Below are 120,725 nucleotides of genomic sequence, written 5' to 3' on the forward strand. Positions count from 1 at the left end.
TTTCGAGGGGGACGCTCCACGACGGACTAAATGTTCACCTTGCGACAAATCCTCGAAAAATTTCGAGAATTCAACTTGCAGACGCACCATCTGTTCATAGACTTCAGGGCAGCGTATGATTCAGTTAAGAGAAATGAGTTATGGCAGATTATGCTCGAAAATGGCTTTCCAACTAAGCTGATTAGGCTGATACGTGCCACCCTAGAAGGTTCTACATCAAGCGTCAGGATAGCCGGTGGGATATCGGACTCGTTCGTGACGTTAGATGGTTTGAAGCAGGGTGACGGGCTGTCGAACTTATTGTTCAACATCGCATTGGAAGGTGCTATACGGAGGGCTGGTGTGCAGAGAAGCGGCACCATCATTACGAAGTCGCACATGCTTCTCGGTTTTGCGGACGATATCGACATCATTGGTATCAACCGTAGAGCTGTGGAAGAGGCCTTCGGACCTCTCAGGAGGGAAGCTGCGAGATTAGGGCTTGTCCTAAACTCTGCCAAAACGAAATACATGGTGGCTGGCAGAGTGCGTGGTAGTCCGTCGGAGATTGGTGCTGCGGTGGTGCTAGATGGGGAAACATTTGAATTTATTTACCTGGGAACATTAGTGACATGTGACAACGAGGTTAGCCGTGAGCTAAAGAGGCGGATAGCAGCCGCAAACAGGGCCTTTCACGGATTACGTACCCAGCTAAGGTCCTGCAGTCTGCAAATCCGTACTAAACTTGCACTCTATAAAACACTGATTCTTCCGGTGGCTCTCTACGGCCATGAATCATGGACGCTGAAAGAGACTGATCGGCGAGCTCTTGGTGTTTTTGAGCGTAGGATTTTGCGTTCAATCCTTGGCGGCAAACTAGAAAATGGTGTTTGGCGTGTACCAGGCATACAAATTGACGGATATAGTCAAGCGGATAAAACACGGCAGGCTTCAGTGGGCTGGGCATGTAGCGAGAATGCCGGATGAGCGTCAAGCGAAGGCTATATTCAGCAGGAATCCCGATAGAGGTCGTCGATTTCGGGGTAGACCCCGCACTCGTTGGATGTGTGCTGTCGACGAGGATGCACGCGAAATAGGTGTTAGGGGCGATTGGAGGATAGCAGCCCAAGACCGAGGGACATGGCAACGTATTCTGGATTCGGCACTGGATCGATAATCGGTCTGTCGCCTTTAAAGTAAAGTAAAGTAAAGTAAAGCAATCCGCAGGTTCCAGGTTAGCTGGTAGGGAAACCAAATCAGATTGCCATTCTCAATCGGTGGGCGTACTAATAAACAGTAAAGCGCCTTTAGGTAGTGTGGATCTTCGAAATCACGGACGACTTTAGAAATGAAACTGAGGTGGTGTGTAACTTTTGGAACCATGATGCATGATGCAGGTGGAATGTAAGTCTAGTATCAAGTAGAACACAAGGTCCTTTAAAGGATGGATCCTCTTCAGTTCCATACCATCGATGCGATAGTAATAACTTCGAATTTAGAATTACTAACCACGTGCCAGTTCTATCGACACCAGTTGGCATGGCAAACACATTCAAAAATTCTTGTAGACAACGTCTTTGATAGTCTGAACTTCCGGAAATAACTTCAAACAATGTCCCGTCATTGAAAAACAGTGCAAATACCAAGGGCTCAATAATGCTTCCCTAAGGAACTTGATAGCACAAAGCCAGAACCAAGTTTATTTTGTTTTATTCGGGGCCCCAAACAATTCTAAATTTATCGGAAGTCGAGGCGATTAGTTTTGTCTCCGCTTGGCGCATTGCATTTCAAATTTGTATAAAGATTGGTATGCGAAAACCTACTTTTTTGCATTTTCCATTTTAAAAAGCTCTAAATTGATTTACCATACTTTTTATAACTTTATATTAAATGGAAGGCGGCGATTTATTTAATTTGGATTTTTCGTCATGTAGAAAAAAATTTGAAATATGATACAGCGATTTGAATTCATAAAAAAGCATAAAAACAATGATAAAAACTGATCAGATTTCGGAAACAAATTGGTACAATACTTTCAATGTGCTCAAAGGTTTCGTCTTCTCGAAAAAGTTTTCATGCAAAATTTGGAAAATATGCGTAGGTAGTTGTTCATGATATTTTAGAAATCCATGAAATCTATTTTTTATATGTCTAGTGTCTTAGTAATGCATGGACCGTTAAAATCTAGTGTTAATTCGAACATTTTTTTTTTTTTGAAAAAATAGCTGGCAGTTTTTTTTTTCGAAGGAATACCAGATCTTGACGTTCCATATATTTCTAAGATATTTGCCATCAAAAAGCAAGGTTTCGATTTCAACAATTCAACAACTATTTTCTGTGTATTTTTTATCGGTCAAAAACGTGAAACCGCTTTGAGACTCCACCTTTCGAAATCCGATAGAGTGAAAGGTAAAAATGATGCCATATATTCCATTAGCACTCTAAGGAGCATATCCATTAGGGTGGGGCAAAGTGATCGATTTTCCAGAACTATGTTTTTTTTGGTTCCATTTGGGACACTACACAATCCTATACTTACCGGAAGTCGATTGATTTTGTCTCCGCTTGGCGCATTGAATTTCAAATTTTCATGAAAAGTTGTATGGGAAATCCTACTTTTTTGCATTTCCCTCTCTAGAGAGCTCAGTAATGCTTGAATAATGCAATACATTGCGTTAAAGTATTGTAATTTATATGCTTAACAACTTCGCCGAAGACACTGGAGAGCTAGGATGTCCATAAAAAAAATATGACTGTACAAAGATGAGTATGTCGAATTGAATGCAGAAAATCATTTTTTCTACCAACACTACCAGTATACCTGCGTCAGTAGGATTGCCATCAGAAGTTTCATGTCGTATCGAGTCTGGAGCAAGCAAACAAATGTAGGGCAATATTCTAGGCGCAGATAGAATCTACACCATGTTGCAGAGGTACTTTCTGATGAAAATCTGACTGACACCGATACACCGAACTCAACTTTGAACAGTTATAACATTTTTCAGGGACAATCTAGCTTTATAGTGTCTTCGGTAAAGTTGTTAAGCATCAAAAAACCTACCTTCTAAAGTCATAACACTTATGGTTTAAGCCATTCTCAGGTCTCTAGAAAGGAAAATGCAAAAAAGCAGGTTTCCCCATACGAATTTTCTATTATAATATAAGAAACATTCCCTAAATTTATGAAGAAAAGATTGTCTGACTAAAAGCAGTTTGATTTTCAGCTGAATGTTTTTTTAGGAGTGTGATCTTACTCCCCACCTTCAAAATTACTTAATCAATCCAATCAAGTTTCTCAGCAACTCTTGATCAAAATTATTTGAATATCTGGGAATCAATCGGAGATACAGGAAATTTAATAGTTTAAAAAAGTTATTTTATTAACTCTATGTTTAATACCCGAAATTCAGCTTATGGTTTACTACGATGTAGCACACGGGATACGAAAAACTGTATTCAGCGGCCATACTTTGGATTGATACAATAATTGGAACCCAAAATGAAAAAAAAAACGAATAGCAAGTATGTGGCTATTATGTATTTAGTATTCAACGCCGTTTTATCATGTCGTATTTCAGTTTTAAACCATTTCAGGGTTGATTTAACACCACTTAGACCACTGGTCAACGGTAATAACAGTTCTAGTTGGTTTTCTAGCTTGGTTCAAAACTTTCGAAAAATACTCATTGACAAATTCTCTGAACGAATCACTATAAAACTGTGATGCTCGAACAGTAAAATAAACTTGATTAGACGTAGGTACACTTATCACTAGTGAGCATTGTCGATATTTCTACTGTACGAAAAATACTAGCTAATCACACAAATAATAAATCGTTACACAAGTTCGTAAAAAAAGCAGGAACCAAAAGTGCAATCACATCTAAAATCTGAAACGTTGCCTGGTCATTGGACCAAGCTGATTCATCGATGGCTAGAAATCTGTTATGTACTCTTCTTCTTCGTGTCGCCGAATGGGGTCTCCTTTCAGTAGTGCGATGATCATACTAAAACAGAAAAAAAAATTTTAATTCCGAAACTACTGTGCTCATAAACCCAACAATTTCATACCAGTATAAATACACGAAAAATATAATCATATAAAACCCTAGCCCGATCATTGTGTCTCTGAGATGCTTTTTCACCATACCGCGGTTGTGAATCTCCGCGGGATCGTAAATGCCCAAATTACCAGCGGGCACTTTGTACAGATCGTAGAACAGCCAACCAATCATTGGAAGATTCGCGATGAACAGTATCCAACTACCGTTGAGTAGAACGATAAACGAGACGAAACAGTGGGCCGCTACTTTCGGTACCACCCAACAGTTTAGCTTCGAACAGCATTGCTGGGCATTCAGATGGTCACACTCCAGGTCGGATAAAATGATCACCTAGATGAGTTAGTAATCGGTTTGGCTAAGGAAAACTACAGTTCATTATTTGGATAAAAAATTATCACTTTGCTTGAATTTTGATAAAGGATACGAAGTAAATCAGCAGGAACAGAATGAGTCCGGTTATTAGTAGTGCAATACCAAAGACTAGCGTTTCAGGGAGCATTTTATCTTAACTTTTGCGTATTTTGCAGCACTTTTTAAACTATCAGATCAATCAAAGCACAAATTTTACCAATCTTTCATCCAGGTAGAAGTTGACTGCGGCACGAAATAGAAATAGACTGTCTTCATCTGAAACCGGCCGAATGACAGCACCCCACATAAACAACAAAGCGAACGAGAAGAGCATAAAGCATAGAAAGAGAAAATTCCAGGTCGGTTTTTACTTGTATGACAGTTTTTCTCTCTCTCTATGCTTTATTCCTTTTTTATGCTGTCCAATCATGAATTTGAAATGGCTGTTGAGTTTAGCTGTTAGAAATTTGAGGCCGTGTTTTACCTTTTATTTTTAATATATCTAACAAGATTCGAATAAAAACTTTTGATTGTTGTACCTATACTAACTAAAAGGTATATTATAGACTTATTACAGTAATGAATTAGATCTTATTACCTTATGTGTTTTGTGGAAATTACGCGTAGTACCGTTTAGGAGAATGTCTGAAAATATAAAATAAAATTCTACATATTCCTTCAATTTTTATAACCGTTGTCTACAAAATGAGCCAAATAAAAATGTGTATGTAACTCGTCAGAACAAACCAATTTTTTCAAAAATTCTTCACTTTTTTTGTCAATCACTTACAAACAAAATAGTTTCGAATGAAAGATCGATTTATTTTCCAGCCATTCAAAAAAATTGAATCTTTCTTGCCATAAAATGGTTTCGAAGTTGAGCTATCCAGCAATGCTGAATCGTAAGCAAAGCAAAGCCATGGTGCTACATTACGATTCGGAACTCGACCTTCTGTTTATTATACACAGACTTCGCAGCCAACTGTTAAGTGTACAGGACAATAACGATCTTACAGACACTAACAGTCTCTCCCGAACCGGGACTCGAACCTACGGCGATTGGCGTGTATCGCACGCTGCTTCAAAGTTTCACCAGCAGTTTAGAATACGTGAAGCTGAAGTTTGGAAGCCAAATGTTCGATGATTATGCTCTCTAATTATTTTTGGATTTTAAAATAATAAAAAAGAACGAACTGAGAGCTTGTTAACATGTAACACAATTTGGTTCAAAAAAATCGACTAACTATAACATTTTCGATTTACTAAATGCAGTAATCAATAATTCTTGAATTCCGGCTTAAGTACTGTTTAAGCCTTGAGCTAGCTCGCTTTATAATCTTACTAATGTTGGACATATTTCCTTACTCGCTGGTTTTAGAAAAAGGGGGTTTTTCTAAATTTGTCTTGAAGGGAAGAAAGCATAGAAAGAAATACCTTTTTGCATCCAATCAAAAAGTAAGTTTGAACATGATAAAAATAAATTTTCGATAAAAAAAATTATAGATTTTTTTGTTTTTACCTTTGAATAAATGTGAATGATTATTTCTCTATGTCCCCCCTCGAAAAAATATTAATAATAAAAACCACCTTTTTAAGTAGATTGATCAGGAGACTGTTAATGAAATGAAAACCAAAAGAAATTCCAAAAAAGTCGCTTCTTACCACCACCAGTAACACAGTCAAGAGTAAAGCATTCCAAGCACCACGAATAAGGCAAAGAAAGGAAGTTCGGATAAACAAGACTCCACAGGACGCACAGAACGGAACAAATACTTTAATGGACATTCAACCCGAAGCAAGTAAAAATTTGGTAACTGTTCGCCAAACATAACATAAGTCGATTTAAAACTTCATAGAGACGAGATGAGTGAGAGACAATCACACACACTGAGACAGACAAATATGTGCGCTTTTCAAGCTAATGTGAAAATCTACGGCGGTTTCCTTGGACGATATTTCCAACACTCCTTTGGAATGCGATCTAACTGCTGTAGAAAGAACCCGGACGATACTTACAGATCCAACAGTACTGGCTTCGTATCTTTGGCACACTTAAGAATCGAATGCATCAGCTTGACAAAACCGGTATCTTTTGGCTTTTCTAGGCCACGAAGCAGTCGGTTTTTCATTACCGCCACAAACTCACGGTTGCTTAGCTGGCCGTCCACTATTGAAGAATTTTCAGAACGTTGGTGAACTCAAATTACATGTAAAAATAACATTCGAAGGAAATTCTACTTACTGTTTTCGTCGAATATCGTGAAGACAACGTCAATGACGTGATCGGTCAACTCTACCAGTGCTACCGTTTTCGCCACATGTTTCAGTGTGGCCTGATCAATGGACGCACCGGCAATGTGGTAGAAAGTTAGAGCAGTATCGACGTCGTTGATGTTATTTAGGAAGTGAAAGAAGTTGAGGTAGTCTTCCTTCGAAACACCGGCGCCATGATCGCGGAACCTACCAGACCACGCGGTAGTTGATTTGAAAGAACACAGAACAGGTAACACAGAAACAGAATATAACGTCCAAGTAACGCAACGAAATTGGAGCATGCCACTCACCTTTTCTTTACGCGCTTGATCTTCTTGACCTTCTTTTTCTGCGGGTAACCAGCGTACGCTAGCAAAAGTTCGGCAAAATCTGACTCACTGATGTTACCGTTTTCATCGGGGTTTTTACGTAAGAATTCTAAGGTTAGAATTTCCCGTTGAAGCTGCTGCTGAAAGTCTAAAAACTTTTCGATTGTTAGCTTCTCGTCGTTTTTAGGTCCGAAAAAGTATGTAGTTAGCGCGGAATTCACTCCCTGAAAAAGAAAAAAAAACAACTGTAAAACATATTTTGGAAACCACACTACTATCAGTAAAAGTTTAACCTTAAACGTGTTGCCAGTATTGGCATGATCTCTGTGCCGGTTGCCGATGCTGGTCTGCTGTCGGATCAAATTTGCTACCTTCTCGAACTCCTCACTGTCCACATCTCCATCTCCGTTGAGGTCAAACATGCGAAAAGCAATTTCAAAGTGGCGCCGGGATGCTATTGTAAAAGAAAGAAAACAGTTAGTAATCATGAAGCGGATGGACAAGCAAAAATTTGATTGAACGCGCACCCAATGCATACTAATGTTTAACATAGTATCAATATGAAACATGAAATGTGAAAAATCCAGTAAAACGTGTGTCCCTACTTATACTTATAAAATTATCCATGCCCTCCTACTTTTTCCTACGCCACTGTGATAGAACTAATTCAGTAGTACAGAAGCACGTATCGTCACGACTCGAATTCAGTAGTACAGAAGCACGTATCGTCACGACTCATTTTCAGCTTCCCGGCCAAAAACTCTATAAAGCCACTGATCGAGGTTATGTCCCTAGCCAGTTCCAATGCGTTTATGTGACGTCACACCCCGCGCAGAAATACCTTATGTTCCGTCACGTAGGATTTTGTCATACGGTACAGTTTTAGCTTAGTCCGAAAGAAAGTAAGCCTTCTGTTGAATGAAATGAAAACAGGTAGAGTCTAAACCAGGACACGGTCTTCTGCCGTTGTCCACCAATAACAAGACCATTTGTAAAGAAAACAGGAAAAATCTTAAAGAAAGCCGCGAACGGTTCTGCTATGCAAACGTTGGCGAAAACACCTTCCGCGATGAATAGTCACTAAAGCCACCGAGGCATTGAATAAACAAAAAAGAACTCGACAAAAGGGTAGCGTCGCTTAGCGTCATCCATGCTCACGCGCGGGTTCTTAGCGCTCACGGTAGCGCACGTGTTTTGGAGCACATGTTATAGCGCTCTCAAGTAGTTAATTATATGTACTAAAAGTTAAGCACAAGAAAGAGACAGGCCAAGAAATGCCATAGGCCAGTATAAAACAGCTAGGTATGTGGTGACCGGATCAAGAGAAAAGCCTTTCGCTCTGAGTTACTTGCAGGGTATATTTAAGCAGTGATGTACAAAATAAAAGTTAATTATCATCAGCCCAAATCTGGTGTTATAATTCCGCGCCAATTGCGCGTACAGGGATACCTAGAAGAGGAAGTCCCTGGTAGGGTATACTCTACATCTATACCGATAAATTCTCAAAAAAGTTTATTATCTGGCAACATATTTGCAGCTGGGGATAAAAAAACTTCACATCTATTGTACATCGGATATTTCTGGAATTTAATCTGGGCTTCAGCAGTGAACCAATAAGTAGTCTGTGTACAATGATTTGATATATCACATACGTTCCTACAGTGAGTGCCCAGGACACGACACCAAGATCGCTTCTTTCTGGGGAAAGCAAAATACGAAGTACCCTGCCAGTCGTTGTCATCCAGGGTGCAATAGGTTTCATCACCATCACCATTCGCCGGGCGAATCGACTTGACCATATAATTCAGGCGCTATCGCTGCGTCATTGCCTGCAGCCTTGAGACTAGTGGACGGGAATGCTGCTTTCTGACATGTATTTCCATGTTCGCCAGGTACTTTTTCACTGTTAGGCCGGTTGCACCGACCTTCCGGCCAAGCACACTTTTCCCTCGGTCTTCCCCTTCAGCATCCTTAGGAGCTTCTTTTTACTCAGGGTCGTCGGCCGTCCGGAATCTGGCTTTCTTTTAATGCTCTGATTGTTGTCCAATAGTGCTAGGATGTTGTAGATGCCGGAAGGGGCGTAAACGGTGTTCAAAAACTGCCGCACAATGTCCATTTTCGATACGACACGGTACCGTTCTTTGAACGCGCACACTTCTGAACGTAGCTTCACTGTTTTCGCCATCACGGTTAGAGTTCGACTGATAGAGCAGTCAATTTTTTTTGTTGACTTATGGGTCAATATGATTGACGCTGCATGCATCGTTTTGCACTATCGCATCGAAGGCACTATGTGGAAATCTGGCGTGCAAGGAAGTGGCATCCTCATTTCGAAGTCTTACATGCTTTTTGGTTTTGCAGACGATGTCGACATCATTTACACTACCCGTCATAAGTTTGGAATTGCTTTACTGTGTATTGCAACACCCAGTTTGAATATTGCAACACTCCGAAAAGTTTAGCATCCCTTGATATGGGCAGATCAATGTAACTCTATCTCTTGATTCTGAAAACCTAGAGAGTTGTGTCCTTCAGCAAAATTGCTCAGGAGGTCAAGGGCTTGTGATTAGAGGAGAGTTTAGTTCGGAATTCAGCCACAACGCAGCGCTAGTGTGCATGAAGTTTTGTGTGTTTTGAACGTTATGTAGCTCAATAATCCCACCATTTAGAGAGTTACTCGAGAAGTCAAGGGCTTGTAATTGGCGGACAGTATAGTGCGGAATTCAGCCGCAACGCAGCGCTAGTGTGCATAGCGTTTCGAACTCAGTTTAACTCAAAAATCACATTATTTACACTGATTGTTTACACATGACGAAGTGAAACCAATTTGAATGTTGACAATTTGATCACCACACACAATATATACGTAAGCATGTGTGTGTTTATTCTAGAGAAGAGCTTTCATTTGAGGAGGTTATAACATATAGCATGCGACAGTTTGCAACATACACAACCCGTTTTACTATGGGGAAAATTGACGATATCGCGACTGAATTGATTCCCTCGGCTGCAAAGAGTTGCAATAGACTTGCCTCTAATTCGATATTGAAGAATTTGACTGCCACAGGGGGCATTTCGTATTACCTTTCGCTGCAAGCTGGAGACCGAACACGCAACGCCGTCGGCCTACATGCAAGCCGAGTGGTTCTGACTTCAGTGCATGGTGCATTCGAGAAAGCGCGTGTAAGCCCCATCTAACGAGCAGACACCCGAAACGTATACACGAAGTCAAAAACACTCAGTACTAAATTGTCTACCATGCCTTTAGCATCCTGAACAAGTTTGCTGAACACCGTAATTTTCTAGCAGGTCGGAATCGTGAGATTAATTAAGTACAAAATACGACAAATTGTGTGCTCACTAGCGCCACATAGCGGTAAAATTTCACACCGGATTGGCCACCATACAGTAGCCCTTAACCTTCTGAACAAGGTTGCTGAAAACCGCAACTTTCTAGGTTGTCAAAAACACGAGATATCCGCATATTCCAGGTGGTGTCGGGAGGTGTTGCAATATTCAAACAAGGCGTTGCAATACTCAGTAAAGCGATTCCAAACTTATGACGGGTAGTGTATATTAAAAGTAGAGCCGTGGAAGAGGCATTTAAACCTCTCAAGAGAGAAGCTGCAAGAAAACAGCTTGTTGCTTGGGTACACTAATGACAAGCGACAATGAGGTTGATCGTAAGATAAAAAGGCGGTGAGCAGCCGAAAACAGGATCTTCCACGGATTGCGTAACCCTCTGAGGTCCCGCAGCCTGCAAACTCGCACAAAATATGCACTCTATAAAACACTGATGGTTCTGCATGATCATGGAATATATACACTGAAAATGACTGATCGGCGAATTCCTAATGTTTTTGAACGTAAAATCTTGCGTTTAATCCTTGGCGGCAAACTGGAAGATGGTATAAGGCGCAAACACATAAATCATGAAATGTACCAGGCATACAAAACGGCAGGTATAATCAAGCAGATAAAACACAGCAGTCTGCAGTGAGCTGGGCATGAGGCTAGAATGCCGGAGGAGCACCTAGCAAAGGCTATATTAAGCAAGAATTCCAATAGAGATCGTCGACTTCTGGGTAGACTCCGCACTCGCTGGAGGTGTGCAGTCGACGAGAATGCCGGCGTAATAGGGTGTTAGAAGCAATTGGAAGATAGCAGTTCTAGAGTAACATGGTGACGTATTCCGAATTCGGCATTAGGTGATTAAATTTGAAGCTCTAACTTCATAACTTTGTGGTAGCTCATATCATTTTCAGTAATTTCTATCATAATTTTGTTGAGCGTTTTACCGTATTCCGCACTTCTTTCGTGTTTGCGGTGTCATTTGTTGTGAAGTAACCTACTACATTTTAGTGCTTGTGGGTTTTTCTAGGTTTTCGCCATCCTGTTAAATGAAACTACTAAAGTCAATCATGAGAAATTTAGGAACCTGGGAATCAATATTTCTGTCCCCGGGTATGGTAATCCTGGAAAAATGTATTTCCGGGAAATCATTGCCGAGATTGCAAACCGTAAGTCACTGGTCAAGGAAATTATCGCAGGTTCAGACAAGATTTCTCAGTCTGGAGATAAGTCTAGTTTGAGAAGTTTAAAATTAAACTCATGCTTCAATCTTTTGCCATCAAATGGCCTGATTCTTCCAATCGTCAAAACAAACTCTATAACCTTGCAGCTACAAATTTCCCATTTTCCCATTCGTCATAAATAAGCCATTGATAAAAAATAACAGTTACAGTTTTTTGCAATCGGTTCCCATTTTTCAAACAGTTCAAAATATCGGGAATACAAATTCTTCGATACAAGTCAATCACTAATACTTATCTTACAAATTTGACGCACGTGGGTTGTATATACTGCAAATAAATTAAGAATCAATACCATTATACCGCATGGAAAACAAAATTTCAATGATAATGCAACGTTGATCCACGTTGGTCCTGAGAGAACCAAAGCGATACTTCAATAATTACAAAAGGCATGAGATAAAATTGTGAACATTTTGTATTGCATAGGATATGGAAAAAAATAGTAAAAAAGGATCGTTGTTTACCGTTGATGTATTGGATTAGCGGGGTAAAAAATATTTTCCTAAGTCTAAGATAATTCTAGCTCATCCGGAGAACCAAACTACCCGCTAAGACCGAGGCTTGGAGAAGCGGCCCCAAATATATACAGAAGATACTCGATGTTTCGCATAAAAACGTTGTACGGATACGCAGAGCTAAATAATATTTATAGTCGCACATAATAAGATACAATTTCTGCTCTGAAAAACTACACGTAAATAAAATTCACCCCCTTTGGGTGGCCTTTGCGAAAGCCTCCTTTCACCAAGAAGAAATGGCAGAAAAGCTACTCCTACCATACCACATTCTCATTATCATCATCGCTATTCAAACATGGTATCTTCATGGTGGCGTCGTAATGAATAAGACGCGGTGTGCAAAATGCTACAGTAACTGAATCCGTCTTTCGGTAGTGCCAGGAAGAACTACGCTGCTGTATCCGTTGCTATTTTTAGACTTCCCGCCGTGTTCCATTTCAATGTTTGTAAAATAATGTACCTGACATTCACCTGCTACCAACTTAACACATGGTACACATATTCTGCAAACAAGTATGACAGCACAACGAGGAAATGCTTTCATCACACGCATTGGCAAATATTGTAGACAGAGCGGAAGCCTCTGGGAGTAAAGGGTCAAAATCACGCTCCTCGAGAAGGACAACCATTAGATTTTTGCTAGTTTTTAGACTTCCAGTGGAAAATGTACAAAAGCATTAACAACACTTGGAAATGTCATAAACATCCGTTCAAACCGAAGGGTAATCAAACCAACAAGCCTGTGCCTCAGACTAAAATAGACTACAGACTAAACAGACAGAACTAAAAAACAAAACTGGTGAATGCCATCCGAGCAAAAAAAAACAGCAGTACCTACTGTGCATACACGTGGATGACAGCTGCTCTGTTGAATACTGTCAATATTTGGGCATGGTTTGCAATCCAAGAACATGGACCTGTTGCTGTTGCGCTGGTTGGGAAAATGGTTTGATTGCAATACGTAGAATGACTTTTGCTTTTCTCACCCCAATTAAGGGCAGTAAGCTCGTTTCGATAATGAGCTTTTAATGTTGCAATTTGGAGCTTTGTCTCAAATTTGTTGCTAAAAAGGACTTCATGAGAAAACCCTGCAACACCCGCTCATTGGATTACTATTTATTATCAAAAAAGACTGTAGACGCTCGGCAAACTGCCAAATATTAGCTTCTGCAAGAGTGGTTATTTAGTGCGATTGTTCATCAGGTATAGGTGACAACTTCAATCAGAAACCTCCGAGCTATGTTAGCCATGATTCTGTAATGAGCGTGCCAGAGCAATTAACATATTAAAGTGATGAAGAGATGAACTTTGGTTTCGTTTATTTGAAAACTTTGAATTGATGAAACCACAATGGTTTGCATCTTTCAACGCGAAGTGAGAGAAGAAATTATCTGTGAAAACTTATTTATTAACCAAAATATACCCACTCTAGGAAAGTGCCAGTGTTTTTTGTCACTAAATATATGGGGGTTATTATACGAACTGTGCATACAATTTGAACGGAACTTTACAAATGCAACCAATTACAAATTAAAAATTGATAATTTTTTTGTATTTCTCAAAAAATTTTACGCTAGAAACACCTTTCACTCTGATGTAGTATGAGTAAATCTCAAGACTTAACATTTCTACGAAAACAGTTTAAAATTTCTCAATTTTCATCAAGCGGTCATTATTCAGGGTGTCTTTTGCTCGACGAAAACTACATGACAATTTCAGGTTTTTCCATGCGCTGCACAGCCAGTTATTTAAAAACGTCTTCTAATATTCTAACCCAAAGAAGACCCCAAGAAATAATTTTAGGGTTTTTCTGGTTATTAAGGAAACCAATTTGTTTCCCGTCCATTCCAGCATTGGATCTTTTAAGCAATGATTTGTTAGCTTAACGAAAATATTAAAAACGTATTTTTTGCATTAGCGGTTCTAAGGATTCTGTCTTTATGAGAACGACTTCTAGTTCAACAATATGCTCCATGTTCAACCTAATATTATCACGCAAAACTTAATTGTGAAAGTGTTAGAAAAATGCTGTTTCGTATGTTGTTTTTTTTTTATTCTTTTCTTTATTAGTTAGGGTATCGAACGTCTTCGTCAGTGGTTTTCTTCGGCAGCTTTTCTGCAGCAGTCTTATGCAAAAACCTTCCGAAGAAAACCACTAACGAAGACGTTCGATACCCTATTACATTATTACAAAAAAAATATTTTTTTAAATTACTGTAGAATATAACAATATAAAATAAATTGGCGGTTATGGTGGAATAACAGAAATGAAGTGATAAAAGCCCATAACATTCCATTTGAAAAAAATTGAAATTATTTAGAAGAATAAAAAATCTGACAACACTGCTGTAGAAAACGAGAGATATTATTGGGTTTTCAATAACAATTTTTTTCGAGAAACACGATGAAACTATGAAATCTTGTATAAAATTTACTGCATTTGCCTAAAAATGCAAATTTAGTTTCAATATGCAAAAATTATCTATTTGGCAACACTATTATTTTGATTCAAATCTGAAATGATCGATTTAATTTTGTGCTTAGGGGCCATCCACATACCACGTGGACAGCTTTGGGGGGGGGGGGGTCTGTGTAATGTACTCGATCCATAAAAAATTTTTAGAATTTATATGAGCAGTTGTCCAGCGGGGGGGGGGGGGTCGTTTAAATTCGTTAAAAAACTGTCCACGTGGAATATGGATGGCCCCTTAGTTCCTGGTTATTTGGCGTGACTTTACTCCCTTGGACCATATTTTGGCTAAGGGACAGAGAAACTAATTTTATGCTTTAGATTCCTACAACTACGTGAAACGCAATTATAATATACTAGCTGAGCTCTTTATTATTATAATTTTGAATATTTTTAATTGATTCCAAATACATCCAAAGAATAACCTTGCGATTTGCTCATAGTCTGTAAATGCATGACGAATCGGATATTGGATATGTTCAAACTCAAAAGACAATTGGTTTAAATTGATTGGCTTTATCGAAATGAAAACTTACTGGCCTTTTGGCTTCTGTACTCCTCTTGGTTCTGGAAATACCCGTATTGGGTGGTCTCGGCCATTTTTTATTGTTTCCAGAAACCGAAAGTAGGATTCAAAATGGTGTCTACTTATAATTCTGGTTCCGAATATACTAAAATTAGGTGGGAATCGATAATTTTGGTTTTTTTTTACCGAAAGTCGCCATCTTATAATTCAAACTGATATATGAATCGATTTTTGGCTTCCGCGCATCATTACTATTTCGTAAATACCCATATTGTGTGGTATTTGGACGCTTTCGGCTGTTTTCCAGAAACCGGAAGTCGCCATCTTGGACTGTGGAAAAATGACATGTGGAGTCTATTTTTGGCATCTGAGCATTATTCTGGTTCCAGAAATACCGATAACGGGTGGGATTCGGCCATTTTCGATAGTTTTTCAAAAACCAGAAATTTCCATTTGGATTCAAGAAGGTCGTCTGTAGTCGATATTTGGCTGCTGTGCTTCACCCCGATCATTTAAGACTATTTTCCGGAAAAAATGGTTGAAATATCTCCCCCCCCCTTTTCCCTTACACACTATGGAGGGGTGTCAAACCATCATAGAAACATTTCATGCTCTCGAAAACTTTCGCATGTCAAATTTGGTTCCATTTGTTTGATTAGCTCTTGAAATTTGTATTTCATTTGGATTAGAGCTTTCCCTTCCAGAGGAAGGAAGGGCGTCAAACTACCACAGAGATGATTCTTGTTTTTAAAAACACGTCAAATTTTGTTTCACTTGCTTGAATAGTTCTTGACTTATACAGAAATTTGTGTATCGTTTGTATAGAAGCCCTCCATTCTAGAGGAGGGAGGGATTCCAAACTACCATGGACATAATTTTGGCTCCCGAGAACCTCTTCATGCCAAATTTGGTTCCATTTGTCCGATTAGTTCTTGAGTTATGCAGAAATTTGTGTTTCATTTGTATGGAACCTCTCTCTTCCAAAAAAGGGAGGGTCTCAAATCATCATAAGAACCTTTCCCGGCCCCAAAAACTCCTACATACAATCTTCAACGTCAATCGGTTCAGTTGTTTTCGAGTCTTTATGGACAGACAGACAAATAGGACTGCATTTTTATATGTTTAGATTCTTGTAACTTCTGCAATTTCAATCCAATTTCGATAGTTTTAGCACCAAAAGATTCAGCATCTCATCTGCTTTCGATTCAGCATAAGCGGTGTTCTGACTTTTTTTCTCGTACTGGAAAATCTAGTTTTCCGTCCGGGACATGTTTCGAAACATATGAATTTGATATATACAGTGGTCCCATTTTTCTATGTTGCTCCAAATTAAAACACATACAAATTCCCCCTAGGCCTGGGCCAGACATTACAGATGGGAAGACAGACCTTTTTTTGTTCGTCGCCTTCCAAGTTTTCTCACCTGTTGGGAACAAATTCAACAATATTGCTAAATATGAGGAGTCAAATTCAAGCAAGCTTGATTTCCAGGGTTAAGGCTGGAAGGGGATTCAAATTGACGTTCGTTCGCATGGACTGCCGTAGCCAAGATTCCTCAGAGGATTTCGATGGGGTTACAATCAGGACTGCAAACTGGCCAATTCAATAACGGAATATTTTTCTCAGCAAACCAAACTTTCGATTGCTCGGAGAAGTAAATTGATGTATTATCCTGATGAAAAATAACATCCAAATTCGCGTTGTTTTCAAAATGACTGATCAAAACATCATCCAGAAGCTCCAGATACACCTCACAAAAACGGAGAAGATTTTGTTAATTTGTAATAAAGGGTTGTTGCTCTAAAGAACAACCCTTTATTATCACATATTCAGAATCTCAACCGTCAACCTCAAATGTCTAATTAGAAACACCACTGTTCCTTTCTCCAGTGGAGTTACTTGGAAGGGAAATTTGTAATACCATGTGATCAGAGTTGCCGGAGTTGCGAATGTTGTTCTAGACGGGCACGAGTTTTGTATCTTCGCACACCGGATGAATTGGCGATAGAAGAAAATAGTAACATGTGCAACATATGCGACGGTGTGTGAATTTACTTGACTGGAGATGGAAATTTTCTTTGTCGAAAAATGCTCACTTTTCGACAAAGAAAATTTTGCATGTGGTTGAAACGACCATTATTAGATAGTCATATTCCCGTAAAACGTGCAAAATATATGATAGTATGTGTTGTTACGTGACTGGGGAAAAACTTGATTGCTCTTTAAGTAACAGATTTGTTACCTCAATGGAAATTTTGCGCTATTGCTTTTAAAATAATAAGGAAAAGTTTTGCGTGTATGTTTCGGAATTCATCACAACACTGGTTTGATCCAAGTCATGCCAATAACAAGCTGGTTTATCTTTAAGTTCCTTACATTTTATATTCGGTGATTCATTCAAAATTCAGGCAATTTATCTGGGGGTCACAGGAACGTCCGGTTTCTGGCGTAGAGTACGTCTTACGGCAACATATACAGGGCTTAAATTTCAATACAGGGATCTAATTTCAAAAACCGAAAACAGAGCGTCACGAAAATTTTCCACTTTCAAACGTTTTAAACTCAGTCAGTTTCCAACCAATTTCCGTCATTTTTGCAGCAATCGATGCAAATGCAGATAGTTGTATAAACGCCAATCGAGTGTATTCCAAAACCTATTGCATGAAACCATTGACTTAGGACAGGCTGTAGTATTCTACATTAAATCTGCGGTCGTGTCTTCTAAACGACCTCTTCAACTATTTTATTTGGTAGTAGGATAGTCGGTTCCGTGTAGCTTTATGTCTTATTTGACCTTCACCCTCAATGAAACTTTGGTGTGTGCCTTAATTCCAGCCTTTTTTGAGGATATTTCGTAGTGCTTTTTCTGATCGACCAGTTTTCCGTGCAATTGCAACATTAGAGTAGTGAGGGGCAAAAGTACGCACTTAATTGTTTTTGCAACAGAACTATTGCAAACAATTATCATAAAATTCGGTTTTATTTCCAAGCGGTACATGAACCTTTCGCCTTCAATATGTATTACCAAAGTTTTTCGAATTTTGTTTGTAGCATGAGAATTTCACATTTTGGAAAAATTACTCAGATGTGAACTTTTACCCAGCATGCGGGGCAAAAGTACGCAGTTTACGGGGCAAAAGTTCGCACTGTATGAACAGTGTATTTATTTCACTATACTTAAAAAAGTTTGTTGTTTTTCGCTGGTTTTGCACTGATTCTTTTTAGCTGCGTTAGAGCGGTGCCCCGAAATAATTTTCTTACTTCCGGAAATTAGGTTTTCTGGGGATATGTTTGGGTGTTTTGGTGATATATCCCAAAAATGGACCTTCCAGAAGAGATTCCACTGGGGCTTCTAGAGGTCATAGAAACAAATTAATAAAATTTAATTTCGGAACCGGAGTGATACACAGAGACCCGAAAACGATTCCAGATGCCAGATTAGAACCCAAAAAAGCGACTTCCGGTTTCCGAAGAACAACCAAAAATGGTTGAATACCACCCAATACTAGTATTTTCGGGATCGAATTGATGCTCTGAGTCAAAAATCAACTTCAGACGTTATTTTTGAATTAAAGATGATGACTTCCGGTTTGCGATAAACAGTAAAAATTGACCAAATACCACCCCATATAAGTTATTTCGGAATCGAAATGCCAAGAGACCTGAAAACGATCCCAGATGCCATCTTGAATTCCATGATTGTGACTTAAAATGGCCGAATATCAAAATGAGTGTTTTAGGAATCGGGATGATGCGCAGACACCAGAAATAAACTCCAAACGCGATTTTTGAATTCAAGATGGTGACTTCCGGTTTCTGGAAAACATTCAAAATTGACCAAATACCATCGAATATGAGTATGATGCCAAGAGACCTGAATACGACACCAGACGAACCAGGAGTCACCATCTAGAATTCTAAAATGGCGTCGGATGTCGATTTCCAGTCAAAGGGTGTCATTTGATTTTAAGATATACACATATTGGAGGGTACTCGACCATTCTGGGTTGTTTCCTAGAAACCGGGAGTCGACATCTTGGGATCCAAAATGGCGTCTGGGGTCATTTAAAGGTTTCAGAGCATCATCCCGATTCCGAAAAGACTCATATTATCTAGTATTTGATCACATTTTGTTGTTTTCCAGAAACCGGAAGTCGCCTTTTGGAATCAAAAATGGTGTCTGGGGTCGTTATCCAGTCTCTGGACATCATCTCTATTACGGCAATACACATATTGGAGGGCATTCGACCATCTTAGGTTGCTTTCTAGAAACCGGAAGTCGCCATCTTGAAACTCAAAATGGCGTCTGAGCCATTTTCCGATCTGTGGACATCATCCCAGTTGCGAAAATAAATATTGTATGGTATTTGGTCTTGTATTTTTCAATGTTTCTTTGGCTTCTAGAAGCCCCTATCTATTCCGGAAGGACCATTTTGAAAGCATATCCACAAAACTATTAAACTGGTTGTAAGATTCCATTTAAAAAATCATGAAACCATAATATTCCTCAGTTTTGGAGCACATCTGCATATCACTAGTTATTTTTGAGTAATTTATGTACAAAAACATCGTTATTAAACACATTTTTTCATTACGGTTAATGGCACTTAGTGCGTTCTTTTGCGCTGCGGTTGTTGCGTACTTTTGCCCCACAATGAGTTTTCCAACTGGTTTGAATTTTATGACAAACATCAAAATATTTCCGGCAAAACAAATTCACCCTACAAACCACAATTATACAAGAGTTTTTTGGGCTCTATTGTTTTCGAGTTTCTGTTGTTTCTGAATAGGTTAATCATAGTTCCCAAAACTAAGAAAATAAGATCAAAACAGCTCAAAACACAGCTTTCCTCATAGCTTCGCCCCATTTAAACGGAATCTTATGTGTTTACATGTGTGATTAACTGACGTTATAATACTGCAAATTCATACAATGTAGCCAGTTTATTGTGCTCGTATGCTTCGAAAAGACCAATGCGTACTTTTACCCCGTGCGTACTTTTGCCCCTCACTACTCTATAGTGACCGTACCCGCGGAGAAAAATCAGGTTTTACCTCAAAAAAACGACCGGTTATTGTTGAATCAAAAATCAACGTTTAAACGTCAGGTGATGCCATATGGTATCACCCGCGGAGAATGGATCAATATCATTATAATATGCTGTTCCTTCCCCTGTCAACCAATGACCTTTCGCCATTACTGATATTTCAACGTTTATCATCAATAAACCAAAATAAAACTTTGAGTTTTTAGTCACCTAGCAGATTGAACGTTGCTTAGTCAAAATGTACTGTAAATCACTTGAAGGCTGCGATAGCTGTAAAAAAGTCAATATGTCACGTGCCTCAGCTAAGCGAATGTCCAGGACTAAAACACTGGTGCTTATTACGGGAGTCACTTCACGGTGAAATATATTTCACTTTCACGCTCACTTCACTTTTTGAGACCTATTCAAGTGAGGCGACAAAAATCACCTCAGTGGAGTGAGGTTGGCAGTGAAGTGAAAAGTCCCGGAAAGTCGATTGAGCTGAAATTTTGTAAGAGGACATTTTTCGACAAGAGGAAACTTTTGAGCCCTATCGCTAAACGAAATTCGAAGGTCAATTTTTCCCTTACGTTCCATTGGCCGCAGCTCAAAAATTTGTTAGTCCCAGAGAGCCGATTTTTTTCAAGAAAAAGAAAAAGATTCGCCTTGTTACTGGGAAATAAATCCCATACATATTACCGCTAGATAACAAATCAATCGATTTTTAAACTTCCCTATATTCGTAAAATCATTTCACTGTTCAAAATGGTCGTGAAATAATTCCACGCGAAACGTCGTTTTTTCCGGTTTCACTTCACTCATATGACGCTTAGAATAACCCACATTCCACGGCAGATGTCACTTTGCGACATTTTTCTCACATACGTGAGTCCCGTAATAGGACTTCATTCACTTCACTCTGATTTCACCGTCACGTGACTCCCGTAATAAGCACCACTGTTTGAAGCTTTATACACCGCAACGCATTCAGTGTGTCATACTCAAGTATACTACCACTACGACTGAAAGCACATCCAATAAAAATGACATCTATCACTGTATTTGAACAAATTTCACAATTATTGGTTTAAAGTTCATACAATTATTTCCATAGGCCATTTTCATAGTATGTATTATATTTTGGTGATATGCCCCATAAATCGTTCTTCTGAAATAGATTCTACCGGAGCTTCAGCAATACAAAAAACCCTTAAAAATTGTGGTGTGCATGAAAAGATTAAAAATGGGGTTGATTTACGGCCTCTGAATACCATTCTGATTTCGGAAACACTTATCTTAGGTGGTATTCGACCATTTGGCCGTTTTCAGAAATCGGAAACTGCCACCTTGGATTTCAAAATGGCGTCTGGGATCGATTTTCATGCTCTGAGCATTATCCCGATACCGAAAGTACTCATATTAGACGGTATTTGGCCAATTTTGGTTGTTTTCCGACAACCGGAAGAAGTCCCAGCGGGATCTGGGGGCATATCACCAAAACACCCAAAACCATATGAATAGTCTGTGAGAGTATGAACTTTTGAACTAATAATTGTGTGATTCTATTCATAAAATTCCCCAGTTTCGAAACATATCCCCGGAAAACCGTATTTCCGAGGATGAGAAACATCTTTTAGGGTACCGCTAGCACTGATTTCATATAGAAGATAGGTTGCTGAATCTTTTGGTACTTGAATTATCGGAATCGGATAAAAATTAGAAGTTACAAAATTTCCAATTTGTTGGTACTCCATCGAGCACGTAAGGGGGAAACAGGGACAAAAATATCAATTTTCATAACCAAAGGGCGAATTCTCAAGTTTATGTTTTGGAGTAGTATTTCCAAGCCACGGTTTCACAATAAACTACTCTAGCGAGGGAGCTAAAGCTCCACAGCTTTTATATGAGTTCACAGAAGAAGCTTTTAAAGCAAACACGACCCACCCGGGCGAATGTCTTAGTGTCATGTTGTCCTCTGGTCGAAAGATCCTCTCGCCCTGGTAAGCTTTGGATTTATGCTCAGAGAAAGAGCAAAACGTTCCGCTATATTCGCAACATATCAGCACACTCCCGCACAACTCCGGGTAAACCTGATACGACGATGCACAGTCAATTTTCAACCGCACACCAGTGAGAGTGTTTTTCCCCCCGGATCGTACATATACCAAACCAGAAAAAGGACGAAAAAAGGGAGAACTTTTCATTCTATTTTTCAGACTGCATTCAACAAGGTGTACACCCCATCGTCGTTCGTTCGTTCGAACCGATGTTTTTCCTGGCGATTTAGTTTATCCTCCGTTCAGCAAAGGACAAGTGCTGTGAACTATCGGCGGCGAAAGTGCCCTTCCTCGGATTCCCTGCTCGTTATTGTTATTATTATGGTTATCATCATCCTTGTGTGAGCTATTTTTAAACCATTGGACTTTTTTGCCAACATCACTCTACGACCGTACGCCAATCACCGTCCTCCATTTCAGCATAGAGTGTAATGAACGACTGTAGAATATCGGTGACTTTTCAGTTTCCGCAAATAGTTTAATCAGAATTGAAATCACGGGCCAGTGAGGCTAAACTCGATTAGGGCAGAAGACGACGAAGCCCAGTGATATGAGGCAGTGCATTCGAGAAATATAAGTTCAAATGCCAAAGTAGCTTCGGTCGTACTGTGCTGAAAAACTTCGTTAGTAGTTGTATGCGGAAAACAAAGAAACATGCACCTCTTGGCTTTTCGAGCGACTTGGAGAGGTTGTGATACCAGTGATAACTAATGTTTGGCATCGAAATTGCGTTGAATGTGAAGCGAATTTTTTTGTGGAAATGAGCCACTAAAACGGGAACGGAACTGTTCGGAGAGTGTGTAAGCGTTGAAAGTTTTTCGGTAAAAAGCATCTGTGTGATTTTAATAGGGTTAAAATAAACGATAATCGATATTTTTAATGAATCATACACTGATCCTGATTCGCTACAGTGGGGTGATAATTACTCGTAGAGCAGTATTGCCTCGTTGAGTAAGACTGGGAAGCAGATCTAGAGAAAAACATTCAGCAAAACCGCATTCGTTTCCATTTTCAAGACCACAGTCACCCCTGCTAGGGCGCAGTGGGGTGACTAGACCATTCGAAAAATATAAAATGCGCGTAAAATCGAACGGGAATATTGTCTCGTTTTGCAATTCCAAGAGAAATTGTTCGATTGCATCAAGCGAACGCAAGGTCTCGATTCGACATGACCAAAATAGAGGCGATGGAGAAAGGACCATTGCATCCTGCCAGCGACTGCCATGACCCGCATCAGTCCCAGCATCAGCGGTACCTTCAGTATCTTCCGCACAAGCGGCGTAAGATGAGTTTTAAGTTACCAATCAAATGGAACCGGAGACGGTTCTATCTCTGCCTGAAGGTGATATTACTGTTTGTGGTGTTCGGTCTTTATTTTGTGCTACTGCTGCGGGAATCGATGACGGCGCTGTCCACCAATAGGAACAAAGTCAGCGGAAAGAATGAAGCTGTAAGTATTACAAAGGGAATGGTACACGATTTTGTCAGGGCAAAAATCATGAAAATCCGCTTGATTTTAACACAATTTTCGAAGTCCAAACCCTTAAAAAGAATTGTTCGTTAGCATCTCGAAATTGTTGTGCTAATTTATCAAACTTAGGGAAAAACGGTTTATATGGGGCCACAAATAGACTTGATTGGAGAATAAGAATGAAGTCAAAATTTTCAATGTATTCAAATTTCGATGAAGTAGCTGTTTTGCCCACACCAACAGCTAAACTAATCCCTCCTTAATTCCTCCAACCAACAGCACAAAGCCTCCGTAAACGGCAGATCATTTCGATCCAACAAGAAAGGCACCCCAAAGCACCAGGGAAATCAACAGCACCCGCCCTCGACAGATGTGCATAAATCTTCCAGAGGACGATCGGGAGCAACCAGCAACCACTCGACCCTGAACCCCGTCTACGAATACTCGGAGGAAATGAACGCCGCTGCCGAGGCCGACTTCAACGATCGCCGGACGGTGTTATGGAATGTTTGCGCGGAACATCGAATCATCGACAAATACTCACCGAACGCCTGGGAGTTCTTCATTTCGCCTGGACATGGATTGGCGTGGTGCAGCATTTTCAAGGCCGGCAGCAGTGCGTGGATGTTCTATTTCAATCTTTTAGGTACGTTCTGGAGATAACAGTGCTTAGGTTCCTACATTCAAGGCTTGTGACTTTTTCCAGGGGGATACGATCACCGATTTCTCCAGCGAACACGAGCCTCTCCGATCGATCTTGCCCGAAGGCGCTTTCCACGGCCACGTAATTCCGAACTGAACGATAATCTAGCCAACACAATATCGTTTCTTATCGTGCGTGAACCCTTTGAACGGCTAGTTTCCGCCTATCGAGACAAACTAGAAGGATCTCGCAATACGTACTACCGACTACTTGGGCAACAGATTGTAGCGAAGTTTCGCAAAAAAGATGACAAGTTTGCGCTGGTAAATTTACTGTTCATTGTTCCGAAGAACAATTACCATTTTTCTTTTCCACAGAAACAACCTAAAGGACCAACGTTTCGAGAATTTCTAGAGTTTCTTGTCAGCCACTACAAAAGTGGCGGTCGATTTGACGAACACTGGAGTCCGATTTATTTGTTCTGCACTCCTTGCAGCATCAATTTCACTTTGATTGCCAAGGTTGAGACTTTGCAGCGGGATAGCGAATACATCATACGGCAAGCTGGGCTGGAAACGTTACTGCTGAACAAACTTCCCCACGAAAAAGCGCGCGCCATCGAAAATCGATCGGCCACCAAAACCAGGAATGTTGTTTCCAGGTTTGTAGTAGCAGTCTCCCAAATTGCTATAATTATTTAATCTCAAACATTGCAGATATTTTTCCCAAATTGACGAGCGACTTCTGACGGAGGTACTCGAAATCTACCAGCTTGATTTCGAGCTGTTCGGTTACAACAGCACCAAATACTACAGCTATGTACAGGAATCGTTTGGGGAAGCACAACAGTGATAAGAGCGTTACCATGAAAAAGAAACCACCTCCACGATACATACAAACAAGACTAATCGCTAGAATCGTAAGACGGACAAAGAATAGGCAGCAAACATGGTGTCCGTTCTGTTAAAAATAACCATATACACTTACAACACGACTGTATATTTTTGTGGAGCGGAAAACAAACACAATTGAAAAAGTTAACGATTATTTTCGTAGGTTAGGTTCACAACGTATGTTTATGAAATGTAGAGGAAGAGTGAATAGGCGTCCAGGGAAATGTAATAAAAAAGGACAGTTCTGCGATTCCGAGCGAAAGGACAAAAACCCACCTCGTTTCGACGTCCGTAAACGCTGTGCAGGGCAACAGTCCGTTGCCAATCAACCAAATTTTATGTTACCAACATGTTATATGCATAAATGTAATTTGCAAACCAAATAATTGTTCCGCCCAAAATTAAAACGCAAACTATGCTTAGTTCTCTAGGCGGTGATTTCACACACGCTAAAATGGCATGTCATGCAGATTATGACGTGTATCAAATTCATAGCAATGTTTGTACATTTAATTCGCATTCTCTCAATTGTCTGAACACGAAAAGATCACAGTTATCATTTATCTCCCAAGAGAAACCGATTGATATAGAAGTATTGAAAGACTCATTTCAAACCCCGGAGTGCACCAAGTGGATGAAAGTGCCAAATTTATCGCGAAAAAGTGATCGTCTTCGCCGGTCGTTCTATTAAGCCTTCCGGAAAGGTGCTATACACATATTTTTCGATGGAACCGAACAGATCAACACTGACACGAACACATACACATAACCATTTGGAAAACCCAAACATACACACACAGACACTCGCAAACAAAACTGAGAACTGTAAAAACTTATAATTAACTACCCTAGATGTTGTATCACCAATGATATATTCACAAACCCCAGCACCAAGCAAGTCATAGCTACGAAATTGTTTTAAGGAAACCGATAAACACACAAAACAACTTAAAAAACGAACGAACTGCTCGAACTAGTTATACACGAACGTTAGTGTCACCATACTATATGTGGATGTTTAGACCGAAAGAACTGTTTCAAAAAAGATTTATTTTGATAGTAATATTTGACATACCTTCAAAATCTAGAATGTTAAAATCGATTCTAAATATTTGACTTAAATCACAGATTTACGTTGATGAAAAAAAAAATCATTAAAAACTATTTAAGTTTCCATTCGCACACTATTCGAAATGGCTTATACTAAGTGAAGAAAAACCAATTGTACTAATAAGTGTCGTTGTCAACTGTGTACCTTGTATTTACAACCATAGAAGAAAATAAAGAATAAACACAACACTGAGTTTTACTGAAACAAAGTTACAACATCATAAATGTTCACAGTATTTTCTTTCTCACTGTGACTGTTTTTTCATTGAACCGACAGAAATTAAAAATGCCTGGTTGATGGGACATTTGGCTGGTAGCCCGATCAGAAAGACAAACCAAAAATTATAACAAAAATGATTATACTAGTATCAAACCCATATCAAACATTATTACCAACTAATCAGCTTTCTAACAAAATATGATAGCATATAGAACAGTATAATATCAACTGTTGATAGACACAGCAAGTTTTGATAGAGACGAAAATTTCGTTAGACTTGTTCTAGAACAACTTCATTCTACGATTTGTTATTATAACTCAATCAGATTCTATTTAGTTATCAGAAGCATACGGGAAAATACAAAATCGTATCAAATTATATTATTTGTACCTCCTGTTGATAGAATTTTGTAATTTTTCAGTTATGCTCTTCTGATCGGGAAATTACTAGGCAGTGCGTTTCATCAGTGTTTCGTATACTTGCAGGCATAAAATAGACTCAATTGTGGTCCATGTCATCCTGCCCAGCAACTGCTATCCCTACCGTCCCTGTAGTACTAACTACAAGCGACCAAGTGGAGGGAGAAAGGCCCAGTCTTTCTGAGCATCTGTTCCTCAGGCTAGGGGTGGCTCACGACGACGTGTGACCCGGAGCGGGCAACTCAATTAAGCGTTATATATTCGGCAGGGTACCCGGGAACATTTTCAGATTTTATTGCTTAACCCTCTAGTGCCCAAGTTAGTTTCTAGAGGGGCTGCGGTAAAATCACAATGAACCATTATAAACACTTTTCAAGTATTTATTGAAGCTTTTTAGAGGTTTAACTGAAGCCCGACAAAAGGCGGCATTGGGCACTAGAGGGTTAACAAAGAAGATTAACTTCAACTCAACCAGCTAAAACTCATAAAATGCCTTATACAAGGCGGACTCAATTATATATAGTCTCCGATATTTTTTCACTATATACAATCGAATTTTATATATAATCGAATCGAAGAAAATTTTTATTTATTTTTATTTATTTTATATAAATGTTTTGTTGTTTTAGAATAAATAAGAAGAATTTTGTTTTTGACTCATCCCCCTAAATTTCTCGCAAAAAATATATATATATTCTTTAGTAATTCCTGATGTAATTGCAAGCAGTGTTCATTGATTTACCTTTACGTTTGTTTTAAATTTCTCAAATTTTAAAAACATTTAAACTTTTTTTTTAATTTTGTTTTGTTTTTTCTTATTTTTTCTTATTTTTTCCTATTCTTGAAATCATTTTTATTTGGGTATTATAATTTTTTTTCATTTTCGAATCTTTCAAAAAAATTCGAAATTTCCAATTTTTTTTTAATTTATTTTTTATTTTTTGCTCCTTTGGTTCAAAGTTCATAAAATATTTCCACAGGCCATTTTTATGGCATTGGGTGTTATGGTGATATACCCTTAAATGGTCCTTCTGGAGTTCCAATGCAGCTTCTAGTGGCCATAGGAAAAAATTAAATAAATCAATGTCAAATACTATAAATTTCCGTTTTCGGCAAAACAATTTAAAATTTCACCTGTTATATACGGACCATATATACGACAGTGCGCTGCTCAAAGTTAAAGTCAAGTACGCGTTAAATTTAAATCACCCATTAGTGACAGAACTTTCACCCATTTTTGAAAAAGTGGCACAACTTTTGATTGAGTGAATTTTTCACCAGCAATCAATTAGTCTCTTGATAAATTTTTAATTAATTCTCAAAAATTTTGCGTTTTGTGAGATATAGTTCTAGGGAAACTGCATTTAATCACGCATGCTTCATTTGAAAAAAATTACAGTCGCTTTTTACGCGGGGGATACGAACCGCATTAAAAACGCGTAAATTCCGGAATCCGCGTAAAAACGCGTTAATTCCGGAATCCGAGTAAAGAAATCCCGGAATCAGCGTAAGAAAAAAATACCGCGTGAATTCCGGTATTAGCGTAAAAAAACCGCGTAAATTCCGGAATCCGCGTAAAAATAGCCGCTTAAAAAAACACATATAAAGCGACTTTTATGTACACGGAAAACAGATACCTTATTGCATCAAATTTCAAACACTTAAGCTATGATGTAACTTCGAAAGATGAATTTTCTCGTCGATCTTAAAGGTTGAACATGTTGGTTATGTTATTGCTGTTGCAATTAAGTGCTATTTATATAAATACAAACAACTTTTGTTTATGAAATTACCGAGAACTTAAAACTCGGCTTTGATTCAAATTCCATTCTAATTCAAATTCAATATAACCACTAAGGGATAGATAGGCAAACCGTCTCAACACTGACTGTCACTTTTTTCAACGCCTGCTGGTTCTCTGGAAGTGGACATTCCAAGGAACGAAATGGTATATGGCAATCATATTTTTGATTACTCTAGCTATAATAATGTGATTTTCATACTAAAGTGTTCGAAGTTTGAGTTTGTCACTTTTTTCAACGCCTGCTGGTTCTCTGGAAGTGAACATTCCAAGGAACGAAATGGTATATGGCAATCATATTTTTGATTACTCTAGCTATAACAATGTGATTTTCATACTAAAGTGTTCGAAGTTTGAATCAAAACGGTACTTTGCGTGTAAACAAACAGAAAAAAAAGACAAGAAAACCTCGCGGAGGAATTCCATCGTCACAAAATCATTGAGTGTGCCAAAAACGGAACATGCCAAAAACGAAACATGTCAAAACATACTGTATCATCCAACATGGGTCGAATACCATCCAATCCGCGGTCCGGGATAGCTCTGGAGAAACAGCCAAAATTGACCAGCTACTACCTCATATGAGTACTTTCGGAATCGGGATAATGCCCAGAGACCTCTAAACGAGGTTGAAGTTGATTTTGGTCTCTGAGCTTCATCGTAATTCCGGAAATACTCATATTGGGTGGTATTCGGCCATTTCTGCATTCTTTTTTTAAGACCGGAGTCACTATTTCAAAATGACCGCTACGAGTTTCCAGATTTTTGGATATCATTCTGTTTCCGATAGTACACATATGAGATTGTATTTGGTCATATTTGGCTGTTTTCCGAAAGTCGGGAGTATTCTTAAATTTCAAAATGGCGTTTGGAGTTGACTGCTGTGTGATATTTCGCCAACCTTGGTTCTCTTCGAGACACCGGAAGCCGCCATTTTGGAATCTAAAAAAAATGGTCGGAGTTGAATTACACCGGACCAAGTTACATTTTGATCATTCCGATAAAAACGTTGCTGCTCTGAGAATTTCAATATTTTTGCGCAATTTTGATATTATAACTTAATGTTACTCTTTAACTACTGTGACGTAACAGTTCAAAAAAAGAATTGTTATGAGTTTAATAAACAAAGGTTTGTAATTGATTAAACTAGTACACTCTGATTGAACCAAAGAAGAATCACTAATGATTTCGTCCATTATCACTGAACAATTGAAAAAATAATTGAAGTCAATTGCTGTTCGAACAGTCACAAAGTTTTAAATCTTCATTATTAGCTTATGCGACAACAAAAGCATTGAAAATAATTTGAATAAACTGTCCGAGTAGAAATCATTTGAAAAACATTGGCCGGGTTCAAGATGATATCTGTCGCTTTTGTAATATGAAAAGCGAAACATCGGAACATATGCTGTGCAGTTGTAGCGCATTATTTAAACGCAGATCAAGGTTTCTTGGCAGTGGCTGTTTACAGCCCAAAGAGATTTGGTCTTTTAATCCTGGGAAGGTGATTGGCTTACATATATATTACTCATCTGCCACTTCGATTTTATCGCCGACCATGCTTATATGAACTGTAATCCCGACATTTCCGAATGATTTGCGGAAGAGTGAAGATTTGATCCATAGTAGCGCGTGCTTGAATAAAACCCGCTTGATACTGCCCTGCGAAGCCTTCCATCCATTTCTCCAGTAAACTCTTTCTCTCAAATCTTGTAGATTGATCAGCGAAGTGCCGTTGCTAGTGTTTTTTTATCATGTTCAGAGTTCTGTCAGCGGTGTGACCTTTCTTGCTGTTTTTTAAAAACCCAATTTTTCGTTTGATCTTTAGGGTAACGGGAACTGAGACACTGCTATCATCTTTAAACTCTCCAAGTTCTTCGAGATCTCTGTCTTCGTGCTGGTACGTCTTTTCCACAGAGTCGTAAGGGGCCATCCACATACCACGTGGACAGATTTTTAAAGATTTTGACCCCCCCCCCCTTCCCCCTCCGTGGACAACTGCCCATATAATTTCTAAAAAAAATTGTATGGACCGTGGACATTAGCCAACGGCACCAATTATATCTGATGACTTAAAAACTAAAAAGCTTTTCATCCTCGCTGCCGACTACGAGCTGAAATTAAGTCTAACTTAAAACTAACATGGATTGAAAAATCAGTGTTTTGTTGTTAAATTGGCGTCTGATGATCTTCGAATGACCATGAATATACAGTATGTATGGTATGTTCTGCTGAGCCACGATGTCATGAGCTGGGACAGGGGCTTGTAATCTTCAGGTCCTGGAGGTATTGTGCGGAGTCTAGTTGCTGGTTATGGTTCGTTGTTGTTGTTCGCTAGCGTGCGATATTGTTTAAAACTAAAATGGAGGTATTGTGCGGAGTCTAATTGCTGGTTCTGTGCTTGAGGTTAAAACGTAATCTTGTCGTTTTGTTGGGTGTAGGCGGAGGGGAACGGGCCTAGATTGGAGCATGAGTGGATTTTAGGAAAAGAAACATGTCGGGTAGGTCACAGCTCGCCAAGACATCATGAAGAGGAACAGCTGGTTACCCTCGGCTTGAAGGGAATCTATTAATTTAGATCTGGCGTCACGGTGTACAAGACATGACCAAACAACATGCTCTATGTCATGATAACATTCACCACAGGCACAGATACCACTTTCCCCGAGACCAACATGACGGAGATGCGCGTCAAATCTGTAGTGATTGGACATAAGCCAAGACATCACGCAAATGAAATCTCGACCTACATCCAACCTCTTGAACCAGGGGTTCGTCGATACCTTGGGTGTAATGGAATGTAATCATTTTCCCAGTTCCCCTCTGGTCCAAGAATTTCGCCAACTGATAATCGTATTCTGACGTACAAGTGCAAAAAAATCATTAAAGGCAATTGGTCTTTCATAAAGATCGCCGTTTATTGCATCCACCATATACGAGATACGGTGAACATGGTAGCTTGTGTACCACTAGTGTCTAATTCAAAAAGCTTTTTTTTGTGTGAAATAAAGTGCTATAGGTGATCTAGTGCTAGTGATCCGACGGCCAAATTGGATATCTTAACGGATAAGTAGAAGTGTCTTTGCATGCTTTTGATTTATTCTGTTTTTTATTGATTTAATTTGTGCCAGCGCCGACCACCGCGTCTATATCACATAGACGCTACGGCTGCTGATTGAAATTTCATTGTTGTTTTTTTCATTGTTCGCTGCCATTAGCCTCTGCCGTTGCTGCTGGACGATACCAGCGTATTTGTCTGCAGCGGCGTCTGCTTGTTTGTATCGGAATAATGGATTGTGCGAAATGTGGCAATACCATTCGCATTAGCGATGATCCTGTTATTTGCGTTGGTAAATGCAAGTCTCGATTCCATAGAGTTTGCACACCACTGACAAAAATAGCAGCGAAAGTCGTAAATGATAATGATAATATTGTGTTTAAATGTGTATCATGTCTATCAGCCCAAGATGACGGCGGAAACATTGATGCTTTGAGTGGTGAGCTGACCAAGATTATGGGTGTATTGTCATCTATGTCTCAGTCGCTTACCGATAACCAAAGCAAAATTGAATCAAAGATAAACACGGCAATTTCAAGTGGTATCGAGATGATTTTGAAATCGGTCAGTGACTCTCTGCGTGAGAGTATGGTATGCATTGAAACCAGTGTTGCCAGTAAGCTGAATGATTTCAATAAATATCTTGAAATTAAAGATCGGGAAAATAATGCAGCCTCAATGAACAGAAAGAGAGCACGTAATGAGAGAACGGTTCACTCTGAATCGGACTCAAATCCCAGTAAGAAAATGTTTTTAGCACGCGATGAACTGATTGTGGACGATTCGAGACGCGATGACGAGGTTTTTTGTTGCAACAAACAAACCTACGCGAACGTTTTAGCGGGGTCAACTGGGGCCGTTTTTAAAAAAATTCAAAGAAAAGAGAACCATAAGGCTCGGCCGGTCATTGTGATCAAACCAGTCGAGTCTTCTCAATCTAGTGAAAACACTAGATTATTTTTGAAAGAAAAATTGGATCCAAAAATACACAAAATTAGTAATTTTAGGAACGGAAAGAATGGCTCGATTATTGCTGAGTGTGCAACAGGGGATAGTGTTGAGGTTGTGAAAAAAGATATAGAGAGCAATCTAGGTGAAAGTATAGTGCTGTTATTCCCACAATTCCGAAACCAAAGTTGAAAATTGTGGGAATGAGTGATCGGTATTCCTCTGAAGACTTCATTGACCTGTTGAAAAGTCAAAATGACATCAACGTCAATGAAGTAAAAGTTATTGCGGAGTACGAAAATACTCGCTTCAAATATAATAAATATAATGTGGGTATTCATGTCGAGCTCGTAAACAAATACCCAGCCGTAAAAATACTCTCCTCCATTGATGAGTAATGGAAGATACACAGTTTACGGCTGGGTATTCGTATACGAGCTCGATGTGAAGACCCCTAATGTAATTGTTAAAGTTGACAAGGATACTTATAACGCCTTGATGAGTGCTGGAAAAGTAAGCAATGGGTGGGATAAGTGTCCTGTACAAGAGGCCATTAATGTTTTGCGTTGTTTCAAATGTGGAGAATTTGGCCATAAAAGCACGGAGTGTGTTTATCCCGAAACATGTTCCAAATGTAGCGGGCAACACAAGACATCTGATTGCTCTTCAACTGAATTTAACTGCGTGAATTGTTTAAAGTTAAATAAAGAATTGAAAATGAATTTGGACGTTAAACATCCAGCTTCTAGTTCACAGTGTCCGGTTTATCGGAGACTGTTCGAAAAAAGAAAAAGCAACATGTTTTTTAGTAAATAGCAGCTAAAAGAATCGCAATGTGAGAGGAAGTTAGAAATATTATATCTGAATATTGCTGGTTTATCTACAAATTATGTTGCTTTGCGGCATCTTGTAAAAACAAAACGTCCAATGTTAGTATTTAGAACCGAAACTCATATAGTAGATGCTGATGCATTTGATCAGTATAGTTTTCCGGGATACAAAGTTGTTTTTGCCTTTCGCATTCCAGACATACTGGTGGGGTTGCTATTTACGCCAAGGAATCAGTAACATTCAACATTCTATCAAACGAATCTGTTGAAAACAATTGGTTCCTTGGAATTTCAGTTGAATGAGGCATGACGATTGGAAACTTCGGACTTTTATATCACTCCCCTAGTTCAAGTAACCAGCGTTTTTTAGAAATATTAGATAACTGGTGGGATAACTTCGTTGATTTAAACAAATTAAATGTCATTGCTGGTGATTTCAATATTGATTGGTTAAATGACCCAAATTCGAATCAATTGAAGCAGTTAGCTAACTTTTACAATTTAACACAAACGGTTTCAGAATTTACGAGAATTTCCAGACATTCGCGTACATTAATTGATCACGTGTTTGCCAATTTTGACAACGTTCATTCTGTTACAGAGGCCGATTGTAAAATTTCAGACCATGAGACAATTTGTATTTTGATAAAGAATGATCGAAACCGTGATGAAAAGGTAAAAATTAAGTGCTGGAATAGATATTCAAAGCAGGCATTGTCTCAGTTTGTTTTGAGAAGCTTGGATTTTCTCCCAATAACTGGTGATTTGAATAATAAAGCAGCTGTTCTCACCAATACGCTGAAAGAGTGTACCAGTAGTCTAGTTTTTGAAAAATACATTGAATCGGATGTTTCGAACAGCTGGTACTCTTTGGATCTTTTACGTTTAAAATGTAAAAGAGATAAAAAGTACAAACAATTTTGCCGAAGTAACGATAACAATGATTGGAATAGGTACACTGTCGCGCGTAATTTATATTCACGCGCCTTGAAAAAGGCCCGTCGTGAATATATACAGAGGAAGATCGATCAACATCAAAATAACAGCAAAGAGTTATGGAAAATATTAAAAACATTAATGAAAAATAAAGATCGTTTTCCGCAATCCATAACATTTGACGGTTTGAGAGAACAATCAGCGCGAGTAATAGCAGAGAAATTCAACAATTATTTCGTTGATAGTGTTCAATCGATCAATCAAAGCATTGGTTTGGTCAATGAACCGGACGAGATAATACAGCCGATCAATAATAACTGTAGCTTTGATGGTTTTCATCCTATTACTTTTGCAGAGTTGAAAGATATTTGTTTTTCTTTGGAAAGATCGGCTGTTTTCGACAATGTCAACGCAAAAGTAATACAAGATTGCTTTTATGTTATTGGACACGACCTGCTGGACCTTGTTAATGAATCATTACAAACGGGGCACGTGCCTGAGGTTTGGGAGGAATCTCTTGTGGTTCCTATCCCCAAGATTACTGGGACGAATAAAGCCGAAGAGTTCCGTCCCATTAACATGTTGCACACATTATAGAAAATATTAGAACTTGTTGTAAAAGGCCAGCTGATGAATTATTTATATAGTAATAACTTGCTAATCCCAGAGCAATCAGGTTATCGAGAGGGTCACTCTTGTGAGTCTGCTTTGAATCTGGTGTTAGCAAAATGGAAAGAAAAAATCGAGGCTAAAGAAACTATTTTGCGGTGTTTTTGGATCTAAAACGCGCTTTTGAAACAATTTCTAGGTCCTTATTGTTACAAACATTGGAGCGCTTTGGTATCGTAGGGACAGCATACAAATGGTTTGAAAGCTATTTGTGTGCTAGAACTCAGAAGACTCGTTTTAACGATTTTGATTCGGATTCCATTGCTAATACACTTGGTGTACCGCAAGGAAGTGTTCTAGGGCCCATTTTATTCATTATTTACATTAATGACATGAAGCGAGTTTTACGGTTCTGTGATATTAATTTATTCGCTGATGACACTGTTCTGTTCATTGCAGCGAAGCATCCGCTTGATGTTGTAGCACTTCTAAACCAAGATTTACATTATCTAGCGAATTGGTTAAAATTTAAGCAACTAAAGGTCAACATTAGTAAGATAAAGTACTTGATAATTTCTTCAGCCAACTCCAGACTAGACGTAAATATTGAAATTGATGGTGCGACGATTAATCGCGTAAATGAAATAAAGTATCTTGGAGTAATTATTGATGACAGATTAACTTTTAAGTCTCACATTGATAATTTCATCAAAAAAATGGCCAGAAAATACGGTGTCTTGTGCCGGTTAAAGGATGAATTGACTATTAGAAGTAAAATTCAGTTGTACAAGTCAATTATTTCACCACATATAGATTTCTGCTCATCCATTTTATTCCTGGCAAACAATACGCAAATATTGAGATTGCAACGTTTACAAAATAGAATTATGCGATTAATATGAAAATGTAATAGATACACTTCCTCGAGTTTTATGCTGGACGCATTGCGATGGCTTTCTGTGAAGCAAAGAGTATATTTTTTGACAATGGTGTTTCTATATAACATTTTTAATAATATGTTGCCTCGATATTTGTGTGACCGGATTGATAGAGGAAGAGATTTGCACAGGTACAACACTAGAAACGCGGAAGATGCCAGAACACCAAATTTTCTTTTTGGAAGATCACAGAACTCTCTGTTGTACAAAGGAATAAACTTTTTCAATTCGATGCCCAGGCAAGTAAAACGTGCAGCAACAATGGCAGAGTTTAAACGGCTTTGTATTTCGCACATAAATTCTGTTTTGTAGACAGCATAGATTTTTTGTAAATTTATAAAGAAGATTGTAAAATTGAAATTATTTTTTTTTTTTTAATTTATTTGGTACATTAAGTTATTATGTTCATTGATGATGATGGATTTTTTGTTTGAATATAGTTATATAATATTAAATAGTAGAGTAAAAAAAAGAGTCGGCTACACATGTTAGAGTCACGCGCGCGGAGACTGACATAGACAATCTTGATATGAGTACATCAGGTTTAAACCCCTGAAATGGAAACAAAAAGCATATCGGGTTGACAAATTGCTTTTTGGCTTGTAATATTTTCTAAATTATTTTACTTTCTTTTTAACAATTCATCTGTTTTCACAATTTAAAATAGGGTTTGGAGCGAAAGCTGAAAAGGCTTGAGTTTGCCTGTGATCTGTAGAGCTCGTTATCGAGAACTATAGTATCATTGGATCTCTCTCGTAGTTTTAGATCGTTATCTAGAACCAATTCTGATTAGTGCACGCTCTTAAACATTAGGTTCAATTCCTAATCAAGTCCAGATAATTTTCGAGTTGGAAACGTTCTGGATGAGCCTTGGATTGGAAATCCGTCAAACTTTTTTTTTTTAATTATTGGTATTCATTTGAAGGGTTACTATGTCTGAAATTAATAACCAGTCCGTTATTTGTTTGCCAACTGGTTACATTGCATGTTTTCAAAAATATCTCATATAGATAAATCGTCCAGCTGAAACCGATGTAGGGGTATGAGGTGGGACCATCACCTTAGGCAAAGAGTCCGCTTTCTCATTGTCCGATATCGAGCAGTGAGAAGGGACCCACACTAAGGTAATCTGAGTAGATTTTTCGGATAAAGAACTCAAGTGTTCCCGTATTTCCCCCAGGACATACGGAGAGTGCTTAACATCTTTCATCGACCGGAGAGCCTCAATAGAACTGACTGTCCGTAAAGATGAAATAATGGTCCGTGCGCATTTTTTCGATAATCCCTAGGGTGTACTAAAAATCCATTGGAACATAGTTGTCTATTTTGTAAACTAGTGATAGAACAATTTCAACGACCTACGTTCTTTGTTTTGAGAAAACTGTGACTGCATTGACTCTGTTAATATTAGTTCTGCACTACTAGCTCGCTTGTCAATAAAACTTTAAGATTGCGAGATCGCGGTTATTGTATCGTTACTAAGTCTGTTCCAAAGTTTAGTCTAATCTTTTCTAGCAATTTGGAAAATCTGTACTTGTCTGTACTTTTCACAGGGGATACTAGGTACTCCGATTCGTAATTTGACAAAATGTTTATTAGATTTACAATTACGGGACTAGTGCTACGATCCTACTATAGCTCAAAGTTTCAAAACTTACATCGACTGACTTGTTGGGTCAGTATCGAACCTCGAGCCCTAAAGGCAGGCGCCTCGGGGCAGGACACTCACGGTTCAAATTATTTAATAGGAGAGGGGAGTTGCTGTGACGTGACGTACTTCTCCAGGGAGGGAGTTCGTCAATGTGTGACAAAAGACAAGGGGGGAGGGGGAGTAAAATTTAGTCAAAATTTGCGTGACGTATTTTATGGATGTCGCCTTCTGTTGGTTCTCGGTTACCTCACCTTGTGCAGCGGTTGCGGCCTAACCGATGGTCTAGGCATCACTACTCTATCGACCTGGATGTTCGTATACCCGATGATGATCTTGATGCAGAGAGCAGCAGTCGTATGTTGCCTCAAACTGTTCATAGAACGATTTCTGCTCATAGATCGATTCCATTATACAAAAATTCGATACCAGCTCGTTGGTTGCTCCACCACTCTGGTAAAACTGAGCCCTTGCCATAGACTTCCCAACGTCTTGTGTAGCCGAATTTGCGGCCTTCAGGTTGATCGAGCGGCATCTTGGTTCCGGCTCAAATTTAGCGATATGTTTTTTGCTGCCTGTCAAATGTTGGGAGTAATATAGCATGTCAAATGTTCGAAGGTATATTTTCTTGATTGTTCGTAGTGAAATTGTGAAGGTAACACGTTTTAACAACAAACAACACGTTCATCAACCGCCGGAGATAACTCATCAGATGGACTCAAAATGAATGAAAATCAACTCCCGGAGTGATTTCATGAAGATTGTTCGGTTATATTGATTTTTGTGCTAATTTGCTTCATCATCAGAACAGGATTTCGAAGATCCGGATTTACCAGGCACCCTGCCGAGCAATAAAAAAAAATTCAAAGCCTTTCTTTGTTCCATCTACTTTAAACAGTCTGATGATGGAAATTGGTTTAGTCCCACTATTTAGGAGCATTCTATGTATATTTTAAGTAGTAGTATTAAATGGAAACACAACCTATTCTCAATACAGGTCGGACTCGATTATATAGAGACTCGATTATATATTGACTCGATTATATATAATTCGATTATATATAATTTTAGACTCGATTATATATAGCAGCAAAAATTTTTTGTTTAAATTCCAAATTTGACTTATCTAGAGCTAATATGTCGTATGGTGTTTTAGCCGATTAAACTACTGGGAAGGTATAACTTCCCCTAAGACCAATGTCAAATCACCCTCTACTAGAACGTGTGACTTTAGACTTAGAAAAAAAAACTAAAACACCTTGCCGGAGACAACGAAGATTGCGGGTTCGTGTACCGTCTGGAAAAGGGAAATTTTCTCTAAGTCTAAAGTCACACCTTTTATCCTCGTTCATTTTCACATCCTCGCGAACTACATACATTGCCCGCTTTACTAAACTTAAAGCAAATTGTTTTGGGAAGCGAATCATTTTTACCATTTCACCAGATTGAGAAAAAAAAATGTAGAATGATTCACCAACCGTACACTATTTTTTGCGTATTTCAGGAACTGACAAGGTCATGTTCCTAGATGGCCCTTCACAGGCAAGTATAATTAAATACGATGTCCGTTTCGCAAAATTAAACCGAAGCTTATGCTTCAGTTCCGATTCCAATTGAAATACAACACTAGCAATTATAAAATGCACCCAATTTTATAATTGCTAGTGTTGTATACAACACTAGCAATTATAAAATGCACCCAATTTTATAATTGCTAGTGTTGTATTTCAATTGGAATCGGAACTGAAGCAGAAGCTTCGGTTTAATTTTGCGAAACGGACATCGTATTTAATTATACTTGCCTGTGAAGGGCCATCTAGGAACATGACCTTGTCAGTTCCTGAAATACGCAAAAAATAGTGTACGGTTGGTGAATCATTCTACATTTTTTTTTTTTTTTTCTCAATCAATATATAAATATATAAAATGCACCCAAGCAGTGCGTCTTGAACTGTCCTACAGATCAGACGTTTTTTCGGTTGCTTGTGGACTGGTCTTTGACTGCCTATAGCTTCAAAGTTTGTGTTTTGTCAGTGTGTCTTTTAAAGACTACCTGAAAGTTATTTCCCATCAGTCTTTCTCAAGACTACCTACTTTTGAATTTAACATTTGTTTTAACTTTTTTCGTATCACCTGAAATGGCTGGACGGAAAAAGAAACCTCGCATCGCTGCGGGGAGGAAAAGAGAGGCATCTCTTTCTGACACATCGAGTGTCTGTAGTGACAATCCTTTTGATATTTTGCCTGAGCAAGAAGCTGGTGAAATGGAAGTTACCAATAATGAAACTATACAAAATATAAAATCTTTAAAAAAGGAGAAAGTTCCACCTATTGTGGTAACTATTTCTTCTGAATTTAATATATTCAAAAGGGAACTTTCAACGTTTGTTTCTGACGTTAAAGTTACCTATCAAATTGGCCGCTTATTAGCCGACTCAGTAAAGGGTCGTGATCGTCTTGTTCAGTATTTAACTGACAAGATGTACAAATTTTTTACATATGACACCAAGAACGCCAAGCCGTTCAAGGTTGTCTTGAAAGGTCTCACCAACGATCAAACCGTTGATGAGATCAAACTTACTTTAACAGAATTACTTGGCATAGCCCCTACCCAAGTAATTCTAATGAAACAAAAATCACGAGGCGAAAACAGTCAGAGAACTGGAATTTCCCTTGTTAATTATTTAATTCATTTTAACCGCAATGAGGTTAACAACTTAAATTTTTTTGAAAAAGCACATGCTTTGTATAATGTGCGTGTAAAGTGGGAAATTTATAGGAAGTATGGCGGAGGTGAAAAGCATATCACCCAATGCCGTACTTGCCAACGTTATGGCCATGGTTCCAAATTCTGTAACATGGACCAAAAATGTCTTAATTGTGGAGACTCTTCTCACAAAAAGGACACATGTCCTGTGAAAGAGAGTAAAAATTTTCGCTGTGCGAATTGTAACGGCAACCATATGTCAAATTTTTATCAATGCCCAGTCCGTTTAGCAATTGTTAAGGCAAGGCAAGGTAAACAAAATTTAATTTCTCAATTAAAACCAACTTCAAAACAAAATTCTCCAAGCGTACCAGTGACGCATAGTTTACCTACTCCTTTGCATACCCGTTTAACTTATGCACAGGTTACAGGTAGTTCGAACATTATACCGCCTAGTGTTGGTAGTTCGAAAATGACCGTTAATATGGGTAAGCAAAACACGCTAGAAAATAATTGTACACCTATTACTCCAGCTAATATTGCTGCCGAAAATATTTTTTCTAATGTCAACTGCCTGGGGCCTATTACGGCAGGTAAACTTTCTTTTTTGCAACAAGCAATGTTCGATCTTATGAACGCCATGTTGCAGGCAAAATCAATGTTTGAAGCCATTCAAATAGGCACAAATTTTACTATTAAAATTGTTTCTAATTTAAAATTTAGCAATGATTTTAAATAAAACAATTAAAATATTAAATTGGAATGCTCGCTCATTGAAGGCCAATGAGAATGAGCTTTTTAATTTTTTAACAGTAAATAATGTGCATATTGCAATTATTACTGAAACATTTTTGAAACCTAACATAAAATTAAAATATGATCCCAATTACGTGGTTCATAGATATGATAGGATTCAGGGTTCCGGCGGTGGAGTTGCAATTGTTATTCATCGCCGAATCAAACATCGTGCTCTTCCCCATCTTGAGACGAAAGTTATTGAAACTTTGGGAATTGAAGTTCAAACTGAACTTGGGATTTTATTTATTGCCGCAGCATATTTACCATTTCAATGCACACGCGAGCTCAAAAATTATTTTAAAGGTGATTTACAAAAACTCACCAGAAATCGTTCGAAATTTTTCATAATCGGCGATTTTAACGCTAAACATCGTTCATGGAATAATTCTCAAAGTAATTCCAATGGCAAAATTTTATTCAATGATTGTTCTTCAGGATACTATTCTATTTTGTCTCCGAATAGTCCTACATGCTTTTCTTCTGTAAGAAACCCTTCAACAATTGATTTGGTGCTGACAGATCAAAGTCATGTATGTAGTGATTTGATCACACATGCTGACTTTGATTCTGACCAGCTTCCAATAACTTTTTCTTTATCACATGAATCAGTTTTAAACCCTATGAGCTCTGTTTTTAATTATAACAAAGCTAATTGGGAAAGATACAAAACTCATATTGAGAGAAATTTCAATAATGAGCTTGATTTGCAAAACGAAGTGAATATTGATTCCGCTTTGGAAGCATTAAAATGTGCAATTGTTGATGCCAGGAATTATTCTGTTCCAAAGGCTCAAGTGAAATTTGATTCACCAATAATTGACGAAAATCTCCAACTTCTAATTCGTTTGAAAAATGTCCGCAGACGTCAATATCAACGTTCTCGTGACCCTGTTTTTAAAACTATTTATAAAGATTTACAGAAAGAGATTAAACATAGATTTACTCTTCTGAGAAATCAAAATTTTGAGACTAAAGTTGAAAAATTGAAACCTTATTCAAAACCATTTTGGAAGCTGTCGAAGATTCTTAAGAAACCTTCAAAGCCTATTCCAGTTTTAAAAGATGGTGAACGTTTTCTTGTATCCAATGAACAAAAGGCTCAAAGACTTGCACAGCAGTTTGAGAGTGTTCATAACTCAAATTTGAATTTTGTGAGTCCAATTGAAAATGAAGTCACTCGTCAATTTGATTTAATTTCTTCCCAGAATTTTTTACCTGCAGAAATAATTGAAACTAACTTGAATGAGATTAAATCAATTATTAAAAATTTCAAAAATATGAAAGCACCTGGTGACGATGGAATCTTTAATATACTAATCAAACATCTCCCTGAGAGCACAATGGATTTTTTAGTGAAAATTTTCAATTGCTGCTTCAAAATTGCATATTTTCCCAAATTATGGAAAAATGCAAAAATTACTCCCATTTTAAAACCGGATAAGAACCCAGCTGAAGTTTCAAGTTATCGACCAATCAGTTTGCTTTCTTCAATAAGTAAACTGTTTGAGAGAGTTATTCTTAACAGAATGATGTCACACATCAACGAAAATTCAATTTTTGCAAATGAACAGTTTGGATTTCGCCATGGGCATTCCACAACTCATCAATTGCTCAGAGTTACTAATATGATACGAGCTAACAAATCTGAAGGTTATTCCACTGGAGCTGCTCTTTTAGACATAGAAAAAGCATTCGACAGTGTTTGGCATAAAGGTTTGATTGCGAAATTGCAAACTTTTAATTTTCCAATTTTCCTAATCAAAATATTAAAAAATTATCTTACTGATTGAACTCTGCAGGTTGTCTATCAGAATTCAAAATCTGATAGATTTCCTGTCAGAGCAGGTGTGCCTCAAGGTTCAGTCTTGGGTCCAGTCCTGTACAACATATTCACTTCAGATCTTCCTGATTTGCCTCCAGGATGCACAAAGTCATTGTTCTGCGATGACACAAGCATTTCCGTAAAAGGAAAAAGTCTTCGTGTCATATGCAGTCGATTGCAGAAAAGTTTAGATATTTTTTCTTCCTACTTGCAAAAGTGGAAAATCTCTCCCAATGCTTCTAAAACTCAAATGATAATTTTTCCGCATAAGCCTAGGGCTTCTTTCCTCAAGCCAAACAATAATCACGTTGTCAAGATGAATGGGGTTATTTTAAGTTGGTCCGACAAGGTTAAGTACTTGGGACTAATTTATGATAAAAAACTTATTTTCAAAGAGCACATTGAGAGTATACAAGCCAAGTGCATCAAATATACGAGATGTTTATATCCTCTCATTAAGAGGAATTCTAAACTTTGTTTAAAGAACAAACTTTTGATTTACAAACAAATTTTTAGACCAGCAATGCTTTATGCTGTACCGATCTGGTCAAGTTGCTGTTCAACAAGGAAGAAAACGCTCCAAAGGATTCAGAATAAAATTCTGAAAATGATTTTGAAGCGTCCTCCTTGGTTTGGTACACTCGAATTACATAGACTTACTGGTGTTGAACCATTAGAAGCTATGTCAAATAAAATTATTAACAATTTTCGACAAAAATCGTTGCAATCCTCAATTGCTACGATAAGCTCTCTTTATAGCCAATAAGTTAGCAATTAAGTTAGTTGTAAGTTTACTTCCCCTTTTCTGACAAGTAGGTTTAAATCCCTACGAATGATAAGTCCTAATTGCGAAAGCAAACAAATCCTAACAATTAAAATTACAAATTTCTAACAGTGTTGAGAAGTCACCATTTGTGATTGGACACACATACTCATTATTTACTAATATTTATCATAAATACTTAAGCTACTAACAAATCCCCCCTTAAAAAAAAAAAAAAAAAAAATGCACCCAAAATACACTCACTTGACAGCACCGTCAGCAGGAAGATGTAGTCGGAAAAGGATATCAATCCGTACGATCCAAGCTTGTAGAATATGCTATCGTTGTCCAGCTGCAAATCGAGTCGAGTTGATACGCTCTACGGAGGCGTTGGCGGCAGGCAGCAGGTAGTCGAACCAAACGAAGAAACAGGCAAAAAAAGTAACATACACAAATCATTAGGGCCCGATGCTACGATCGGTTGCTAGTATTAAAAAGTGTCGGTTGGAAGGGTGGCTATCGTGGGGCGGCTATTGTGGGCAAGGGTGAAAAATAGAAACAGAGCAGATTGTGGCTTTTGGAATACATACTAAGTTGCAGCGGAAACAGAACAAGTACAGCACCAGCCAGGGGTAAAAGTGGGCAAGAGAAATGATAAAACTATCTATATACACAGCAGGCCTACAGACAGGGTTGAAAAGGCGTTTTTTCTTCTATGAAAGCGAACTTCTTTGCTTCGTTTTGTCACAGGATGAAAAACGGAAACAAGAGTAACAAATGGTACACGAAATTGTTGTTACTGCTGCTCGTGCACAAAATAGCTGAAGGTAGGTAAAGGAACATCGAATAAAAATATGCACAGATAACTTCAAATATACAATATGACATTATATGAACACTAGATGTTTTTATCATAACATCAAATGTTCATCATTGATTGAATAAGCGGTCAAAGTGATTGAGATTTGAGAACGCTACGTGAAAAATGAAAAAAACTGAACTCATATGTATATAATTTTGAAACAAAAAGTGCTGTAATATTAGCCTACATAAAAATGCATCAACGTGCATGCTTTTAGATCGATGTCAAACCTTCGGTGCGCCCAAAAATAAGAGATTGATACTAAATGTTAAAGCAGCAGTCCAAGACGGAAAAAAATAAAATAACCCAGTAAAATGCTTTCAATAGTTAAAATGCAAAAACTGTCTCATATTCGAAGAATATGGGACACTTAAACTGAACAAACAATAAGTTTATAGCGTTAGATCGAAATGTGTTAACATCGCATTGTCCAAGTGCTTATGCATGCACACTGATTTAATATTATAGCAATATATTTTCAGCGACTTTTAGGCTCAAACACATACACACACAACCAAGCCCAATTCTTAGTAAGACGAATAACGAAAAGAGTGAAAATATTAGCCAAATGTGAAACAGCTGAAAGAACAATACAAAACATGACTTTACTGGTGTGACTTTTAATACCTCTTCAATACTCTGAAAGTACACAAGTGAGTTTGGATTTTTGATTTAGTGTTAGAAGCATAGATTTGGTTTAGAGTATTCCATTATTTTTTCGATACAAATTATGAAACAAGAAAGGAAAGTTGAAAGTAGAGACAAAATGTTAAAATCATGAAGTTTAGCTTACGTCGTATTAAAATGGTTTTCGATTAGCAATGTAAATAAACTTTAATTATTTGTTTTCGTTAATTTTTAAGGGAACAAAATCTGTAAACGAAGAAGAGATCGGAAGAATGGATCGCAAAAAATTACCAATTTGCAAACAAAACCAACGACGACACAATTATCGAAACAAAAATCAATTAAAAAGAATGCTACATCTATCAAGACATTGCGTGATATAACTGTTAGCTAGAAAAAAAAGGACTTTTAGAGCAAACAAGGTGGTGTAACTGTTTCCGGAGAACAAAATTGAAGTGTTTTCAAAAAACAAGAGCAAACCGAGTCAAACCCAGAGCGGACTCTGGTACACCAGAACGGAGTGTGAAACTGAAAGTGTTCTAATCAAATGTACCTAAGTGGGGTGATTACCTAAGATGCTGCTATTTACACGGAACTAAACGAATTGCATAACTTACCCTGGCATCGTAGCGTTTGTACTGATCCAATCCAAGCCCTAAAGCGGGATGATCCGAAAACGAGAATAAAAATAGCATGTTATTAATACGAAATTATAAACTGAATATGAAAGAAACAAAACTAATCAGTAAACTAACTCTGCGTTATCCAAATATTGCCAACCAATTAATCTAATATGCGTCTATGCTATATAGTAGGTTAGTAAATGGTATCACAACTAAGAAATGGAAACAGGAGAAACAACAATAGCGTGGAAATTGGCATACATAAAAAAGAACGGAAGCATATTTGATACAGAGGAACCATAGCCACTAATACCCTCTGGTTGTTTCATCCCCGGTGTCATACTAGTGAGGAAGTCGATCGGCGTCATAAAGACTTCGACGCTTTCGCCAGCACTTTGCGGCGCCTGAATGGTGGCGAAGTAGCGGAACACCTTGTCCGGAGTTGAGTACTGTCGGATGCGATTTTCGTACTCGATGATCTGTTCAAACAGGGGGAAAGATGATGAGCTATGATATAGTTGCAGTGAGAGAGAAACCGTGTGTTTCGAAACCACGTATTCATACCTAGGGAACTAATTCGGTGTTGCAAAATGCTCATATGTGACAAAATAGATGATGGATGATTGCGGTTTGCGTATGTATGTAAACAATCAGAACAAAGCTAACATTTTAGAATTCTTGGGAAAAATATGTGTATAATATTCAATTCTTCTATTACTTGTAATTGTTTCTCGACACTAACAAAAACCCAAATTTCAAATCGTATTGATATGATTGAAAAAAAACGAAACGTAATTTGAAAATTTCACATCCAAATATAGAGTTTTAAAACCATAATTCATTGAATAAAATGCCTAAATGAAAGTGATTTAGAGTAATTTCAAACTACTGTTAGAAAACAACTATTAGCAATATGCTCCTCAAAGATTTCCAAATTTTGCGAATCAAAAGCCGTTTTACACATTAGTATATGTGAACATGGTTGTTAGACTCAAGCGTATATGATTGTTATCAAATAGTTATTACTTGTAGCATATTGAATTCCGTTTAAAACCAAACCTTAAGCTCAAACATCTTTTAAATGTCCATTTGTCCAATCAACAGGCGTAAATATTATGATTCTTCTAAATATTAATCCGATGGTGTTACATTGCTAGCGAAAATGAACAATCAACCCGATGCGCTGGTTTGCACTACCATAGCGCAAAATATAGGTAGGTTATCATTTGTTTACTTAAGAAAATTTAAAAGCAAAGTTTACCATCCGGTTGCTTCAGTCCCGGCGTAATGGCTCGCAGAAAGTCGTACGGTGTCATATAAACCGTGGACGACTCGCCATGGATCAGCTTCACAGTGGCGAAATAGCGGAAAATCTTGTCCGGCGTTGAGAAGGATCGCATGCGGTTTTCGTACTCTATTATCTTTGCGGATTAAGTTGTTTTGTTTTATCAGCAATCAGGGTGTTTGCGTGCGTATGATTAGGCGTTCGGGCACGTATGAGGCGCGTGTATGTGTGATGTAGAATGCGTAACAAAACATGTACATGAAATTAAAAGAGTATCAAATTGCTTTTAAAACTGAAACGAACGTGTATTGCGCAAGAAAAATAAAACACTTTAAATTGGATACCTGCTCGATTCAACATGATTAGAGTAGTTCAATTTCAACTAGTACAAGAAAAGTTTACCTTGCGGTCCCGAAAGCCAATCTTCTCTTTCCTAGCTTTCTTTTTGGCCTGAGCTTCCTCATCATCTTCCGAATCCTCGTCATCCTGTTCCAATTCGCTAGAATTATTTCTACCAACATGCACCCCAGCGTCTGCATCCACCTTAGGCCAGTCTAAAGCTTTACCCAACCTAAAGTTATAACAGTTCATCATTTTTCACTCATTCATATGTACTAATTTCTTGTACTTACTTCTTCCAATCTAAACAAGCTCCGAACATTGCCGTTACCAAAACAGCACCAAAAATTGTAGTAAACAGTGCTTCTTTTTCCGGTTTATGGCCAAAATTTTTGTACCCTCTTTCTCCATTATGACTTCTCTTCTGACGACTGTCATTGTTATCAAGCCGGGCGCGGAAGGTAAGAACTGATCCGTTATTGCTACTGGTTGCATACCTTGCTAGATTGCTTCCATTTCCGGAAAACAATCCTCTTGTAGCATTCTCTCGTAGCAAAACTCCACTTTTACTTAAAAACAACCATTTGACTCTTCCCGATTCGCAAAGTCTCACCAGAGACATTTCGCGAATTCTTTGCCAAGTTTAAACAAAGGGAAATTAGTTATCAATAGAACACTAATGTATCGTATTTACTATACCTCTTGAAGGATTGACCAGCTGCACCGAGAAGGTCAATTAAGGAAATAAAAGATTTCAATTATACGCACTGCACCCAACAGCAACTTATTTTTGGATCGATCATCCGCAAAGAAAATAGAATCACAGCCGGAGAACATACACGGAAAACAAAATCTACCCAACCGGAGGGTACAAACTACCTGAAATGATGTAAACCTCATACAACTCATGTGTTGGGTAGTTTTGCAATGCGAACGCTGAGTCATTTCAACCTAATTGATTTTACACAAGCTTTTACTCAATGAGGGTGTTTTGACGAAAATTCAACATTGAGTAGTTTGAACCCAATATTGGATGAAAAATCAAACTGGTTGAAAAATTCATAACACGCGTGATGAAATTAAATTCGCGGAAGTGGCAGAGATTTCTCTGATATTGGTAGTTTTGGTTTTAAGTTGGTGATTTTAAGTGACGAACGTGCTTCTGTTCTTCTGTTTTTAAATAATAACCGTCAATTGAAAAGAAGATTAATATTGGATTGTGAGAATGGAGCTAGAAACGGAGGCGCTTAAAGGGGAAATTAATGATGCCAGTTACCCAAAATTAGAAGGTACTTGAGAAAGTTTTGAGATAGATTTTATAGATTCTTTTTCAATTATCCGCATTTTTACCTAATATTAATTCAATCGAATGAAATTAACTGAAATCTACCCAAAGCATAGTTTAGAAGATTGAACTAAACTTTGGGCATTTTTGACGTATTATTGCTCTTAAAGCTATATACCTGCTATTGAATCAATCCGCAACTACTCAAAATTGGCTTCCTGCACGGAACGACCCGTTGAGTTAAATCGACATGAAAATGGGTACTTTTCGTTTTCCGTGTACTATAGTGTTTATAATATATACAGGTGCGGCAGAACAAGGTTTCATTTATAGCGAATTTCTTTATTCCACTGTGTGCGGGCAAACTGCCGAGGAATAATGAAACGTCCAACGCCTTTTAAGACGCAAGTAAGAAAGAGATGCCAGATAATTGTTCACGAACTTAGCACGTGCGATGGTGGGTTGAAGCTGATGAATTTTACAGTACGCTTCGGGCAGCACGGCAGGTCAAAACTGGGCAAAATGGTCAAAATTGAGCGAATAAAGATGGGTTTTGACCAAGGGGCTCGTGTGGCTGTCAAACTTCATATATTTTCCATCTACCACTCATTGATTCTGGTACCAGCGTTTCTGGTACCCACCTAATATATAATACATATATTAAATTTACGTTTTAAAAATATTTCCGAAACCCAATCGGAGCTTGAGTGAATAAAAACCTGGATAAAACCGTCAAATATCAGAAAAAAATACTAGAAGGTTTTGGGAATAAACTGTTTGACTGGAGGAATCCAGTTTAAACTGGAACATTGACAACCCTGGATTTAGGATTTGTATAAACTTGGCAACACAAATGCTGCCAGATATATTTTTCTTTTGATAAAATCCAGCTTTCCACGAGCGGTAATGGCGGATGGATTTGACATTTCGTATAGGTTGTCAAACTGCTAGTTTATTGGATATTTCCATTAAACTGAAATTAGTTAGATGGATTTGACACATAATGGAGGTTGTCATACCACTAGTTCAATGGATTTTTCCATTGAACTAGTATTATTATATGTCAAATCCATCCAAAAAGTACTGGGGTGGCATTGCGCAGCTCGATTCGAACGATTTTTGCTATTTTCGAGTAGGTCTCATACTGACAGTTATGCTTCAAACTTAAAAGGAGCTGTCATTGTCATTTGTCCTGCGGCTTATCTAACCCGCAAAGTCGAAAAAAATACGAAAAAATTATTTAGTTTTGTTCCAGTTGCTCGAAACGAAATGCGCAATGTCACCCCTGGTTCAATGGAAATATCCAATGAACTATATTTTGACAACCTACATCAAATGTCAAATCCATCCGCCATTACCGCTCGTGGAAAGCTGGATATTATCAACAAACCGTTGCCATCGTCTGCTTGCACGTTAGTTCATTTTTACTCTAAGTTTAGTAATTTAGGCCGTTACAAATTTTATTTTCATTTTATGTCAAACCCAACCCCCCCCTCCCCCTTCAAAAATCTTGAATATTGGAAGGGGTAGAAAAAAAATGCTCATACCGTTTTATTTATTTTATTTGCAGTGGTGGGCACCATTCCGCAAATTCGCTAATTAGCGACGTTAAAATTCAGTTAGCGATTTAGCGATTTCACTAATTTTTGAGCTGGTTAGCGAAACTGTTAGCGTCGCTAAAATTTTGTAGAAAAGCGACAATAGAAATATTTAGAAAAACTGTGAATTGCTGATCTGCCGCTCATAGCAAGTCCGTCCCATTTGCGTTTTGGTGCTGACGAGAAAACAGCAATTGAAAATCGTAACGCTTTGGGTGAAATTTGGCACTCAAATGCTTTTTCAATCAAGACCATCAACAGAATTTAGTACTGCAATGACAATCTAACACTTTTACATCATAAAACTTGTATAAACACCGAAATTTGACTAAAATTTGTTGAAAATCATAAGCAGGGACTCACATGCGATTACTTTTAGGGTACGTAGGCATAAGTGTACGTAAGCATATTTAGCTTATTTGGTCAATGATTTCGTGAAAATTTGGTGTTTAATCCGTGCATTCTTGGTGAATATCGGCTTAATGAGATGAATAATGAAGCAGTTCCCCTATAACCACACAAACAGACTAACGAGAACGGAAGCAATGTGACGCCAAACCGCACTGTGCCCCTCCTCTTTTGTTTTGGGGTGGCAAACTTGAAACCTGGTGCTCTGCTTGTTTTTTGATGCTGAATTCTGGATGTTTTGCAGTTTTGGCCACCAATCTGGAAGTGCGACACAATTTGTTCAACCGGACATGTTTGACAATTTCATCGCAAGCAACCGCTTCTTATCCCACAGCTTTCCGCACGTGCAGCCGTTTTGTGATAAATTGTTTGTTTGGCACTCGAAACAAAAGCGAGTGTCATTGGGGAGAAGAAAGCCTTTGTTCGAAAATACTCATTCGGTCGTTAGCATTGCGATTGTCGTAATCGAAGCAAAGATAAAGCAACTTTCCGGAAGTCATTCTGCAAAAAGTGTAGCTTCCTCAACATTATGTGAATGGGAACAGAAAGTTGGTCTGGTTTTTTGTCAAGCTACTGCGGTGCAAGCGAAGCACTTTAAAACAAAAACTTGGCAATAAAGTGTTGACGAGTTTTAAACCAGTTGCCGCTTGTGTCATTGCAATTATCTGTTTCGAATATGTTTCCTCCAAAAGCTTCCAGAAACTCGAAATATTTCAATAACATAGTTTGAGATGCATGTTTTTATTCGAATTCCGAATTTATTTCTGTTTTAACGCCGCTAGTGCCTTGCGTTTCGGTTCAGCGGAAGAAAGAAACTGCAAGAGCAGACAAACTCTGCGTCACAGATTTTACTTTATATCTACTCAATTTTGTAGCATTTCTGTAGACTGCGCATTAATATGAATGAATGACACAAAAACTTGAACTAGCTTTTATAGTCAAATAATATTGTTTATATTCAGTGGTGGGCACCTTTCCGCTAATTCGCTAATTAGCGACGCTAAAATTCAGTTAGCGATTTAGCGATTTCGCTAATTTTTGAGCTGGTTAGCGAAACTGTTAGCGTCGCTGAAATTTTGGCCTTCGAAACGCTAATCGCTAATTCGCTAAATTTTGTAGGGAAGCGACAATAGAAATATTTAGAAAAACTGTGAATTGCTGATGGCGTACGTAAATTGCTTCGAAAGATGAACATACTTTACTGCGAAAGTTACTTTTGTCAGTTTTTCAACCTAGAATGGAGTTCCAGTTATCGTCCAAGCCACAGGAGCATTTTGAAGAACAAGCACAAGGTCTAGATTGAATTTTCACCACACCAAGAACTTTGGTAAATTGCAATGCGCTTGAAATTATGACAACTTTGGTTCTACTTTTATGATTCAGATAATAATTGAATTTTTATGAAAACATTCCTAAGAGTATCTATTTTCAATGCAAGCTAAATAACTTTTGTTATTCTTGTAGGTAACTGTTTTCGTTTGTTTAACCAAAACAGATCAAAGTGGTCCAAATCTTACAAAATTCGAGCAATAAATATAGCGATATGACTATTTACATATTAAAAAGTTAGCGATTAGCGAAAGTTCCGATAATGTGGGTTTAGCGTTTGGCGTTTAGCGATTATCGAGCTAAATTTTCCGGTTAGCGACTTAGCGTTTAGCGTCGCTAAATTTTTGGTTAGCGGTGCCCACCACTGTTTATTTGTTTTCCGACAGCATTAATGCTTAATTTAGCAATGAACAAGTCCAGTGACAGAGAGAGTGTCGTCAAAAGGCAAGCGAAATAGATAATTATAATAATACAGTGTTATTTTTCAACATTTATTTGAGTGCAAGTTACAAACGTCATAACTTGCAGACAAACTTTTATCAAAGATATTTCTTTTTTTTCGTCTCGGTGTTATTTATTTTTTGCCACCCCTTTTGCTAAGTTTGATAACCTTGGACATAAAAAGAATTCGAAATATGTATCAGCCTTATCATCAATTTTGCTAGAAGTAAATTTTAAACGTTAACTGGTAATTTTAGTCTCCGTGAACATTGAAAAAATAATGTGGAATTCATAAGACTATTTTTTCTGTATGAAACTGATGCCCACAACCTTTTTTCCTTTTTCTTCGCCGAGGTAAAGTAAAGGCGATAGTAAATTGTTTCGCTATTTTGTCAGCCTTCTTGTCCATGTGAAAAGCTTCACTGTGTATCCGAGAATCGAACAAATAGCATTTCAATTGTCTGAGTTGAAAGAGGCTGCCGGACCCTTTAACGAAACAATGTTAAGAAAGGTATTTTCATTTTACTGAAAGGATTGAGTCATAAGCAAAGCATTGGTACGAATGTTTACCTGTCGAAACTTTACTTTTCTGTTTATTGGATACAAATTTTGCAGCCAATTTATTAGTATACAGGGCAGTTGCGTGGCTTGCGCTACGATCCCGTTGACACTAACAGTCCGTTCCAAACCGGGATTCGGACATACAGCAACTAGCTTGTTAGGTCAGTTTCGTATTTTGAGACCCAAAGGGCTACGCCATGGGCCAAAATTACGCCAAAATTACGTGACAAGTTGGTTGACCTCGAAATCAGCTAGGAGGCAACGCCATGGGGACCATTAAATTTCGAAACAGTATTTTGGAGACAGCACCAAACGGCAGAATTATATCAATACTAACGAAGGCCGAAATTTCAACGGAACGAAACACGGAAGGCCATTTTTTTGTTTTGTGAAAACTATGTTATATTGCATACTTTTTAAGCAACATCAAATAATGGATTTTAACTAGTTTTTTCGTAGAGCATTCTGATTGCAAGCCATATCAATGCGGCTCTGCTGCATAGTCGAGGGCAAGGAATCAAGGCGGCTCTAAAGGCCCAAACACAATGGATACGTTGCGGCTGCGTTTGGGGCAATTTGACAGCTGGCCCATGCATTTTCTGTCAAATTAACGTCAACGCAACGCAAACGTATCCATTGTGTTCGGGACTCAAGTCAATGCTATTCAGTTTCAATTAAAGTAAATTTAGAGTGCATACGCTTTGACAAACAAATTCTTGAGTCGCATTTTTATCGGTGCTGTCTGAGATTATCATTTTCGGTTGTCAGTTGCGGGTGTCAGTTAGAGCGCAAAATACTAATTTTTCTCTGAAATCTCAATATATCCAGCTTTTTACGCACCATAATAGCGGTCGCTATAATGCGTGTTCGTAATATGCGAACCTCTCTGCTTACGTCAGATTTGCGATTTCTCTAAAATTGCCAGATATATTGCCAGATATATTGCCAAAATTGCCAGATAATTGCCAAAATATCCAGATATATTGCCATAGTGTTGCCAGATATATTCTTTTTTTGATAAATTGTATGAAGACTTCAAACTGAGGTAAGCAGAGTTGTCAAAAGGATTGGTAATTTGTTACGAACTTTTCATTATAGCGTCCGCCATTATGGCGCGTAAAAAGCTGGATATAAAATTAAACATTAACATAAAATTTAACGACTTCACGGTTTATCTGATGCACTTTATTATAGCGCATTTTACCTCTGAATAGACACAGCAAAATAATTTTGTCACCAAAATATGCTCACACTGCTCTCTACACTGGTAATGCAGCAACATCAGCAGGAGCAGTGGCAGGAAAGCAATAATTAGCCGTGGCGATTCATTTTTCGGCATTTCGCGGGTTTAAAAGCGAAATTTTAAAGAATTCATAACGACAAACTTTACCGTTAAGTTAAATGAAGCCGAAGTTTCAGTTGAGTTTTAAAACTCATTTGAAATAAAACTTGTGTACCATGCAAAATGATTAGAAAAAAAGTTTTACAACCTAAATGGATTGGCAAAGTCTCATTACAATTTAAAATTGTGAAGGCAAAAACGTTGCTTTTGCTCCATTTCTGTATATGTATACTTTTGGTATATTTACTAATGGCAAATATTGAAATTTTTGCTATTTGCAGCAGAGGCAATGAAAGGGTCAGAAGTGAACAATTTATTCGTAACGTAATATATAAATAGCCCTTTCTTTTGGCAACTGCGCTAAAGAAGAACACCTCAAAACAGAGAAAATCGAGAAAAAGCAAAAACAGAACATTCTAGTCGGCGACATTTTGATAGCCAAACTGCGTACTTCTCCAAACAAATAAAATTCGCTAGTTTAAGGCGTGTGTTCGTATTACTTATCAATAAAATGTAAGTTATTCACGTGATCGCCTTCCACTGTTCACTAAATCAATTATTTTACTTTCAGCAATTTAAACAACACAAAGCAATGGCGTGCCCAATAGATCCCTCGGAGCTGAAAAAGTTGCAAGTTTTTATTGGCCTTTGTGAGACTCAACCGCAACTGTTAAATCTACCTCAGTTGGGATTTTTCAAAAGTTTTATTGAGAAACTCGGTGGGAAGATTCCGCAGGGGTCACCAGGTTTCGGCGATGTACCACACCCAGAGCCGGCTTCTAAACAGCAGCACAACGATGAGGAAAAATCGGAAGCAAAGAAACCGGATTCGGATCCGGAATCGGACGTAGAGTTGGATACGGAAGGATGTGTCGAACCGGATGATGAACCTGATCAGCCAATGGGCGACGAATCGAAAGAACCCAGCGAGGATGCTATTGATAAAGCAAACGAACTTCGTTCAAAGGCTGCAGCTGCATATTCCGAGCTAAATTATGAGGAGGCCGTAAAGAATTTTACCGAAGCAATTTTGTTGAATCCAAGGAGTGCATTGTATCATGCTAAACGTGGCCAGGCTTACCTTAAATTGGTTAAGCCGAATGCATGCATCCGCGATTGTAACAGAGCGTTGGAATTAAATCCCGATTCTGCGACAGCGTATAAATTCCGTGGACGTGCCAACAGGCTCTTGGGTAACTGGGAGGATGCCGCCAAAGATCTTCGCCAGGCATGTAAGTTGGACTATGATGAGGAAGCTGACGAATGGCTTAAAGAGGTTACACCAAATGCCAAAAAAATTGAACAACACAAGTTGAAACAGGAACGTCGTCGGCAGGAAAAAGAGCTTAAAGAGCGCCAGGAGCGTGTTCGTAAAGCACAGGAAGCAAACCGCAAAGCTGCTGAGGAAAGTGCTAAAGGCGATGCCGATTTTGGAGATTTCGGTAGTGGTGGAGGCTCCGAAGATATCCTAAACGCATTCAAAGATCCCGAAGTGGCGGCTGCTCTACAGGACATTATGTCCAATCCAGCCAATATTGCCAAGTATCAGAATAATCCTAAGGTAATGAATCTTGTTACTAAAATTGCGGGACAAGCATCGTCGTCCGGTTTCCCGATGTTCGGTGGTGGGGGCGCAGGAGCCGGTGGTTTCCCTGGTGGCTTTCCTGGAGCCGGAGCTGGTGGGTTCCCCGGCGCTGGGTCCGGTGGATTTCCTGGTACGGGCGGGGGTTCAACTGGTGGTCATAAGACAACAGATGATTTAGATTAGACATTTTGCTTTGCCGCTGCATTTAATTTTCAAGTTTGATGGGTAAACCATTCGTGCTTTAAAGAGCAAAACTTTGGTTTAAGATTAGCTGTCGTTGGCTGCGCCGTGTTTGTAATAAATTTTATATCTCACAATAACTGTTTACCAAAATATCCTTCGAGCGCGTCAATAACATTATATATTTCGAACAATATCCTGTATCCAATAGAGAGTAGAACTAATAAACGCCTCTGGTAATTCAGTTTGCAGCGAGAATGAAACACTTGCTAGGTGATAATCACAGTTCCTGATTTTTTAACAAAAGAGATGAGATCGATTTTTTATTTTATTGATCAAAAATGTAAGTCGGTTGTGGATTAATTAGGCTTGTATTCAACACGGAATGAGTGGGCATCGAGTAGCACATATCGTAGCTTCCCATGTCCAAGTGTTGCTGATGATGCTGATAGTGGTGGGTCGGTAGCGAGGTAGCGTTTGTAGCGGTAGCAAACTGATGATACGGTTCTGCCGAGTACATGTTTCCACCAATTGGCGTCGCCATTTGTAATGGCACGCTGGCGGTGACCGCGGTTGCTGAATGATGGTTTGAAAGCATCTGCGGTGTCGGCTGATGGTGAGTCGGCAGGTAGTTCGTTATATATGGCACACTGTAGGCTGTAGGGTTGTCATCGATAAGCGAAGTTGCCACTGACAGCTCCGAGCTTGCGGCACTTTCCAGCGATCGGTTTTCATCGATGTCAATAGCAGGCTCGAATGTGTCAGGAATGCTCTCCGGGGGAATCGGCGAAGGTTCTGCCGGTTTGGGTCTATGCTTTGCTTTAATGTGCCGTTGCAAGGTTGGAGATTGTGTAAATTTTGCGTCACATTCCTCACAAGCGTACGGACGATCGCCACTGTGAACTCGTCGGTGAGCAATCAGATTGGAACTGTTGGAGAATATTTTTCCGCAATCCTGGCACCGGTGCCGCTTGACTCCTATGTGTACCGTTTTTACGTGACTATTCAAATATGACTGCTTATGAAACGATTTATCGGGACACAATCGACAAACGTAGCTTTTAACTGCACTGTGTGTATCGATGTGATTCCTCAAATCTTTCGGTGTCCTGAAGCTTCGTTCACAGATAGTGCACGAAAAAGTTCTTTTATCCGAGTGTGTTCTCCGGTGTGCGTGTAAATTACTGGATGTCCTGAATAATTTACTGCAGATTTCGCACTGAAATTTCCGTTCGTCACTATGGATTTTAAGATGCAATTGAAGATTACCGGATTGGGTAAATTTGCGATGACAAATCTAGAAAGGATCAATTTTCTGTTCAGTTGAGTTATGACTGAGGAATTTATTTCGTGTTATACCTGGCACTGGAAAGGTTTCTCTCCGGTATGAATTCTTTGGTGCGCTTGCAGATATCCGCTATAATTAAAGCTCTTGCCACAAGTAGTACAACGCTCTGGCTCTTTGAGTTGTGTACCTTTTTTGGACGTTCTCTTGCTGACCTTCCTTTTTTTGAAAATATTACTAATTTTTCTCCCTTCAACCTTAATCTTTGCTTTATGTTTTGCTAGAAGTTCATCCAGTTGCGCTCGTTTCTTTACGGGGTATGTCTTCTTCACGTTTTTAGTTTTACTGCTGACTTCAGGAGAATCAGTTTCGGTCACTGAGGTACCGAAAATGTCCGTTTTAGCTTCATCGGTGCTCTCCGGTCCAAATATAGCATTCATAGCTTCGTAAATATCATCGGTTTCCACTACCGGTTGCTCATTTCCATTCACGACAGAACCGTGCACTAATGCTCGCAGTTTCTGATCGGATGCTTCGCATCGGTTACGAAACTCAAATGCCATACCGAGTTTGTAGAAGCAATCGTTGCAGATAGCACTTGGAAGGCCGTCCTTTTCGTAGATCTGCACCGATGCACATCGGATAATCATGTCGGAAGGGCGGATTGAGAAGTTTGCCGCGAATAAATTTACTAGAGAACCAACTTGAAGGCCCTGCAAGCACAGTCGGCAGATTTTGTCCAGCTCCAGCTCAGATTTATCCATTACTATGATAATTTCAAGTTATTTGATTAAAAGTTTAACTCAAATCTAACTCACCGAAGTCAATGTAAACAAAAATTTAAAGGTCTGTCCCATAAATTTCTGGACAATTTTACCCCAATAAAAATAAATTTCAAAATCGACTCTTGAGAGCAAAATAATTGGTAAAGTGAAATGTATAAATAATCGGCAAAGATAAATTCCATGCAACATAGGACAACGAATTTAGTAGACTTTTTTTATTCGACTGAAACTTTGCACAGATGTTTCTATGGGTTTGAGATGTTCTTTTGAGCCATTAGTTTATTTTTCAATTGTGACTCAGTTTCTAGAAGAGCTTAAAAAGGTATGAATGGTTATAAATATTTTTAGAGCCAGAACGATTTATCTAGCAAAAAAAAAAGTTATCTCAAAAATTTAATTTTTCAAAGATCTTATTTTTCATGAAAACTACAAAATGTTAGCTAAATATTGATGATTGTTAAATCCTGTAGACATGAGAAAAAAGAATACAATTAAAAAAAAAGAACTAATATTTTTATCTTAACCAAAATGGTTTTTCTGCCAAATTGATTTACTTCACATATTATATGGGAATGCTACATCATTAAATTTTGGTGACGAGCATTTAGTGAACATGTAAACAGTAAACATACACGAAACAAAAATAAAAATTAACACCTTCAATCTCCTAATTGCGAAAGCAAACAAATCCTAACAATTAAAATTACAAATTTCTAACAGTGTTGATAAGTCACCATTTGTGATTGGACACACATACTCATTATTTACTAATATTTATCATAAATACTTAAGCAACTAACAATAAATAGGCTTCAAAAAAAAAAACACCTTCAATCCGTGTGATGAAGCTTCCTACGGTTTACGATAGTGCTGTTGTATAATATGTGAAATAAAACAACATTTTTTTTTGGTTATTCACTGCAGACAAGAGATGGCACATGTTCTACACAAACGTCAACAAAGAATTTATAAAATTTTGCACTTAGGGATCATTCAAATAATACATAACGCTCTAGGGGGTTGGGGGTATTCGGCGGAGCGTTATATTGCATGTGGCAAACATGTAAAATTGCGTTACATGGGGGTGGGTGGGTATTGAAAATTGCCAAATTCGCGTTATGTAATATTTGAATGGTTCCTTATCATCCTTTCATTGTCGCTTTATGCCAAAGAAATAATAGTTCAATTGACGTTCAGCAGCAAATCGATTCTAAGACCGAGACTGAACCGTTGTTATCTTATTCACAAGAATCTGCAGGGTGATTTATGACAGCGAGAGTGAATAACGTAGATTGTAAAAAATGATCAAATATCTTATGGTTTTTTCCTTTTCTCCGAATCAACGGAAATTACCTATTATTTGATACGTACAGATAATTTCGGAACAAATATATTAAAAAAAAATCAGATTAGGTGAAAAACAGAAAAGCTCAATCATAATCATAAACCATACGATCAGTTTTTGACTTTATTTCACTATTCTACTTTTTATTAGATTTATTACTTATACCATTATACTAAATTTGTTTGACGTCACATACAAATAATCTTCTTTTCCTATTTCTACATGATCAAACAACCACCCAGTCAACATTTTCATACGTATAATAATGTTTCAGTTCCAATATCCGCACTCCTATATATCATACAAACTCGCATTTGATGCCCAAAAACAGCATATGCGTACTATTTTGGAGGCGATATACGTACTGAGGAATAGTGGTATGCAATTCATCGATATACGTATTTATATAAGATAATTTTCGATTGAAAGCGATTTGTTTGACACTTTCTTACAATTCCAAGCCCTCAATCATAAATCGGTTAGACTGCACCATGATATACAATTAAAACTGAGTTTCTGCGCATGATAATAAGCGTTGTATACGATTTCGACTTCGTTAAGATATATTTGCGATAATTTTCACACATTGATATACGATTTGTGGTTGACTGGGCATCAATATTGAGCAAACCTTTTGTAGTTATCATGAAAAAAATTTTAAAATGAACTTATGGACATATTTGACTCTTAACTTTTTTGATATTTTTATCTCAAAACATGGCGTTTCATAGTGTATTAGGAATTTTATTTGAGCGTGTAGCACCTGTTTTATTGCATAAAAAGAGTAATTTTCTGAAAGTCAGTTATTCAACAACAACAAAACACGTTTGTTCATGAGAAATACCAATTATTTGGGGATTAATGGCCGTTTCCCCGAAACACTTTTTTTTTGGCAGAGCTTTGCGGTGTTTACGATAGCGACGCAGATCAACTGAAATAAAAAACTCGTTTAGTTTTTCGGCAAAGTTAAATTTCGTGTATCAAAAAACGATTGTTCAACTACCGAAGAATTTAATAACGAACATTTAAAAAAAGATGAAGAAAATCGGCTCAGTAAATTCACCGCAATCCTAAAACGACAAAGTCATGTTTTAAAAAACGCCATTCAAAGATAAACGCGTTGTTGAGTATTATTTAAAAAATATGAACAAGGAGTAACAGAATGAATCTCTTTTGTTCCGATTGCAGAAAATGAGATATAAGTGAAGCTGTTTTAAAATGATGAGTTATCAATCACTCAAGATGTATCTAAAATATGAAGTAAAGTTAGTTCTTTAAAGCATCCATGTCATAAAAAAATATGTTCTCAAGATAACAAATCCTGAAAATGAAGATTTAATCAATAAATTTATTCATTCTTTGAAAACTTTTTTGAGAACCGTTCGCCCAATCGTCTTGTTGTAAAAGAATGAATTGTATGATATTTATATCATATTTATATTTATATTTATATCTCAATAAACTTAAGGGTTTTGCTGGAGAACCACGGACAAGTTAAGAAAAACGTGTATTTTCCCTAATATTGAAATTTTTGGAACTCAAATTCAAAATAACTCGAAAACCGGTGCATTGCATAACATACTGTGGTAACTACCAAGATCTTTTTAATTTTAAATGACTGTCTAAATTTTTTAAAATCTTCAACACAAAATTTTTAAAAATGTTGAAATTGGTTTTTAAAAAATCTCTTCATCTGTGAAAAATGCTCAATTTGCTAAGTCAAATACTTGTGCAAAATTTCATTCAAATCAAAAATGGTCGATTAAGTTTTTTCGTATTTTCAGGTCATTTTAGATGATTTTGTTCACGACAAAAATACCTTCTATTACTTTGCTGAAGATATTACATAAATGAAATAAACCATTTTGGCTCAGATACAAGAAATAGTTTTGTTTTGAAAATTGTAACTTTTTTTCTTATTTCTACATAATCAAACAACCATCAATATGCGCACTTCCCACCAAAATGAACTGCACAGTTTGAAAGTGCAACAACAAAGAAGAAGTGTGCATCAAAGTGCTCCTTGACACTTATGAACTCGTTTTCGCGACGGTACTACACCGTTCTCAGAGTTACAAGGCAAAAAGTGTAACACGTGTGTAGCTACACCGCAAAAACGAATTTACCATCTCCCATCATACTTTTTGACAGCTTGCTTTCATTCGTGTACGGCAATGCTGCCAAAATACATTATTAGGAAAAAAATATAAAAATATTGGAAATTTAAAAAAATCTTGTTTGTGGTTATAATAATTTATTCATGTACGGACATCTAATAAGTGCTACGCAATACATTCAATAAATTCCATGCTTGATTAAAATTTGAAAAAAATTAGTTAGAGTTTGAATCAATCAGATTCCGAAAGAGTTAGTTCCCATGAAAAAAAAGTTGAAGAGGTTGTTTATGAGACGTGACCGCAGAGGTAACGTAGAATACGACAGCCTGTCTTATGCCAATGTATTTCTTGGAATAGGTTTGGGAATACACTGAATTGGGGTTAATCCCTCAGATAATCTTTGAGGTAAATTGTGTTTGTCAATGCCATTTATTGACAAGTGAATATTTTTTCAACATGGCAAATTTTTTATTTAGTTTTGAATGATTCACAGTGATAATCAAATTCTACATGAGGTGATTTGTTAGCAATGATACTACCCGACATAAGTTTGGAATCGCTTTACTGAGTATTACAACACCCAGTTTGAAAATTGCAACGCCTCCCGAAAAGTTTAGCATCACATGGAATAGGCGGATATCTCGTGTTTTTGACAACCTAGAAAGTTGCGGTTTTCAGCAAACTTGTTCCGAAGGTCAAAGGCTACTATATGGTGGCCAGTTCAGTGTGAAATTTTACGGCTATGTGGTGCTAGTGGGCACACAATGAGTCGTATTTTGAATTTAACTAATCTCACGATTCCGACCTGCCAGAAAGTTGCGTTGTTCAGCAAACTTGTTCAGAAGGCTAAAGGCTTCTACATGGTAGACAAGTAAATACTGAATTACCCCGCTATGCAGCGCTAGGGTGCATGCAGTTTTTCATATTTAGACTTCAACTTGTCGCGTGATCATTACTACCCACAAAGTTGCGGTGTTCGGCTTGTGCCACCAGTTCTGGTCAAGCATATTACAGTTACAGTTACAGAAATTTGCCCATTTTGAGTGATGCAAAACTTTTCGGGGTGTTGCAATATTCAAACTGGGTGTTGCAATACTCAGTAAAGCGATTCCAAACTTATGACGGGTAGTGTATACATGAAATTTTCAACCGCTATACTGCTAGCCACGCACGCTATATAGCAAGCCAGGCACTCTAGCCACACGCTCTGTAGACATGCACAGACACGCTAGACATTCACACGCTATATAGCAAACCACGCACGCTATATAGCAAGCCACACGCGTTATGAACATGCACACACGCGCTACAGGCATGCATACACGCCATAAACATACACACACGCTTTAAAGCAAGCCACACACCTTATATATTAGGGACATACGCTTCAAATATTCACACACGTTATGTGCATACACCCTGTATATACATACGCTGGATGATGGTGGCTTCTCAAACCACCTGGCGGTGCGAGTCTCTTTCAGTTTCGGGTTGTATTTGCCCAACGATATCTGAATCGGATTACCGCTGGTGAGGTCCAACTCAGATCGAAGGGGAGCCGAACTGAAAGAGGTAAGAACTGCAGCTAACCACTACCACCGTCGCGGTTGCCCGCTTCTGATCCCATCGCCTACTGCCATCGGTGTTGATGTTCGCTGTTGTTGCCTGCTGCTAGTAAACTGTTTTGCTTGAGGAGAAAAGTCTCTTAGGTGGTGGTGGTGATGGTGGCGGTGGTGGCGGCGGTAGCGGTGGCGATGGTGGTGGCGGTGCCGCACGCGCTATAAACATGCACACACGCGCTACAGGCATGCATACACGCCATAAACATACACACATGCTTTAAAGCAAGCCACACACACCTTATATATTAGGGACACACGCTTCAATCCACCTGGCGGTGCGAGTCTCTTTCAGTCTCGGGTTGTTTTTTGCCCAACGATATCTGAATCGGATTACCGCTGGTGGGGTCCAACTCAGATCGAAGGAGAGCCGAACTGAAAGAGGTAGGACTGCAGCTAACCACTACCACCGCCGCTGTTGCCCGCTGCTGATCCACGCTGCCTTCGTCTACTGCCATCGGTGTTGATGACCGATGCTGCTGCCTGCTGCTAGTAAACTGATTTGCTTGAGGAGAAACAGTCTCTTATATAGCCCAAAGAGTGCATTCCCGGCTCACTAGGTACTCCATTCTGTCGTCCTATTCAGGGAAAGGCAGCAAGCGACGAATCAAAAATCGACATTTTCGTTTCGACGTTGTTCAACAATTTTCAATATCACAATAGCTTGAACAATCGGATTACAATTTTCTGCATTTGGACGGGTGCTTAAATGATTTTCCAATCGATTGTTGCAAAAATGACAGAACTCGGTTGGAAACTGACTGGGTTTAAAACGTTTGAAATTGGACAATTTTTGTGACGCTCTCGATGTTTTCGGTTTTGAAATTGGATCCCTGTATTGAAATTGGGTACCTGTAATTGTTGCCGTAAGACGTATTCTACGTCAAAATTTAAAATGAACTTCTGGACATATTTAACACTTAACTCTTTTTTTTAATATTATTTTCTCAAAAAAGTGTTTTTTTCATAGTGTATATTTTTGCGGCAAGGACAAAATCATTATCTAAATGTCACGCTGATCAAACAAACCGTTCTCCGGCTTTAAAAATATTTGTAATCACCAACATCTTTTTTAATAAAATGTTCTTATTTGTGTTGAGTGCATATGGATCTTACAAAATATTGAGTGCGACTTTGTCTTGTGTGGTAGTGTCAAAATTCGTACGATAGCAAAAGCATAACAAACAGTAATAATTGGCCCTGACACAAGTAAAAGAGATTTTTAAGGCTGTTCGCACCTACGCGAATTCTCATATGCAATTGTCAATTTATGTGTGAAAACAAAAGCAAAAATATTTCCCTCCTTCACTTTCGCAAGTAAAAACCAAATCAATATCAACAGAGTCGTCAGGGCCAATTGGCCCTGACACAAGTAAAAGAGATTTTTAAGGCTGTTCGCACCTACGCGAATTCTCATATGCAATTGTCAATTGTCAATGTGTGAAAACAAAAGCAAAAATATTTCCCTCCTTCACTTTCGCAAGTAAAAACCAAATCAATATCAACAGAGTCGTCAGGGCCAATACGAGTTTTGAATGAATTCAGTTGGCAACAGAATAGGGGTCTTCACATCGAGCTCGTATACGACAGAGTCTATGTGTATATAGAGTCGCGCGAAGAGAAAATCTATCGTTTCGGCAACACAGTTTTTGTGCCGTTTGTTGCCAATAACTATACAGTTCTGTTTTTCACCATGCATAAGCGAATATCATTTTTTGAAATTCTTCACAAGGTACACAGTTTTGAAAGATTACACCGGTAATGTTTTGTTAAATTTGAGTGAACCAGTGTACAGGTTTAATGTTGGATTGAAATGTGTAAGTAAAACTTCGGAAAAACACATATTCTTTATTACGCTCAATTACAACACTTTTCATCCACTCCTAACATTATCACCTTGTTTATTTACATTGCTCGATTGGTACCCTCGTTCGACACTGATTTGGTTCCTTTGGTTTCATCTTTGCGGGACTTTTATTATAAACATAGACTCTGGTATACGAATACCCAGCCGTAAACTGTGTATCTTCCATTACTCGTCAATGGAGGTGAGTATTTTTACGGCTGGGTATTCGCTTACGAGCTCGACATGAATACCCATAATGATTTTACGATATCCTAGTAAATATTTTTAATTTGTTGCTTGTCGATGCTAGTTTATTTCTACACGAACAATGACTAGCTTCTGTAGGTGCTGTTTGGCAGAGGAAACCGACATGCTGTACTTATTCACTATTCTGAGCGAGTTTCATAGTTCAGCTAGTGAGCTTATTGCGGACTGTTGTGGTGTTATGGTAAATATAAATACATTTTAATGATAATACAAACTATATGTTGATTTTTGATTGTATGCTCCAGATTTTAGAAAACGACTGCTTCTCCAAAGATATTTGCAAAAAATGCCTGCAGGAACTCATCGGTGCTGCCCGTTTTCGAAGGCTCTGCCTGCAAACGGAAGGAAAACTGCAGGAAAAATTGGACGTCAAAGATCCTTTAACGTCCTGCTTAGCTGAGTATCCAGAGACATCAGATGACCCAGCGATTAAGGATACGGGAATCAAAGCGGAAACTGTGGATAACTATGCAGGCGAGATTGAAGATTGCACAGTAAAGAATTCTTTCGAAGCAAACGATGAGATTGTAGAGTGCATTTTAAGAGATATTCCCACAGAACCAGCAGATTCTAGTATTAACGATAAAAATTATCTCGGAGTGAAAGAAGACGACGAAGAAAATGTTACACATCTTGAGTTGACTCATGCTACTGGTTGTTGTAAATTTCAATGCGAATTTTGTGACCAAGGTTTCAACGACCGAAATCATTTCGTTCAGCACAGGCGTGTTCATACAGGTGAAAAACCTCATAGTTGTAACATTTGCGGTAAATCGTTCGCACAGAAAAGTCACGCCAAACAGCATGTACAATGCCACGCGGGAAAAAAGATGCGATTTGGCTGTGATATTTGTGGTAAAATGTTTCGGCTTAAGCTGCACCTTGAAACCCATCTTCGTATTCATAGCGGAGAGCGACCGTACAAGTGCGACATTTGCAATAAGGAATATGCTTCCAATGGTACCCTGAGGTACCACCTGGAGAATCACCATCGATCATCAGCTCGGTTCGAACTGAGTGATTCGCCTGAAGAAGATAGGAATAATTGCGGTGAGAAACAGCAAGACACAAGTTCCGTTTTGGAAGAAACACCGGAGAAATGTGAGCCTGTGAAGAAAAAACGCTTTCGAAAGGATCGTGATCCACGGCCACATAAGTGTGAATTTTGTGGCAAAGGTTTTATCAACAGTAACCATCTTGTTCAGCATAGACGTATTCATACTGGAGAAAGACCGCATCAGTGCAAAACTTGTGGAAAAGCATACGCTCAAAAAAGTCACTTGACAGCGCACATGAGACATCATACGGGAGATTATAATTTCAAATGTGATCAATGCGGCAAAGGTTTTCTGTACACTGCTGAGTTAGCTACGCATAGCAGAAGTCACACCGGCGAACGGCCGCATAAATGCGAAATCTGTCAGAAGGATTTCGTTCAGAAGAGTGCACTAACGCAACACTTGCGCAGTCACAGCGGCGAACGGTTGCATCAGTGTGAGCTGTGTGGCAAAGGATTCGTTCGGCCGGGTCACCTAGCGCAACACATGAGTATGCACACCGGCCAGCGGATGTTCAAGTGCACTGTTTGTAGTAAAGAATTTTCTCGAAACGGTTACCTCACTCAGCATATGTTAATACATGGTGGTGAGTTGAATCACAAGTGTGCTCTCTGCGGAAAGGCGTTCCTCTCGAAAAGCTATCTGTCGCAACATATGCGATTTCACTCGGATAGTCGTCCGTACAAATGTGAAGGCTGTGGCAAAGGGTTCATCAATCGGTGTCACCTGAAGCGACATGTGCGTACTCACACTGGCGAGCAGGTTGCGTAGGGAATGCTGCTGATTGGCTTATGTTAATCTATTTATTTGACAATTATTTATCGTTAGCATTAAATCAAGTATTGATATTAAGCTTATGATGCCGCTGGTTCTTCGCCGCCTCCACCGCCACCACCAGATCCGATTGTAACCGCTTCTTGACCAGCTGGTATTATAATAGTCGTAACCACTGTAAACATTTTGGGCAACAAGTTTAGGTAGAGATGCGTTAGATTTGTTATAGGACAGCGTAAACTTACTTTCTTTGCCCCATTTCATTCCCCATTCGCCCCATGGCTTGAGTTGTTCCATGTCTTGTCGCTTGATTCTGACACCGGCGGTACTTTCGAATGCTACAGACACAATTAGCAGAACAATACTAAAGCCAACAGTAAGGCATTTGTACTTCATTGCTTATAGATAGATACGCCCAACCAGTCGTTGGAAACTAGCTTAGTGAATGAGGTTGCACGCAGTGATATACATTGCTTTCGAGCGTAATAAAATGGAAACTGGGTCAAGCAGACTGACAATATTTTTTTTTTGATATCACCAGTGGTGGGCACCATTCCGCTAATTCGCTAAAACGCTAATTAGCGACGCTAATTTTCAGTTAGCGGTTTCGCTAATTTTTGAGCTGATTAGCGAACTGTTAGCGTCGCTAGAATTTTGACCTTCGAAACGCTAATCGCTAATTCGCTAAATTTGTAGAGAAGTGACAAAAAAATATTTACAAAATTTGTGAGTTGCTGATGGCGTACATAAATTGATTTGAACGATGAACGTACTTTACGGCGAAAATTACTTTATAACGTATGTTTCATTCAAATAACGTTCATTTGTCTCAACTGTCTAGTGTTTCTCTCTTTTCGACAAAAGTGCAAGTCAGTCTTTTTACCATAGAATGGGGTTCCATTTAGCGTACAAGCCACTATAGCATCCTGAAATTATGGTAACTTCTTCGATTCAAATAATAATTGTGTTGTTTATGGAAAAAATTTTAGAGTAGATTTTTTTTACATACAAGCAAAACCAATTTTGCTGCTCCTTTTTTTTAAATTAAATCCTCAAGCACATACTAACAGACGTAATATTGGAACCTAGCTTCATTGTCACGAAAAAAAACCATCATTTCAAATTTCTACTGAAGCGATGCGCTACCGGCTTGTTTACTCCGCTTTGTCATCTTTCCCACCTGTCACTCTCTACAGGCAACTTTCCATCTGCATGGAAGTTCGCGTATATGTTTCCGGTTTACAAAAAAGGTGACAAGAGTAACGTCGATGATTACCGCGGAATCTCCGCCGGGAATTCAGTCTCAAAACTGTTCGAGTTGATCGTGATGGAACCGATTTTTTATCATTGTAAGTCTCTTATCTCTGATACGCAGAATGGATTCAAGCCAAAGCGTTCAACAACAACGAATCTTCTAACGTTCACCTCATTTGCAATGGATATTATGTCTGGAGGGCACCAAACCGATGCTATATACACTGATTTGTCAGCAGCCTTCGATAAAATTAATTACAACAATACCATTGAAAAACTCTACCGAATGGGATTTGGCGGAAACATTTTACGCTGGCTTCAATCGTATCTTGCGTATCGCCACATCATGGTAAAAATTGGAGACAACAGATCGCAAGAATTTCATGCTTCTTCCGGAATCCCACAAGGTAGTCACCTCGGGCCTTTAATCTTCATCCTCTACTTCAACGATGTGAACTGCATTCTCATTCGCCCCAGAATATTATTGCTGACGACATGAAAATTTACGCCAAAGTGCTGATAGCATATCTGCTATACCGTTGCCGCAGCCTCGCGAAATTTGGGAATGATAATGAGAATGGCCAAGAATTTCAGGGACGTGTATTGTAAAAGTCTATATTGCTCATTAGTTCGCTCGACGCTAGAATACCGTTCGGAAGTGTGGAGCCCTCATTACTTTAATGGTGCCAACAGAATCGAAGCAATTCAGCGGAGATTTGTACGTTTTGCTCTTCGACATCTACCTTGGAACGATCCTTACCAGCTCCCCAGTTATGAAAATCGCGCGCAGCTCATCGGCCTTGACTCTTTGAAAGTAAGACGTGATCTTTCACGAGCTATGTTAATTGCTGATACCCTGATGGCGAGAACCGACTGTGCTGTAAAACTGGGCAATATCGATCTAATAATTAATTCCAGAGTCGTTCGGAATAACCTCTTCCCTGCAAATTCCTTTCGTCGTACAAATTATGGGGCAAACGGAGCTCTTAGTGGACTTCAGCGCGTTTTCAATAGTGTATCTTTCGTTTTCGACTACCATCTACCTCGCTCTAGTATTAGGAGTAATTTTTTAAATATATATTGAGTCTGTTGATGTTGAACGAATAAATAAATAAAATTTACAGTTAAACCACAGTCATTGCGTGACAGCTTCGTCTAGGGAGCTGTCATGCAGTCTGATATATTTTTGTGGTTCTCAGTTTGACACATGCACGTACACTAGCACTGCTTTTTTTACGGAAACTACTGTTATCTCCCAAACGAAGAATTGATTCAGAACTTGCTAGAAATGTCTGTTGGTCTGTGTCTCAAGTTTGAAGATCGTACTGCAAACTTCGAACCTCTCATTATAAAGAGCATTCAAAAGTAATTATTTTCTTTTGTTTTTATGAGCTATAAATATGGCCACATGACAATCTACGTGTTAAAAAGTTAGCGATTAGCGATTAGCGAAAGTTCCGCTAATATGGGTTTAGCGTTAAGCGTTTAGCGATTATCGATGCCCACCACTGGACACTGGACATTACAACTCATGCAAATCTTTAGGATTGAATTTTATGCTTGGACAATGTTATATTATCGATGGACATTTTTGAATCAGTTTTATCTGAAACGTACGGAAGCATCACTCGTGTTCTAATTGTAGATTTATTCTAGTAGGTATGACAAGTAATTACATCATTCTTAACTTCCTTTTCAGTTAACTTGATCATCGATCCAATCGCGATAGCTCGCAACGCCAACATAAACGGAAGGACGACCAATAGAACCACATGGAACCCAGCCCCAGGAAACGATTCCAACCTGGGTCTGCACGCCGTCCTCTATTACTAGTAGCGGGCTGCCAGAATCTCCCGCGCAGGCAGAGATACCACCCGTTAGCGGTCCCGTGCAGACATTGGTGGGTCCCAGTGGAGTGTTTCCTGGTCCTCCGTTTGCTTCCTCGCAAGTGTCATAATCGATAATGGGTTTCTGTACTTTCTGCAGAGTAGACGGCATAATGTTAGCGCTACCGGAAATGCTGCCCCATCCTGCGAGAGTCGCCGGGCCGGGTGTGGCCAGGTCTCCCTGCGCGGGCAGCACCGCAGGCTGTACAAAATCGTTAAAATTGACATAGGTCGCCAAACGAAGTACAGCAACATCCGATGGATTAACTCCGCCGAGATATTCAGGGTGAATAATTGCTTCTTCGACGTTGATAACTTGTCTGTTCGGTTCAGAAATCAAAATTTGGTGTGAACCGGCCCAGATGGCGAAACGTGCTCCTTCTGGTGAATGAAGAATGCAGTGACCGGCTGTCATAGCCCATCGCTGGTTGAGAACTGTGCCACCACAAACATGCGTGGAAGTCGTAAGGATCAAGCGTTGAAGCGATACTATACTTGGGAACTCATGGGGTAACGCGTTAATACCGCCGATAATACGACCACCACGCGCAAGTTCGAAATAATCACGTCCTGGAAGAGAGGATTTCTGTAATTGTCGTTGGGGACAATTTTACTACTTGTTGTACGTACCAGGAGCAGCTGCAACTGCTGCTGCTAGACAAAACCATAACACTAGCGATTTCATTTTTATTGAATAACTGCAACGTATTTTGTATGACACGACTATTTATACCTTCAAGTAAAATTAATCAGATTTAGATTACAACCATTATTAAATTATACATTGATACATTATTAAATTACAGATTTAGATTTACAACCTAGCTGAGTACTATGTTCAGGTTGATGATCTTATTGAGTTTTTTCATCTAAAATTGGAGAATGTGCGATATGATAAGACCTTTGTAGGTTGTAGTAATCATCAGATTATCTCCGACAAGATGGAGTGTGCCTCGAGCTATTGCTCAGGACTGACGGTTTTACAGCAGAAGGTGACTCAGCCTAATTCAAAATTTATAACGTGTTCAGCATCTAGTTCAAGGAAATTGTGGTAAGGAAAGTGATCTTTAATGTCAACCAGCGGCCACATCTTGAAAGGTATGCAAATTGCTCTTTTCGACTAACAACGTTGCGGTTAACAACTATAAGCAACAAAGTAGTTTGTTAGTAATGCTCACTGAAAAAGTTGTATAATATTATTATCATTTCAGTATTCTAACATGTTTTGGGTAAGGACTGTAAATTTTGGACGAAACATTGTTCTGGTCTGAATTTAAAAAAAAAATCTACAAATGTTGGAACTGCCAAGCCAGTCATAATCGAACTGATTTTCGAATAAATCAGTGGAGTTCGTCAATCAGCTTTTTCAAGTATAGAGAATTGGTTTCAAATCCATTGAAATTCAATTTATGCAATAAAACATTCATATTTAGTCCAATTTATGGCTGCGTCATGCTGGTAATCTGTCAGTGCATGTGTAGCATTTTTTTTTTTCAAGACACGTGGACTATGAGCAGAACAACGAATACACCAATGGTATGTCAAAACGAATTATAGTGAAAATGAAGGGCCAAAGCACTTAAAGACAAGACTAAAGCCTGTAGTACACTCTTTGACCGAGCGTCAAATATTTGTCTCTTTTTGACAGATAAAAATTTGGTCAATGATAATTATTTGTCACTCTCCGATTTTAACATGGGGCAAACACGGGCAAACAACAACCATGATGTCAAATAAATTTGACCATTATGTCAGAAGGTCAAATATTTGACCATTAGACAAAGAGTGTACTACAGGCTTAAGTGGAAAACTGAAGCGTACACCAAGTTTGTAAAGCCTGTAGTACACTCTTTGACCAAGCGTCAAATATTTGTCACTTTTTGACAGATAAAAATTTGGTCAAAGACAATTGTTTGTAACTCTCGAATTTTAACATGGGGCAAACACGGGCAAACAACAGCCATGATGTCAAATAAGTTTGACCATTATGTCAGAAGGTCAAATATTTGACCATTAGACAAAGAGTATATCTTATCTTATGTATATCTTGCTTATGTATAAAGGACTGACATCCAATCAAAATTTAATCTGACTAAAAGAGTATCGTAATATCAATTTTCCAAAAAAAAAAACAAATAAAAAAGCTTTAAACCATTTTCAATACTGCCTTTTGTTTATTGTCCTAAATTAAATCCGGAATTTTCTAGTCTATTTGTGCATCTACCCACGAACGGTAGCTGGCAACGCCTACATATACCGACGGGCGTCCAATGGAACCGCATGGAATCCATCCCCAGGAAACAATACCGACTTGGGTCTGTACACCGTTTTCGATGACGTACAGTGGGCCGCCAGAATCTCCCGAGCAAGCGGAAATTCCTCCGGTCAGCGGTCCCGTGCAAACGTTGGTGGGTCCGAGCGGAGAGTTTCCGGCTCCACCGTTGGCTTCCTCACAAGTGTCGTAATCGATAATCGGTTTATTAACCTTCTGCAGAGTTGCTGGCATTGAGGGAGTAGTTCCGGTGGAAGTACTACCCCATCCAGCCAGAGTCGCCGGTCCAGGAGTGGCAAGATCTCCTTGCGCAGGGAGCAGAGCGGGTTGCACAAAATTGTTGTAATTCAGATAACTCACCAGACGCATAACTGCGATATCGGATGGGTTAACTCCTCCCAGGTAGTCAGGGTGGACAATAGACATTTCGACGTTGATAGCCTGTCTGTTTGCTTCAGCCGTCGCTATGTTATGAGCTCCGGCCCAGATAGCAAAACGGGCTCCTTGTGGTGACTCGGTAATACAATGAGCTGCGGTCATGATCCATCGTGGAGCAATGACGGTACCACCACAAATGTGAGCGGATGCCGTCAGGATCAAACGCTGCAGGGAAACAATACTTGGGAACTCATTGGGAAGTGCGTTGATACCTCCGACAACGCGTCCACCGCGCGCAAGCTCGATGTGATCACGTCCTTTGAGGAAGAAACGTAAAGCTAAGTAAAAGTAACCAAGAAATCAGAGCACCACACCTACCAGGAGCAGCTGCAACAGCAGCTACAAAGCAAACCAGAAGACCCACCAGTTTCATGATTGTAGGATGACTGCCGATACGGTAGTTGTCAGGACAATTTATATGCGGCCTTTGAATTCGTATATCAGACTAATTCGAGTATTTTCCAGCCTCTCAGGCAATTAATTGATTAGGATCAGTTCAATCGTCATCGTGTAGCGCGAGTGCCACTGCTTAAGCCTATACTAGGTGTGCTTGGGGGAGTTTGATAAGCTCTATCTACTAACTGATTTTATGGACTTTATGTCAGGGCCATTACGTAGCAATAAGCTGCGGAATATCCCAAGCGATACACGGGAAATTTCTTGAGCTATCATAGGAAATACCTATGTGTATTCTACGCTCTACTGTTCCAGTTAATATTATTTTCCTTCAGATGGGTACACTTTGTACAATTATTTTTTGTTGCAAATTGTTGAAACGTTTAATCTGTTGAAGTGAAATGGTTATTATCAATTTAAAAGCCTACAGCATTTTCATGAACACTGCTGCGGTGATAAACAACAAATCGTATGTTGCTTACGCAAATGGTTGGATTTTCAAGCCCACTGGTGATAACAGCGGAAAATGTGTCTATTAATGACGAACACCGGTAATCTAATCTTGATTTAGTTTCACCGCCACAGGTGACCAGAACTGATTTCTGTTTTGTGTTTTATGTTATTGTCGCCCCAGTAGAAAGTCGAGTTTTTCGACTAGCGACATTCGATTTTTCTCGCATATCGTACATTATACCTAACGTTGGAAATAGTGCGCTGTATAGCAAATCAGATGCGCTATACAGCGCACTACTTCCGACGTTAGGTATAATGTACGGCATGAAAAAAAATCGATTGTCGCTGGTCGACAACTCCAATTTTCAACTAAATGCATAATACTACTCAAGGATACTTAGTAGCCACAGTGCTGACACACGAACGAAAAAGGATTGTTATATTTTACATCCTTAAGATGGATCAAACGTATTAAAATATCAGTGTTAGCATAAAATGAAAATTAATTAGGCGTAGAGAAGGTTTAATGTATTTGACATTCGTATTAGATATTTAACAATAATTTTTCTGATCATTTTTTGGAAGTTGCCCATGTTAAGATCGGTGTTATAAAGCGTAAAAATTACGTTCTTTATTTTGAGTAAAGTTAGACGTGCATTTTAAGTCCTTTATGAATAACCATAATTTAGCGTGTACTTGAGAACGTCAGCGAATAAAATAAACACTTCATTGTTGTTTTTGTCATCGAACCCAATAAAACACGAGTTTTATTCACATCCCTGTCACGAACGTCATCCCCATACATTTTGCTTGAAGCCGTTTTTCTCTGGCTCTCTGGCTCGATTATCCGTCAAAAGGCTGTCAGTGCTTGCGAAACAGCCGAATAAGCTCCGTCCATGCGAGATCAACTGTTGCTGCAAGTGGTGTGTAGGAATGCAAAAAGCGAAGAACGACTGTTTTGCTTTGAACGTTCTATGGATTTTGTGCGGGACACAAATGGTGATGTTCAAACATGTTTCAACACGTTCTGGATAGCCCTAAATTCAATATAGTTAGAAGCACGAAAAAAATCTGTACAGTAACACATGCGGCACAATGAACGGAGCTTATGATCATATTTTCAACACTAGCGTCATCATCATCGGCGGCGGCTTCAGGAAACAGTTGCCATGACATCGGTCTGGTTTTATTACATGGTGTCGGAAGTGAGGTAATTTTCGCGATTAATAATTGATGTATCGAGTTAAAATCGGAAAATTCGCTTAACACAGCAGTGCGAAGTTAATTCGTCGTGAAATTTCGGTGATGCGATAATTTCCTGGCCACGCAGCGCTGAAGGAAGATAGTTGGCATCAGCCCCGTTTGAGCGGCGAAAAATGAGGTTAGGTAAACGATGAGTATTTCTGGTGAGCAGATTCCAGAGGATCCCGTACCTGGTGTGGTAAGACAACGACCAGTCCAAATGATGGCATACGGAGTGCATCCGCCGAGCTTTCTGGATCTGTCCAGCAAGACGTTGCCGGAAGATTTCGCCGATTTTAAGCAAGCTTGGGATATTTATGTGATTGCCGCTGAAATAATCGAAAAAAGTGATATGATAAAAGTAGCTTTGTTGAAAAACTTTCTGGGAACGGACACAGTGAAAGTATTGAACACATTGCTAGCAGCAGAAGCGCAAGCGACACCAGCAGCGATCTTGACTGCTCTCGAAGGGTATTGTGTACCGCAGGTGAATGAAACACGAGCGGTATATTTTCAATACGGCGATGCAGCAAGAAGAAGAAGATATCAATCAATTCGTCACGCGACTCCGGAAGCTAGCAGAAACTTGTAATTATGGACAGCTTAAGAATTCCCTCATTCGTGATCAGATTGTGGTAGGGATCCGTTCGGACGATACGAGAAAGGCACTTTTGAAGATGGCAAATTTGGATTTAACAGGAGCAATCGATACCTGACGAGCGCAGAAATTGATGGAAGATAGGATGGCGATGATAAAGATCAAAGAAGAGCCACGCGATTCGGAAACATCTGCGGAAGTGATTGCAAAAGTGAACATAAATACGAGAAAGAAGTAGGATTCATTCGGTGAGGTATGCAAGTTTTGTGGACGAAAGATCATAAAATCGGCAACCGGGAGAGTTGTCCGGCGAATGGTGTGTGGTGACCTGCCGGAAATGTTTAAAGCTTAATCACTACGCCAGAGTGTGCAGAGCGAAGTTCAGTGATGATTCTCAAGCTGGAGGATCGCGAGATGCGTCGTCGAGCAAGTCAAAGAACACAAGAAAAGTGAAAACGGTCGAACAAAAGAGTGACGATAGTGATGAGGCGGATTATGTTACCAGCGTTGAAGAGGTGAACGTAGTAGAGAAGAAAATTACGGTGATGATTGGTTTCACCGTGCAGAGAGGTGAAACGCCGAAAAAGATTCGTTGCCAAGTCGACACGGGGGCTTCCTGTAATGTCGTCGATCGGAAGAATCTTAAAGAGCTGATGGGAAAAGTGACCATTGTGCCCAGTAAGACGAAGTTGCGTGGGTTTGGTGGTCAGATCGTGTCAGCGTACGGAAAAGTAGTTCTGCGACACGAAAGCCACGGAAAAGCGTACAAGGTGGTATTTCAAGTGGTCGATCTGGGCATGGCGTACTCAAGATGCCACTGTTGAGGTACAAAACCTGTATGGCGTTGGGGATTGTAAGTGTCCAAGAGGTGATGAAATGCGAAGCCCAAGGTAGGCCGGAAGTGATCAAAACGGTAAAAAATGAGATAGCGGAAAAGATAGTGAAGAAGTATGAAGAAGTGTATAACGGTGATGGAAAATTGGCCGGAAAAGTGATCATTGAGTTGGAACAATGCATACCGAAACAGCAAGAGCCTAGAAGAGTTCCGGTAGCAGTACGAGATCAACTGAAGTGCGAACTGGATGATTTAGAAACAAGAGGCATAGTAGAGAAGATCGAAGAGCCAACAGACTGGACATGCCACTTAGTGATTGTGCGAAGAAATGAAAAGTTGCGAATATGCTTGGACCCTGTGTTTTTGAATCGGGGAATTAAGCGGCCCCGATTCCAAATGGCAACAGTGGAAGAGATTTTACCTGAATTACATGACGCTAAAGTGTTTTCGACCTTGGATATTCGAAATGGGTTCTGGCATGTCGAACTTACGGACGAAAGTAGTAAAGTGACGGCGTTTTGGACGCCATTTGGACGATACGTGTGGAAGAGGTTGCCTTTTGGACTATCGTGCTCGCCGGAAATATTTCAAGCCAAATTGCAACAAGCGTTGCACGGACTGAAAGGAATAGAAGTTCTAGTGGATGACATCTTGTGTGTTGGACGAGGCTCAACGGATGAAGAGGCTATAGTTGACCACAATCGGAATCTGGAGGCGCTTCTGCAGCGTTGCCAGAGCAAGGGAATCAAGCTGAATCGATCAAAGAGCAAGATGAATCAGATTGAAGTTCGCTTTTTTGGTCACGTGCTGTCGAGAGATGGTCTCAAACCGGATCCAAGCAAAACGGCGGCAATTAGCGAAATGCCGCAACCACGAGATTCAGCAGAACTACAACGATTCCTTAGATTAGCGACATACATGGCGAAGTTCATCCCGAAGCTATCCGAGCTGAGCAGACCGCTGAGGGAAGTTCTGGTATCGGAAGAATGGCACTGGGGCAAACAGCGAGTAGAGGCATACCGTGCATTGAAGCAGAAAATAGCCGAGATCACCGTGCTGAAATATTACAATCCGAAGCTAGAAGCAACGATCCAATGCGACGCCAGTAGCTACGCGGTCGGCGCGGTACTACTGCAAGAAGGACAGCCCGTTATGTTTGCTTCGAGAACGCTAACAGCGACGGAGCGTAGATACGCGCAAATCGAGAAGGAAACACTAGCGATACTCTTCTCTTGCAAACGTTTCGATCAATACATCTTTGGACAGAAACATGTGACGGTGCAGTCCGATCATCAGCCACTGCAAACCATCTTTAAAAAGCCTCTGTCGGAAGTGCCTAAGCGGATCCAGCGGATGATACTGAGTCTGTAGCGATATGATCTGCAAGTTAAGTACGTGAAGGGAAAAGTTTTGATTCTGGCAGATACTCTATCACGGAACATCGACGACAGTAAGCCAGTGACGGCCGAAGATTGCGACCCGTTATGGAGGACCATCGAAGAAGTAAACGTACTGCAAGGCATCGAAATTCAATCGAACTTGCTGGATAGGATCAAGCAAGCTACGCAGAAGGATGAAACTTATCAAATTCTGAAACTGCACATTGTCAACGGATGGCCCAGCGAGAAATCTACGGTGATGGAGTGCGTGAAGCCTTTTTATGCGTTAAGGGCGGAATTGGTGATTCAAGATGGCGTGATCCTGCGAGGAAATCGCATCGTTGTGCCGGCTGAGAATCGTCAGGATGTTCTGAAACTTCTGCACTACAGCCATCAAGGAGAACAGGCGACTTTTCGCGAGGCCAGAGACATTGTTTATTGGCCAAACCTCAACGATCCAAACCTCAAAGCGTGTGGTATCTGCAATCAGTACAAAAACTGCCAACAGTATGAGCCGATGCAGAGTTCGGAGATTCCAGAGCATCCCTTTCAAATCGTATCGATGGACTTGGGAGAACTGATACACAACGGACGGAAGATGATAATTCTGGTGTCGGTAGACCATTTCTCTAACTTTGTGGAAGTGGACTTTTTGAATGATGGCCAGTAAACAACAGAACTCATCGATCGGTGCAAGAAAAACTTCAGTCGGCTAGGTGTACCCCGTAAAATCATAACCGACTCAGCTAAACAGTTTGTCGGCAAAGAGTTGGCGCAATTCATGAAAGCTTATAATATCATCCATGCCACGAGCGCACCATATCACCACGAATCCAACGGAAAGGCCGAATCAGCTTTCAAAATTGCAAAAAACGTTATTAAAAAAGCTCTGGAGGATGGAAAGGACATACGGCTGGCTCTATTAGAATGGAGGAACACGCCGCAAACGGACGGTTACGCGCCGTCGCAAAAAGCTCTAGGCAGACGAACAAGAAGCATTCTTCCGGTAGCAGCTTGCCAACTTCAACTGCAAACGGTGGACACGAAGAAGATTAGAGAGAACATTGAGTTACGAAAGGTCAATTCGAAGTTCTACCACGACCGCAAGGCTCAAGAGTTGCCGATGTTGCTTAGAGGACAGGAGGTGTATGTACAGCTGAAGCCCGAGAAGACATTCGAGTGGACTCGAGGAAGGATAACGGAAGTGCTGAGCGACAGGGACTATCGAGTTGCAGCAAATGGTGGAAGCTATCGTCGAAACCGCAAGTTCCTTCGTGACGCCTGCACTCCGATTCAAATAGAGGAATCAACGGTTCAGGAATCCGGCAACCAAACCAACAATCAAACCATCGATTCATCAAATGCGTGGTACAGCATGTCGGAGGACAGTTGGTATCCAGCATCGAGCACTCCAAGACCAACAGATTGAACAACGAACGAATCAGAGAGATCATTTATCCAGTCATCGCGCAAGTTAACTCCGCTGAACCCAGTAAGTGAGGCGAGAAGACCAAAGCGGGATGTGCGTCGTCCGATCAGGTTTGACGATTACGAAATGGGAGAGGTGTGTTAAAAAAGGGAGGATGTTATAAAGAGTAAAAATTACGTTCTTTATTTTGAGTAAAGTTAGACGTGCATTTTAAGTCCTTTATGAATAACCATAATTTAGCGTGTACTTGAGAACGTCAGCGAATAAAATAAACACTTCATTGTTGTTTTTGTCATCGGACCCAATAAAACACGAGTTTTATTACAATCGGAACAAAAAACAACCAGCAAAAGCGTCATCAGAATTCTCTATTTGTCTAGATTTGTCGTCAGCCATAAGCAAACTATCTTAATCAAAATTCATTCGTCAAAGGTCTGTTTTATCATAGCTTATTTTTTTCTTTTTTCTGGAGAAGTTTTTCAAAATATCTGCTTTTTACTTTTTGTGGATTTACTTCGTTTATAGAAACTGCCATTACGAACGTCCGTTGCTTTACAAGTCCACCTAAATTTATAAGGCCCTATGAATGAAATAGTTTACTCTGCAATTCCCATAAGATTTGCACGGGATGAGTAAAGCGAACGTTTTTATTCATACGGCTTATTAGTATAGAAGTCAACTTATGAAGGTAGAGATGAAGTGGTATAACCAAACTTTCATTTTGTTTGTGTATCGAATATGGATCTTTGAAGTGTGAACTGAATCTGTGGCTAATTCCAAGCGTAATTTTTGCTCTAAAATCCAAGCACATTGTTCACCCTACCGACCATTCTCATTGTACAATACTTACAATACTTGGACAATACTTTTTCAAAGATCAAAAACGGCACCAGCCACGTCTCCTTGCAATCAGATCGAAAGAGGTAAGGGATATGGTAGTGTGGCCTGTTCACGCACAAAAACCGGGCGATGGATATGTGTATCGCAGTTCTATCGATGCCAGAGCGATATCGCAGAAGCTTTCAATGTTTGCCACCCCATCGCGGGGCTAGTAGTAAGTCACTTTTCAGTGATTTTGTCACTATTTTGAGTTTAGTAACTAAAATGTCTCTGAGCTCCTTGAAAAACGTATGGAGAATGCCTACAACACGACAAAAAGATCGTCATCGGAGATACGAACGCACAAGTCGGGCGAAAGGAGTACTTTCGTCCCGTTATTGGTAGTGAAAGCCTTCACTCTACCACCAACGATAACGGCTTGAGGTTAGTGAACTTTGCCGCGGCCAGGGGAATGGCCATCTGTATTATCCATTTTGCACGTCTGAACAATCCGAAGCACACCTGGAGACACCCTAATGGAGAGGCCTGCTCCCAGATCGATCACATGCTGATCGACGGCCGGCACTTTTCAGACGTCATAGATGTGCAATCCTTTCGAGGGCCGAACATGGACTCGGATCACTATCTCGTGGTAGGCAAGATTCGTACCCGGTTGTCCAACGTATTTAAATCGAGATCGGCGAGGAAGATACGTTTGGACATCCAGAAGTTATCAGCGAAAGGAGTTGCTGCAGAGTATAGTCGGAAAGTTGATAGACGGATCGGTGCACCAGTTGGAGTGGACCTGAACGACCAGTGGAAGCACATCCATGATGCGATCAGCGAGACAGCGCGAGAAGTGATAGGCATGACAACGGGAACCATGCGTAGTGGGTGGTTCGATGCTGAATGTCTAAAGGTGACGGCAGAGAAAAACCGAGCCTACACCAACACGTTAGTAGCAGCTATTCGTGTGACGCGTCACATGCGGGAGAAATACCGGGAGGCAAGAGCTGCCGAAAAGAGGCCGTAAGAAACGTGAGCACTACGATCGCGTCCTCGCGGAGGCGTAGAATTGCTTCACTAGGCATAACACGAGAAGCTTCTATAGAACTATCAACAGAATCAGAAACCGGACCGTGCCAGTACCAGTCATGTGCAATGACAGGGAGGGGAACCTGATTACCGATAAATCGCATGTAGCCAGGCGTTAGAAGCAACATTTTGAAGTGGTGTTGAACGGTGAGGAAGGTAGGAGAGACTTCGAGGGGAACAGGATAGAAATTGGGGAGGACGGACAAGCTGTGGATCCATCAACATTGGACGAGGTGAAGAATGCTTGCATAGAGCTAAAGAATCACAAAGCCGCTGGGAAGGATGGCTTACGAGGCTTGACGGTTTCACATCATGCGTCAGGACAGCGGGTGATTTTTCGGACGCGTTTGTTACGTTAGATGGTCTGAAGCAAGAAGGCAGGCTCTCAAACTTGCTGTTCAACATAGCTTTGGAAAGTGCAATACGAGGGGCAGGTGTACAGAGGAGCGGCACCATCATCACTAAGTCTCACATGCTTCTGGGCTCCGCGAACGACATTGATATAATTGGTGTTAACCGTAGAGCAATTGAGGCCTTTACGGTTCTCAAAATGGAAGCTGCGAGAATTGGTCTCACCATAAACACTGCCAAAACGAAGTACATGATGGCTGGCTGGGGATACTTTCGAAGTGGTTGACGAATTTGTTTATCTCGGTACTCTCGTGACATGTGACAACGAGGTGAGCCGCGAGATGAAGAGACTGATTGCGGCGACGAATAGGGCTTATTACGGATTGTGTAGCCAGCTTAGGTCCCGTAGCCTACAGAACCGTAAGAAATTTGCGCTCTATCCTCCCGGTGGCGCTCTACGAACATGAATCGTGGACGTGGAAGGTGGCCGATCGATGAGCGTTTGGGGTCTTCGAGCGTAGAATCCTGCGATCAATACTCGGAGGCAAACTAGAGAATGGGGTGTAGCGCAAGCGCATGAATCATCTGATGTGAGAAGAACTGTGAGAAGTATACAAACACGTTGATATTGTCAAGCTTATGAAACACGGCAGGTTACAGTGACTGGACTGGAGACTGGAGAGTAGCAGCCCAAGACCGAGTTTTGTGGAGACGTATTCTGGATTCGGCATAGGATCTCAACGATCTTGTGCCTTTGAAAATTCAGAGTGGTGGCTCGAAGTCGGCCAGGAGAGCTGGGAGGCCACCAAGTCTATCGAGAAAATCAGTCATATTCTCCCGACACCATGCTTGGACGATATTCGCTGTGTGGGCCGGTGCACCGTCCTGTTGAAAGACGTAATGATCCTTCTCTCCTTCTCTTTCTACAGAACCACGGTTTTATAGTTCGCAGCGTGGATTTACACGCATGGATACCCTATCACCGACGCGGAGCTCTGTAACCGCGGAATATTTATGTTTGTCTAACGGGGAGATGCTGGCCAACGTCGGTGCCTAAAGCCGATCAATTTGGATACTGTGGTTCTGTCCAGCGTTTCTTATACGGCTTATAACCCAGGTTCGTCGTCATTGGCTTTGTACCACTCCATCACCGGTATTGCGTAATGGCACGATGCAGGATGCGGCCAAAACAGGAGCTACTCGAGGCATTCTTCTATATATATTTGACGTTGGTGATGCCGGTCGTTATGTACGGCTTGCTGTACATTCCGCACCCACAGATTGACTGCCACACCAAGTATTTCTTGTCAAATTTGTCGACCCTTTTTTCTGGAACATCCAGGTGGGACTGACCGACGAAAACCTCCACCGGAGATCTACTTGGCGTCCGCTTCAATGTGAGTCTGGCTACGGTGCATGTTGGCTACACCAACCACTCGCAGAAAAGTTTCCTGGTGCTAGATTTGACCACCGTTTTCTGTTTATCGGTTCAATTATGCGTCTTTCGTACCGGGTTGCTTCATTGTCTGTCAGACGAACCAGACAGGAGAACTGACCTTCCTGGCCAAGTCCCGAATCGAACGGTTCAGATGGCGCTTTAAGCGGTTATATACCTTTTTGGTCGAGAAAAATGAGGGAAATTTTGAATTTATTTTTTAATTGCATAGCACCATTTTCACTGCATCAAAGTTGTATTTTCCTGAAAGTACAGTTTATCAACAACAAGAAAATACGTTTGATTTTGAGATATACCAATTATTAATGGACTAATGGCCGTTTCCTCGAAACGCTATTTTTTTGCAGAGGCTTGCGGTGATCCTGATACAGACTCAGCGGATCAACCGAAATCAAAAAACTCATATTATTTCATTAGTTTAGAAGTGTGCCGGGTCCTTGAACGATCGCTTTTATGAGTATTTTGTTTTCAGTGCAAACGGGAACGTTTTTCCCAAAAAATGCACGTTTTGAGCGCAAAAAATTGTATTAAAAATTTTTTTGCGGTAAAATGTAACTGTATGTTTCAAAAAGCGATCGTTCAAGGACCGGCGAATTTTATAACGAAAATTAAAAAAAAAAAAGATGAAGGAAATCGGTTCAGTAGTTTTCCCGCAATCAGGATCACGGCCAAGTCATTGTCCGGAAAAAACTATTCCGAGATAATCGCGTGTAAAGTTCCAAGTTTAGCTTATGCGGCCGTGGCGAGGCGCGTTGCAAATCGCTCTAACTTTCTTCCTATTGCTCAGATCTTGATGAAAATTTGTGGAAATGCTCTCAAGATGTTGTATTTGAAGGTAATGTAATAAAATTTTTTCCGGTTTTTTGAAAACTAAAAAGGTATATAACCCCTTAAGTAATCCCTCTCCTTTTTTGGCTTCACGAAGGCGGTCGTAGACCTGCGCTTTTCCTCCGCTGCCAGCTCGCCGTTGGGTCTTCTCTAGGTCTCTTTAAACGAATTTTCCACACAGGGCGCGGCCGCTACCTATGAGACTGACCTGGATTTTCTATGACCGCGTTTATAATGTTTTGTCAGAGCGCTTTTTGCTTGGAAACCATCTCGATAACCACTTGACAGATTGTGAAGAAATTTTGCACATGCAAGTATTACGCTTTGAACTAGCCATATCCAAAATTTCATCAATTATACTCATGCCAAGAAAATGTTACATTTTTAGAGTACCTACAATCTTAAATGGAGCTAGACGAGATTCTTGTGGCACACCAGATGTTGCATTTACTATTTTTTTTTGTGTGGAGCCCACTTTTGATCTTTTATGGCGTTGTTGCTGTTCGCACTTTTTTGCAGTGTCACTTATTGAGAAATCTCGCCAAACATGTGAAAAGGGCCCATGTGCCATATGTAAACAAGCCACAATTTCACGTTTTTTGACGAATACAAGCTTAATCTGCCCATACAAATAAGATTTGTTGATTAAAAAAAACTTCTTTTATCAACAAATCTCATTTGTAGGGATAGATTACGCTTGTATTAATCACAAAATGAGAAAATTCGGCTTGTTTACAAATGGCACATGGGCCCTTTTGACATGTTTGGCGAGAAATTACCTGCTTGTATTCACCCAGATTAACTATTTTCTTATCTTCTTTATCGACCTTATCATCGCATGTTACCTAAGTTTATACAATGCTATGGGTGGATGAAGTTTCCGAAGGTTTGGATATGAGTTTTTTCGGTCTAGAGAAAAAAAAATTCTATAGGAGTCTGAGAATAAATCCATGCTTGAGGCCTTTGACGATGAATGGCCTCATTCTATTAAGATTTGAACTGTAACCTTGCGGCTACGAGGCCCCTAGTTTGCGTTTACTATTGATGAAAGCTACTTTTGAACCTAACTTCGGTCAAGTATAACCATAGCTGGATTAAGGGGGCAGGAAGGTCAACTTAGATTATCGTATGACATGTTCCTTTATTAAAATTTTGATAACTGAAAAGCCCCACATGTTACTTGGCCTCCGGACCCCACAACCCTCAATCCGGCCCTGATTATAACCCGTTAGAAAAGGCTTAAATTAAACTTAATTTTTTGGGTAATATGAAAATCTGTAGATAAACGACAATTTATCGAATACCTTGCTGAAATATATAAAACCTAAGCTTGATTTCTTTTACCCATAAAAATTATAGTGAAAGTTATAAAACTCAACAAGTGTGTGAGGGCTGAACCTTTGTTTGTGAGAAATTGAGTTTAATTGTTAGCTTGTTTAAACATGTTGATTGATTATAGATTAAAATAATTTTGGAATGAACAATGTAAAAGCAACTCTACGATAGCTTCTGATTTATGATTATTTTTCCCAGTTTTGCAAGTAAAATTCAAAGATGGCTGTTTCTAAATTGGCAAGATTCTGCAACATTACTTGTTCTACACCTTCCAATACATTCAATGTTTTTAACGAAGCTAAACTCTCGTTAAGGGTTATGTTATCAATTTCGACACCTTTTAAATAGTAGCTCGAGAAGCTATCAGTTAGTGTTTTAGTGTTTAGTGTAAGTTAGTGTTTTTTGAACCAGGAAACTTAAATTATTTCGTTGATATGATATACTACCAATCAGTGTTGCACAGTAAAAATCAACATGTTGATATGCAGTGGTTTGATGTTTATTTCGTACTTGGTACTACACTAAAAGTGGAAAGCATAAAGAAATGAATTCATTTACATTATTGGCCATGCATCATGAACTGCTTCGTTTTGGGATATAAAGAATACTTATCCTAGCAAAATTTAACAATTAACTTATTGATTTAGTCCCTTGTTATAATTTATTCAACACTTACGCTCTTCAATACGTTTTATGACAGAAAAATGTATGTATTTTCAAATCAATTATCAGACGCTAATTCAGACTGATATAGTGACGCATGTTACATGTTCGACATTTGAAAACCGCGAATTAGTTGAAATGTAATGGCTGAAACTGACAGTGTAAATTAGAGTGACATCTATTTAAAAATATGGTTGAGTTAAGGGCAAAAACACTTGAACTAAATGCGCTACTATTCACCCGCTTTTGGTAAATAGATAGATAGCTTCAGTAAAAAGTGCTGGTGTTTTTTGACGTATCCGAAACTTCATAAATTATGGTAAACGAATTGCTGAAAATGTTGGTTTGTTTCTTCTTTTGGTGCCATGTACTGATTGATTGTTTGAAAATATTTGATTTCATGATCGTCATTTGCGGTAAGAAACAAAAACGACGGCTGAAGCTCATCGAAAGGTCAAAAATGTTTATTTGAAGGTAAATCTTCTTGGAAACACTCACATGAGAAATCCTATCTCCCAGTCCTTGTATCTCATCACCAAAGAACGATAGATCCCACATCGTCTTGTTGATTAGAAGTTCCACCTGTACGAAGTCGTCAAAAAATTGCTTGATTAGTGAAAAGCCTCTTGTAACACTTGTACCGTAACTGTAGAATTTATCAACAGGAAATAGCGACGAGAATAATTCCGTAATCTTAATTCGACAATTATTTATTAGATGCCACGAGTGTACGAATAAAATTAACCTAAAATTTTACAGAGTGTTATTTCGATGTATAATTATTAATTTATTAGACTTACGTTTAGTAATTCTCGTAACGCCTGTTTTAGAATTAATGATTTCCAGATCGTCTGATTTTTAGAACTACAAAGAATATTTTTTATCTAGGTTCTAACGTGAAATTATAACGTGAAGGTTCTCACCACTATGATTTTATCCTTGATATAACAAATCATTTAATTACATGTATTATAAATCAATCCAAATTTCAATTGAACCTTAATTTTGATTATTGTTAAATTTGTGTATTATGAATGTGTTCTTTTTTTTTTTTTCTTCACATAACATTTATTTGACACGGCACAAATACAATTTAATGTTTAACGGCGCCAATTATATCTGATGACTTAAAAACTAAAGCAAATTTTTTATCCTCGCTGCCGACTACGAGCTGAAATTAAGTCTAACTTAAAACTAGCATGGGATTTCCAATCAGTGTTTTGTTGTTCAATGGTCGTCTGATAATCGTCGAATGGCATGTATGGATTCGTTCTGCTGAGCCACGATGTCGTGAGTTGGGACAGAGGCTCGTAGTCCTTGGGTCCTGGTTCTATTGTGCGGGGTCTGGTTGCTGGTTTTGTGCTTAAGGTTCAAACGTGTTCTTGTCGTTTTGTTGGGTGTAGACGGAGGGGAACGGGACTAGACTGGGGCGTGGATGGATTTCAGGAAAACGTATATAAGGGACATGTAGGATAGGTCACGGCTCGCCAAGACATCACGAACAGGAACAGCCGGCTGTCTACCCTCGGCCTGCAGGGAAGCTATTAATTTAGACCTGGCGTCACGGTGTACAGGGCATGACCAAACCACATGCTCTATGTCGTGATAACCTTCACCACAGGCACAGATACCACTTTCCCCGAGCCCAACACGACGGAGATGCGCGTCAAATCTATAGTGATTGGACATAAGCCGGGACATCACGCAAATGAAATCCCGACCTACATCCAACCCCTTGAACCACGGGTTCGTCGATACTTTGGGGATTATGGAATGTAACCACCTTCCCAATTCCCCTCTGGTCCAAGCATTTTGCCAACTGATGATCGTATTCTGACGTACAAGTGCGAAAAATTCATTAAAGGCAATTGGTCTTTCATAAATATCACCGTTTGTTGCGCCCACCTTAGCCAAAGAGTCCGCTTTCTCATTACCCGGTATCGAGCAGTGAGAAGGGACCCACGCTAAGGTAATCTGAGTAGATTTTTCGGATAAAGCACTCAGATGTTCCCGTATTTTCCCCAGGAAATACGGAGAGTGCTTAACATCTTTCATCGATCGGAGAGCCTCAATGGAACTGAGACTGTCCGTAAAGATGAAATAATGGTCCGTGGGCATTTTTTCGATAATCCCTAGGGTGTACTGAATTGCAGCTAATTCTGCGACGTAAACAGAAGCAGGATTATCGAGCTTATGGGAGACGGTTAAATTGTTATTGAAGATACCGAAGCCAGTGGACCCATCAAGAAGTGATCCGTCAGTGTAGTCCATATTGTCGCAGTTGATGTTACGATATTTATTGGAAAAAATTTTAGGGATCTGCTGCACGCGTAAATGATCCGGGATTCCACGAGTTTCTTCTATCATGGATGTATCGAAAAACACAGTAGAATCAGAAGTATTTGATAAGTCGACACGATTTGGAATATTCGAAGAAGGGTTAATATTTTGGGACATGTGATTGAAATACAATGTCATAAAACGGGTTTGAGAATTAAGTTCGATTAACCTTTCAAAATTTTCAATCACGGGACGGTTCAAGACCTCACATTTGATTAGAATACGAGAAGACAGGCTCCAGAAGCGGTTTTTCAATGGTAGTACTCCAGCTAAAACCTCCAAACTCATCGTATGGGTCGACTGCATGCAACCTAAGGCGATACGCAAACAACGATATTGTATTCGCTCCAGTTTGATCAAATGTGTGTTTGCTGCGGAGCGGAAGCAGAAACACCCGTATTCAATAACAGACAATATCGTTGTTTGGTAAAGCCTTATAAGGTCTCCTGGATGGGCTCCCCACCATTGTCCGGTTATTGTACGAAGAAAATTCACTCTTTGTTGACATTTTTTCATCAGATACCTCACGTGACAACCCCAGGTGCCTTTAGAGTCGAACCAGACACCAAGATATTTGTGTACCAAAACCTGAGAAATCGTTTTACCCATTAATTGTGTTTGAAGCTGAGCAGGTTCATGCTTCCTAGAAAAAACTACTATCTCAGTCTTCTCCGGAGAGAATTCGATACCTAGCTGTAAAGCCCAAGCAGACAAATTGTCCAAGGTATCTTGCAATGGTCCTTGCAAATCGGCAGCTTTGGCTCCTGTAACAGAGATTACACTGTCGTCTGCAAGTTGTCTTATCGTGCATGAATTTGCCAGACATTCGTCGATGTCATTTACATAAAAGTTGTAAAGAAGGGGGCTTAAACATGAGCCCTGGGGAAGACCCATGTAGCTAATGCGAAAAGTTGCCAAATCGCCATGCGTAAAATGCATGTGCTTTTCGGACAACAAATTGTGCAAAAAATTGTTCAAAATTGGAGAAAATCCTTGTCGGTGAAGTTTACCCGAAAGAATGTCAATAGAAACGGAATCAAAAGCCCCCTTAATGTCCAAGAACGCAGACGCCATTTGTTCTTTACGAGCATACGCCAGCTGAATATCTGTTGAAAGCAACGCAAGACAATCATTCGTCCCTTTGGCACGGCGGAAGCCAAATTGAGTTTCTGATAGTAGACCATTTGATTCGACCCAGTGGTCTAAACGACGGAGTATCATTTTTTCCATCAATTTCCGGATACAGGATAGCATTGCAATCGGCCTATAAGAGTTGTGATTAGAAGCTGGTTTCCCTGGTTTTTGGATGGCGATCACCTTCACTTGCCTCCAATCCTGCGGTACAATGTTTTGCTCCAGGAACTTATTGAACAAGTTCAACAAGCGCCTCTTGGCATTGCCGGGTAGATTCTTCAACAAGTTGAATTTGATTCTATCTAATCCAGGCGCGTTATTGTTACAGGACAGGAGGGCAACTGAAAGTTCTGCCATCGTAAAAGGTGATTCTATCGCGTCGTGGCCCGGAGACGCATCGCGAACAATGTTTTGCTTAGGAACAGAGCCCGGACATACTTTCCTGGCAAAATCAAATATCCACCTACTTGAAGACTCCTCGCTTTCGTTGACCGTTACGCGATTCCGCATTCTTCGGGCTGTGTTCCAAAGAGTGCTCATCGATGTCTCCCTCGACGTCTCGTTCACGAACCGACGCCAATATCCACGTTTCTTTGCTTTAGCCAAGCTTTTAAGCTTGGTATCAAGCTCCGAATACCGTAAATAGTCGCCAGGTATACCTCCCGTCTGGTAGGCCTTAAACGCGTCGGATCTTTGCGTGTAGACATCGGAGCACTCTTGGTCCCACCACGGAGTGGGAGGCCGTTCTTTGATCGTTACGCCGGGATATTTCTTCGTTTGGGCTTGCAACGCGGCGTCGAGAATCAAGCCCGCGAGGAGGTTGTATTCTTCAAGTGGTGAATGATGTTGAATCGACTCGACCGCTTTTGAAATCATTTCCTCGTATAACTTCCAATCGACATTTCGTGTGAGGTCATACGGAATGTCAATTGGTCGCATGCGAGTTGACCCGTTAGTAATTGAAATAAGAATAGGCAGATGGTCGCTACCGTGAGGATCGAGGATTACCTTCCATGTGCAATCCAACCGTAGCGACGTCGAACATAAGGATAGATCCAAAGCGCTTGGGCGCGCTGGAGGTTTCGGGATACGTGTCATTTCACCGTTGTTTAAAATAGTCATGTCGAAGTCATCGCAAAGGTTATAGATTAAAGAGGAGCGGTTATCATTGTATGGGGAACCCCAAGCCACGCCATGAGAGTTGAAGTCTCCCAAAATCAAACGTGGCGAGGGAAGAAGTTCTATTAAATCAAAGAGCAGCCGTTGCCCAACCTGTGCTCTGGGGGGAATATATATTGAGGCAATACAAAGCTCTTTACCTTGTATTGTCATTTGACATGCGACAACTTCGATGCCTGGAATCGAGGGGAGGTTAATACGATAGAAAGAATAGCACTTTTTAATCCCTAAAAGTACTCCTCCATATGGGGTGTCTCGATCAAGGCGAATAATATTAAAATCATGGAAGTTGAGATCAATATTTGAAGTAAGCCAAGTTTCACAAAGGGAAAATGCATCGCATTTGTTTTTATTTATCAAAACTTTAAACGAATCAATTTTTGGTAAAATACTTCTACAATTCCACTGTAAGACAGAGATATAATCCTTCATATACGCAGTTGAATTAGGCATCGAAGGATACAATCGCTGCAAGGAGAGGCCATTGGGCAGTCAACTGCTTCAAAAATGATCTAACTGTTGGGAGGAATGCTGTAAGAAAAATTTTAACTGGATCGGGTACATTGAAAGTTTCAAAAATCCAGTCCACAATGTCAGAAAATTTCACTAACCCAGAGTTTGTTTCATCAACTGGGAGTGTAAAAGGAGCAACTGGGGTTTTAGATGTTCCTGGCAGTGCTGGGAACTCCTTCTGGGACTTTAAATTTGCCAGCCCAGGAGGAGTTTGCTTCGGTTTTTCCGCAGCACTGTTTGGTTTGTTTGTAACTTTCATTTCACTTTGAGAAATCTTAGGACCTTTTCTGGGAAGTTTAGGAGAGGAAATATTTTTCCTCTTTCTAGACTCCCCAGGATTGGCGTAAGATGCTCCCGCTGGTGAATCGTCAGAATCGGTTTCCTCAGAGGGCAACAGATCGAAGGGGTTCGAAGTAACGGGAGAAGTGGTAACGGTCTTCTTCAGCATGTCAGCGTAGGAACGCTTTGAACGCTCTTTGAGAGACCGTTTTATTTTATCCCTGCGCTGCATGTACACCGCACATGTCGAGAGCTCATGCAGATTTTCTCCGCAGTGAATACACTTTTCAGCGTTAACACTGCAAGAATCTTCCGCATGAGACTCCCCACACTTGCCACAACGTGCCTTATTGCAGCAGTAGGCGGCTGTATGGCCTAACTGCTTGCAATTCAGGCAGTTCATGACGCGGGGCACGTAGAGCCTCACAGGGAGACGAACCCGGTGGATCGAGACGTGGCTTGGTAGTGCAGACCCGGCGAACGTAACTCGAAACGAGTCTGACGGAGTGTATACTGTTTTGCCACCGATGATCGATGCTGACCGCAATTGCTTGCAGTCGAGCACCTTTACTTCGAGACACGTTTTGTTCTTAAAGCACCCTTTGGCACTTTGCAGTATACACTCGACGGACAGACTCGAATCGGTTATGACACCGTCGATCTCCACGTCTCGTGCGGGTATGTAAACGCGATACTCGCGTGTGAAGAGCTCAGAGCAAGCTATATCGTTGGCCTCTTTCAGGTTACCGACCACGACACGGAGCTTGTTAGGCCGGACCTTGGAAATTTCGGTCACGCCCTTGTACTCCTTCGTCAGGTCTTTAGAAATCTGCAAGAGGTTCAACTTTTTCGATTTCGGTCCTGCCTTTGGCCGAAAGTAAACAGTATAGCTGCCCTGGGCTCCGTCTGGGTAAAGCCTGGGGCGAGGGGGGACTGAAGAATGAACAGGGGAGGGGGTAACAGAAGGGTCAGGGTCAGAGGGGTTCGGGGATGGTGGCGCGGGAGGCGAGGGATCTACATCCATCGCGCTATGTTTAGCGCACTAGCGCTGACAAGAACACGTACCTTTTTATTTCTCCCTTCCAGTAAGGTTGGTTGTCCGATCGTTCGAAGTAGCAGCCGTTACAGCCAGCAGCACCAATACAGCAGCACCAAACAGCCACCAGCAGCGAGCCAGGTGTGAGATCACTCCACACAGCGATACGACTCGCTGACACTGATGGCTTCTTCTTTTTCCTCGTTTGTGTCTCGTCCACTGCTGTAGCACAATCCAGCCAGCAGCCAAATCGGCTTACGCACCAGCTGGCAGTCACGATGCGAAACAGTTGCACAAAGGAACGACCTTGAACCCGGATTTATTTCACTCGACCAGGCAAACAATGCCAACACTTGTTCACACGTCTTTTGTTTTATACTCTATCGGACCGATCACCAAACACGTCCAGTACTGATGCGTGTTCGGCACAGAATATGAATGTGTTTAACCGCCTTAATTTTAAATATATTTTTTCGCTTAAATATACGTCTGCACTACTTCGTTTCACTGCAATTAACTCTCCAAGGAACGGAACTAGATCCCTTGCCTGTTCTTCTCGCGCCGGTTGTCAGTTTTCTCTACCAGGTTGCTGACTAGAAAGGCCTTTTGCTTGACGTGGCGCAAGTGACACTCCCCCCCCGTAGTCCGGGAAGCACCTCCTGATCCGAACTACTTCCTACGCCTACGTCTAGCACAGCAAGTTTTACTGCAGGACGCTCGTAGATACCTGAGCTGGTTTGGACAGTTGCTCTCCTAACCTGCCCATCCTTAGATCTGCACACCGAAATAATTCTCCCTTTGGGCCAGTTGTTACGAGGGAAACTGTGGTCCACGATTACGACAATATCACCTACTTCAATCGGCTTTGTTGTGCTGAACCATTTAGTTCTGCGAGTAATGGTTGGGAGATAATATGTTAGCCAACGTCGCCAGAAAACATTAGCTAGTAATTGCGATATCTGCCAGTTTCTTTTCACACCAATGGTTTCAAACCATCCGACGAGCCCAACAAGAGGGGGTCAGTACTTCAGCTGTCTCGTCATCCAACGGAATATGGGTTAGTGGCCTAGCGTTCAATGTATGCTCAATTTCCACTAAAACATTTCTTAGAACTTCGTCACATGGTAGCTTTGGCAATTTCCACTCGTATAAGTTCCTTTTTACGGACTTCACTAGCCTTTCCCACGCACCGCCCATATGTGGTGAGCTCGGGAGTATGAATTTCCATGCGGTACACGGTGAAGTTATCGCAGCGATCAATTTGTTTTTATCCATCGTTTTAACAGCTTCCTCCAGTTCTGTCGATGCGCCCTGGAAGTTGGTTCCGTTATCGGTGAAAATTTCTATCGGAACTCCCCTCCGAAAGCGTCATAATGCCATGATGCAAGAATCTGCGCTTAATGTGTGGGCAAGCTCGATGTGAATAGCACGCGTGGTCAGACATGTGATTAAAACGCCCCATCTTTTCTCAGACCGACGACCAACTGATACAAGCATCGGACCAAAGTAATCGACTCCTATATATGAAAAGGGCCGGCTAAATGCAGCAAGTCTGGCTGCTGGTAGATCACTCATCATTGGGGGATTTGGCACTGCGGATGCAATTTTACAATGTTGACAGTTACCACGCAACTTTCGATACAGCTGTCTCAAACGCGGTATTCGATAGCGAAGTTTAAGTTTATTAATGGCGGTTTCGTGCTTTCTATGTAACAAATTGCAGTGATAATATTGTATAATTTGAGTTGTAATTGGATGCACCGGCGGAAGAATGATTGGTCTTTTTGATTGCGGATCTGCATAAAAACACGCACCAATTCGGCTGCGTGCTCTCATCACCTCGTGTTCGTCCAAATATGGGGCCATGCACATACCACGTGGACAGATTTTTAGCGATTTTGACCCCCCCCCTCCCCCTCCGTGGACAACTGTCAATATAAATTCTAAAAAATTTGTATGGACCGTGGACATTAGCCTACCCCCCCCCCCCTCCCTCAAAGCTGTCCACGTGGTATGTGGATGGCCCCTATGGGGATAAACTATACAAAGAACTATTCTTGAACACTTGCGTTGCTTGGCCTCGCCGTGAGCCCTCCAGAAGGAATGCATATTCATCCGGGTATGCTTCTAGTTGCGCCTGATTGTACAGCCAGTTTTGAGCTTCCAGCAATTCGTGTTGTTGAAGTGGGGCTATATCCGGACTTAGTTTAAACGTCTGTTGCCTACGGATTTTGCGCCAAAGTTTAATTTTGGGTAATTTTCTTACAGCTCGGAGAACAAAGGCTGTCACTCGATATAGTCGTACCCAACTAGAAAAATCATCGAATTGTATGATACGCTTCGGAATTCGAAAATGAAGCAATAAGTGAGGACGAAGTTCCTCGTTCGTCATTCCGACGGAAACGGGTGACGAAGGCCATTCGTCTGTGGTATGGGAAAGAAACTGCGGGCCCTTGAACCACCTACTATCTGGAGCCAGGTCTGGCTTGCGCTGCCACTTTGTGCTATCATCTGCGACATTATGCTTTGTTGGCACCCAACGCCACTCTGTTATATCTGTAGATTCCAAAATTCCTCCAACTCGGCTTCCTACATGTTGCGAATAACGTTTGTGATCGGATTTTAACCAACACAACAGATCACGAGAGTCCGTCCAAAAAAAAGCAATATTATTAGCCAATCTAACTCCGATGACGCCTGCTTGTAGCTCTGCTCTCGGTATTGATAAATACGTTAAGGGTGCGACGCGGGTTTTAGAACCGACGAGCGTGCTTTCGATAATTCCAGCTTCCTCAAATCGCAAATAAACAGTTGCTGCAAAACCATGCTCACTAGCATCAACAAACGTGTGCAATTAGACGGTATTTGCATTGCCCCCTGACGTTTTCGTTCTAAAGCATCGTGGAATTTTTACATTTTCCACTAATGGTAGTACACTCAGCCACACTAGCCAGTTATTAAGAATTTTACCCTCTATCTGATCGTCCCAGTTTATGCCGGCTCTCCAGATGTCCTGCAGGAGGACTTTCAAAAACATAAGGACATGTGATATGAATCCAAGAGGATCATAAATCATCATCAAAGCCCTTAATACTTCTCGTTTTGATGGGGCTCGTATTCCACGAAGTAAGTCAGGGTCGTGTCGTGGGGAAAGTTTAAATGTGAATGTATCGGATGAAGTGCACCAGTACATCCCAAGAATTTTCTCGGTGGCCATGGGTGAACTAAAATCTAAGCTTTTCTCTTCAATGTTTCCTTCACATAAGACACGTCGTACGTTTACCGAGTTAGAAATCCAATTTCTGAGATGAAATCCGCCGTTACTGTGTATAAATTTTACTTCATTGGCTAACTGAATAGCCTCTTGTTCAGTTTCAACACTTATTAGCATATCATCGACGTAATGCTTCCGTATGATAATGTCCACAGCCGCTGGGTATCGTTTCTTAAACCGCATTGCATTTATATTTTTAATGTATTGCGCGCTGCTTGGCGAACAGCTTGCCCCGAAAGTCATTACGCGCATAGCATACACATCAGGCTCACTCTCCGATGGGTTGATTTTCCACAGAAATCTCTGACTGTTCTGATCTTCTTTTTTAATGAGTACTTGGTGGAACATTTCACGAATGTCCGCGCTGATGGCTATTTTATATTCTCGAAACTTGTGTAAAACTGCAGGAAGCGATGTGAGCTGATCCGGCCCTTTCAATAGGACGGAGTTGAGCGAAACACTATGAGATTTAGCTGCGGCATCCCAAACTATCCTAACGTTGCCAGGTTTATTAGGATTAACAACTGGAAAAATGGGTAAATACCATTCACGTGGGCTCTTCACGGCTAGCTCTTCAGGTTCTATTTTCCGTATCTATCGCTTGTCCAGATATTCCTCAATCTTTTTCTGCATTACTTTTGCCAATTCCGGATCTTTTGCCAACCTCTGCTCCAAACAGACCCACCTTTTCAAAGCCATTGTCTTGCTTTCAGGAAGCCGCACATGGTTGTATTTCCAAAACAGCCCCGTTTCATACTGGTTATTCAATCGTCGAGTAAGCTGAATTAATAGATCCTGCGCTCGTTGGTCCGCGATTGGCATAGCACGTGTGGTGTTATTCGTTATACCCAAGCTGTCCAACGAAAAATAAGCTTTAATTTCCTGATGAAGAATATTCCCGAGCTCACAGTCGCAATGACTGGCCTGCATCGAGTGATGATTCGTATATTGAATATCAGCTTCGTTACCGCTACTGTTGCCGTAAACGGTCCACCCTAGACGGGTTTTAATCGCCACCGGATCCCCCCATCCACCTTCTCGACACTTCAGCGTATTGCCAAGCCCTGTGTGATCGAGTCCAAGTAACACACGCGGTACTGCGTTTCGATACGACTCTATCGGAATATTTTTTAAATGGGGATATTTTTGCTGTAACTCTTCTACCAGCAACGTTTGGTTAGGTAATTTTAATTCGCCTACGGTACGAATTCCTATCAGTGGATGCATAGTTTTTCCAGAACCCGATATTTTCAAATTTACCGTTCGAGATTCTTTCTCATAGCGTCTTGTTCCCCCTGTCCATTTGAGACACAGGGGCTTACATTGCCCTTCAAGGTATAGCTCATCAGCTAAAGTATCTTCAATTAATGACAGCTCAGTCCCATCATCAATAAAGGCGAATGTTTGAATTTTAGTGTTCATGCCGTATAAGGTGACTGGCATGATTCGAAAGAGAACTTCGTTTGATTCTGTTTGATGTATGTTGCAATTTTTTTCCCTTTGCATATTATTAAGGTTACTGCCCGTAGAAACACCGTGATTGAAATCATTGGCCGGTGTTTGCCAAACTCGAACTTGTGGGTTGTGTAAGAGCGGATGGTGTTTATATGTACAGCCGTCTTTGCCGCATTCGCCTTGCTGACGACATATCCCCTTATTATATCCCCTTATTTTTTACAAAAATGCCGTTCTTTAACCACCGCCCATCTAGAGTCATAACTCAGTTCGCAAAAACGCTTGCATTTCGCCAACGTGTTGCAACTACCCTTACAGACGGGGCACTCTTTTCGATAGTCAATTTCAGCACCTTTCCTATCATTATTTCTCTCTGGAGGTACAGATGCATCAGAATGAACGTTGATGTAACCCGCGTGTGGCTTCCGTTGCGTGGGTGCGGACAACAGAACCATACTGGCATCCTCAGCCATTGAATACAACCACGTACTAAAATCGGAAAGCTTTGGAACTCGCAAATTTCTAGCAAACTTTGCCCATTCCATCCTAAGACTTTTCGATTAGCTCATATCGTAAGGAGGCATTATACATAAATTCTTCTACTTCGCAAGCGCCAATCGTGGCCCACAAGTTTTCCACGGATAATGCAAAATTTACTAACGTTTCTAGTTTTTCCATATTAGGTGGAGGAAGCCCCCGAATTCTTACGGTGATTGCATGAATAATAGTTTCAGGTTTACCGTAAAGCATTTTCAGTGTGGATAATACACCGGATACGTTCGAGGCATGCAGTAACCGACATCTAACAGCTTCTAATGCACGACCAGACAAACACTTTCTCAAACGTAACATGTTCTCCTCATTTGAGAAACCACACATCTCTGTTGATGAGTTAAACGTCGAAAAGAAGAGTGGCCAGTTTTCAGGGTTCCCAGCAAACTCAGGTAGATCTCTTGGAACAGCTTGTCTCGCAGCCAGCTGTTTTTGTTCAATACGAGCGTATCCCCAGCATCAGCACCAGAACTACGACGAGGGATGGTATTTTGATCACCAGTTCTATGAGGGGTTGAGCCGTGTCTGGGTTTAGATTTAATCGTGCTTACTTGTGGTACCGACTTCAAACGATCAAAACGTTGCTTTATACTATTCGCCTCCCTCTCAGGCAGTGTTTCAACATGTCTAGCTGAACCCTCAGGATGGTTTTCGGAACGTTTTTGTTCCTTTTTTCAATAATTTGCTGGAATTTCAATTGAGGAAATCCATTCATCAATCCGGGAATTGTGACTCGTAACCTCATCTGCATCCCCGCTGACGTCGGACTCATCATCATTGACCGCCTGTAGCAGCTTGTTGAATTTAGTATTCAGATGTTTTTTCGCTAACGTCTCCTCGATTTGTAATTTTCGCATTGCAAACTCTTCTTCTAACTTATGCTCTTCCTCTATCTTCCGTAATTCCAACTCCATTCGTAACTTATACGATTTCCGAGATAAACTAGAAGTGCTATGTGATGACCTTGCCGCTCTATTATCAGCGAGTGCCTGCTTAGAATTTACGCCTACTGTATCGTTTTGCTTCTCGCAATTATCACAGATCCAGTCCTTTTCAGCTATTCCTCCAGTCACATCGACGCAGAAAAAATGATACCAAGTATCGCACTGGTCGCATTGCACCATCGTACTATTGTCTGGTTTGCCACAACCATGTCCACAACTGTTCGCATCTGGCGCAGAGAGATCAGGATTGCCCTGCTTACCTTCACTGACTGCCGTTCTCTGTGCAGTAACAGAAGTGGCATCGACTTTTAATTCGTTGTGCTCCTCGAAGCTCTCTTTTGAGTCACCTTGGGCATTTTTTTGATAACACGAATAAACGTTAATTTTATATTGTTGAATTTATCAACAGGAAATAGCGACGAGAATAATTCCGTAATCTTAATTCGACAATTATTTATTAGATGCCACGAGTGTACGAATAAAATTAACCTAAAATTTTACAGAGTGTTGTTTCGATGTATAATTATTAATTTATTAGACTTACGTTCAGTAATTCTCGTAACGCCTGTTTTAGAATTAATGATTTCCAGATCGTTTGATTTTTAGAACTACAAAGAATATTTTTTATCTAGGTTCTAACGTGAAATTATAACGTGAAGGTTCTCACCACAATGATTTTATCCTTGATATAACAAATCATTTAATTTTATGTATTATAAATCAATCCAAATTTCAATTGAACCTAAATTTTCATTATTATTAAATTTGTGTATTATGAATGTGTTTAACCGCCTTAATTTTAAATATATTTTTTCGCTTAAATATACGTCTGCACTACTTCGTTTCACTGCAATTAACTCTCCAAGGAACGGAACTAGATCCCTTGCCTGTTCTTTTCGCGCCGGTTGTCAGTTCTCTCTACCAGGTTGCTGACTAGAAAGGCCTTTTGCTTGACGTGGCGCAAGTGACAGTAACGATGTTTAGAAGCTGAAGAAAAATTGCAGCTAGCGACGGGCAAAACTTTAAATTATTCGGTATCATTTTCTTGAAAAAGGAACAGAGAGGACCTAGTTACGCATTTATTAGTTTTACTTAAAAATTCTACAATCACCGAATTTGTTTCAAAAGTTGCCATCGCTGAATATTAGAATAATACGATATTATCATATAACTCTAATTAGACCTTTTCAACACAACTCTTGTTAATTTATTTGAACAAAATTCAGGGCACAAGATGTATGTGATCATAACATTTGTAAGGAAGGCACGTCATTAAAAGACGCAATAAAATGGGTTCCAATTTTTTTGAATGTAATTGTTTTCTCTATCTTCAGTTTTAACATCGCCTAAATACTGAAACTTGAACAAAATATAACAGCCATCTGCTTCACAATTATTGTATTTCTTATGAGCTTAGAACTCAGCATTCAGGTTAATCCATTCGATGAACGCCGAAACCCGTGCACCACCCGACGGTATTCCCGCATGTCCGCAGGGGCGTGGGTGCCAGCCGACGATTCCAACTTGAACGTATTGTTGATTAACCACCTGTACGACTGGGTTACCGGAATCTCCATCGCAGGTACCGATACCACCGGTGATGGGACCCACGCAGACCATGTCTTCGTTAACCGGACCAATACCGGATCCTCCCATCAGAATTTGACACTCCAGATTCGGAACGATGGCTACTCGGGTCTGCTGTAGAATGTTCGGCATACTGGGTAGCAAGCCCATCGAGGTGGAACCCCATCCGGCGATACGCACGACGCCACTGGGAATAGTGTCGATTGTTGGTAGTACGACTGGTTGAATGCTGTCAGTGAAACCGAAAGGCGATGCCAAACGAAGCTGAAATGATAGATATTACTCAGAACACTCCTTGAATCTTCAGCAAAAACCGTAACATACTATAGCAATATCATTAGCACTGATTCCTCCATTGTAACCAGGATGTATTGTAATTCGTTGGACCTGGATGGTCTGCTCTGTAGCTTCGACAGCATTCAACCTCAGCTTACCAGCCTGGACTCGATATCTAGCACTCAGGTTATTGAAAAAGCAGTTTGCCGAAGAAAGCACGTGGAAGCCATTCAGGATACTGCCTCCACAGACGTGGCTGGACCAGAAAACGAAGTTTCGCTGAATCGTCACGACGTACGGATACTCGTCTGGTAATGCCTCGACGCCGCCAACTATCCGAGAGTCTTTTTTGTCTCCTTGAATTATGAGAAATTTGTTGATAATTCTGAACAAACCGCGAACATGTACCGGTAATACCAATGGTGGCTGCTGTTGCAGCAGCAATGCACAAGCAGAGCACAACTAATCTGGACATTTCGGAACTGGCTGACTAGACAGCTTTCTGAGTTGAACTGGAACTAAATCGTAAATCCTAGAGACGTTGGAATATCATTCGCCTTCTGATTTGCGTTATCGTCGATTAGCCTGTTTATCACGTATTGTGAAATATATTTTTTTCAATTATTAGATAACAGATAACGGAGATTGATTACAGAAATCCAAAAAATCACCTATTCGACTCAATTCTTTATCACGAATAATGAAACCAGTTAGCTGAGATGTTCGTCATTCATATATTTTCTTCTCGCAATCATATCAAATTTGGTGTGATAATGTTCAAAATCCAATCGATATGGGATGAAATCAGTGTGTGCATTGAGGGTCCACTTCCGCACGGACTGACTGTCCAGGCCGGTATCGCTAACAAATTGAACGGTTGTAGCTCGGTGGCAACTATAACTGGTCCTCCCGAATCACCCAAGCAAGCACCAGACGCCGATAATCCGTTATCGGTGCAAATAGTATCGCTAGTCAGATACGCTGCCAAGGTTCCCAATCGTTTGCTACAGTCGCCGAATGTAAGAATTGGTACGAAAGCCGCCTTGCGAATGAAGGTAATGGTTATTGCTTTTATTCAATCGAAATTAGGCGCGAGTAGAAAACCCCTTACCTTTAATCCATTGGTGCCATCTGAACTTACTCCGTAGCCGACTATCGCAGCTACGCTGAATGGTAAAATAGGTTGGGAAAAAATAGGAATTGCTTGCACGTTTTTGGTGAATACCAGCGGTTTCTTGAGCAGCATCTTTAATGAGAACAGATGTGCGAGTCACAGAGTGCTTCATCAATCAGTTTAGTCGAAAAACTACTCGTCAGAGCGAACGTACCAGTGCCAAATCGTTTCCCTTCTGTCCATCGGAATAGTCGGGTTTGATTTCAACCCGTTCGAGCGATCTCACTTGCCGTATGCCGCAAACCACCAGCAGCCTGGCGACGTCCTTCTCGAATACGCAATGAGCGGAGGTGAGCTGCCATCTTTCGTTCACTATTGTGCTTCCGCACAGATGAACACGTGTCCAACCCCAGCGGCCGATTTTTGTCGGAAGCCGAATGGAACAAATGAATGGGATTTCAGAAATGCTAATGTCGGAACCGCCTACGACGCGTGTGCTCGACGATTCGTCTGGAATTAATGAACCGGCTAGTTGTGTAATGGTTGCTCCTGGGATATAATGAGAAGAATGATTTTTATTTAGGACATTTGGAATGCAGTAACTAAAATAGATTATGCTATCTTTGTGAATATTGATTTTCTATGCACACTGAAATTATTTTTTCGTTATTCTCTGCACGCACATTTCGTAAACATAAAATTCGTTTGTACAAGTACTTTTGTTGATTGCTTAGAGCATTCGTATTGCAAGTTATTGAATAGAATTGCAACATAACGCATAATTTGTACAATTCACGAATGTTCTTTCGTACGAACGTGGATAACAACGAGCAAAAAAATGGAAGCACGTGATTTACTTGAACGAAATTTTTGTGTTCTTTTATTTTTGATTTCGTATGATGTACATGTTATTGCGTAAGCTTACTAATTTTTCGTACTGTTTACGATTTGCAGCGTTTGTTTGTACGATTGATTGCGTTCATTTTTAAAACCTTTCGTTACGTTTACGAATAGAAATCTGTAACAATCTTGACAGTTCTGACGAAAGTACCTTCATATTTATTACGCGTTAGTTTCGTTGTAGTAAACAACAAAGGGTTTTGTACGTAAACCAAACGTTTTCGTGGAATAAACTAAAATATATTTTCAGTGTAGGTATGTACTATGCATGTATCCACAAAAAAATAATGTTGAGCATGAGCATGAGCATGATTGACCGCCCGCGGTTGCTACTCCGTTATTGCCAGATCAGCTGTAATAACACAGAGAACCAACGGATGATGTTTGGGATTAACATTCATCCTCAATGTGTTAAAACTGGTGACCTTAATCTTTATATTAGGCAATACCAGCGCCGGCCGCATCCGAATGCAGGTCAAAGAAGGAGTATGTATAGGAACATGTTGACGTGATACTCGCTTTGTTGGAAGCCGAGAACACCTCTGCACTTCCACGAGAAATCACTGGGATGTTGGAGGTGAGGGAAGGGTTTGCAGCTGGGTTCGTTTTGGTAAACGATGCGCTGATTTCGAGCACCGGGTTCATAACAACTAATATCGCGCCTATGAAATAATTATATTCACCGCGAAAATTAAAACGGGTTCCGAACTCATTCTGTTTGATGATGTAACACTGAAAAAACGAAACGCACGCGACCTATAATTGAATGCACACTGGACCTATAATTGAGTTGATCCCGGACCTACAATTGAATTGAGACAACTCAAATGTTCGGACATCTCCTTACGAGGTCATAATGTAACTGTAACCGTATGTAACCGTGAAACCGAAACGTATCTTTCATTGATTTATATTAGTCAACTATATAATGTTACTAAAGCTACGAATCACGAAAGTTGTATCCACGTTAATGCCCCTCCACTCCTATGTTGTGTTGAAGTGACCCTTTTGGCTACCAACAACTATTACGCGTTGATGATCAATCTGTAGAAAATACGATCTCATGGATGGTATCGACGCGGAGTATCCAGATATTTGGTCACCAGCACATCTGGCTTTATGCCTAATAAATTTCTCGTATACTGTTCGTCTATTTAAAAAAAAACTATTTCATGATTTGAGACCGATTAAAACACGAAAGACCATGGAAAAATGTGTGTGGTTTACTTGGAAGAAATACAAAATTTATAATTTCGTTCATGGAATCGAATTAAACCAACAAGCAATAAGTAGTTGTTGGGGCCACGTACACGTGTGCGTGGTTTGTATCATAAAATATACAATGTCTATATAGCGCTTGAACGAGTCCGTCGATACGATGAGTAACCTGTGACACCTATTAAGTATGAAAACTGGCAGAGTTGCATGCATTCAAAGCCTTATAATTTGAAAAATGCAAATATACAACCATACATGATACAAACAGTGTTTATTTACAAAGGGCCAAATCAATCACAATCCGAGTATACATGAGCTAGTTTCATTTCCACCTATAAGATTACACTATGGTGAACTGAGAGAAAAGTTTATTTGTAACAATATTTGCGCAAAAGCTAGAAAAATCATAAATTGCAAAACGGTAGCGATCATATATTTCCTAATCTCGCGCGCGGTAAATAAATATTTGACTATATGGTTAGACAATCGATATATAAGTGGAGCGGAATATTTAACTAACCGATTCTGGCTCATTCATATTTACTAACGTTCTGCTTATCACGTTCAAAGATTTTTAGCACGCGCTCATTACGGAAAATAGTACATTTCGGTAAGCCGAGCTCGAGCGATTGATCGAACGGCTCAAGAAAATGAACCACGGTTCTTTGCGCGCTAAAACGGATGGTTCGCCCGAGACCGAAGTTTACCGAAACAGCACGATCCATCAATCTCGCGAATAATTGTTAACTATGAGCAGCGTTGCCAGGTATCCAGATTTAGCTGGATTATTCAGATTTTTGAACATGTATCCAGGTAAACAGCTTTGATGTCCAATTATCCAGATTTTTCATGGATGATCCAGATTTTATCCAGATTTTATTTTCTCTGTTCCGCAAAAAGGTCATCATTTCAATTTTGGCGCGAAATTTTGCAATTTTGTCACCTCAAATTTTGCGTACCCCAAGACTTTTATCCGAAAAACTAACCTTTCACCCCACGAAATGACTGCCAGATTTTTTCCAGATTTTTATTTTGCCTTTTCCAGATTTTTAAAAAAATGACCTGGCAACGCTGACTATGAGGCGTTTATTGAGACGGTGAGTGACCGGTTCAGAGCCGCTTTCGGTAAAGAACTGTTTTGCCCACTTCTACTTCAGATTGCATGTAAAAGAACACAAACACCGATACTTATCTTCCAATTCCCTTCACATCTGTGAATCGTTGGGCCAGTGCGAGCAGCAGTCCCGGTAATTTGATACACACTATCCAGATATGCCCACTACCACCACGAAACTGCGAAACAAAGAGCCGCGAGACAATAACACAATCTAAAGTTTTCTGAACAATTTAACCAATTCCGCTAGAACAATCATAATTTCATCGATAAAACGCACTAAATCGTTTTCACTACACTCGATTCTCGTTTCGTCCAATTTTTCTCCCGAAAACTAGCTATATGAATTTTTCATCACCTCTCGACGTTCAATTTTCCAAATTGTTCAACTCTTTCTACACACACAACACACAGTGATGAGAAGCAAACTAAAACCAGCTGCAAGCGACGGTGGCGTAGTACCACTCTATATGCTATTGCAGCCATTTTGTCAATCGATGTTTACGGCATTACTACACTCAATTGGTGGATGATTCGCAACAAACATAACACAACAAGCCGCAAACTCTTCCAAAAAACACTTGCAAATTTAAAAAAATAAACGCACTTCGCGATAACATTTATAACGAACACGCACAACATTAAAGCAGTTTTCTTCCTATATAACACGCGAGCGAAAATTTGTACCTGTATCCACAAAAAAATAATGTTGTGCTTTAATGTTGATTGTCCGAAATTGTCATCATCTCTTTTTTTTTGCAAATCTCCTATATGAAGAATAAGCATACAGGTTTTTGGTTGTTACAAATATACCCACTCAATTTCTATACGATTTTGATACAAACTTGGTAAAAACCGCACGAAATTACTTCAGCAAATTCATGAAGTTACTACAATGATTTAGTAAGATTGATTTTATGGTTTTTAAGCAGTTTGATGGTATATCCCTCGATGGTCATTCTGGAACAGATTTCCGTGGGGCTTTCAGTTGGTATAAAAACATTTCGATGAAAACCAGCGATATGGGTGTCAAAATTCTAGAAACTAGGAGATTAAAACGTGCTGAAGTTTAAACTTAAACCACACGTTCATAGAATTTTTGAACCCAAAAATATGGCATTTAGAAGTAAAACGTGAGTTCTGAATCCCATGTTGCTATAATTTCATTTAATTGTTTCTATGGACACTAGTAACCACACAAGAATCTGTTTCGGAATGATACCCATAATCGTTTCTTTTACAGATACAATAAATTCGTTCGTTCAGTGATTTACGTATTTAAATGCTCAGTCTCCCCTTCATTTTTTTTCAGAAATAGGGTAGGGAACATATTCAAAGCAGCTTCAGGAACCGCCTGTGTATTGAGACGAAACACTCGAAATGTGTTGGGTGATTTTTAAACAAAAGTTTATCAATCTGTTCTCTATCTTTTTCTCTGTCAGAACTTGTTTACAGATTGTAAAACTAAGTTAGCAAACTTGAACAGTAACCAATTTAAGTTACCAATCGAGCGACACTATTCTAATCACCCCGAACCTATTATAAGCAGATTTCCATCTGTTTTGTAGGCTTTTTTTCAGCACCCGAAGTGGCTCCTGAATGGCTGCAATATAGGTCGATTTGTTTCGAATGATGTTTGTTCACAGGTTTCTTTGTGATTAACGGTATTTCTTATATTCGTAAGACAGCTAGACAATCAAAGTTTTCGTTTCCATTATTAAAATTGTCGATAATGTCGTATAATGTACAAGCTTACTAATTTTTCGTACTACTTACATTATGCAGCGTTTGTTTGTGAGATTGATTGCGAATAGAAATCTGTAACAATTTTGACAGTTTTGACGAAAGTACCTTCATATTTATTACGCGTTTGTTTCGTTGCAGAAAACAACAAAGGGACAGCTAGACAATCAAAGTTTTCATTTCCATCATTGAAATTGTCGATATTGATCAAAATTCAGGAGTTTCAGGCCTGTTTTCTACGACTGATTAAAATAGGCGCCACTGCTTAAGCCGTTCCTTACCCTATATCTAGTTGCACTCGAAAGAACTTCATTTAAACTTGGTGATGTTGTGCCTGTAGTGTTTTTTGTTGTTGTGCAAACAACATTTAACTAAAAAGATTCATTTTTGTTTTTGCTTCATTTGTTTCATTTTCCAACAATTACATTCACTGTATTACGAAAACAGCTAGTATAAGTATATTATTTCATTTGTAAAGTTTAAAATGAAAAAATATCTAACAACGTTGAAACTTAAAAAAAGATTTCGAGTAGATCTTAGTAAATGGACACAAAATTCATAAGCACTCGCCGGCTCTTACACTTTTATAAATTAATATTTAAGAGAGCTTACTCGTTGGATATTATGTCGGTCACGATTATTTAGTGAATATCGAAGATAAAAAATAAATGAAAAATAACTTGTAACCGTTGCAATAATGTTCAATTCTTGCTGAGTAATTTATGGTATCATATTCATGAGATAAATTTTCAATCACCATCACTAGCGGCATTGCAGTTTCGATTGCACGCGAATAGAAGTCGTGCCCGCTGCAACGATAGACGACGAGAACGAGAAACTACCGTTATAGCTTTCAGTTGACATTACCTTTGCCATGACATCTCCATCACCAGAAAAGAGCAAAAATTGAAGCCTACTATAACAAGTACTGGTGCTGTATAAAGTATTATATGACTTCATGAAATCAAGCCAACTTGTTAGACTGAAGCTGCAAAACACATCTCGAGTACCGATACGGTAAGAAAACGTTCAAAATAGGTTATTTTCAAGTTGTAATTGCAAACATAAAACTTCAAAATAAAAATATGCAGAACGGCGCTGATTTATATTAGAAACATTAAAAAGTGTGTGATTATGGCGTTTCGAATAATCACTGAAAAATAAGAAACAATATTAGATCAACCTTTCGATGCTTGTGATACAAAGTCCTACGTGCGCGTCAAATTTCGTGGTGAAACATTGTGTTTTACTTCTGAAAAAATCATGCGCCATTCATTGGATACCGTTTTCTGTTTGTCAATCAGTGGAAAATAGATTATGCATTACAGAATGTTCACTGATTTATCTAATTGCGAAGAGTCAATTTAGCCCGCCATTTAGCGCATGGGCTTATTTCGTAAACAACTATCTGGCATCTCTTTCTTACATGCGTAGTAAATCGAAATGTCGTTTCTTTTTTATTGGGTAGATCTGCACTGACCCAGTAGAATAAAGAAATTCGCGTATTCGTGGGTCAGAATTCGCCACAACAAAGCGCATGCGCAAATGCGTTGCTATGACAACGTTTACCAAGCGCATGCGCAAATGTGTTGTTATGCGCACTGCAACTAGATCGACAATCGTCTCGTCAGTGGCACTTTCAATTAATCAAAAATTGATTATAAAAAGCAATGTACAACCTTTCAAAATGGATTGTTTCTGTAGCTTGAATATTAAAATTGTTTTCGCATAGTTTCAACGTTATCTAGACTTAAAATATAACAAAGCTAGGAGCATTGTTATGCAACAAAAAATGCAGTGATATTGGTTGCACTGCCAGGGGTTTGTTTATCTTTTCATGACACATTTTGACCCTCCTCGAATAGTTTTATTGAAATCGTTCAAATAATTTTAGTAACAATTTGATCAATTTAGCGTTGGCTGCTGAATACTAAGACCAACCATAAGAAAAGCACTTTGCAGGTACGTAGTATTGTTATTAGGTGTAATATTGAACAGGCGCGAATAGTGCAAACATCTGGAAGACAACTCCAAGACCAGGAAAAAACCCAAATTAATCCACCTAGTGGTGAGACCCAGTCTTTTTCATTCGAACTTATTATTTGTTCAAATAGAATTACACAACACTCCCATTTGAAAAAAAAATACACCTTCAAAATTTCTGCTGGATTTATTTTCCCTTTTAAATAACGAATTTCTGGTAGCCAACAGAACTATAACGAACATTCAAAACCTAACATTCACACACATATGAGCATACATTAAAACTGACACATGCAAATACCATGAAATAAATATGTTTCAAATACATCACGCGAAAAATCCACTGCCGACTTAGTCTATTGCTCACCCCTAACTACACACAGTGCTGTGCCGGCGTTGTTTATGCGACTAAAAGGAATGTCTCATCACACGCAGGAGAGTCAGCTGACGCTGATAACTCTGTGTGATCGAGACCAAAACCAGTCTGAGTCATGCCTGCGAGTGCAACAAAACAACGCAAGGTGCTCCGTAGGTCTTAATTTTTTCGAATTAATTTCTATCTTTAACAACGGCTTTTACCCGTTAGCATTCAAGTTCATTAAAGGCAGACAGTGTGTGCAGCCGGGGAAGCGAAAAATAAGCGAACTAAAAATATGACACAGATTTGGAGAACCATACCACATACAGACGGGACTTGAACCCGCAGACTCCCTGACTACTTCACTGGTTGCCAGAATACTTCCTAAAATGGCCAAATTCTGCCTAATCTGGTTATAGTACATCAAATTTGAGGGTACGAAGATATTGACCACATAGTCTTCGTATGCCCTAAGTACCACAGAGCAAGGGCCAAGCTTATAGATTCTCTCCGGAAACAGAAAGAGACGTTTACAATGCAAGTACGGGATGTGCTTGCTAGCCGCAACCCCGAGCTTGTAATACCCATTTACGACTTTTTAAGAGATATCAAGTATCGAATTTGATTATCTCTATGCTTTCTCTCCTAATTTCTCCCAACACAACAATCATAAAAAGTTTCACACTAATTCTGTTTTTTTTTCTTCTTTCTTTCGTTCATTTTTTTTATAGAAACATGAATCATTGCTTCTTTTTGAGAGACAGGATCCACCGATCTTAGATATAAGTTTTGATTTCAAAGAGATAAGGAACCATCACCCTCAACGAATAGTAGTAAGGATTAGTATTTAGTTATAAAGAGAAAAACTTTGATGTTAATGTTAGTCGTAGGCTTAAATGACATGTATTTTTAAATTGTATTTTTTAAAGAGAAAAGATGAGAGGGTTTTTATGCCTGTTTGAGGAGGTGCAGACGGGATACAAGCTCTACTCAAGCTGGCTTTTCCCTACTCCAAAAGATATTCGGCCCCGTTATGCTTCGCGGTTGGGCCTAAATAAATATTAGAGTTTAAAAAAAAAAAAAAAGTACATCAAATTTGAAAAATGTTGAAGCCACATATTTTGATCGTTGCTATAGTTTTAAACAATCTCCAAGCTACTTTTCTTTCCATCCTTTTTAAACCACATGCTTAAACATTAATAATAGGACCAAATAAACTTGTCTTTAAAACCATCATAATGTTACATTATGATGGTTTTAAAGACAAGTTTATTTGGTCCATTGAATCCAACTATGTAATGTTACATTATGATGGTTTTAAAGACAAGTTTATTTGGTCCATTGAATCCAACTATGTTCAGGTCGGTTGTGTAGTTTCTGTGGTACCTAATTAAGTTTTGTGATCTTTACAATTTGATACATAACGGACAAGGGTAAAGTCCTATAACAGTGTAATTAAATGGGATTTTATTGCGCAACTAGATCTTTTATTTGAGACTAATTTAGTGGAAATCGGTCCAACCATTCTGAAAAATTTGAGTGAGCTTAAGCAGTCTTTGGAATATGTTTCTCTTCAAAACGTGATTTCCTTCTTTTCTACATATCTTATATACATAATTTTGAACCACATGTTTAATCATTAGTTAAGGATTTTCAAGACAGGCCGTTTATTTGGCACCAGTTTTGTTTAAATTGGTTGTTTAGTTTCTGAGATAATGAAATTTCGTGATTTTCACATTTTGATACACGGTGCCTTAACTAAAAAGCCGATTATAATGAAGTTCAATAGGGTGTTTTGAGGCTACTAGACCTTTCATTTTTTATGCTTTGCTTTTATAACGTGATTTGACATTTTTATAAATAACGAACAAAGTTACAAACCGATTACAATGAAATTCAATAGCAACCTATAGGATAACTAGGCTTTTCATTCGAGACTAATTTTGTGAAAATCGGTCCCGTCATCTCTGAGAAAAGTGAGTGAGTTTAAACAGCCTCTGGAAAACATTTATTTACATAACAATTGAACCATAAGTTTAATCTTTATGAAATTTATAAGTTAAGAGTTCTGAAGATAGCCCGTTCATTTGACATCAGTTTTGTTGAAATCGGCTGTGTAGTTTCTGAGATATTGAGTTTCGTGATTTTTACATTTTGATACATAACCTCTAAACCAAAAATCCGATTACAATGAAATTCAATAGCAACCTATGGGGTAACTACACTTTTCATTTGCAATTAATTTCACGGGAATCGGTTCAGCCATCTCTGAGAAAAGTGAGTGAGAAAAAAATATTGCACATACACACACACACACACACACACACATACACACATACATACATACATACAGAAAATGCTCAGCTCGTCGAACTAAGTCGAGTGCTATACGACATTCGGCCCTCTGGAGAACTTTCATACCTTTAGTTTTCCCAGTGATTGCTATACGTTTCTAGGAGAAAGGCAAAACGAGCTTGTTTTCGAAATGTGGTTGAATCACTGATGAAAAAGAACTTCTCGCAAATGATGTATTTTAAGTTGTTTTCTGTGCAGTTTTGATAACATCAGAAACACAAGATACCGACAAGCAGCGGCAGTTTATATTCAATCATCTATAAAATACAACTATGCTATAAAAGAACATCTCGAGAACAAGAATATAACAACCCAAGTTTTCAATTGCGCTTATAGTACTCTTATATGACTACTGTCATTGTTAATTCTTTTCTAACATGTTTTGTGTGTTACTTGGGTGGTTATTGTTATCCACCATGTGGTTATGCTGTTATTATCTTTTGAAATCTGACGCAACATTCGCCAGTTTCATTTCCAATTTTACAGAATGCATACCAGTATAGAAAACAAAGACGTAGTTCCACGTCAAAACTTTTCGTGAGACTATTGGATGAGTTAGCTTCCACTAGATTAATGATGAATTTCATAAGAAAAATCCATTGCTTGGTTCAAACATATATTTAAACCAATTAAATATTTGTTTTGTACTGAAAAGTTTAGAATTCTCACAGTCCATAGCTTTATGTAATGTACTTTTATCTTTTCAAGGGATGAATTTCATGTGCCTAAAATCCAACTTTACACATAATCGAATCTCTATAGAACCGAATCTTTCGCAATTGGCGTGATATTCAAATAATTCCTCTGTCCATTTGTTACACTCAGTTTCTTGTTTGATTCTATCTTTCGTATTTTTATTAGTCACTGATCTAAAACTACAGTAAATCAATATAAAATAAATAGGTATCAGTCACTCGTAATTTTACACTCAATGTGTGAAAACTATTTTGAACTCAAATATTTTCACTTTCCTGAGGGACATAATCAATTTTTCCACCATTCTGGTGTTTTGGACCCAATCTAACCTAAAAGTGATTTAATCACTGGTCGACATAGTCAAACTATCTAATTAGCGAGTTGCTATTATGAATACGCACAATGGTTCCATTCCATTCGTATGTAAATGGAAATCGGTGGAAGTAAGTTCACACAAATGATTGTTAGTAATTTTTCATTGATGATCATGTAGTATTCACCATACCTGCGTCGGCTTGTTGCATTACAATGACCAAAATGCCACCAGCAGCAAAAACTAACTGTACGAAAACTGATTGCGCAATCATAGCGTTGTGCGTTTATGCGAAAATTGTCAGTCCGGACAGCAAGCGAATTTCGGTACTCTCAATGGGCGGCCGTGCCCAGGCGAGTTCTGTTCGCGATCAGAACGGTACCAGTACGAGTGGTCTCTATTGACTGCAGCTTCCATTACAATCGACGTCGTAGTCATAATAAATGCCGTTGAAATGCAGCAATTTGAAGCACAAAATGGATTACGGTTCTGATTTATTGCGGTCCGGCTGCCGGATTCTGGTGGCGTGCACATTCGGAACAATATGATTTGCCACTGATTGCTTCCGTTTCGTGGTAATCGCGTTTCACGATCCGCGTGTGTCGATAAGGGGTTATCGTTGGATAAACGGATTTCTTTTGTTAGCCGGCCAGCGGAATCTGGCGTTCGTTGAGCTACGAGTGAATCATCTGCCATTGCAGTAAAGTAAGCGAGAACGCACATATCGTGTACTTTTATTTAAGTATATGGACAAAAAATTGAAAAAAATCATCAAGTTTTTCACTTCCCAGTGTATTTTTCAAAGAGATTCCAAATCTTTTCAGTCTGGGGTGGAATCACCAACTCTAGTAGATCTTTCACCACCTCCTCCGAGGTGATATCTTTTCTGTCACTGGATGAGAAAAGTTTCACATCTTCCTGGAAGAGCTATGAACAGGAATTAAAAATTTCATCTATTTCAGTAACAGGGTGTCGAAAACCTGGAAAAACTCAAATCACGGAATGTCAGGGAATTTATTTTTCTATCAGGGAAATCAGAGAATACGCTGTTAAACAATCAGGAAAATTTTTTTAACAGCGACGCGATTTTTTTAAACGGATTTTTAGCGCAAAAGTGGATTTTAGGCATAAAAGGCTAATGGGGCCTTTACTGCTTGGTTTCATATTCGATCGAACACATTTTTCACTGGAATTCCAGAGTTGCGTTCAGCTACGTTGCACTTTTGTGCTGAATACCAATATCAGGAAAATAATGTTATGATTCAGGGAAAATCAGGGAATTTGATTGTGAAAGTTTTTTCGCCACCCTGTTGTGAATTTAATAATTTTACGTGAAGCAGTTCGTCACGGTTGTGACGTTGAACTAACTCGCCTTTGGATGTACGCGAGAATGTGCTGCATTCTTTCCGTCGTTGGCCGTGTGAAAATGGTCGGATTAGATAATGTCCATTATGATAATATAGGGTCCAATTACATAAGACGATTCAGGTAGCTCGATTCGACTCGAATACTCCAATATGTTACACCAATTTGTTAAGTCAAGTAAGGTAACTCTAGTCTTATGCAATAGGGCTCATAATCTGGTTTCTTAGAGAAACTTACCAATTTCGATGACACAAATGACTGCCACTAGAGCTAGGAAGACAACTTTTGACAATTGTCTTATTAAGAATGCTACCTAAACAAGTAAATAAACAACCGACTTGGAGATGACTTGTTTTCGCAATGATCTCTGTCTCTAGAAATCAGCAAATTTGTTACAATTATTTCGTGAAGCTGAAGAAGAGGTTATCTACACTTGTTTGTTAACGACAGGCTACAGTTTTATTGACGCAATGGGTTTTCATGGCGATAACATTGTCTATTTGGAAGAAGGTAGCGAAATGACTACTTTGTAAATAAGTATTTGTATATAAAGTAAGTCTACTCGTCAAAAAAGTTGGAAATAACTTCAAAACTAACACATTTTTTAACTTATTACCTATTAAGAGGGCTTATAATGGCTATTGTGGATTCAACGTTTATTTTGTCGAAAAATAATAATTTTCTTCGAAATAGTTTTTAATGCTTCGACACCAGTAGCCTATGTAGTACGAGTGTACCATACCGAATCATTTACAGAACTATATTATGAATCTTTCAAACCAACAAAGTACTAATTGTTTCCTGTTCTCATTTGACAAAAGTCTTTGTTTCTTATACTGGGCTACAATCTGTAAAAGTGAAAATGAAACCGAGCAAATGTTAAATAAGATTTTAAACGGTATAAACTGTGTCGCTGAATAGATAAAATGTTGGACAATTTTGTGATACGTTAGTTATCCTCATTGCTTTATTGCTCAGCGGTACAAACTAATCAAAAGCTTCAGGATAGAATTTCAGCGAACGATAAATTACGTGCGATACGTCAGATACGATAGATACAACAACTATCTTCGGTTATATGAAATGGCAGTGAGAACACATACATCGCGTATGTACTTTTATTGAAATGTATGCATATAAGTAATTTCAAATGAGTCTCAAAGTATTTACAGCTTTCATGTGATTAGATATTATGTTACGTAAATGAAATAACTCCTGCACCCACTGGTACAGTATCATCCTCAAACTTGGTAGTTTCCAGTAGCAGTATACTTTTGAATGAGATTCCGAATCTGTTGAATCTGGTTCGGACTCATGGTAGTACTTTTACCCATATCCAGCAGTACATTTTTTAGCACTTCCTCCGAGCTGATATCGTTGCTGTGACTGGATGAGAAAAGTTTTACATCTTCCTGGAAGAGCTGTGTACAGGGATTAAAAACTTCATCTATTTCGGTAACCTTCATTGCGTCTTACTTGGAGCAGTTCGTCACGGCTGTGACGTTGAACCAATTCGCCTTCGGACGTGCGCTGGAATGGGCTGCATTCTTTACGTCGTTGGCCGAACGGAAACGGTTGGATTAGATAATGTCCACGTCGAAAATGGTAATGTAATTGAGCTTCGAAGAAACTTACCGATTTTTGTGAGACAAACGACCGCCACTAGAGCTAGAAAACCAGCTTTCGACATTCTTGCTATTTTATGTATGCTACCTGGACAAGCAAATAAACAACCGACTCGGTGATGATTTGGTTCCGCAATGATGTCTGTCTCTAGGAATCAGCAAATTTTCTTATAATATTTTCGTGGAGATGAAAAGGAGGTAATCTTCATTCGCTTGTTGACGGCAGGCTGCATTTTTGCTGACGCAACGGGTTTTCGTTGCGATAACGTTGCCCATTTAGAAAAGGGTAGTGAATTGTTGGGTTTGGTGTCTGAGTGGTTTTGTTTTATTATATTTTTTAAAAACTCTTATTCAATTTTCTCCTTTTCATATAGAAGCAAGCTCCTAAAATAAGGTGCGCAATTAAGTTTTCACTCTTGAAAAAAAAAAATGCAACTTTATTTTGAAAAAAAAAGGTACCTATGAATCATTCGAAATATTGTCCAACGCTAGCTACAGCTCCTCTTGCAGAGCTTCAATACCGTTCCGATACAGTGTTCGGCTTTTTAAACTATTAAACCATTTTTCGTTGTCTATAATCGGACGACGCAATATCTGGGGAATATGGCGGATGATATAAGACTTCCAATTTGAGCGTTTTTACGTAAGTTTCAACGACTTACTACCAAAGTGGTACGCCGAGTGTTGTCATGGAGTGAAATCACTTTTTCGTGCTTCTTCCCGGCTTAATCGCATCAATTGAAGTCGATACAGTTCTCCAGTGATAATTCCGTTCGGTTTCATTAGCTCATAATAATAAATACCGGCCTGGTCCCACATAATACACAGCATTACCTTCGCAGTGTGTATATTCGGCCGATCTAGCGACGTAGAAGCATGACTGGGCAGTCCCCTTGACTTTCTTTACTTTGTGTTGCTGTAATAAATTTATTTTTCAACATCAGTAACGATGTGATAAAGAAAACCCTTTTTGCCGCTGGGGCAGTTGTTCACAGGCAAAAAAGGGCGCTCAACGTACCTTGTTTCATGTGTTTGTATCATTCCCAGAGCATGCAATCGCTTGGAAATGCATTGGTGGGTAACTCTTAATACCGAAGCAAGCTGTTCCTGCGTTTGACATAGATCTTTATCGAGAAGTTCCTTTTATTCGGCGTTTTCAAAAGTATCATTTGTCACTACCCTCCAAGTAGGGTAGATTCCCAGCAAACTTCAACAGCACGAGACCTGTACTTTTCCACAAGGATTTCGCGATACGATATATAAGACTGAAACGCTCAACTTCTTTAAAAGTGTTTTATTGAAATGCACTGTGGTGTACGATGGAAGTTGCGATGTACCACTATTCCTTTTCTTCTGGCGACTTTCCGGGCCGAATCGACGCGCGGCTTCACGCGTCCAAATGGCGTCTTTTCCCGTAGTTAACTAAAGAGCGGCTGCAGCTTCGTAGGTGGTGTGTGGACGACCTGGAAAGGCATTCCAGGCTGAGTTTTCCGCAGGATCTGTTGGATCCTGCTGTGGTAAGTTCTTCAGGTCTCTCTTAAACACCCTAAACTCAGAAAAATATGCGCTAGTTTTACTGCGGCCTCTCTAAAATTCTTTCTCCATCACGACACCTTAACAAAACTAAAACCAGAAATATTACTCTTAATCTGTGCTTTATGTCTTTTTAAAAACTAATAAATTTTATGGCAGCACGGCGCACATAGGAGTAAATACGTTTAAAACCTGATCATAAGTGAAAAATTCAAAGTAAATCAACTTTGTATTGTAGTGTTTCATTTTGAAGTTTGATGTATGCTTGATCACTTGACAGCTCATCAACATCCAAAAGTTATGTTTACGGTCTTAACGAGAGGTTTGAACCGACCGCAATTCAACAGTTTTTTGTGTATGATAATGACGCTTTGATACCGTGAGCTAAAATATAACGTTCCGAAGATAAACAAGTGATTTTTAAATTAAACAACGATGGAGATTGTTAAAGAAGGTTAATCGAACAGAAATGTGTACTTAGCATGTATGCTAGTCTCTCCAAATACCCAGTTTGTGTTTGTGTTTGTCAAAATCAATATAATAAAACCCAAAATATTTGTTTTTATGAGTTACCTCAAAATGGGATAAGTTATGTTTCCGGCAAAATCCGGTGGAACGGCTTATATTACGTGAAAGTAATATTTTTGGTTATAATGGTGAAGAAAGACCTTCCGGATGCTTCCTGTCTCGTGTTTTATCACTACGTGAAAATAATCAAGAAATTCTCATTATTTCGCTTTTTGGATAGTTGTAGCCTTGGTTACCAAATTGAAACTTTGTCAAACGACTGAAATGTGTACTGAAAAGTCATTTCATGATAAATTCAAGTATTTGGATGAATTTTGACCCGACTATGACTGAATTTAAATTTCATTATAAGACATGTCATTCATCACTTTAAGGTGGGTTACTCCATACAAAAAAACATCCAAATTCAATTATTTGTTTTTATTATCACAATATGATACGTTTTCAGTGCAAAAAATTTTTTAAAATAATTATGATCAGGTTTGATGTTCTAAGTGTTCCACTGTGCGGCGGCACGGTTAAATGCACTCTACAGCTTTGTCACCTGATGCTACTGTTAAAAACGTGAATAAAATCATTCCGTCTGCAACTTGAACTTCGTGATTACCAAAGAGTGTAAATCTATGAGGTATTTTCAATGTTTTATTAAAATAATTTGAAGATGCCGTACAAGGTTGTGCAGAACATCGGAAGTGGAGAGGTTGGTGTTGTTCCTAGTAAGTGGGAAGTAAACGGAAAACTTGCTTGAAGTATGATTACGATTTTGGAGCATAGAAATTGTTACTTGCGTATTTCAACTTTTGTTATTTCAATGGTGCATACTTAGTTTTCTGTTATTAATTGCATTCATCATATAAATTGCGCAAAATCTTCCTTGGCGGGACGAAATACCCCCGTCACCTATTGCTTAAAAAAAAGTGATCGTCATTCGACATACAAAATTGGTGTATGGTGCTGAGAATGCTCAATTCAGAAAATTCTTACGCCACCTTATTCAAAATATTTCAACATCTTATACCAAACTTATTTGGTACCGCGTAAATCAATCTTCCGAATCCCGTAAAAATAATCTGCGTTATTGTAAAACAATCGCAATCAAAAAACGCATAAAAATAACTCGCTTAAAAAAAACCCCCGTGTAATTCAACTTCACAGCAGCAGTTCGAACTTCATTCGTTTTCATTCTCACGTGACTTTTGCGTTGCTCAGAGTGCTGCACTTCTTCTATCTACTTCCACCTGACACAAAAGAAATTTGATCATCTCCCTTCCAGGCCACAACCCAGGAAGCAACACGAAACAACGTAAAATATTGTTGCGTGGCTAAAAAAGCTCTATTCATTTTCGGTACTTTCTTGATTTGGAATAAAATGTCTTTGCATCTCACGAAACTAAGAGAATGATATAAATAGAAAAAAAGGCGGGGATTATCGCGAAGTGAGGTGATATATTATATTTATCAAACTGTAGCTAGAATTGAAATCTGTTTTAAATGCGCCGATTGCAGACTTTGGCGTTTAAAATCCTGTCAGTGGTAGTAACATAATACACATTCGTAACACTTTCCTCAGCATGCCCCCCCCCCCCCTATTAAAGTAAGACGTAGTGCTACGTAAAAATGGTAAGATATTAGGTGATAAAAACTGACAGGAAAAGAAAGATAGAAAAAGAAATAGAAAGAGTGAGAAAAATTTAGTAGAAATAAGAGGAAGAGTGTTGAGTGACGATGGAGTGCACAGTCGAACCAGTTTTTTGCCCTTTTTTTTAATTCAAATTTCTCAACATAAGTTTATGTTCAGATGACTTTTAGCATTTATGGTGGTTAAACTTTAAAAATATATTTTACGGGTAAAAAGCTATTAACATTTTAATTTCCAAAACACGCGTTTTTTAAATGTTGATGTCTCCAAATGGGGCTAATATCTTCTGACTTTATTTGGAAGAGCAACTTGTGTACTTAAACTTATAAAAAATCAGAGAAAAATCTGCACATTGTTTCTAAAAAGTAAGGTTTCTACAGCTAAGTTTTTTATTTGGTAAGATTACTGTACATATGCTTCGGTAACGTAAAAGAAAAGCTAATATGAGCTAATTTTTCAAAAATGAAACTTTATCTCTTAAATTGGCTATTAGAGAAGAGTGTCTTCACCAGACGGATTCACGTTTTTTCATGTATAATAAAATAATGAAACAATAAAACATTTTTTCGCAAATGTGAAAATTAATTATTTTATTTCGCTGGACCACCCTAATAATTTGAAGGTAGATCAACTCCGTACTACCTAGTATGGAGAGTAACCACAAAAAAAAAATCGAAAACTCCATTCCCACCTAAATTGTCACTCCACTGTGAAGTGCAAGCAAAACGGAGAAATAGTGAGAGAAAATGCTACATAGAATCGGACATTATTAGAAACAGCGTGAGAGAAAAAGAATCAAAATTAGATAGAATGAAAAAAAATAGTGTTACAAAAATCTAGATAACGAGTTAGAAAAAATGAGGGATAGAATGACAAAATATAAGGAGTAGCGTCACAAAAAGTGAAAATTATAATAAAGATCATATCACTGTGTCGTTTTAAAACGATAGAACACTTTCTATCGATATGGAGATCCGTTTAATGAAATATTGCCAATAATTTCATACTACATACATTCGATTCTTCAATTAAACTCTAAACAAATAATGCTTGGAAAAGTTGAAATATTTCAAGCATTGTTTGTTTCGAGTTTAATTGAAGAATCGAATGTATGTATGAAATTATTGGTATGTTTTCTTCAAAAGCTAAAGTAGTATTTTAAGGAAAGTCCACGAAAGTATTATAAAATTGTCATAACAAGTTCTGAAAAAAAATTCTAGTAAGTTTCCCAACCAGGACACATTTGTAATCCGAGTGTACCAAACCAAGCAGCTTCACAATCGTTTTCAAAATTTTATTTCGAATACTTTACGGCGTTTCCTTTCTTATTAACGATAAGTAACGTTTAACGTGGCTCCCCCTCAGATTTAGCCCACACCTTTATGGTTAGAGTAACTTTGTAGTATCAATCTGAATGACTAGGGGTTACAACGTTGTTCATAATCCTTCCATCAAAACACTTTTTATTTTTGTATGAGTAACAGGTAAACGTCGATAAACGGCCAAAACATGGCTTATCTAGATTTTATTATTATTGGTCATTATTATTCCTCAACTAAATTAACAAGATAATGATCAATTACAACCATATAGAAATA

At 39.3% G+C, this 120,725-nt stretch overlaps 11 protein-coding genes across 14 annotated transcripts; 3 read left to right on the forward strand and 8 right to left on the reverse strand.

Annotated features, from left to right (window-relative positions):
• Positions 1–3,333: 3,333 nt before the first annotated feature.
• LOC129726680 (protein cornichon homolog 4) lies at positions 3,334–5,058 on the reverse strand. Its single transcript, XM_055683646.1, has 4 exons — positions 4,993–5,058; positions 4,468–4,637; positions 4,051–4,373; positions 3,334–3,986 (listed from the first exon to the last, which is right to left on the reverse strand). Exons 2-4 carry the CDS (start codon positions 4,540–4,542, stop codon positions 3,914–3,916), a joined length of 471 nt encoding a protein of 156 aa, XP_055539621.1. The 5' UTR covers positions 4,543–4,637; positions 4,993–5,058; the 3' UTR covers positions 3,334–3,913.
• Positions 5,059–6,148: 1,090 nt separating this feature from the next.
• LOC129726678 (calcium uptake protein 1 homolog, mitochondrial-like) lies at positions 6,149–48,355 on the reverse strand. Of its 2 annotated transcripts, none has more exons than XM_055683642.1 (10): positions 48,220–48,355; positions 47,814–48,152; positions 47,584–47,752; positions 46,210–46,375; positions 45,891–45,928; positions 44,049–44,163; positions 7,270–7,430; positions 6,959–7,200; positions 6,637–6,854; positions 6,149–6,561 (listed from the first exon to the last, which is right to left on the reverse strand). In XM_055683642.1, exons 2-10 carry the CDS (start codon positions 48,140–48,142, stop codon positions 6,407–6,409), a joined length of 1,593 nt encoding a protein of 530 aa, XP_055539617.1. In that variant the 5' UTR covers positions 48,143–48,152; positions 48,220–48,355; the 3' UTR covers positions 6,149–6,406. The 2 variants fall into 2 exon arrangements, with proteins under 2 accessions (XP_055539617.1, XP_055539618.1); XM_055683643.1 differs by lacking the exon at positions 46,210–46,375 and adding an exon at positions 47,158–47,317.
• Positions 22,200–26,473, forward strand: LOC129726679 (carbohydrate sulfotransferase 11). 2 transcript variants are annotated; one of them, XM_055683645.1, is made up of 5 exons: positions 22,201–23,619; positions 23,920–24,286; positions 24,347–24,606; positions 24,661–24,944; positions 25,000–26,473. In XM_055683645.1, the coding sequence occupies exons 1-5, from the start codon at positions 23,338–23,340 to the stop codon at positions 25,133–25,135; spliced, it is 1,329 nt and encodes a 442-aa protein (XP_055539620.1). In that variant the 5' UTR covers positions 22,201–23,337; the 3' UTR covers positions 25,136–26,473. The 2 variants fall into 2 exon arrangements, with proteins under 2 accessions (XP_055539619.1, XP_055539620.1); XM_055683644.1 differs by having other exon boundaries at positions 22,200–23,619; positions 24,347–24,944.
• A 6,485-nt stretch (positions 48,356–54,840) lies between the features above and the next one.
• LOC129729880 (hsc70-interacting protein 1-like) lies at positions 54,841–56,493 on the forward strand. The gene is made up of 2 exons (XM_055688750.1): positions 54,841–54,997; positions 55,056–56,493. The coding sequence occupies exon 2, from the start codon at positions 55,077–55,079 to the stop codon at positions 56,250–56,252; it is 1,176 nt and encodes a 391-aa protein (XP_055544725.1). The 5' UTR covers positions 54,841–54,997; positions 55,056–55,076; the 3' UTR covers positions 56,253–56,493.
• Positions 56,494–56,559: 66 nt separating this feature from the next.
• LOC129729879 (zinc finger protein 1 homolog) lies at positions 56,560–58,367 on the reverse strand. Its single transcript, XM_055688749.1, has 2 exons — positions 57,609–58,367; positions 56,560–57,546 (listed from the first exon to the last, which is right to left on the reverse strand). Exons 1-2 carry the CDS (start codon positions 58,296–58,298, stop codon positions 56,578–56,580), a joined length of 1,659 nt encoding a protein of 552 aa, XP_055544724.1. The 5' UTR covers positions 58,299–58,367; the 3' UTR covers positions 56,560–56,577.
• A 6,705-nt stretch (positions 58,368–65,072) lies between these two features.
• Positions 65,073–67,854, forward strand: LOC129731202 (zinc finger protein 436-like). 2 transcript variants are annotated; one of them, XM_055691020.1, is made up of 3 exons: positions 65,073–65,217; positions 65,557–65,694; positions 65,759–67,854. In XM_055691020.1, the coding sequence occupies exons 2-3, from the start codon at positions 65,575–65,577 to the stop codon at positions 67,340–67,342; spliced, it is 1,704 nt and encodes a 567-aa protein (XP_055546995.1). In that variant the 5' UTR covers positions 65,073–65,217; positions 65,557–65,574; the 3' UTR covers positions 67,343–67,854. The 2 variants fall into 2 exon arrangements, with proteins under 2 accessions (XP_055546995.1, XP_055546994.1); XM_055691019.1 differs by lacking the exon at positions 65,073–65,217 and adding an exon at positions 65,301–65,448.
• Positions 67,855–70,078: 2,224 nt separating this feature from the next.
• LOC129731204 (trypsin-1-like) lies at positions 70,079–71,209 on the reverse strand. The gene is made up of 2 exons (XM_055691022.1): positions 71,116–71,209; positions 70,079–71,055 (listed from the first exon to the last, which is right to left on the reverse strand). Exons 1-2 carry the CDS (start codon positions 71,168–71,170, stop codon positions 70,295–70,297), a joined length of 816 nt encoding a protein of 271 aa, XP_055546997.1. The 5' UTR covers positions 71,171–71,209; the 3' UTR covers positions 70,079–70,294.
• Positions 71,210–72,637: 1,428 nt separating this feature from the next.
• On the reverse strand, positions 72,638–73,608 carry LOC129731203 (trypsin-1-like). The gene is made up of 2 exons (XM_055691021.1): positions 73,514–73,608; positions 72,638–73,452 (listed from the first exon to the last, which is right to left on the reverse strand). The coding sequence occupies exons 1-2, from the start codon at positions 73,566–73,568 to the stop codon at positions 72,689–72,691; spliced, it is 819 nt and encodes a 272-aa protein (XP_055546996.1). The 5' UTR covers positions 73,569–73,608; the 3' UTR covers positions 72,638–72,688.
• Positions 73,609–99,957: 26,349 nt separating this feature from the next.
• Positions 99,958–101,214, reverse strand: LOC129732281 (trypsin-1-like). The gene is made up of 3 exons (XM_055693007.1): positions 101,061–101,214; positions 100,692–100,999; positions 99,958–100,631 (listed from the first exon to the last, which is right to left on the reverse strand). Exons 1-3 carry the CDS (start codon positions 101,116–101,118, stop codon positions 100,194–100,196), a joined length of 804 nt encoding a protein of 267 aa, XP_055548982.1. The 5' UTR covers positions 101,119–101,214; the 3' UTR covers positions 99,958–100,193.
• Positions 101,215–101,358: 144 nt separating this feature from the next.
• Positions 101,359–112,842, reverse strand: LOC129732280 (chymotrypsin-2-like). The gene is made up of 4 exons (XM_055693006.1): positions 112,630–112,842; positions 101,972–102,306; positions 101,755–101,889; positions 101,359–101,685 (listed from the first exon to the last, which is right to left on the reverse strand). Exons 1-4 carry the CDS (start codon positions 112,709–112,711, stop codon positions 101,395–101,397), a joined length of 843 nt encoding a protein of 280 aa, XP_055548981.1. The 5' UTR covers positions 112,712–112,842; the 3' UTR covers positions 101,359–101,394.
• Positions 112,843–114,876: 2,034 nt separating this feature from the next.
• LOC129729674 (uncharacterized) lies at positions 114,877–115,598 on the reverse strand. Its single transcript, XM_055688424.1, has 3 exons — positions 115,438–115,598; positions 115,279–115,349; positions 114,877–115,223 (listed from the first exon to the last, which is right to left on the reverse strand). The coding sequence occupies exons 1-3, from the start codon at positions 115,490–115,492 to the stop codon at positions 115,044–115,046; spliced, it is 306 nt and encodes a 101-aa protein (XP_055544399.1). The 5' UTR covers positions 115,493–115,598; the 3' UTR covers positions 114,877–115,043.
• Positions 115,599–120,725: the final 5,127 nt, after the last annotated feature.

The sequence above is a fragment of the Wyeomyia smithii genome, chromosome 3 (assembly GCF_029784165.1).
Source record: "Wyeomyia smithii strain HCP4-BCI-WySm-NY-G18 chromosome 3, ASM2978416v1, whole genome shotgun sequence".
Lineage (NCBI taxonomy): Eukaryota > Metazoa > Arthropoda > Insecta > Diptera > Culicidae > Wyeomyia > Wyeomyia smithii.

Coding starts and splice junctions, on each gene's coding strand:
- LOC129729880 (XM_055688750.1), top strand. CDS start 55,077: ATGGCGTGCCCAATAGATCCCTCGGAGCTGAAAAAGTTGCAAGTTTTT.
- LOC129732280 (XM_055693006.1), bottom strand. CDS start 112,711: ATGATTGCGCAATCAGTTTTCGTACAGTTAGTTTTTGCTGCTGGTGGC. Junction 102,307..112,629: donor AATGCAACAAGCCGACGCAG/GTATGGTGAATA, acceptor ATTATATCCCAG/GAGCAACCATTACACAACTA. Junction 101,686..101,754: donor ATGGCACCAATGGATTAAAG/GTAAGGGGTTTT, acceptor TTCATTCGCAAG/GCGGCTTTCGTACCAATTCT.
- LOC129726679 (XM_055683644.1), top strand. CDS start 23,338: ATGACCAAAATAGAGGCGATGGAGAAAGGACCATTGCATCCTGCCAGC. Junction 24,287..24,346: donor GTTCTATTTCAATCTTTTAG/GTACGTTCTGGA, acceptor GACTTTTTCCAG/GGGGATACGATCACCGATTT. Junction 24,945..24,999: donor ACCAGGAATGTTGTTTCCAG/GTTTGTAGTAGC, acceptor CAAACATTGCAG/ATATTTTTCCCAAATTGACG.
- LOC129731202 (XM_055691019.1), top strand. Junction 65,695..65,758: donor CGGACTGTTGTGGTGTTATG/GTAAATATAAAT, acceptor TGTATGCTCCAG/ATTTTAGAAAACGACTGCTT.
- LOC129731203 (XM_055691021.1), bottom strand. CDS start 73,568: ATGAAACTGGTGGGTCTTCTGGTTTGCTTTGTAGCTGCTGTTGCAGCT. Junction 73,453..73,513: donor TGCTGTTGCAGCTGCTCCTG/GTAGGTGTGGTG, acceptor TCTTCCTCAAAG/GACGTGATCACATCGAGCTT.
- LOC129729879 (XM_055688749.1), bottom strand. CDS start 58,298: ATGGATAAATCTGAGCTGGAGCTGGACAAAATCTGCCGACTGTGCTTG. Junction 57,547..57,608: donor AGAAACCTTTCCAGTGCCAG/GTATAACACGAA, acceptor GATCCTTTCTAG/ATTTGTCATCGCAAATTTAC.
- LOC129732281 (XM_055693007.1), bottom strand. CDS start 101,118: ATGTCCAGATTAGTTGTGCTCTGCTTGTGCATTGCTGCTGCAACAGCA. Junction 101,000..101,060: donor TGCAACAGCAGCCACCATTG/GTATTACCGGTA, acceptor TCATAATTCAAG/GAGACAAAAAAGACTCTCGG. Junction 100,632..100,691: donor GTGCTAATGATATTGCTATA/GTATGTTACGGT, acceptor CTATCATTTCAG/CTTCGTTTGGCATCGCCTTT.
- LOC129731204 (XM_055691022.1), bottom strand. CDS start 71,170: ATGAAATCGCTAGTGTTATGGTTTTGTCTAGCAGCAGCAGTTGCAGCT. Junction 71,056..71,115: donor AGCAGTTGCAGCTGCTCCTG/GTACGTACAACA, acceptor CCTCTCTTCCAG/GACGTGATTATTTCGAACTT.
- LOC129726678 (XM_055683642.1), bottom strand. CDS start 48,142: ATGTCTCTGGTGAGACTTTGCGAATCGGGAAGAGTCAAATGGTTGTTT. Junction 47,753..47,813: donor GCTTGTTTAGATTGGAAGAA/GTAAGTACAAGA, acceptor TTATAACTTTAG/GTTGGGTAAAGCTTTAGACT. Junction 6,562..6,636: donor CACGATATTCGACGAAAACA/GTAAGTAGAATT, acceptor ATTCTTCAATAG/TGGACGGCCAGCTAAGCAAC.
- LOC129726680 (XM_055683646.1), bottom strand. CDS start 4,542: ATGCTCCCTGAAACGCTAGTCTTTGGTATTGCACTACTAATAACCGGA. Junction 4,374..4,467: donor TGTTCCTGCTGATTTACTTC/GTATCCTTTATC, acceptor TAACTCATCTAG/GTGATCATTTTATCCGACCT. Junction 3,987..4,050: donor TTTTTCGTGTATTTATACTG/GTATGAAATTGT, acceptor TTTCTGTTTTAG/TATGATCATCGCACTACTGA.
- LOC129729674 (XM_055688424.1), bottom strand. CDS start 115,492: ATGTCGAAAGCTGGTTTTCTAGCTCTAGTGGCGGTCGTTTGTCTCACA. Junction 115,350..115,437: donor CGTTTGTCTCACAAAAATCG/GTAAGTTTCTTC, acceptor AACGACGTAAAG/AATGCAGCCCATTCCAGCGC. Junction 115,224..115,278: donor GCCGTGACGAACTGCTCCAA/GTAAGACGCAAT, acceptor CCCTGTACACAG/CTCTTCCAGGAAGATGTAAA.